The following is a 144,179-nucleotide window of genomic DNA, read 5'->3' on the forward strand; positions in this document are numbered from 1 at the left end:
TTCTTAATTATGGGAACCTGAAAGACATGAGGGTCAAAGACAGGTGATTGAAGCTTACATGTCACTGTGACTTAAGAAGGAGGTAGGATTTAGAATTTCAAAAGAGGGGACTTATATTTCAAAAGAAGAGAAAGATGAAATGTATGCCAAACAAGAGTTTGCCCCTCCAGGCAGGCAAATCTTTAAGATATAAAAAGTTAATCTCTGGTATGGCTGTAGGAAAGAATGTTAGGGTTCGAAGCCAATAGCCAAGAAAGAATTCTTGAGAGGTCTTTGGTGCAAAAGGTGATTTTATTAAAGCAGGACAGGCCCCGTGGGCAGAAAGAGCCGTACTGGGGTCATGAGGAGTGGCCCATTATATACTTTCAAGTTGGAGGGGGTTTGTGATAGCATAAATCTCTAAGGAATTTTGGAAGCAAGGTTTCTAGGACCTTGAGGGGGCTAGTGGTTGTTGGGAAAAGGTCATTTGTTACCATCTAATAAAACCTTAGTCATGAGACCCTTCAGATGTATATCGGTGGGCCATCTGCTTGGGGAATGGTTGCCAACACATGGCTTGGTGGGTTTAGAGAAAAAGGAAGTTTCCAAAGGAATTCTTATATGTTAAAGGAGACTTACAGGATCCCGGTGGGGGTTGGGGGTGTTCAGGCTAGGATTGCCTTTTGCCCTTAGCAAAGTATTTAACATCAAGGCAGTTGAGTCCTTAGAGGAATATCATTTGGCCTGTTTCAAGGACTTGTCAATGGGCTGTAGGTAGTAAGGAAATTTTTTTTTAAAGATTTTATTTATTTATTTGAGACAGAATGAGAGAGAGAGAGAGCACATGAGAGGGAGGAGGGTCAGAGGGAGAAGCAGACCCCCTGCCGAGCAGGGAGCCCGATGCGGGACTCGATCCCGGGACTCCAGGATCATGACCTGAGCCGAAGGCAGTCGCTTAACCAACTGAGCCACCCAGGCGCCCCGGTAGTAAGGAAATTTAATTATTTTTCATCTGCCTTTGTTTCCCACATCATTATCAGCTCTGTTCCTGATACAGGTCCTCCATCTAATTGATTCTTGGTATATATATCAGCCTCACAACAGAAGGAAATAATGCCATTTGCGTCACGGAACAAACCTAGAAGACATTTTTTTAATTTACACTGAAGCCCTGCCTTGGCCCCTCCGGCCAACTTAGTAGTCTTTACATTTCTGCATGCACCTTTACACGAATGAAGGACTAAACCCTTTATACATCTATACATCATCATGCATTGTTTCCTACAAAGAATGGTAATCACACCTTCTGGCACAACCTCCCCCTGGAGCACCCATACCCAACCTCCAAGCACCTCCATAACATCTGTAGGTGGCACCAACGAGTCTGTGGGCAATCAAAAACTGGTACAGACTACCCTGCTCCCCTCCTACTGATTAACTGTGAGGCACTTGTGGGGAGAGGGGATGGGCAGAGGGAGAAAGACAAACCAACTCACCACTGAGCAGGGAGCCCACTGCAGGGTTCTATCCTGGGAACCTGAGATCATGACCCAAGCCAAAATCAGACCCTTAACTGACCGAGCCCCCCAGGCCCCGTAAGAGCTACACTTTTAATGTTTGAAGGTGGTAGTTATATGCTTAGCACTCAAGGGGGTGGGCTCATGCAGAGAGTAATAGATTATAAATGTTTCCACCAATTTCTTTATATTTTTGTTAAGATTAATTTATTTGAGGCAGAGAGAGAGAGAGCAGAGGGAGGGACAAAGGGAGAGGGAGAGGGCATCTGGGCGGCTCAGTCATTAGGCATCTGCCTTCGGCTCAAGTCATGATCCCGGGGTCCTGGGATCGAGCCCCGCATCGGGCTCCCTGCTCCGCGGGAAGCCTGCTTCTCCCTCGCCCACTCCCCCTGCTTGTGTTCCTTCTCTCGCTGTGTCTCTCTCTGTCAAATACATAAATAAAATCTTAAAAAAAAAAAAAGGGGAGAGGGAGACAGTCTCAAGCAGACTCTGCACTGAGCTGGCAGCCCGACTCCACAGGGCTCGATCCCACAACCTGAGATCATAACCTGAGCCAAAATCATGAGTTGGCCGCTGAACCGCCTGAACTATCCAGGCGCCCCTACTTAAATTTGTACTCATAAAACTACTTCTGAAAAATTTCTAAGGTGCTTATCATTCATTTTAACTATTTGTGAGATGTACAGGAAGTCATAAGACCCTTTCAGAATGTAGCAACAAGCACTTATTGGACCTTTATCATAACTATGCAGGCCTTCCGGGCTATCTCTCATCATTTCACCAATGACCAATTTTCTGTCCTTATTTTTTTGTAGTTTCAAGTTTATTTAAATTTGTTAATTAACACATAGTATATTAGTTTTAGCAGAATGTAGTATTCATGACTTCTATACAACACACAGTGCTCATTACAAGTACCCTCTTTAACACCCATCACCCATTTAACCCAGCCCCCACCGCCCCCTCCAAGAACCCTCAGTTTGTTCTCTACAGTTAAGAGTCTGATTTGGGTAGGGACACCTGGGTGGCTCAGTTGGTTAAGTGTCTGCCTTCAGCTCAGGTCATGATCCCAGGGTCCTGGGATCGAGCCCCATGTCGGGCTCCCTGCTCAGTGGGGAGCCTGCTTCTCCCTCTCCCTCTGCCTGCCTCTCTGCCTACTTGTGCTCTCTATCAAATAAATAAATAAAATCTTTTTTTTTTTAAAGTCTGATTTTGGGTTTTTTTTCCCCCTCTTTTCCCCCCCATGTTTGTTGCATTTCTTAAATTCCACATATGAGTGAACTTGTAAGGTATTTGCCTTTGGCTGACTTACATCATTTAGCATAATACACTAGCTCCATCCATGCTGTGGCAAATGGCAAGATTTCATTACTTTTTATAGCTGAGTAATATTTCACTGTATAGATAGGTCCTTTGGTTTTTAACGCTGTGGAAGGGTGAAGGGCTCATCTTCTGTAACTTCTTCACGGTGACAGGGTTCATAGACATATCCCTACCTATGGACCAAAATTGGTCCCTCTCTGTGCCTACATGTAACTATTACAGAAGGCCATTCTTGTGGAGTCCAGAGGGGACATTGGGGTGAATCTGTTTTGAGTAGTAAGCACCATTTGTTGGCTGGGTGAAGGAACATGATCTGCTTGCATATATCTCAACAAAAGCAAAAGAGAGAACAGATTAGAATTATTACTATAATGAAAACTCAGAAGAGCAATAAGAAGACCCTTAGGGGTGATCATAATCCACCTCTCCACCAGGAATTTAATCAATCATGAAGTAACAATGTAGAGAGGGAGAGAGAAAAATCAAGAAACGGACTCAAGGATAGAGAACAAACTGACGGTTACCTGAGGGAAAGTGGGTTTGGGGAAGGCTTAAATAGGGGATGGGAATTAAGCGGTGCACCTGTCCTGATGAGCTCTGGGTCATGCATGGAATTGTGGAATCCTTATATTGTACACCAGAAACTAAGAAAACACTTTATGTTCACTAACTAGAATGAAAATAAAATAAAAAGGCAGGGTGCCTGGGTGGCTCAGTTAATATCCAACTTTTGATTTTGGCTCAGGTCATGATCTCGGGGCCCTGAGATGGGGCCCTGAGTCAGGATCCAGGCCCAGTGATGGGATCCAGGCCCAGTGATGGGATCCAGGCCCAGCAAAGAATCTGCTGAGGAGTCTCTCCCTCTCCCTCTGCCCCTCCCCTTTCCTCCACTCCCCCTAACTCGCAGGCAGTCTCAATCTTAATTTTTTTTCTTAAAACCAATTTTTCTTTTTTAAAGGTCAAAAATAAAATTTAGGATTGAAATGACATAAACCAAAAAAGAATGAATTAAAAGGATAGTTTAAAAGGACTGTGCATGGGCACCTGGGTGGTTCAATTGGTTAAGTGTCCGCCTTTGGCTCAGGTCATGATCCCAGGGTCCCAGGATTGAGTCCTGTATCAGGCTCCCTACTCACCAGGAAGTCTGCTTCTCCCTTTCTCTACCCCACCCCCTAGTCATGCTGTTTCTCTCTTTCTAGCTCTCTCAAAAAAATAAAAATATTTAAGAAAAAAAAATTGTTAAGGACTTTGCATATCAGAAAGTTAGGTTTAAGAAGATCATAAATGTGAAATGACTCTTGAGTATGGTGCCTTCATTTTGCAGTGATAGGAATAAGGCATCTGGCTCAGAAGACCTTTCTTGGGAAATAACTTGGCATGTGACAACAACAGAGATATTTGTTGTTACTTGTTTTGAGTTTCATCATACACTCATTTTGGTGAGGATTAGTCCTCTTCAGCTTATAAGTAGTTTACAGAATCTGAGAGGCTTTGTGGTTGTGGTTCTGTGCTTGTGTTGTTGAAGTTGTTTTTTGGATAGCAATGGGAAATGGTGTGTCTGATCCAGCTCCCCACTTCCAGCCCATTAGGGTGCATGTTACAAAATCAGTTGGTGGTCAGTTATGACTACTAAAACAAAGATGACTTTCTCTTGTAATACTGCATAGCCACCATACACTTTAGAATCAAGAGAAGCACAGATTGCAAGTCCATGGCACAGATGCATCTGCCTCTTAGAAATTTAAGATTCTTCACAATGTGGCCAATTTAAATGCTTGATGCATTCTGCAGATGAGATTCAGAATGACTCCAAACACAAAGGACATGAGTTCCCTCAGTAGAGTGTGGCAGAGTGGATATCAGCACCCAGCAGCCAACCCACAAAGATTTTAGCTGCTCCATCAGGGGAAACACAGAAGATCAGCCATTTAGCATGCTGAGCACTTTGATTTTAGCCAGGCTACCTCCAGGGAAAACCAAGACACAAAATAAAATCATCCATCTCGAGGGTTGATTGTCTGAAGGAGCAAGATCACTCTACTTAGCACATTCATTCACAGCTAAATCCCCTTAGATAGTGCTAGGCATTTCTCTTTTTTTTTTTTAAGATTTTATTTATTTATTTGACAGAGAGAAAGAGCACAAGCAGGCAGAGAGGCAGGCAGAGGGAGAGGGAGAAGCAGGCTCTCCGCTGAGCAGGAAGCCCGACCCGGGGTTTGATCCCAGGACTCTGGGATCATGACCTGAGCTGAAAGTAGCCACTTAACTGACTGAGCTACCCAGGTGCCCCAGTACTAAGCATTTCAACCCACTAGGATGGAAAATTACCATCACAATGGGAAAAGAGGGATGGAGAACCACCTTCCAACAATCTGGTAGGATTCATGTTTTACACACAAGGATTAGATATTTGCAAGTATCTAAATAAATAGAAAATTACACTAAAGATGATTTTAATGCTCAAGTGGCCTAAAGGAGGACCTTTTATTTTTTATTTTTTGAAGATTTTATTTATTTATTTGACAGATAGAGACACAGTGAGAGAGGGAACACAAGCAGGGGGAGTGGGAGAGGGAGAAGCAGGCTTCCCACTGAGCAGGGAGCCCGATGTGGGACTCGATCCCAGGACCCCGGGATCATGACCTGAGCCGAAGGCAGACGCTTAACGACGGAGCCACCCAGGCGCCCAAGGAGGACCTTTTAAAATACCTGATTTGTGTACTTAGGCAAGAACCTCAAGAAAGCCAAATATTAAACTACAAAAACCAAGTGGGATACATATTTTGACTGGTATTGAGAAAAATTTTAAGGAAACACTGACAGGATAGTAACCACACAGGAAACAAATAAGGAACCGTCTGAAATGGTGACAAAAACTAAACTCAAAAATATCAGCTCCTGTAGAGTTACTTCCTACCGCTCCACCTTCTTTTTATACTTTAAGATGACAGGAAATGAGGCATTAAAATAAAATCCTTTGTCAGAGAACAAGAATTCTTGTCCACTCGAAGATCCTTCTAGCTGGACTAAGAATCAAATTGGCATAAGCAGATTAACAGGAGAGAATAAAATTAAATAGGTGTACATATAGGGAGTCCACATAGATGTGGAAATTTCAAAGAATGTCAGGCAAGATGAGGTATAAATGTCACCCTGAACTAAGGAAAAAGGGGTTGGGGTCTGGAGCTTCAGAGGAAAGGAAAACACATCAAGGGTGGTAAGAAGAGCACATATTTGGTAAGTAGATATTTATCCTACCTTACTGGGTCACTGAGATAAACTTTATCTCTTAATAACTCTTATTCTGGGAAAGACCATCCCCAATTTTGATTCTACTGTATGAATAAGGGAGGGGGGAAAAGGTTCTCTTGAGTCTTCACCTTCTCAAATACCTTCAACTCAAATTATCCACAGGCAAAAGTGGCACATTCAGGGGTAAGAGGCATGGAGAAGCTGTCCTGGCCCCCTACAGTTCCCCCATCTGAAACTTCCTTGTGAGTTTCACATATTAAAAGTTGACCTGGTACTTGTTTCATATCACTGATTCAGCATTTTAGGCCTGACAGTAGGTCAGGTCAAAGTCATTGAGTCAAAGTCATTTCAGGAGGCAATGATGCCGGTGAATTTTCCAAAGTGCCCTGTGGTACAAGTAATGTGATTAAAGGAGACTTTTATATGAAAACCAAAGAACTGTGCCTCATGATTAGATCAAATATTAAGCCAGTTTTTTGTCTTCTAAGGGTAGCCAGTTGAGCAGACATCTAGACGTCAGACCTGAAGTATCTTCAGATAGACTGAGGGCAGGTAGTGACCACCTGACAGATCTTCCTGGTTTTGTATCAGTTAATGTTTTCAGTGGCCCATGGAGCCACAGCCCTAAGGCTGTTTATACATGAGCTATTAGGATGATTTTGTTACATCAAGTCATTTATATTAAGTTTCCAGAGCTTCAGGAGAAAAGGGCACTTTTAGTTCTCACATAATTTCATATCAGAATGGTGGAAGAAAAATCAAAATATTAGTTTAGGGATTTGTAGCCAGGCATTGGATGACTCTAGAAGAAATCAAGATCTAGTCCAGTTTATATGAAAACTATTAAAATATTTTATCGACAAAGATGTTGTTAAAACATATTTTTCTTGGGACACCTGGGTGGCTCAGTCGTTGAGCATCTGCCTTCGGCTCAGGTCATGATCCCAGGGTCCCGGGATCGAGACCCGCATCGGGCTCCCTGCTCCGCGGGAAGCCTGCTTCTCCCTCTCCCGCTCCCCCTGCTTGTGTTCCCTCTCTTGCTGTGTGTCTGTCAGATAAATAAATAAAATCTTTAAAAAAATTTTTTTAAATAAAAACACATATTTTTCCTCTATAATCATCCCCATTTTTACCAAAGATAGCCAAAATAACACTAATTTCATTGCAAAATAAGTCTAGTTCAAGACAGAAAATTTGGCCTGATTATTTACATAATTCCACCAAGAACAGAGATTTGACTTACAGACTCTTTAAAACCAGCTTTGCTGAATGTGTCATAATGAATCTCTAGACTGAACTTTTAATAGCCTCTCCAGGCCAGAGGCAAGCCAAATACTCACCAGTAGACATTGCCTGTGATATCTATAGATTTGGGGGAATTTCTCTCTTCTTGAGGTCCCCCAAATATCCCTAGGTTCTTGCACCTGTTAGGAAATGATCTTCTCTACTGCCATGGCAAGGCTGCTGGGAACTCTGTAAACAAGGTATCAGACTGATAGTTCTAAGGGGGTTTTATTGGCTCCATAAAGTGAATCTTAGTCCCTTATAGTTGTCTCGTCATGTCTGAGTCTATGCAGTTCTTTCTCAGCTATGACATTCCAGTCAAAGCTTTGGTTATATGACCAGTGTTTGTCATTGTGTCTTGTCATAAGCAGAAGTTTCTTAATGAAATTATGCAAATACATATGTTGGCAAAAAGAAAAAAATACAAGAATGGTCACTAAGAGTTTCTGAATTTGGGAGGAATCAGGAAGGAAGAAAAGATAAATGTTTCAGTTGGTTTCCAAAGGAATATTTTGTGCAGCTGCTACAAGTCTGTCAACCTCAACAAAAACTTTCCTAAATCTGTAAAAAACAAAACATTTAAGGTTTTTACATTCCATTTAGTTAATATGGAAGGTATTATTCGATTCAGCCATACAATAGCAATTGTACAATTCCATACAATACCCAGTGCTCATCACAAGTGCACTCCTTAATCCACACCGCTTATTTAATGCATCCACCTACCCAACTCCTCTCTGGCAACATCAGGTTATTAGCTATAGTTAAGATTCTTTTCTTGGTTTTCCTCTCCCTTTGTCTTTTCCATTGCACACTTGTTTTGTTTTTAATTCCACACAGGAGTGAAATCGTTTGGCATTTGTCTTTCCCTGACTTATTTCACTCAGCATAATACTCTCTAGCTCCATTCATTTTGTTGGAAGTGGCAAGATTTCATTCCTTTTTAGGCTGATTACTATTCATACACACACACACACACACACACTTTTCTTTATTCATTTGGGATTCAATGAACACTTGGGTCTGACTCTTTGGGGGCAGAAACGCCCATTGCCTCTCACTGTTGAAGAGTTCCTCCAACAAATCTGTGGAAAGGACAAAGCCAGAGCAGGGGACTATACTCATCCTGGCACTAACTAAAGGGAGGAAGGTCTCACACAACAGTACAGCAGCTTCCCTGAAAGGTCACCCATCTACCGTGGATCTAACCTACTTTGGGGTTGTATACCTGGGATACCAATGCTTAGGCACAACCACAGCACATGCCTTGCTGATCCTGCCTATGCCACTGTCCAGAAGGTTTCTTCACCTCCAGCTCTACCATGTGATATTTTAAAGCTATGCCCAAATGATCGCATCATCCACTATGCCTCCTCTATTCATTGCCACTGACCTAGGCCTGGGCAATCACGGTAATCATTGTCATCAAACAGCATCTGGTCCTCAGTAACACAGGAATTCAATTAAATCATGAAGACAAGGTAGGACTTCCCTACTGCTCAGAAACCCACCACATTTGGGGCACCTGGGTGGCTCAGCTATTGGGCGTCTGCCTTCAGCTCAGGTCATGATCCCAGGACCCTGGGATCGAGTCCCACGTCGGGCTCCCTGCTCAGTGGAAAGCCTGCTTCTCCCTCTCCCACGCCCCCTGCTTGTGTTCCTTCTCTCGCTGTGTCTCTCTCTGTCAAATAAATAAATAAAAATCTTAAAAAAAAAAAGAAACCCACCACATTTGCCAATTCCTTTTCTCCATTACATGTTTTCAACAGACGACACCACCAAGAGCTGCCTGTGCCTTTGGAGTGACTAAAGGGAGCCACCTCCAGGTCCCTCCCCACATGGGAAAAAGTTCTTCACATTTTCTTTTAATGGGACTGAACTTTCTCTCTAAAGACGGTGGCTTCATTGTGTTTTACTTATATTTACATCCCACATCCCAGGGCTAAATGTTTGAATTAATACCCATTGGCCATCCATCTCTCTAATCTCAATTAAGTGTTTGGTGAGGACACTCTTGCCACAACTCAGGCAAAAAAGAATGGTTGTGGTGCCTATGTAGCTGGAAACAAAAATGAGGAATAATACAACTGGAGATCTGGAAATAACTAGGAAATAAAACAAATAGGAGTTATTTTTTTCAATCCAGGGAGTCAGTTGTCCAACTCAGGACAGTTGTCCTCCTCAACATGCTAATTCTTCATCTTGTAGGGTTTCTTTTTTTTTAATTTAAATTTAATGAGCCAATATATACTACATCATTAGTCTCAGATGTAGTGTTCAGTAATTTATCAGTTACATATAATACCCAGTGCTCATCATACCAATATTTTCTAACTCTTACCTGGGCTACAAGATCACTCCTATTGGGGTGGTTTCTCCTACTTATGGGGTATCTATTACACACCCAGCGCTGTTATATGTGCATGTGTACTTCATAAACACACCACAACAACACGCCCACATATAAAGTGAGGCACATACCTTTATTTGTGGCCATGATGCAGTGCTTTAGAATCCCAGGAATAAGTTTGCATTAGGCCATTCAAACCAAAACAAGTTTAGGTAAGCTCAGGGGGAGTCTTCTCTAAGGACCCTGGGACAAGTTACATTAACTTGTGACTGCAGGGTGTTGTCTAGGGAATGCACTAGGGAGAAGGGCAGGTGTCATTTCAAGGCCCCTACAAAAGTACTGGCTATACAAAGTGGATGCCATGTAGCAGTATCATGGAGTACATGAGCTAAAATGTCAACAGTACCTACACATAATCTGTAATATATCCATAATAATATTGCATTATTCACAAGAGAAGAAGATGATACAATACTGGGGGGGGGGAAATAATCACACATTATTTAAACCTTAAGGCCACTGGGAAAATGGATTCCTAGGAATATTATTCCATCCCATTACCAAAAGTTGATAGAGGCCATCAGTTCCCCACTACCTTCAATAAAATGAGATGGGTTCACATTGGTGCTGGGATAACACATCATTCATTACACATCCATGTTAACACATTAAAAACCATTGTGTTTTATTAATTAAAATATATTAAGTTCACACATAGATTATGTTATGGATTTCAAATCCACTCTATTATCACCAAAATACAGAATGGAAGTAGTAAAAAGCATTCCAGTGCTGTTAAAATGATGTGGGAGTAGTAATTTCCATAAATTTCAGGCCTGAGGTAGTTCTTAAGAAACGTGTATATAAAACTGTACGGCATTGTAGGGAAGACTTAGCTACCCTCTTTCAGATATCTGTCAGGATTTCTTCATTTCAACCCTATCAAGGCATACTCTCTACTCTAACGATTGCTATCGTGAATATATAAATAGTCTCCTGGACTACCACCTCTTTTTCCTGAAGGAGCAATTAGTAAAACTCTATTTTTTTTTTAAGATTTTATTTATTTGACAGAGAAAGATACAGCAAGAGAGGGAACACAAGCAGGGGGAGTGGGAGAGGGAGAAGCAGGCTTCCTGCAGAGCAGGGAGCCCGATGCGGGGCTTGATCCCAGGACCCCAAGATCATGACCTGAGCCGAAGGCAGATGCTTAATGACTTAGCCACCCAGGTGCCCCTAAAACTCTGTATTTCTAATATTCAGGAAGTACTTTAGTTTTAATACATGGAGAAGAATGTGTTCTGAACACCTATTTCATGGTAAATTCCATCAATGTTATAACCATAAAGAGCATCTCCATTTAGATTTTCTTTCTATGTTGTACATTACCCCTTCCTTCATCTGCCATGGAAAATTAGGTATGCATGAGCCCCACCTAATGAAGCAGGGCATTTAATATCTTTGATGTAGCAACAATCAGCCTCACCGTTTTACACACAACTAGGAAAAAAGGAATTTTCTGAAGTGACTTGAGAGTAAAATACTTTAATATTTGTTAGTCACAAGTCTCAAAGAGGGTGAATGTAACAAAAAAGCACAAATTGAAATTATGCCTAAGTAAAAATCCACGCACTAAATCTTTTGAAACATATTAGCATGTACATTTTTAAGTGTTTGACTTTCTATTTTTCCTTATAATTATTTTCACATAGAGTACTGTCTGACTAGATTGACTGATGTACTGCTTTCTTAATTTCTGTGACATTTATTGATATTGATGTTCAATTAAATAGTTTTTTAAACATTGATATCTTTCCATTTACTTTCTTTTATGCACTCTCTGGTGTTTCCTACAGTATATATTTAAAAAAAGGTCTTTCCACATTCATTATGTTTCTAGGGCTTGAATCTAGTGGGTATTTGTGATATTGAGTAAGGATGGAGGGGCAGCTAAAGGCTTGGCCACGTTCTTTAAATTTTACAGTTTTGCTCCTATATGATCACTTGAATAAGCTGGAGTTCCAGTGAGAAGTTGGACACATTTTTTTTTTCAGCTTTTTATTTATTTGTTTGACAGAGAGAGAGTACAAGCAGGGTGGAGCGGCAGGCAGAGGCAGAAGCAGGCTCCCCGCTGAGCGGGGAGCCCAATGTGGGGCTCAATCCCAGGACCCTGGGATCATGACCTGAGCCGAAGGCACACTCTTAACAACTGAGCCACCCAGGCGCCCCGGTTGGATACATTCTTTACATTTGTAAGGTTTCTCTCCAGTATGAATTCTCTGATGTTGAGTAAGATTTGTGCGTAAAGGTCTTGCCACATTCTTTACATTTGTAAGGTTTCTGTTCAGTGTGAATTCTGTGATGTCTAGTAAATTCAGCCCCTCTCCTTTACCAAGCCAGTGGCTTTTGGGAGACCTTCTTTAGCATTCCCCTGTGAGCTCTCCTGTCATGCCACCTTCTGTACAAACCCTCCAGAGCACTATAATCTTTGTCTCCCCAAACCATGTCTCCAAACTATCTGCAATCTTTGATGTGGCCTCTTCTCTCCTTTTACTTGGGGAGTTTGTTCTGTCAGTCTTTAGACCTATTTCTGGGCTATTTAGGATAATTTGGTAGTTGCCTAGTGGTGTTCACGAGATGTGATAAGCCTAGGGTCCTCCTACTCCACTACTATTTTCCTCTCTTGAGGAATCCTTATTGTTATAAACCTGTTAAAACTCGTACAAATTTTACAAAGTTGGAGAACACAAACCCAACATACAAAAATTAGTTCTGTTTCTACACAACAAAGAACAATTCCCCAAACAGAGACATAATATGGAGTAACTTACTCCAAAATAAAATGCTTGCAATTTCACATAATGGTAGAGTTCAAACCTGGAATAATGAAAACTATAAACTATTGTGCAGGAATTGAAAGAAGAAATAAATGGAAACATATCCAAGTTCTTTCATTGGAATACTTAAAACCACTGAGCTGTCAATAAAACTTAAAGTGATCTACAGATTAATGCAACCTCTATCAAATTTCCAATGTCTTTTTTTTTTAAGGTTTTATTTATTTATTTGACAGAGAGAGACACAGAGAGAGAGGGAACAGAAGAAGCAGGAGTGGGAGAGGGAGGAGCAAGCTTCCTGCCGAGCAGGGAGCCCGATGTAGGGCTCAATCCCAGGATCCTGGGATCATGACCTGAGCCGAAGGCAGACACTTAACCGACTGAGCCACCCAGGCGCCCCTTAAAATTCCTATTCTGATTTGGATTTTTGGGTGGGGGTCTGAGTACCAACATTTCACAAGTATGCAATTGATGTCAACATTTTTGATTCAAGAGCCACACTTTTAAGTTCTGAAAATAAACGAATAAAATAAATCATGGCTGGTGGCACCTGGATGGCTCATTCAGTTAAACATCTGACTTTGCGGTGCCTGGGTGGCTCAGTTGGTTAAGTGACTGCCTTTGGCTCAGGTCATGACCCTGGAGTCCTGGGATCAAGTCCCGCATCAGGCTCCCTGCTTGGCGGGGAGTCTGCTTCTCCCTCTGACCCTCTTCCCTCTTGTGCTAGCTCTCATTCTCTCTCGCTCAAATAAATAAATAAAATCTTTAAAAAAATAAATAAGCATCTGACTTTGGTTCAGGTCATGATCTCAAGGTCATTAGATTGAGCCTGACACAGGCTCTGTGTTCAGCAGGAGGTCTGATGTTCCTCTCCCTCTCCTTCTGCCCCTCCCCCAACTCATGGTGTCTCTCTCTCTCTCTCTAATAAATAAATAAAATCTTTTAAAAAAAGAAATAATGGATGACTTTGAACATAAATATTGTGGAAATTACAACTTCTAACAGTAAGAACAGACACAATAACTCTTCTTGTTCATTTACTACCCACTCCATAGCATTCTAACACTTTTTCGTAAAGTCACCCATTAATCCACAGTAACCTTCATAAAGAGTAGTATTGTTCTTCATCTTCAAAAGAATACTTTGCAAAACATCAGTAACATTCGAGCATGAGGTTTACCCGATTGTGTGACTTTGAATTTGTCTAAGAGGAACACACAGACCACTATACAGAAACAACCATAAAAGAAGGTTCAGAAATCCACCCTAACTTTACATGGATGTCACAGGGTAACATATACTCAGAATATTCTGGAAAATGAACAGCACACCTCCTCATTTAAGGCATACTGCTCCAAAATAAGTACTACAGACATGAAGACAGTAATAGAATAATGGAAGAGTGTGAGATAGACGTGTATTTCTCTAATGTTAATGTGTATGACAATGAACTGAAGACCTTGTTAAAATTAATATTCTGGTTAAAACTGATATATTGGGGTGTCTGGATGGCTCAGTCGGTTGGGCGTCAGACTCTTGGCTCCGGTCATGATCTCAGGGTGGTGGGAATGAGCCCCACTCGGGTGCAGAGCTGAGTCTCTTGTCCCTCTCCCTCCCTTTCTCCCCCTCCCTGCCCACCCCAGCTGCATGCACATGCATTCTCTCTAAAATAAATAAATAAAATCTTTTTTAAAAATTCATATTCTGATTTGGATCTTTGCATGGGGTCTGATTTTCTACATTTCACAAGTGTGCAACTGATGTCAAACTTTCAGAATATATGCTCCAGACAATGCAGAGTTTCAAAAGTTTCCTAAACATGGAGAGAAGGATAAAAGAGGTGAACCTGGAGCCCTTCCCTCCCTTCACTTGTCATTTAAGCCAACTCCACCCCTGCACGACAAACTTGACCAGTCACTCTTCTCTGGACCTCCCTTTATTTAACCTTCTACAAGTCACCACGAAAAACATATTTACGGAAATAGCTCCCTCTTTGACAGGTAATGTAGGTACAATCTGTTTTGGGTTGCAAGGCTGGATTTCTTAGCTTGGAACCCACTGAATCTGTAGGCTTTATAAACATCAAGTTTCCCTTACACTTTCACTAATTCCTGGGCCTTCAAGCTACAGGATCTCTTCCATTTTCTTTTTTCAAAGATTTTATTTATTTATTTTTAAAGATTTTTTTTTTTCATTTATTTGAGAGAGAATGAGAGAGAGAGCACATGAGAGGGGGGAAGGTCAGAGGGAGAAGCAGACTCCCCGCTGAGCAGGGAGCCTGATGCGGGACTCGATCCAGGGACTCCAGGATCATGACCTGAGCCGAAGGCAGTCACCTAACCAACTGAGCCACCTAGGCACCCAAGATTTTATTTATTTATATGACAGAGAGAGACACAGCGAGAGAGGGAACACAAGCAGGGGGAGTGGGAGAGGGAGAAGCAGGCTTCCCGCGGAGCAGGGAGCCCGATGCAGGGCTCCATCCCAGGACCCTGGGATCATGACCTGAGCCGAAGGCAAACCCTCAATGACTGAGCCACCCAGGTGCCCCTCTTCTATTTTCAACTCAGGCTTCCTCCTAAAAACTGACTTTGCCCAAAATGAATACAAATACAAAAATCAGTTGCACTTTCTGCTATCCCCAAATGAATCCACCTGTACACAAAAGCCTTCATGATGCATGTGGCCATTTTTATGTATACATTACTGGTGAGAGATGAGAGAGCACACTCCAGGGAAAGGTATTGAAGAAGCTCTCACAGAAAGGACTGTTCTTCTATGTATCTCATGGCTGCTCAGCCTATGAGGACCACAGGCTCTTGTATGTCTTCCTATTCAGTTCCTCACCCTGCTGGGCACTTTCCTCTTTCCCATGTCCTCTCATTTCTACAGTAAGTAGTTAACCTTGATCTCTACTGTGATATGGAGCAATTTGCTTTCCTAAGTCTTTATCCTGGTATGAATACCTAGGATTAGCTTGATTTGGAGAGTAGGTTTGCCTTCTTTACCTACAACTTCTTAAGTAGTTTAACCTATATACCTATAGGGCGCCTGGGTGGCTCAGTTGGTTAAGCGACTGTCTTCGGCTCAGGTCATGATCCTGGAGTCCCGGGCTGGAGTCCCGCATCGGGCTCCCTGCTCAGCGGGGAGTCTGCTTCTCCGTCTGACCCTCTTCCCTCTCGTGCTCTCTGTCTCTCATTCTCTCTCTCTCAAATAAATAAATAAAATCTTAAAAAAAAAACCTATATAGCTATAAGCTTATCAGTATCTATTTTGCTTTCTTTTCTATTAAAGTATACTTGACATACAATGTTACATTAGTTCACGTGAAAAACATGGTGATTTGACAACTGTATATGTTCTATGCTCACTGCAAGTGAGCAAACATCTGTCACCATAAAATGCTATTATACTACCATTGAATGTATTTCCTATGTTGTATCATATCCCCTATGACTTATTAATTCCATAACTGGAAGCCTGTACTTCCCAGTCCCATTTCCCCATTTTGCCCATCATCCTTCTCCATTCCACTCCAGTAACCATGGTCTTTATGGTCTCTCATTTTTTTTTTTGTTTCTTGACATTTGTGACAATGTGGATAGACCCAGAAGGTATTATTGCTATTTGAAATAAGTCAAAGAATTCATATATAAAATCAAAACTAAAAACAAATGAACAAACAAGAGTAGAAACAGACCCATAAATATCGATTTTGTTTTGAATAAAGTCCATGGATAATCTTGAGGACTAAAAAAAATTCCAAGATTACACACATTTTCTAATGTAACAAGCTGGCCTCTCACAATTTTCCAATCCTGGCAGAAGACAGGAGGCTCTTAGCAACGTGCAAAGTATGTTATGGCTCATGACACAGTAAAAACCATAAACTTCATCACACTAATTTCACTTGCCAGCTCCCCACCCCAAACTGATACAGGTAGATGCTGCACATGCAGTGGTTTTCTGTCCCATCTGTAGACCCTGAGCACAAGAAGCCCCAATAGCTTAAAGGTACATCCTGCATATCTGCCAATCCATTGCCATGGAACGAGACATTGGTTTTCCTGAAATATATTGGGGGGTGGAACTCTTTCAGAAAGGCTACTGGGGAAGTTATTTTTTTATTTTAATTTTAATTTTAGTTAGAGATTTATTTATATTTTAGAGAGAGGAGGGGAGGGGCAGGGGAGAGGGGGAGAGAATCTCGAACAGATTTGCCTCTGAATGCAGAGCCAGAAATGGGGCTCCATTCTCGGACCCTGAGATCACGACCTGATCAGAAATCAAGAGTCCAACACTTAACTGACTGAGCCCACCCAGGTGCCCCTCTATTATATTTTAAATAGAACATCTTTTTCACATTCTAAAGAACAAGACTCACATGCACCTATTTGCAGCCCGAAAACTTTGGGAGTTATTCTGGACCTCATACCCATCATGCATGTTTGTGCATTTTCTTACTTCTGGGCTACAGAGAGTTGATAAAGTATCCAGGTGGGATCTAAATGATGTTTCCTTCACTGAAATCCCAGGAACAGACCTCATCAGCAATAGGAATCTTGGACTCAACACCTTCCCCTGTCGTTCTGTCACCAAGGATTATTTTCAATACTTGCAGGACTTTAATTCAAAGTGACAAATATTGATGGCCTCTTGGAAGCCAGGTTGGAGAAAAGGGAGAAGGCTCTGGGATATAGGGAAGTGTTCTGAAATCCTCGCCTTGAGTATCACTTCTGAAAAGACTTTAAAAATAGGTGAAAACATGAGGCAGAAACATAAGAACTAGAGGAATCAGCATTTACAATTTCAGGAATTTCAGGAGAAAACCATGACATGGCCTCTGACTTGGGGCACCAGGCTTACCTGAGAACTAGCCATTTCTTCTTTCACCTCATCCTCCAGATTTCTTTCTCACAAGCTTTTTGGAGAGAAATCACAGCTGCCATCACGAGAAAATGCCATTAAAGCCACCAATAGAAACTCTTCATCTGTAAACTGCTCACCTGAAGACAGGATCCTGAAATGCTGCAAAGTCCTAACTTCCTAGTCCGTTTTGTCAGTAGCTCCTACTTGAAGACCAATCCCTAACTTTCCCTTCTCCGCTTTCAGGGGGCCTTCCCTCCCACAGATGCCCACAAATTCAGCTAGAGCACAGGAACTATGTGCTGCATGGACCTGACCCACCCCAACTCACGTAGCAGAGACCCTGTTACCTCTCCTTGAGCCAAAGTCGGCTCTCAACTCTGCAAAATAACATGAAGCCCTCGTGCTTAAAGCTGGCCTCACTTAGAATCACCGGGAGCCCTTAATTAACACTGTTGTTTTCACCCAAACCAATTGACAGAATCTGAGGCAGAGGGCACCTGTGATGATCATCTTTGAAACTCCACACGTGATCCTACCGGGGAGCACTTGGGGAGGTGATCAGGCAAAGCACAGTAACCAAGGCTGTGGTTGTGAGCAGATTTAGATCCATGCCTTCTCCACTGATCAGGGTTTCTGGAGACTGACACTTTCTCCCTCTTTCTGCTACACAGAGGGAGACACCCTTATAAATGGAGCTTTCCCATATAAATACAAACGTCTATCACAAAGGAAATATATACTGTGTTTCAGAGCTTTTCCTGTATTCCTAGATTCCCAAACATTTATTTTCATAACTGCCAGTTTTGCAAAGTGCATGTAATTTTTACCCTCCCATCAGCAATATGAGAATTCTAATTCATCAACATTCTCATTGAAATTTGGTGCTTTATCTTTTTTCTTTATTTTACCCATTCTAGAAAATGTTGACTGGTTTCTCACTGCAAAATAGGAAGTTGTCTTCCTGTTGTTGTCAAGGTGACTGAAACGGAAACCACTTAAAAGCATCAACTTGAATAAAAACCAAAATGGCTTCGTTTAAGTCTTCAGTGAGACTCCATTTCAAACTAAATAAGCTTTTTTCTCACTTCTGCAAACCTCCCTTCCTACCTTCTGAGCCTGTTTTAGGAACCTGGTTCCACCCTGACAGCGTGATGAACAGGGCTGGCAACACAGACACAGTTCCTGTGGAAACCGGCTAGATCCTGCATTTCCCTACAAAACCCCAGCCCCTTCCTCTGGGTGGGCTTGCGGTTTTGAAGGCCCTGACCTGCTGCAGCCTCCTTTGGTGACAAAGCAATAAAACTACTGTTCCTCTTTGTCCCCCACTCTGTGTTCCTGTTATATTTTGGATCTGAAGCACAGAGGTCAGTTTCTTTTTTTTTCATTCAATAAATTAACATATAGTGTATTACTAGTTTCAGTGGTAGAGTTTAGTGATTCATCAGTTGCATACAACATCAAGTGCCCTTTACATCATGTGCCTTCCTTAATGCCCATCACCCATTACCCCATCCCCCACCCACTTCCCCTCTAGCAACCTTCAATTTGTTTCCTATAGTTATGAGTCTCTCTTATGGTTTGTCTGCCTCTCTGATTTTCTATTTTATTTTTCCCTCCTTTCCCCTATGATCCTGTTTTGTTTCTTTTTAAGATTTTTTATTTATCAGAGAGAGAGAGACAGAGGCAGGCAGAGGAAGAAGCAGGCTCCTTGCTCAGCAAGGAGCCCAATGTGGGACTCTATCCCAGGACCCTGGGATCATGACCTGAGCCAAAGGCAGCCGCTTAACCGACGGAGCCACCCAGGCATCCCTCCTGTTTTGTTTCTTAAATTCCACATATGAGTGAAATCATAGGATAATTATCTTTCTTTTTTTTTTTTAAGATTTTATTTATTTTTCTGACAGAGAGAGAGACAGCGAGAGAGGGAACACAAGCAGGGGGAGTGGAGAGGGAGAAGCAGGCTTCCCGCCAAGTGGGGAGCCCGATGCGGGGCTCGATCCCAGGACTCTGGGACCATGACCTGAGCCAAAGGCAGATGCCCAATGACTGAGCCACCCAGGTGCCCCGGAAAATTATCTTTCTGATTGACTTATTTCTCTTAGCATAATACCCTGTAGTTCCATCCACATCATTGCAAATGATAAGATTTCATTTTTCTGATGGCTGAGTAATATTCCATTGTATATATAACAACATCTTCTTTATCCGTTCAGCTGTCACTGCATATCTGGACTCTTTCCATATTTTGGCTATTGGGGACATTGCTCCTGGAAACACTGGGTTGCAGGAGCCCCTTTGGATTACTATGATTGTATCCTTTGGGGAAATAGAGAGTAATGCAATTGCTGGGTCATAGGGTAGCTCTATTTTCAACTTCTTGAGGAGCCTCCATACTGTTTTCCAGAGTGGCTGCACCAGCTTGCATTCCCACCAACAGTGTAAGGGGGTTTCCATTCCTCTGCATCCTCACCAACATCTGTTGTTTCCTGACTTGTTAGTTTTACGCATTCTGACTGGTGTGAGGTGGTATCTCATTGTGGTTTTGATTTGTATTTCTCTGATGCTCGGTGATGTTGAGCGTTTTTTCATCTGTCTTTTGGCCATTTGTATGTCTTCTTTGGAGAAATATCTGTTCGTGTCTTTTGCCCTTTTCTTGATTGGATTATTTGTTCTTTGGGCGTTGAGTTTGATAAGTTCTTTATAGATTTTGCATGCTAGTCCTTTATCTGATTAAGACATTTGCAAATATCTTCTTCCATTCTCTCCTTTGTCTCTTGGTTTTGTCAACTGTTTCCTTTGCTGTGCAAAAGCTTTTTATCTTGATGAAGTGCCAATAGTTCATTTTTGCCCTTGCTTCCCATGACTTTGGCGATGTGTCTAGGAAGAAGTTGCTAGTACTATGTTGAACAATAGTAGTGAAATTGGACATCCCTGTAGTGTTCCTGACCTTAGGGGGAAAGTTCTCAGTTTTTCATCATTAAGCATGATATTCGCTGTGGGATTTTAATATATGGCTTTTAGGATATTGAGGTATTTTCCTTCTATCCCCACACTGCAGAGATTGTTTATCAAGAAAGGATCCTGTATTTTGTCAAATGCTTTTTCTGCATTGATTAAGAGGATCATATGGTTCTTGTCCTTTCTTCTATTAATGTGGTGTATCACATTGATTGATTTGTGGATATTGAACCACCCTTGCAGCCCAGAAGTAAATCCCACTTGGTCATGGTAAATAAACCTTTTAAGGTATTGTTGGATCATAGTGGCTAGTGTATTGGTGAGAATGTTTGCATCCATGTCCATTAGGGATATTGGTCTGTAATTCTCATTTTTAGTGGGGTCTTTGTTTGATTTGGGATCAAGGTAATATTGCTGACCTCATTGAATGAGTTTGGTTTAACTGACTGAGCCACCCGGCACCCCTCACTGAATGAGTTTGGAAGTTTTCCTTTCATTACTATTTTTTGAAATAGCTTCAGAAGAATACGAATTAGTTCTTCTTGAAATGTTTGGTAGAATTCCACTGGGAGGCCCTCTAGTCCTGGATTTCTGTTTGTTGGGAGATTTTTTTTTTTTTAAGATTTTATTTATTTACCTGAGAGAGAGAGCATGAGAGGGAAGAGGGTCAGAGGGAGAAGCAGACCCCCCGCTGAGCAGGGAGCCCGATGTGGGACTCGATCCCGGGACTCCAGGATCATGACCCGAGCCGAAGGCAGTCGCCCAACCAACTGAGCCACCCAGGCGCCCCTGTTGGGAGATTTTTGATTACTGCTTCAATTTCTTTGCTGGTTATGGTGTTCTGTTTCTTCTTTTTCAGTTTTGATAGGTTATATGTTTCTAGGAATGCATCCATTTCTTCCAGATTGCCTAATTTGTTGACAAATATTGCTCATAAAATGTTCTCTCTTTTTTTGCTCATAATGTTATAATTGTATTTCTTCAGTTTTGGTTGTGATCTCTCCTCTTTCATTTATGATTTTATTTATTTGGGTCCTTTCTCTTTTCTTTTTGAGAAGTCCGGCTAAGGGTTTATCGATCTTATTAAATCTTTCAAAGAACCAGCTCCATTTTCATTGATCTGTTCTACTCTTCTTTTGTTATCTATTTCATTGATTTCTGCTCTAATCTTTATTATTTCTCTTCTCCTTCTGGATTTGGGGTTTATTTGCTGTTCTTTCTCCAGCTCCTTAGGTGTAAGATTAGGCTGTGTATTTGAGACTTCTCTTGTTTCTTGGTAAAGAATTGCATTGCTAAATAGTTCCCTTTACCTTTGCTACAACCCAATGTTCTGAACTGTTATATTTTTTATTTTCATTTGTTTCATGATTTTTTTTAAATTCTTCTTTAATTTCCGGGTTGACCTATTCATTCTTTAGTATGAATGAATATTTCACTAGTCACTCTTTAACCTTCAAGTGTTTGTGTTCCTTCCAAGTTTTCTCTTGTGATTGAGTTCAAGTTTTAAAGCCTTGTTCTCTGAAAATATGCACGGAATAATTCCAATATTTTGGTACCAGTTGAGACCTGATTTGTCAAACAGTATGTGATCTATTCTGCAGAATGTTCCATGCAAACACAAGAAGAATGTTTATTCTGTTGCTTTAGGATGAAATGCTCTGAATATATCTCTGGAGTCCGTCTGGTCCAGTGTGTCATTCAAAGCCCTGTTTCCTTGTTGAACTTCTGCTTAGATGATCTGTCCATTGCTGTGAGTGGTGGTTGAAGTTCACTACTATTATCGTATCATCAATGTGTTTCCTTTATTTTGTTATTAATTGGTTTATACAATTGGCTGCTCCCAAGTTAGGGGCATAAATATTTACAGTTGTTAGATCTTCTTGTTGGATAGACCCTTTTATTATGATATAGTGTCCTTCTTCACCTTTTATTAGTCTTTGGTTTAAAATCTAGTTTGATATAAGGATTGCTACTCCAGCTTTCTTTTAATGTCCATTAGTATGATAAATCGTTCTCCACCCCCTCACTTTCAATCTGGATGTGTCTTTCACTCTAACATCAGTCTCTTGGAAGGAGCATATCAATGGGTCTTATTTTTTTTTTTTTATCCAATCTGATACCCTATGCCTTTTGATTGGAGCATTTATCCCATTCACATTCAGAGTAATTATGGAAAGACATGAATTTAGTGCCATTGTATTATCTATAAAGTCGCTGTTTTGTATATTGTCTCTGTTCCTTTCTGATCTTTCTTCTTTTGGACTCTCTCTCTGCTCAAATGATCGCCCTTAATATTTCTTGCAGGCCTGGTCTAGTGATCACAAATTCCTTTAGTTTTTGTTTGTCCTGGCAGCTCTTGATCTCTCCTATTCCTAATGTCAGCCTTGCTGTATAAAGTATTCTTAGCTGCATATTTTTCTCATTTAGCACATTGACTATAACATGCCAGTCCTTTCTTGCCTGCCAGAAAGTGTCTGTGAACCTGTCTGTTGCCAGCCTTCTCTTTTCACCCTTGTAGGTTACTGATCTCTTGTCTGGAGCTGCTTCCAGGATTTTCTCTTTATCTCTGATCTTTACAAGCTTCGCTATTTTATGTCAACCTGTTGACTTATTTTTACTGATTTTGAGGGGGGTTCTTGGTGCTTCCTGGACTTGAATGCCTATATCCTTTCCCAGATTGGGTAAGTTCTCAGCTATAATTTGTTCAAATAAACCTTCCCGCCCCCCCTCCCCTGCTCTTCCTCTGGGATTGCTTTACTTCGTGGTATCACTGATCTCTTGAATCCTCACTTTGTGATCCAGTAGTTATCTTTTTCTCAGCTTCCTTATTCTCCATTTTGTCTTCTATATCACTGACGCTCTCTTCTGCCTCACTTGTCATAGCAGTTAGGGCCTCCTTTTTTTATTACATCTCAGTAATAGCCTTTTAGATTTCGACTTGATTAGATTTTGGTTCTTTTATTTCTCCAGTAGGGGGATTTTCTATTGTCTTTTTGCTTTTTTGAAGCCCAGCTAGTATCTTTATAGTCGTTGATTTGAATTCTAGTTCTGACTGTGTACTTATATCCATATTGATTAAATCCATGGTAGTGAGTACTGCCCCTTGTTATTTCTTTTAGGGTGAGTTTTTCCATCTTGTCATTATGTCCAGAAAAGAATAGATGAATGAGGGAAAAATACAAAAATAGCAACAATGACACTAGAAAAAATATACACTAATCAGAAGAGAACAGAAACAAAAAAAAAAAAAAGGAGAGAGAAAATAAAATCAAACAAGAAGTAGAACACAACTAGATCCAGAAACTAGATCCTGTATTTTGGTTGGCTTGGTAGAAGAAACTAGATCCCAAAATAGGAAAGAAAGAAAAACATATATATATATATGTATGAAAACAAATATATATATATATGAAAATAAAATTGAATACAATGAAAGGAAGTCAAAAATGAAAAAGGTATATAAAATATAAATGTAAAAATGAAAATTGAAAATGACTTAAAAATAATTGATAAGAAAATAACTGAAAAAAATATAAAACTGAAAGACTAAAGAATAATGAGAAAAATCCACAAATGCTATATACTGTTTTTTCCCAAAAACTGGAGTTTTGGATTTCTCTATGATCAGTATATGTGGTAAAAGAGGAAGTTCTTGCTGGTCTTCTTGGGGAGGGTCCTGTTGCACTGATTCTCAGGTGTCTATTGGATGGAATTGCACTGCCCTTGCCAGGGGGCCAGGCTCAGTGGAGGTGGCTCTGGATTGTACTATATTGCTGTTTTGATGCCTGAAGGCTTTCAGCACCATTGGGAAGGATGAAAATGGCGATGTCCCAATCTCTAGCCCCAGATCTGAAAGTTTGTGGCTCCCCACAGAAAAGCAATCACTCGCTGTCTCCCTGGTTTCCATCCGAATTCTGTGTTCACCCAGCCTGTGACCAAGCATTTTTTACTCAGGCATGTGATCCCATTTCAAGTCTCCAAACATTACAGCCTTCTGCGGCATGGACCTGTGTGCGCTGTTCCTCCTGAGGTAAGGAGGGGGGTCTCGCCGTAATTCAACCTCCTGCTGGTCCCCTGCTTGGAGAGTAGTCACCCACTGTGCAGCAGTTCTTGGTTTTTGTCAACACCGAGCAGAACGCTGGTGCCTGGACTCGCTCTTTTTAGCCAACTTCCCCACTCCGATGCTTTGGAACTCGGCCACACTCAAGCACCCCTGTTCTTTGTGTGACCCCAGGGATCCTGAGACCACACTGTCCCACCTGGGATTCCTTGCCTCTTTGCCACCTGAGCACCTTCCAGGCAGACTTCTAGAAGTTTCAATTTGTACTCTGCTGCTTATAGCACATTCTGGGACCCAGCTTCTTGAGGCTCCATCCTCCTGCAGTTTATCTTCCAATAATTTGCCTCCAGATTCACTTCTCCTCACCTCCTACCTTGCAAAAAGTGGTCGCTTCACTATTTGTAGCAATTCTTTTATCAGGTCTCTGGGTGATTTGGCAGGTTTTCAGAATGATTTGATAACTATCTGGCTGAATTCCAGGAACCAGACAAAATTACGACAAATTACAAAATTACTACTCCTCTGCTATCATAATTCCTCCTCCCCCCGGGTCAGTTTATACAATAAAATGAATGTGGAGGCCTCCATTCTCAATTCTTTGGATGGTCTAATAATTAACCTTATGTAAGACAGACTCACAACAAACAAACAAACAAACAAATAAAGGGAACCTCAAAGACATGAGGCTCAAAGACAGGGCTTACATGCCACCATGACTTAAGGAGAAAGTAGAGCTTTAGAATTTCAAACAAGGGGATGCATATTCACAGGAAAAAGGAAATAGCAAATATATGTCAAAAAATGGTTTGCCTCTCCAGGCGGGCAACTTTTTATAGTATGAAAAGTTAATCTCTGGCATTAGCTCTCTTCCTGATAGAGTTCCCCAACTAATTTATTCTTGGTATATATATCAGACTCACAAAAGAAGGGAATAAATTCCCTTGGCAGCAACAGAATACACCAAGAAAACACTTTTTAAAAGTTACTTAGAAGCCATGCCTCGGCCCCTCTGGCCAGCTTAGCTGTCTTTAAATTTTAGTAAACACCTTTAGCCTTCATGATTGATGAACTAAAACTTTCTTTGTACATCTATACATCATGCATTGTTTCCTAGAAAGCCTGATAATCAAACCTTCTGGCACAATCTCCCGCTGAGGCAGCCATGCACAACTTCTGAGCGCCTCCATAACATCTGTAGATGGCACCATTGAGTCTGCAGGCAATCAAGAAGTACAGACTACCCTGCCCTACTACTGATTAACTGCCCTCGAGTTCCTTTAAAAAAATGTGAGGGCAAGGCAGAAAACTTGCAGTTGGTTTTGGACATGAGTCTGTTTTTTCCCCAAGTGGCTGGCCTCCTGAATAAAGCTCATATGCCTTTCCAATCAAAAATTGTGCCTTGACTATTGGATTTTTGAAGGCCAGCAGTGGAACATGGGTTTTTTCCATAACAAAATTGTGGAATCATTGACCACATTGGTAAGAATTTTTGAGATATTTTATGGTGCAAGTTAGTAAGTTTATTCAAGTAACACAGGGACAGGACTTGTCCTCAGGAAGAGCTACACTTTTTGTTTTTTTACTTTTTTCTAAGGATCTTATTTATTTGAAGGGTAGGGGCAGAGGGCCCACAAGTGTGTGTGTGGTGGGGGGGCAGAGTCAGAAGGAAAGGAAGAAGCAGATTCCACACTGAGCAGGGAGCCTGAGAGAGATGCATCCCAGGAACCTGAGATCATGACTAGAGCGGAAGTAAGACACTTAACTGACTGAGCCAACCAAGCGCCCCAAGAGCGACAATTTTAATGTTTGAAGCAGGTGGTTATATGCTCGGTGCTTGAGGGGGTGGGGTTGTGCATGGAGTATTAGATCATAAATGTTTCATCAAATTTCTTTTTGCTTTTTCTTTTTAAAGATTTTATTTATTTGACAGAGAGAGAGAGAGAGAGATCACAAGCAGGGGCAGTGGCAGAAGGAGAGAGAGAAGCAGGCCCCCTGCGGAGTGGGGAACCTGAGGAGGGACTCGATCCCAAGACCCTGGGATCATGACCTGAGCCCAAGGCAGTTGCTCAACCAACTGAGCCACCCAGGCGCCCCTCATCAAATTGTTTTTTAAGGATTTATTTTAGAGATGGAGTGAGAGCGGGGGGAGGGCAGAGGGGGAGGAGAGCCAGGCTCATGCAGACACTGTGCTGAGCTGGAAGCCCAACACAGGGTTCATTCCGCCATGCTGAGATCATGACCTGAGGCGATATCGTACCTCGGCCACTTAACGGACTGAGGCACCCCAGCACCCCTCCTCAGATCTATACTCATGAACCGACTTCTGCAAAATTCCTAAGGTGCTTAGCATTCAGTTCAATATTAACTATTGGTGAGATGTACAGGACTCATTAGACCATTTAAGAATGTAGAAATCTGCACGTATTTGATCCTTTTTTCTTTTAAAGATTTATTTATTTATTTTGAGAGAGTGAGAATGAGAGAGAGAGAGAGTACATGAGAGGGGGGAGGGTCGGAGGGAGAAGCAGACTCCCCGCCGAGCAGGGAGCCCGATGCGGGACTCGATCCCGAGACTCCAGGATCATGACCTGAGCTTAACGCAGTCGCGTAACCGACTGAGCCACCCAGGCGCCCCACGTATTTGATCCTTGTCAAAACTATGCAGGCTAGGTCAGCCTCCTGGGCTAAAATGAACATTTTTCTGTTTCTATTTCTTATCCTTTCACCAATGACCAATTTTTTGTCCTTAAATTTTTTACTCTTGGCTTTTCAAGTTTTTATTTAAATTCCAGTTACTTAAGTTCCAGCCACCTGGGTAGCTCCGTCAGTTAAGCATCTGCCTTTGGCTCAGGTCATGGTCCCGGGGTCCTGGGATCGAGCCCCGCATCGGGCTCCCTGCTCGGCGGGAAGCCTGCTTCTCCCTCTCCCACTCCCCCTGCTTGTGTTCCCTCTCTCGCTGTGTCTCTGTGTCAAATAAATAAATAAAATCTTTAAAAAAAATAAATTCCAGTTAACATATAGTGCTAATATTAGTTTCATGAGTAGAATTTAATGATTTATCACTTATATACAAAACCCAGTGCTCATCACAAGTGCCCTCCTTAACACCCATCACCTACCTCCCCCATCTGAACCTCGCCTCCAACAACCCTGTTTGTTCTCTGTAGTTAAGAGTCTGTTTTGTGGTTTCCCTACCATTTTTCCCATGTTCATTTGTTTCATTTCTTAATTTCCACATGAATGAACTCATAAGGTATTTGTCTTCCTCTGACTGACTTATGCCACTTAGCATTATACATTGGCCCCATCCATGTCACTGCAAATGGCAAGATTTCATTATTTATACCTGAGTAATATTGCATTGTATATATTGGTCCTTCAATCTTTAAGGTTGTTGAAGGTGAAGTCTTCATCTTTTGTAACTTCTTGTAATTTCCAATATGTCAAGACATTTATATTAAGCTTTCAGAGCTTCAGGAAAAAGGCAGTTTTAGGGGCGCCTGGGTGGCTCATTTGTTAAGCGTCTGCCTTCAGCTCGGGTCATGATCCCCGGGTCCTGGGATCGAGCCCCGCGTCGGGCTCCCTGCTCGGCGGGAAGCCTGCTTCTCCCTCTCCCGCTCCCCCTGCTTGTGTTCCCTCTCTCGCTGTGTCTCTCTCTGTCAAATAAATAAACAAAATCTTAAAAAAAAAAAAAAAAAGGCGGTTTTAGTTCTCACACAATTTCAGGTCAGAAGGGTGGGGGAAAAATGAGAACGTTTGGGGATTTGTAGCCGGTCAATGGATGACACTAGAAGAAATCAGAATCTAGTCCACATTCTAATGAATACTATTAAAATCTTTTATCTACAAACATGTTATTGAAACATATTTTTCCCTATAATCATACCAAACATACTAAATTAATATTAATTTCATTGAAAATAAATCTAGTTGAAGGAAGAAAACTTGGCCTGATTATTTACATAGTGCACCAGGAAGAAAGGTTTGATGGATAGATCAGTTTTGTTGAACGTTTCATAACGAATCTCTATACTGAACTTTTAATAGCTTCTCCAGGCCAGAAGCCAAGCCAAATATATGTCGCCAGACATTGCCTGTGGTATCGATAGATTTGGGTGAATTTCGCTCTTCTTGAGGTCCCCCAGATAACCAGGTTCCTCCACCTCTTAGGAAATGATCTTGGGGCACCGAGGGGGTTCAAGTCAGTTAAGTGTCTGCCTTCGGCTCAGGTTGCGATCCCAGGGTCCTGGGCTGGAACCCTAGGTTAAGCATCCTGCTCTGCAGGGAGCCTGCTTGTCTCACTCCCCGACCCACACTCGTGCTCACTTGGGCTTTCTCTCGAATGAATAAAATCTTCAAAAAAACCCCAAAAAAACCTTGGTTATATAACAGTATTTCTAATGATTTCTTGTCATATGGATAACAGATTCTTATGAAATTATGCATATACATGTGATGGCATAAAAAATTAAGAATAGTTACTGAGAATTTCTGAATTTGGGAGGAATCAGAAAGGGAGAAAAGATGAATGTTTCGATTTGTTTACAAAGGTGTATTTTGTATAAATACTCCAAGTCAGTCGACCAAAGACAAAAAGTCTCTTAAATCTGTAAAAAAACAAAACATTTTCTAAGGTTTTTGTTTGCATTTCACTTAAACACACAAGGTAACATTTGTTTTAGGTTTATAATAGTGATTGTACAATTCCATATAACACCCAGTGCTCATCATAAGGACAATCCTTAGTCCCCATCACTTATTTAAGGCATCCATCTACCCACATCCACTCTGGCAACCATCAGGTTGTTCTCTAAAGAGTCTGTTTCTTGATTTACCTCTCCATTTCTTTTTTTCTTTCCCATTGCTCACTTGTTTTGATTTCTGAATTCCAAGTCTGAGTGAAATCATATGGGATTTGACTTTCTCTGACTCCTCTCATTTAGCAGAAGACTCTCTAGCTCCATGTTGTGGAAATGCCAAGATTTCATTAATTATAGGTTGATAAATATTCCCTACTATATATATCCCACATCTTTATTCATTCTGTAGTCAGTGAACACTTGTGCTGGACTGTTGGAACAGAAATGCTTCCCTGCTCTGTTGAACTGCTCCTCCAACAAATCCCTGCCATGGACAGAGCCAGAGCACGGGACTATACTCATCATGACACTGACTCAAGGGAGGAAGGTCCTGCACAGCAGTACATCACCTTCCCTGAACTGTCACCCAACTACAGTGGATCTAACCTTGATTGGGGTTATCTACCTGGGTTACTACTGTGTATGTGCAAGCACAGCACATGCCTTCCTGATCCTATTCCACTCTCCAGAAAACTTCATCTTGAACACCTATTCTGCCATGTGCCATTTTTAAAGCTCTGCACAAATAACTGCATTGCATCATCCAATACCCTCATCCATCACTTGCCACTGATCCAGGCCTGGGGAAACGCAGTAATCATTAACATCCAACATGTTAATGATGTCCTCAGTTAAGACATAGGAATTCAATCAATTATTGAAGATGAAGTAGGACTTCGCTACTCCTTAGAAACCCATCACCTTTGCCAATTCCTTTTCCCCGTTATAGGCATTCATCCAATGATACCACGAAGAGCTGCCCTGTGGCTTTGTACTGACTAAAGGGAGCCACCTCCGGTTTCCTCACCACATCGGGAGAATTCTTCACATTTTCTTTTAATAGGTCTTATCTGTCTAAAGATGGTGCTTCATCAAGTCTTGCTTAGATTCACGTCACAACCCAGTGTGAATGTCTGAATACCCACTGGCCTTCCATCACTCTAATCTCGAGTGTTTAGTGAGGACACTCTCGGCAAAACACAGGAAAAAAGAACGGTTGTGATGCCTTTGTACCTGTAAACATAATGAGGAAAAATAAAACTGGAGAAAAGGAGAAGATATCTTTCTGAATACAGGGAGTCAGTTGTGCACCTTTGGACAGTTGTCCTCCACGTGCTAATTCTTCACCTTATATATTTTCTCTCTCTTACGTGGGCTACCATATCACTCTCATTGGGATAGGTTTCTCTTATTTATGGGTTATCAATTACACACCCAACACAGTCATATGTGCACATTTATTTCATATACACATCCAAAAACACCTCCACATATGAAATGGGGCACATATCTTTATTTGGGGCCATGGTGAAGTGCTTCAGAGTCCCAGGACTAAGGACAGACTAGGCCATTCAAACTAAAGCAGGCTTAGGTAAACTGTGTGGGTGTCTTCCCTAAGGGACACGGGAGGGGAACGCTTTGGGACAAAGGAGAGATGGTTGCTTACAAGAATGGAATGAAGATGTCGTATCAGCAGTTACATTAACTTGGGACTCTGCAGCGTGTTGTCTTGGGATTCACTAGTGAGAATGGCTGATGTCATTCAAGGCCCCTGCAAAAGTACTGCCTACGCCAAAGGGGCGCTAAGTAGCAATAGCATAGAGTACATGAGCAAAAAACTCAACAATACCTCTATATTATATCCCTAATACATCCATAATAATGCCAAGAGTTTTCACAAAGAGAAAATCGTATGACAGACTAGGGGGAAAATAATCACACATCATATAAACCTTAAGATGACTGAGAAAATGGATTCGTAAGTATATTATTCCACACCATTACCAAATAGATGATACCATCAGTTACCTACAACCTTCAATAGAATGAGATGGATTCACATTGGTGCTGGGATAACATGTCCTTCGTTACACATCCATGTTAACATGTTAAAAATTATGTTTTGGGGCACCTGGGTGACTCCGTAGGTTAAGCATCTGCCTTCAGCTCAGGTCATAATCCCAGGGTGCTGGGATGGAGCACCAGGTGGGCTCCCCACTCGGTGGGGAGCCTGCTTCTCCCTTTCCCTCTGCCTGCCGCTCCCCCTGCTTGTGCACTTGTGCTCTTTCTCTGTCAAATAAATGAAATCTTTTTTAAAAAGTTGTTTTATTAAAATATATTAAGTTCACACAAAGACTAAGTGATGCATTTCAAATCCACCCTCTTATCACCTTTCAAAATACAGAATACAAGCTTTAAAAAGCATTCAAGGGCTGCTATCATGATGTGGGAGTAGTAATTTCCATAAACTTCAGGCCTGACGTCATTCTTAAGAAATGTGTTAGGTACAGCTGTACGGCACTCGGGGGAAGAGTTAGCTATCCTCTCCCCTCCCCCAGTTCTACTATTATTTATTTTAATATTTTTGAAAAAAAATAGAATTTTTTTTACAATATTTTCAACTTAAACACTATTCACCCTGAACACATATGGCAGCTTAACCTACCCAAGTATGAAGTTTAAGAGGCCAAAACTTCTAGGTTTGTTAAAAAAAAGTTGGGCTGTTGACTACTGTAGTGATGGTTAAACAAAGCAAGGAAAAGCACCACTCAAATCATGTGACCATTACTTTGTCCGGTTGGATTACGGTGGGTCAAAATGCTGCACTTCACATAGCTATGATGCATTGACTCTTTAGAAGATGCAATTCTCAAATTACATACTTCCTCAGATGTAACACTAGAAGAATTCCCTCTTTCTTACGTGATAAAATACCATCGAAGTCAGGACTAGTTCTCATCTGATCACTACCTTATAACTTCAATAAACCAAAGATATATTTGTCTATAAAGAATTATTTCAAATTAACAAGGCCTTCTTCAGAAAAAGGAGATCCTTTCTGTTACAAATGCAAATTTAAGTCTGAACTGAGAAATATGCCGAACAACTAGAACTTCATTTGAATGTACTCAGTTTTGGGGCGCCTGGGTGGCTCAGTTGTTAAGCGTCTGCCTTCGGCTTGGGCCCTGATCTCAGGGTCCTGGGATCCAGCCCCACATCGGGCTCCCTGCTCGGCGGGAGGCCTGCTTCTCCCTCTCCCACTCCCCCTGCTTGTGTTCCTGCTCTCGCTGTCTCTGTCAAATAAATAAAATCTTTTAAAAAATAAAATAAAAAATAAATGTACTCATTTTTATAAAGTTTAGACATTAACAAGCATTCACTAACCCTAAGGGACTAGTTTAGCCTCAAAAGACAATTCACTAAGATTTAGAGGTCGTTTTAATTTGGTGATTTGTCACAACTTTACTGGTGCTTCTTTCCTCTCTGTCTTCACATCAAACCATGGACTTGATTCTATTTTCAGTAAACGTTTGACAGCTTAATCCTTAGTAACAGTCTCAGCACTTTTTTAAAGATTTTATTTATTTATTTGACAGAGAGACACAGCGAGAGAGGGAACACAAGCAGGGGGAGTGAGAGAGGGAGAAGCAGGCTTTCCGCTGAGCAGGGAGCCCGATGCGGGGCTCGATCCCGGGACCCTGGGATCATGACCGGAGCTGAACGCAGACGCTTAATGACTGAGCCACCAGGCGCCCCCAGTCTCAGCACTTTTATTAAGCATGCAAGACTAACAAAACTTTGGCAATGCATAGTGTAACACAGTGACGAGAGCGCTTTTACAATTAAGTCTCCTAATACTGCCTGCACAGTGTGTAAATTGTGCTACATCCACCAAAAGAGGGCCCCATCTACTCAAATATTTTAGTACTTCACCCCAGGAACAAACTCCTTTGCATTTGGATTCAGATTGCTCTTGACCACAGGGTCTTCCAGAGAACAGCCGTCACTGATAACAAGGTCATTAAATTGGTCTTGGATTTGGTCCATAGTTTGTGGGAGATCTCGAGCTGGAATAAACTACTCACGTTCTTCTTCGTCCAGCATTTCTTGGAAGCAGCATTCAGTAAATTCTTCTTCCCATAACTCCTCTTCTATTTGTCTGTTGAATCCCTCTTCATTTTCCATCCATGTGTACTCTGCAAATGGATTGCCATCTTCATGAGAATGACCATTAATAATCACATCTTCATTGATGATGCTTGGGCTAGTACTGCTGCGACTTGGATCTTTCATGGTTGGCGTTGTTTTAGCCCAGTGCATGGCAGCATGGTCGGCAGCCTACGAATCTCCACAGGGAGCACCCCTTCCCCGTTCTACGTGCGCTTTGCCCAGCGCCTCCCTTCTCCAGTCCAAACAAACCAGCTATCCTTTGTGATGTGTGTCAGGATTTCTTCATTTCAACCACATCACCTCACACTCTTAATGATTACTCTGAAGATATTATCAGTACTTTACTGGACTGTCACCTCTTTTTCCTTAAAGAGCTATTAGTAAAACCTTGTATCTCTAATATTCAGGAAGTTCTGTAGTTTACAATACATGGAGTATCATACAGTTGAACAGCTATTTCATGATAACTCACATCCATGTTATAACCATAAACAGCATCTCCATTTAGTTTTTCTGCATATTTGGGTATTATACTGTCCATCATCCATGGAAAATTAGGTATGCATGAGTTCCACCTAATGAAGAAGGGCATCTCATATCTCTCCAGTATGAATTCTGTGATGTCAAGCAAGGGTTGAGTGTAATTTAAAGGCTTTACCACATTCCTCACATTTTTACGGTTTCTGTCCGGTATGAATTTTGTAATGTTGACTAAGGGTTGATTGTCTGTTAAAGGCCTTGCCACATTCTTTACATTGGTAAGGTCTCTCTCCAGTATGAATTCTGTGATGTCGAGTAAGGGTTGAGTGATGGTTAAAGGCCTTGCCACAGTCTTTACATTTGTAAGGTCTCTCTCCAGTATGAATTCTGTGATGTTGAGTAAGTACTGAGTGCAATGTAAAGGCTTTGCCACATTCTTTACATCTGTAGAGTCTCTCACCAGTATGGACTCTGTGATGCCGAGTAAGGTTTGAGTGCCCATTAAAGGCTTTGCCACACTGTTTACATTTGTAGAGTTTCTCTCCAGTATGCATTTGCCTATGTTCATTTAGCGATGAGCAGTCCTTAAAGGTTTTACCACATTCTTCACATTTGTACGGTTTCTCTCCAGTATGAATTCTGTGATGTCGATTAAGGGCTGATTGCCTCTTAAAGGCATTGCCACACTCTTTACATTTGTAAGGTTTCTCTGCACTATGAATTCTGTGATGTCCAGTAAGGGTTGAGCGTAATTTAAAGACTTTGCCACATTCTTTACATTGGTAAGGTTTGTCTGCACTATGAATTCTGTGATGTTTAGTAAGGTTTGAGTGAAATTTAAAGGCTTTGCCACATTCTTTACATTTGTAAGGCTTCACTCCAGTATGAATTCTGTGATGTTCAGTAAGTGTTGAGTGGTGGTTAAAGGCCTTGCCACATTCTTTACATTTGTAAGGTTTCTCTCCAGTATGAACTTTATGATGTTGAATAAGGTTTGACTGACTGTTAAAGGCCTTGCCACATTCTTTACAATTGTAAGGTTTCTCTCCAGTATGAATTCTGTGATGTTCCGTAAGGACTGAGCGAAATCTAAAGGCTTTGCCACATTCGTTACATTGGTAAGGTTTCTCTCCACTATGAATTCTGTGATGTTTAATAAGGTTTGATTGATGGTTAAAGGCCTTGCCGCATTCTTTACATTGGTAAGGTTTCTCTCCAGTATGAATTCTGTGATGTTGACTAAGGTGCTGTAGCCTCTTAAAGGCCTTGCCACATTCTTTACATATGTAAAGTTTCTCCCCAGTATGGATTTGCCTGTGTCTATTTAGTGATGAGCAGTCCTTAAAGCTTTTACCACCTTCTTCACATTTATATGTTTTCTCTCCAATTTGCTGATGTTGAGATAGTGTTGAGTGCAAGTCAAAGGCTTTACCACATTCTTTAAAAATGTACTTTTTCTCTCCAGTAGAGATTGTATTATTTACATTTAGTTTTGATGATTGACTAAACATGTTCCCTGGTTTATTACACCTGAATACATTGTTTCCCTCATGAATTCTCTGATGATCACCAATATTGGTGGACTGGTTAAGTTTCCCACACTGATTATGTTCATAAGGATTCTCTGCCAAATGGATAGTCTTATGTATAGTAAGGTCAGAGCTCTGATAAAAGATTTCCCCACACTTATGACATTCACTATGGTTCTTTGGAAATGGAGTCGTCACATGTCTATTAACCCTGGAGCCCTGGTTAAATGTTTTCTCAGATTCACTGCGTTGACCAATTCTGTCTCCATTGAAAAGGCTCTGGTAATTCTGTAGGGTCAACTCCACTTTGCGGCACCTCTCAAATGGATCCCGCTTAGCACACTGTTCTTCATTTCTAAATCTCTGATTATCAGAAATATTTGACTGATAGGTCAATCCAATCCTATCTTCAAAATGGTTCAAATCATTATTTTCAGCATGGGCTAGATAACTTTCCCGATCTTCCAAATTTTCTTTCCACAAGCATGTATGTTTGAGTATTTGATAGCAGCTTTTTCTTGCAGAATCACACTGTTTTTCAGAAACAGCTGACTTAAAAAGGGCAGTTGTCTCAGTTTGAATATGTCCTTCGTGATATCTCTGATGCCCTTCACTCTCCCAATCATTGTCCCAATCTGTCATTAAGTATAAATTCTCAAGGACACTATTTTTGTACTTCCACATTGACACTTGTTGGAAAGAACCTTCTGTGCTTGGCTTTGGAAGGAAGCACTGGGTATGTGAAGATATGCCTAAAAGATATGAAATGAGAAAAAATAAAATCATTTCACTTACTATTTTTAGATAAATACACTGATGACTTCTAATTACAAGCTTCAAGTCAATCAGAGAATGTCAGAAAGATGGCTGAGAAGGAATCATCAGGACTTCATTTATCCATGGACATGTAACTTTGCACACAACGTACTGGCCACATATCCTAATAGATAATTCTGTGGTATTGTCATCTTTTAGCACAAATCACTTTCCTACATCTCAAATAATCAGAAGTGTCACATGAGTGCAAAATTAGTAGAAGGAAGGATATTTAAACATAAAAGTGAAATGAACCAAATAGGATATAGTAAAAATAGGAACATATCAACAATAGGAAGAGTTGGTTGTCAAAAAAGATCAACAAAATTGACAGCCCATGAAATAAATCAAGTAAGAATGAAAGAGAAAGGACCAACTAAAATGAGAAGTGAAGAAGTAAAAGCAGACATAGTAACTAATACCATAGAAATAAAAGTAATTATAAGAGGTGACAATGGATAATAATGTGCCAACAAAGTGATACCAAAAGAAAACAATAAATATCAAAAAAGGTATTACCATCATGAAGAAATATTAAAAAATCACAACTACTAAGCAGATTGAAAGAGTAATAAAAAAAAAAAAAAAACCTCCCAACAAAGAAAAGTCCTGTGCCAGATGAATTCACTGGAGAATTCAGACAGACACTTAATGAGAAAGGACTTCACAGAATCTCCTCAAGCATGTCCAAGGAGAAAAGATAAGAGAAATTAGCAAAACACTCTCTGTGGTACCAGCATTACCAGGTTATCCAAGCCAGGGGAACACACTACAAGTAAAGAAGGTTACAAACCACTACCTGTGAGGAATATTCATGCAAAGTCCACAATAAAATAGAGCAAACTGCATCAAAAGCACATTTTACCATTTTATAACATACGTTAAGTGGGAAATTGTCCTGGAATTAAGGGTGTTCCAACATATAGTAAACTATGAATTGAGGACTTCACATTAATAGAATGATGATCAAAAATGACATGATCAGGGGCGCCTGGGTGGCTCAGTTGGTTAAGTGTCTGCCTTCAGCTTGGGTCCTGATCCCAGGCTCCTGGGATTGAGCCCCATGTCAGGCTCCTTGCTCAGCGGGGAGCCTGCTTCTCCCTCTCCCTCTGCTGCTCCCCATTTGTGTGCTCTCTCCCTCAAACAAATAAAATCTTAAAAAAAAAAAAATGACATGATATTGAGACAGAACACAAATATGAGCATATTGGACAACATGTTATAAATAAAAACACTAAACAAGAGACAGAAGGAAACCCCCTCAACCTAATGAAGGCCATATGCATATGAAAAGCTGAAACCTAACATACTATATAGTAAAAGACTGCAAGCTTCTCAAAGATCAGAAACACTGTAATGAAGTAACTGCACCACTGCCTTTGAACAAAGTACTGGATATTCTAGTCAGAAAAATTAGGCAACAAAAAAAATGCATAAAAGGAATTCACATTGAAAAAGAAACGGAAAAAGTATCTCTGTTCACAGATGACATGATCTATTGAAAACTCTAGAGAATCCTAATTTTAATGTTTTTGCTATTTTTCTTTTTTGGTCATTGTAAACATTGCTTATTTTTGCTAGTTTTTTCTTTTTTTTATTTTTTTAAAAGATTTTTTAAATTTATTTATTCATGAGAGACAGAGAGAAAGAGAGAGAGAGGCAGAGGGAGAAGCAGGCTTCCCGCTGCAGGGAGCCCGATTGCGGGACTTGATCCCAGGACCCCGGGATCATGACCTGAGCCGAAGGCAGACGCTTAACCATCTGAGCCACCCAGGCGCCCTTGCTAGTTTTTTCTAATAGACTTTCCATTTTTGATTTTTTTTTTTTTTTAGGCTATACATGGTTAAGAAAAAAGTTGGAATAAACAACCTAACTGCCCAGCACGAGGTTCTAGAAAAGGAAGAAACTTAGCTGAAATTTAGTAGAGGAAGGAAGTAACAAAGAAAAATCTGATATAAATAAAATAGTTACCAGAATAAATAAAAGAACATTGCAAGTAACACCTTTTTTAACCAAAATAGTAAGCACAACTACCAGTGCTTTAACTACATAAACAATTACATACTAAAAAAAAATCAGATAATTTAGGAAAAAAAAAAAAAACCCAGGTAATAACCTAAGAATACACAGGTTATTAAGACTGAATAAGGAACCTTGAACCAAAGAAATGGGAAATCTTAGACCAATAACAAGAATGAAAGTTGAATTTGTAATCAAAATTCTCCCAGCACAGAAAAGCCCAAGACCTAGGAATGTTACTACATTTGATGGAGTCACCAAGTTCCCTAAATCAAACCTTGTGCTACAGGATTCTTCTAGCTCCCTTTTGATCGATTCATTATTTTTCCTTTATTTAGTCTTCTAGGTCACAAAGTCATTCCTGTTTCCTCCAGCCTGCTGTTTTTGCATCAAGCCTGTTTCCAAACTTGTTTATTGCACTGTTCATCTCTGATTTTTTTAATAATTTATTTTAGAGAAGAGAAAGAGAGCAAGAACAGGAATGAGAGCTGCAGGAGGAGAGGGAATCGCAAGGGTCACCACACTGAGTGCAGAACCTGACTTGAGGCTGGATCGCAGGACCCTGAGATCAAGACATGAGCCAAAACTAAGAGTCTGACGCTTAACCGAGTGGGCCACCTATGTGCCCCAATTTGTTAAACTCTTATCTCTTGGTAAGGTTCTCAGAATTTACTTCTCAACCCTCTGAGTATCCTTATGATTGTTGCCTTAAATTCTCCATCAAGCATGTTACTCATATCTATTTCCTTTATATCTCTGGCCATGGCCATATCTCATTTCATTTGGGATAAATTCTTTCATCTTGGCATTTTGTCTAAGTCTCTGCCTTCATCTGTATGTTAGAAAAGCCAGTGATGTATCCTGGTATATCCCTCAAGCCAGTGGTCTGCAGAGACTCTCCTTGCCTGCTATGGGCAGTGTTTGGTGCCTGGCCCGAATGTGGCCGGTTTTAACTAGGTGAGCTCTGGCCTGCTTGTCAAAGGTGACCTGACATCAACACTACCAGAACTGAGGCCCTACAGAACTCTCTGCTCAGGAGATGTGATGTGGGCAGGGGCGCACCTTGCTGAGCCTGATGCCTCACGGAGAAGGGCAGTCCCATCAGATCGCAGCAGGGTGGGGCTTGGTGGAAGCAAAGCAGACAGCCAGTGTCCTCAATGAGTGGGGCTCTGTGTTTATGCTACAGGCCGGAAGAGGAAAATGAGGACCACAGGCTCTTCTGTGTCTTCCTTTCCACTTCCTCACTGTGCTGGGCAAACTCTCCTCTTTCCCGTGTCCTCTCCTTTCAACAATGAACCTTTATCTCCAATGTGGTACAGATCAATTTGCTTTCCTAAGTCTTTAATTAGTATGAATACACAGGATTAGCTTCATTTGGACAGCAGGTTAGCTTTCTTTACGTGCAACTTCCTAAAAAAGTAGTCTGACCTATATAGGGATATGCACATCGGAATCTATTTTGCTTTCTTTTCTATTAAAGTATACTTGACATACAATATTATATTAGTTCAGGTGTACAACATGGGGGTTTGACAACTGCATGGGTTCTACTATGCTCACTACAAGTGAGTTACTATCTGTTACCATAATACCATTGAATTTATTTCGTATGTTGTATTTTTTATCCCGATGACTTATTAATTCTGTAACTAGAAGCCTGTACTTCTCATTCCAATTTCCACATTTTGCCCAACATCCTTCTCCATTCAACGCTGGTTATTCATTGTATTTAAGGATCAGTTTCTTTTTTCATTGTTTCTTGCCATTTCTGACACTGTAGACAGACCCAGACTTATATGTGAAATAAGTCAGAGAAAAAAAGATAAATATCACACATAATCACTTCTATGTATAGTCAAAACGACAAAGCAAATGAACAAACAAGAGCAGAAACAGACCCAATATCTGTTTTGTTTTGAATAAAGTCCATGGATAATCTCAAAAACGATAAAAATTCCAAGATTACACACATTCTATAATATGACCAGTTTGGCCTGTAACAATTTTCCAATCCTGGCAGAAGACAGGAGGATCCCAGGTCAAAGTCCAAGGATCTTATGGCTCATGACACAGCAAACATCATAACCTTCTTCATCACACTAATTTCACTTGCCAACTGCGCACCCCCAACTGACCCGGGGAGATGCTGCACATGCAGTGGGTCTGTGTCACATCTGTGAGACTCTGAGCATAGAAGAGTACCATTTCCTGATTACATTTATATAAAGTACAGAAATGAGTACAGCAATCTCTTACCTTACATGACAAAAGAATACTGAGTTTTGGAGAAAGTTAGTAAGGAGCTCAAGGGGAATTTCAGAGGACAATACTCTGTTTTGTGATCTCGTTGGCTTACAGAGATGTGAACAAATCCCAACATCGCCATTGGAATAGTAAACATAAATAAACCAAACGTTCCTGGTAACAGTCAACTTTGCTTGAGTCTATGTCATTGGAATTATCCTAGAGCTGTAGCTAAAACAGGAGGATAAAAATCAAAAAACAAAAAACCCCTGTAGTGAAAACCAATCAAATAACCAGCATGGCAATATAAATAACATACAAAGTAATCTTTAACATGAAAGGAATTTTTCCACTGTTATTAAGTGTCATTTTTCGATATCAAAGGTTACATTATTTAAATACTCTATTTCATGGAAAGCAAACATGTGTCCATATTCATTCATACACACACACACACAAATACATGTACATAGGGAAACATTTATTTTTTAGGCCGTGAGGTACAAAACCATTCATCACAGAGGGATGACCTCATCAAGATAGTGAGAAAGTAGTTCCCACATCAGTACTTTTGAAAATAAGTTCAACTAGCAACTATTCAGGTAAGTCATCATTGGGTAACTCAGTGCTCAGGGGTGAGGCTGAAGCATCCCTGGACAATTGAGAACAAGAAGGACAACATTAAAAGAGTAAAAGGAGCAAATACCACGTTGATCATAATGCATCTACCATGGGATGGCACAGGGCCGCACTATAAGGGTCCAGCAGGAACTACAATTGCTCCACCAATAAAAAGGGAAGACATGGTAGGTATCCAGTATTCCCTAAATGGCAAGCCACATACTGTGTGGCCCAGTGAGATGTCACCTATGGGGATCCCATTGGAAATCTGTGGTGCTGGACCACTGGGGATCCTACAGACATGGAGAAGGTGGGTAGGCTTACAGCAAGCAGTGCTCAGATCTTAGAACTATTGGACCAGATGGTGTTCCACCTTGTACTTCACACCCAACGAGAGATCCCCAGGAATCTGCCCACTTGCAGAGTGGAGATGAACCTACATGGTTAAGGAGATTTGTCAGCAACTGTGCCTGACTTGGGTCTCCAGCCAATAGTTTGAACTAGAGCATGGAGAGCATTCTATGGTTCTGTCTGGGTAGGTATGCAAGCTCGAAGTCACCTACCACTGCTGAGCATAGCCTCCACTCCCACTGCACCCGGAAGCCTGAACAAAGGCCCTGGGCAACCATCAAGCCTATCTTATAGGCCTATGGGGACAGAGCCAAGCCAGCAGTATTGCCCATGTGTTGATCATAACCTCTCTTGCATGAGCAGGGAGCTTGAATAGTGATTCTGGGCAGTCTCAGGCCTAGCCGATAGTACTGGCCAGCAAAAGAGAATGGCCTTCATCCTGCCGAAGTGTGAATATCCCTCTGGCTCTACCTAACCACGAAATTGCCAGCATACATTAGGAAACCACTCAGGGTACCACAATTGTCAGGGGACTTGTGTCTGGCCCTCTGTGATCATAGAGAATAAGTTTACGTCTGAAATGATTGCACATGTTTTAAACTAGAAGCTGCTGTGGTCCCTGGCATACCTCTAGAAGGAATGACAAATATTGGGTACACTGAGATGACTGAGAATAAAACCTCTCAAACTTGCCTTCATGCCATTTCAGTAAAGGAAGAGGTACAGCTACAAGAGTGAGAAATTCTGCAGGATTCCAATTAAACAGGACCAGATCCTTCCGATTTTCAAATACATACAGGATTTCGGTTGTTTTCCAAGGTTCAATATTCACATTCAAATAGAGGATTCAGGGGCACCTGGGTGGCTCAGTCTTAGGTGTCTGCCTTTAGCTCAGGTCATGATCCTGGAGCCCCGGGATCGAGTCCCACATCGGGCTGCCTGCTCTGCGGGAAGCCTGCTTCTCTCTCTCCCACTGCCCCTGCTTGTGTTCCCTCTCTCGCTCTGTCTCTCTCTGTCAAATAAATAAATAAAATCTTAAAAAATAAATAAAGAAAAATAGGGCACCTGGGTGGCTCAGTTGGCTGGGTGACTGCCTTCGGCTCAGGTCATGATCCTGGAGTCCCGGGATCGAGTCCCGCCATCGGGCTCCCTGCTTAGCGGGAAACCTGCTTCTCCCTCTCCCACTCCCCCTGCTTGTGTTCCTGCTCTTGCTATCTCTCTGTCAAATAAATAAATAAAATCTTAAAAAACTCCATTTTCATGTAGCATAAAATCCCTTTGTGTTTAGGTTAAGGATACTCTGAATTTTAGGGCCTTTTTGAAACAGCCAGTTTCAGAGCAAAGTCTGTTTGCCTTTGTGCCAGGTGCTATGAAAGAGTTCAAAGAACAAAAGATGTTCACAACATCTTCTATGTCCACCTGTGTGCTACAGTTCCATATTTCTACTTAGATTGGCTCCTATGACAGAGTTGTGGTCAATGGCATGGAGGGAGTAGTGCCTTGGGGAGGATGGCCTTCTCTGAATGAAAACAGAAATGACCCAAATCAAATTCCCTAAGTCCTATCAGATTTAGACTGTCTCCTCTGCTGCAAGGAACAGAGATTGATGCCTGGTGGTGGGGCAGGTATCTTGGGGCCCGAGTGAGCAAGCATAATCACAATGCCTGGGGGTGGACAGTACCAGAGAGAAGAAATGAAGAAATCAGAGTATACCCTACAGTGTCTAACCTATTTTATAAGACCTGAGTGTCTACCAACTCACTATGTACATAACTGAAAATATACATCTTTTTTTCTATATGTACACATCAGCCTTTCCAGTATATAGCTGACCACAAAATAAAGGGTACTGAAAAGTGAATTATTATCCTTCAATTGAGCCAATGTTAAATGAGTGTAATATGCTACCCAACTTAATTTTACCGGTTCCTACAACTGATGAAATTCCTCTTTCCTCTCAGGTCAGGAGTATAGGGACTGCATGGGCTGTGAAACAACATAGGGACAGTTGCCCAAAACTTGGATAGGCTGTTTGAAGCATAGATGGTCACCGCACATGCTTTGCAACTAATCAGTGCCTTGCACACAGCTCAAAGCACAGAACTAGACTCATCAAGGGGCTGAGTGGAAGTGAGGGGGGGGTCCCTCCCTGACAACCTCAGGTCAGCATCCTTGGAAAGTCACCCATCTATACTGGATCAGACCTACATTGGGGTTATATACCTGGGACACCAGTGCTTTGTGGAACCACCACACACACCTGGCTGGTTCTCACCAGTAGTGTCCAACAGCTTTCTTCATCTTCAAGAGCTACTCTGTCATGTGACATCTTAAAAGTTATGCATGCTATGCGTTCATTCAATGTTTAAATCATCCAATACTCCCTTCTCCAACCACTCCACGCGTCTAGGCCTGGAAAAGTGTAGTTCTGTCATCCAACAGCACTGGTCCTCAGGACCACCAAGGAATTCATTAAATCTTGAGAAAAGGATCAGACCTCCCTGAATTCCAGAAAACCACCTCATCTCCCCAAGTCCCCCATCTCTGTCACGTTTGCTCATCACAAGTAGCTTCTTAAGACTCTGCAGTAACCAAAGGGAGCTCCATACCAGAACATTCCCCACATTTCAAGAGTTCTCCATATTTGCTTTTAGTAGGATTTATCTTCCTCTCGAACTGTGTCATCATGTTTTACTGTCCTCATAACTCTCAGTGCCAAGTGCCAAAATTAAGCCTGTGGCAAACTGATGGTGTTTTCCTGTTCTTCAAGTGGGGACAACGTAGTATTTAAATCTCAGATAGGGCCTCCAATGTTCCTGGACCAACCATTTACCTTTGATTAGAAAATTCAAAGTTACTCCTAAGTACAATGGCCTGGGTGCCTTAGGTGGTGGGAGAAAGCAGTGACAACGGGGTCTCCATAACACAGGAAAGGTCAGCTGTGATGCCTACATCATTGGAATGGAGATGAGGAGAGAGAAGAACTGGAGAGGATTTGGAAAAAAATAAAATAAAATAAAACAAAACTTATCTTCCTAGATTCAGTCAGTAGCGCAGTCTTGGACAGGGGTCCCCTCCCCACATGAAAAATTCATGCCCATGCTTCAGTCTAGATGTGTTCACCTCTTACGTTGGGCTGCTTCGTCATTCTGAATAGAAGACTGTTTTCTTCCTAAGCTAGAACGTCTACTCAGCACCCAGCCCTGTCCCATGCTTAGTCCCTTCAAATAAACGTAAAACCACCTATGACTCATGAAGTCTCCACGTTTTCACCTAATCAAACTTAGAGTCAAGTGAGCAAGTTGGACGTCCCTTCCAAGATGGGAAAATAACATAACTAAAGGAATCTTACTGAGTGTCCTCCAATCGAGAAGGAGTGAATACTATCAATTGAACTACATGGAATTTAATATGCCCACTGTAGAATTACTCCCATAGTCACATCAATTTTTGAACATGTCATTTCATGCAAACTGTTCTTAAAATCACTGAACAAGGGATGTAAGCAATAGGTCCTGAACATTGGAACAACGGAAACACCAGATCCTACATGAGTAATAGGCAGGTAGACAGGACAGAATTTGCATGGGGAGATCCTCACACCAAGATACAGGGTATATGTAGGAGAAATAAATTCTATACACTGTAGAGAAAACTATTCCCACTAAATAATCTGTAACATTTCCCTTTGCTAGGAAATCATCAATCTGAAATTTGCAAATTCTCTCTTGATCCCATATTCCCTTTCCTTCTTAAGATATAGGTACACACACACACATAAATACATATGCACACTCATACTCCTTCCTAGTTATTTGTTACTCCAAAATCTATCTTTAGCTTAATGTAACATATTCCTTCCTGTGCATATCTAAACCATAAAACTGTGTTCTGTACGCTAAAAAAAGAAAAGAAAAGAAAGAAACGCAAAAACCAAAACAAACAAACAAAAAAAACAGGAGGAAAGAAAAATCTCGGGTAAATTTTATAGTGATTAGGAATTCTGTAGATATGGCTTCTAGTTATATTTGTAGTGACTTTGGTCAATTAGCAGTAGTTAGGCAGAACACCTGGGTATTAGATGGTGAGCCATGATTCAACAAAAGGAAACAAAGAAATTGAAATTAAGTTTACTACTCATAGATCCTGGAGGATGTACGTAATACGCCTTGAGGGACAACACGAAGAGGTCAAGACTGAGTGCAGGCAGAGAGCGTGGCAGGAACTGGGGCAGATGTCTTTTTAGGGTTCCTGGTAGGAGTGGTTTCACTTTCTGGGCCAAGTCTAGAATGCACAATTCAAACCAAAATGAGTGGAGTATGGTAAACTGTGTGGGGTCTTCTTTAAGGGATGCTCATGATAAATATACTGGGACTGGACACTTTCACGGAGGCTACTGGGTAAGTCAGATCAGGAAATTACCTTTGCTTGTGACTATAGGGACTGTTATCTAGTGTATTTGCTACTGGGTGGAGCTAGTTATTTCAAATCCCCTGCAGGCAGTCTGGTTATAGAAACTGGATTCCGAGTCAGCAGTATCACCCATTTGTTACCTACAGCATCCATACTACTACTCTATCATCATTATTAAAGGCACCCTAATGTCCCAGCAGTTTCAAAAAGAAAAGATATAATACAGAATCTTGGGGGAAAATTAATCACAAATAATTCGAGGTTTAGGGCCACTGGGAAGAAAAATTATTAGTGATATCATCCCACTGCTTTTTTTTTTTTTTAAGATTTTATTTATTTATTTGACAGAGAGAGAGACAGCGAGAGAGGGAACACAAGCAGGGGGAGTGGGAGAGGGAGAAGCAGGCTTCCCGTGGAGCAGGGAGCCCGATGCGGGGCTCGATCCCACGACCCTGGGATCATGACCTGAGCCGAAGGCAGATGCTTAACGACTGAGCCACCCAGGCGCCCTTCATCCCACTGCTTTAACAAGTACAAGTGACTCTTGAATAATGCAGGGGTTCGGTGTACCCACCACCCATGCAGTTGAAAACCCATGTGGAACTTCCACTCTCCAATGGTTAATTTTAATAGACTATTGAAAAGAAACCTTACCTAAAGCAGTCACTTAACATATATTTTATGTTACCTATGTTATATATGGTATTCCTACAGTAAAGGAAGCTCCAGAAAAGGAAATGTTAAGGAAGTCAAGAGGAAGAGAAATACATTTACAGCACTGTACTATAAATAAATCTGACTATAAGGGAACCCACACAGTTCAAACATGTTGCTCAAGGGTCAAGTATACTTTGTGTTACTGTCTGTTTACCTGCAATCTTGATGAAATTGGGGCTGGCTAAGGCTGGTACAGGATCACTGTTTATTACACATCAGTGTTAACACATTAAAATCCATTTAGTGTTATTAATTCAAATATATAAAGTTGAAACACTCTAAACAAACCACTGCAAAATCACTGTATGATCATTGGTCAAAATACCCATGACAGTCACTCAAGGAAGGACCATTCTTGTTCTTCTGATACAATGATCTGTGAGTTGTAGTTTCCATGCTTTTCAAACTGAGGGTCTGCTTTGAGTAAATGTGGATTTACAATGATTTTACACCCTTTTGAAGGGTCAGCTATACTTTTCTCAGTTGTCTGTGAAAATTTTATTGTTTTAACTGCATAACTAATATTCTTGACTTGTAACAATTCCTATTATGAAGATGCATCCAGCCTTTTTTTTTTTTTTTGAGATTTACTTATTTGACAGAGAGAGCACAAGTAGGCAGAGCAAAGGCAGAGGGAGAAGCAAACTCCCCGCTGAGCAGAGAGCCCAACGTGGGGCTCGATCGCAGGACCTTGGGATCATGACCTGAGCCAAAGGCAGATGCTTAACAGACTGAGCCACCCAGGCACCCCCCCAACCAACTTTTAATAAACCACCACCGTATTCTCCTTAAAACCCAACTGGCAAACTATTTAAAATTCAGAATGTGGGGTGCCTGAGGGGCTCAGCTGTTGGGCATCTGCCTTCGTCTCAGGTCATGATCCCAGGGTCCTGGGATCAAGCCCTGCATCAGGCTCCCTGCTCCGCCGGAAGCCTGCTTCTCCTCCCACTCTCCCTGCTTGTGTTCCCTCTCCCACTGTGTCTATCAAATAAATAAATAAAATCTTAAAAATAAAATAAATGGTGCCCTGAACAATACTTCATAGTGACTTACACCACACGTACACATCAACCATAAACAGCATGTCCACGTAGACTTTCTTCATAAACTATTTATTATAATGTCCTTAATTTTCCATGTTAAGGGAGGTATGAATGAATTCCCCATCACAAGAGAGCCGATCGGGTCTGTGAGACAGCAGCAATCAAATCATGTTACATGCACACAAACAATAAAGGTATAGCATCAGATGATTTCAGAGTAAAATTATTTGCCATGCAAAAAATCTCAAGTAAGGTCAAAAGAAAGAAAAAAAAAAAGACACTGAAAATAATTATCCCTCTTCAGACATCCATCTCCCCCTCCACCCTTTCAGGCATATTAACAAATGCAGCTGACCCTTGAAGAACATGGGTTTGAGCAGTGTGGGTCCCCTTATACAGATTTTTTTTCTTATATAAATACAGTGTGGTACTATAAATGTGTTTCTCTTCATTACGAGTTCCTTAATATTTTCTATTCTCAAGGTTGATTATAAAAATACCATATACATACAAAGAAGGGGATGATGGACTGTTAATGTTCTAGGTTAAGGCTTCTGGTCAACAACAGGCTATTTCCATGCAAAACCAGGTATGGCTTTCAGTTTGGGAGACTGAAAAGATACACACAGATTTTCAACTACAGAGTGATTACACCCCTAACACTTGCATTGTCCAAGGCTGAAACGTAACTGATCTGAGTGTTTTAACTTTGGATTTTTCTCTATAATAAATACTGTTTCGGGATGCCTGGGTGGCTCAGTCGTTAAGCGTCTGCCTTCGGCTCAGGTCATGATCCCAGGGTCCTGGGATTGAGCCCCGCATCCGGCTCCCTGCTCAGCGGGAAGCCTGCTTCTCCCTCTCCCACTCCCCCTGCTTGTGGTCCCTCTCTTGCTGTGTCTTTCTGTCAAATAAATAAATAAAATCTTAAAAAAAAAATACTCTGATTTTGAATCATGTCTGAAAACTGGTATTGGCTTACTGCTTTCTGCTGCGAATTTTTTGGTGTTAGATTTGCCTTTCCATTATACAGTTTGCCAATTATAAAAGATAAAATCATTAAAGACATAACTTTTTTTTCTGAAGTGTGTATTAAAACCAAAAGTCTTGCATCAATTTTACATTTCTAGGGTTTCTATACAGTATGCTTTGTCTGATATTCACGAAGGGTGCAGTTCCAGGACTTCGCCACCATTCTGGACAATTGTAAGGTATCTCCACAGGATGTTATCATCTCAGGTTGAATAGTTTTGATTATGAATTAAATACCCTGCCTAATTCTTTACATTTAAGGGCTTCTCTCTACTATGCACATTCTGCTGTTCACAAAGTTGGTAGTTCTGCTAAACGCTTTGTCACATTTTACTTTACATTTGTCAGCCTTCTCCCCACTGTGTCTTACCTTAGCTTGGTAACTTTCAAGTGGTAGTTAAAGGCTTTGCCACATTTTATACACTTGTAAGGTTTCTTCCTATCATAGAATCTCTGCTGTTGAGGTTTTGAATGTAAGTGGAAAAGCTATGCCACAATGACTACATTTCTAAGTCCTTTCTCCAGTGAAGATAAAATGATGTACAATGAGATTTGAGCTTTTGTAAGTCTTTCCCACATTTATGACTTTGATACTGGTTCTCTGAAGACTAAGTTCTCTGAGGATTACTGGGATTTGACCCTTGGTTAACTTTTTTCCTAGATCCATTGCACTGGTAAGTTCTGTCTCCATTATAAATACCTCTGTAATTATGAAAGATAGAGTCCTCGGTAAAGATCTTCCTAAGTTCACAACACATGAAAACTTGCTCCAAGTTAAGTATTATGTGATAACTATTGAACAGTAATGTTTCAATAAAGGCCGTCCTGTGTTTATCAAAATTAGAGACTGGAACAAGGAGGGATTGTGTGTTGATGGGAGAACAATGAACCTTCTGAAAAAGGACTTCTCCAATCAATCACATTTAGAATTTGTATCTTCATGTTTAAATATCTAACTTTCAGAAATGTTTCCGGGAATGATTAATACAATCTTACATTTGAAATGCTTTGAAGAATTACTTTCAGCATGGACGAGGTGATTTTCCAAAACTTCAAAAGGTCCTCTCAGAATATATACTTTTTTTTTTAATGGGTTTGGGCCGTTGGGATGAATGACATTGTTCTGCAAATGTAATTGACTTAAGGTGGGGTTTCCCCCCAAATGTTTTATATCCTTGATCTCGTCTAGCAGTAAGGATTTAATTACGGTTAATTGTCCCAGTCTGGTTATACACATCATAGCATCCTTCTTGCCCTTCACTAGCCCCACACCTTCCCAGGCTTTCATTAAGTATAAATACTCAGGTCCACTGCTGCCAATCTTCCCATATCACTCTATGCAGCCAATCTTCTTTGCTGGTCTTTGCCAACAAGCTTGGGGTGTTAAAGAAAGACACAATGAACAGATGAAAAATAAGATATCCCACTTACTACATGCACAGGCATACCAAATTAATACCCATTCTAGGACAGCAACAGAACGGAGAAATAGGAACCACCAGGACTTTGCTCCTCCATGGAGACAAAAATGGACCAAATTACCTTTTAGAATGTTCCAGAAGCCAGTTAGGAGAACACAGCATCTCTAGACAATACAAATGAACAAGAGGCACATCGAAGAGACAGCGAGCATTTGTGACACTTTCTCACAACAGCTGTTCACCCTCTGACACTCCATGGCAACACTGTGAGTAAACTCTTACCTCTCCTCAAGAGAGAAACAGACGAGTGACCTGAATATTGAATGATCTGGCTTTTTTCACCTGCCTGACGTGGAAAACAGAGGGAACGAGAGCACCCTCTGGATGCAGTGTGCTGGCTGCTCAGACGAAAGGTGAGCACTTAACAATGAAGAGACTACAGAGCTGAAGACAGAGAGGAAGGTATCATGCGCTCTAAAGTAGTTCCACTTTCTTAAACTGGGAAATTACAAAAACGCAGACATGATAAATGCCCAGAACATGCGTGCCAGGCTTCTCAAATTCATTTCCATCCAACGAGAGCTACTCGAACCACAGTTTAAGGTCTACCTTCCACCTTTACATTTAAACCTCACCCCTGTCATCTGCCTCATTCATTCCCACCTACCTGGATGGAAGGCTACTGTCTCCTTTCTCTTCACAACCCAGAGCTGCTCCTCCTGCTCCAAAAAGATGATCAGGTCTGGCTTTGACGCAATGAGACCTGTTTATTAGATAAAAAGAAAAATGAATACTGCTGGGGATTTAACTTTCAATCATGACTGTGCTCAGTAGCGAAGACATTGTAGAATTCTAGAAAATAATTTCCCAAGTGTTGTTGCCAAATAGCCCCTTTAGAACATGAAGAACGGATTTCCAATATTCACATTCTGACCTCCACTTCCAAGTAGTAGACACAATAGTAAGGAGTGGAAATTTAAGCTTAGCTTAAGATGTGGGCAGTACCGGGGCACCTGAGTGGCTCAGTCAGTTAAGGGTCTGCCTTCAGCTCAGGTCATGATCCCGGAGCCCCAGGATTCAGCCCTGCATCCAGCTCCCTGTTAAGTGGGGAGTCTGCTTCTCCTCTGCCCCTCACCCCACTCATGCTCTCCCTCAAATAATTAAAATCTTAAAAAACAAAAAAAAATGGCAGTACCATTTTATGCCACTCAGTGTTTAGAATTGCCCGTAATCTACAGAAGTGATGATGTTCCCTTAAGGAAGGGGAAGCTAAAGCTGAAAAGGAAACATCATGAACATTTTTCTCTACATCTACAAACCCCTATTTCCCTTGCTGCCTAGATCTGAATTCATGTCATTCACGGAGGAATCTTCCAAGAGACGGTCTTCAAGGGAAGGAAGAAAACCCTGAGTGTGGTTTGGGAAGTCTGGAAGGAGTTAGTCTCACCCAGGAAGAGGAGGTGTCCGTAGTTCTCTAACATCACATCCCTGTACAGTTCCCGCTGAGTGTGGGTCAGGCATCCCCACTCCTCCTGAGAGAACTCTATGGCCACATCCCTGAATGTCAGCAGTGCCTGCAATAAATACCACAGTCACCAAGTAGCCATAGGCAGAGTTCACAATGGTCCCTAAGATGAAAGAGGGGAGTTAATGTCATCAGTTAGACCCAAGACCTGACTTTCCCTGCTCTGTGACATGAGTGTGGAATAAAAGAAAGACCCATGGGACAGAGAGCTGACTGACTGAGAACCTCCACTCCCAGAAGTCAAATATATCAACTACACCAAGGTGAGAACCCTCATTGTCCAATGGAAATTGATGGGATGTGGAGTAGGAGTCAATGGTCAAGAAAGAATTTTTTTTTTTTTTTAAGATTTTATCCATTTATTTGACAGCGAGAGAGGGAACACAAGCAGGGGGAGTGGGAGAGGGAGAAGCAGGCTTCCCGCCAAGCAGGGAGCCCGATGCGGGGCTCGATCCCAGGACCCTAGGACTGTGACCTGAGCCGAAGGCAGATGCTTAATTAACAAGACTGAGCCACCCAGGCGCCCCAAGAAAGAATTCTTGAGATGTTCTCGATGTGAAATGTTGGGGTTCAGGATTGAATGATGAAGAAAGAATTACTGAGATGTCTTTGGCGCAAAAAAATGTGGTCTTCTTACTGAAGCACAGGCACAGGACCCATGGGTCAAAAGAGCTGCACTGGGGTTGTGAGCAGTAATTCATCCTATACTTACAAATGGTGAGTGGGTAAGCAATAGCAGCAATCTCTAAGAAATCTGAAAGCAAGGTTTCCAGGACGTTGAGGGCCTCACTGGTGTGATAAGGTCACCTAACTATGGTCGAGTAAAAAACCTTAGTTGTTAAGACCCTTCAGATATGTATCAGTGGGTGCTATGCATAGAGGATGATGGCCAACATATATTTGGGGGGGGTAGAAAAAGAAGATTCCAAGGGGATTTTCTTATGTTAAAGAGGACTTACAGAATCCCAGAGCTCTGGTTATTGTCAAGCTAAGGTTGCTTTTCCCCTCTAATAAAACATTAAGACAGTTGTGAATTCCATGAAGAATGTCATACTCTGTCTGTCTCAAGTACTTATCAATGGGCTGCAAGTTGAAGGAAATTTAATTTTATCCACACTTCTTTTGACTTTGTTCTCTTCCTCAGAAACTAGGAGCATGGGTTCTAACTTGGTTAAGCATCTGCCTTCAGCTCAGGTCCTGTTTCGAGGGTCCTGGGATGGAGCCCCATATTGTACTCCCCACTCGGTGGGGAGCCTACCTCTCCCCATCCCCCTCCACCACCAATCATGTGCTCTCTCTAAAAATAAATCTTAAAAAAAAAAAAAAACACGACAAGCAAGAGTAGCTCAGAACAAAGAAGTTTCCAGGTGAACTGTGATGGTCGCTGCACACTGCTGAGTACATCCAAGTTCCTTACAAATGACTAAGAGGGGAAATACGAACACTGCAGGGGAGGAATCTGGCAAAGAGCACGGAGACAATAAAAGCAGTTAGCATCAGTTGTATGGAAATAAACTGCTCTCGGTGCCTAAGGCACATCAAGGACACACCATCACTGGTGTTTCCTTATCTGAAAACAGGAATTCAGAACATAAATCTAATTATGAAAATACAGTGGATATATATATACAGTTCAATCCCCTATAGTTTCTATAGAGGCTGCTTTTAGGCAAGCAGGCTCGAGCAAAGTAATGGAGAAAGAGCCCACAGTGACCCCTTGGCTGAACAGAGACAGGCCTGGACAGGGGACCCATCTCAAAATAGCCACAGGCCCCTATGAACCAATGGGCTACAGACAACCAGGTTCAGTGACCAGAAGAGGGAAGATTCCCTAAATCCCTGTAACTTCTCACCTTCCTGCTTTTGAAAGAGCCCCATCCCACCCACTTGCAGACAGCCGTTCCTCGGCTCTCCTGCCTGGTGCTCTCTCGCAGTGTATTCAGGAAACTGCTAACAATGTGGTTCTGCCTCAGGTGAGTTCTTTTCAATTCCCACTTGACTTCCACCCAATCATGGACCTACATTTGGGGTCCCCATCTGACTGGCAGAGACACCACATTTAGACACCAGTTTCCATGTCCTGTAATAGCTAGTATATTTTATTTAAAGGTTTATTTATATTTTAGTGCAGGGGAGGGGAAGAGGGAGAGGGAGAGAATCTCAAGCTGACTCCCCTCTGAGCGTGGAGCCAAAGGAAGCGCTCCATTCTAGGACAGAGACCATGACCTGAGCTGAAATCAAGTCTTGAGGCTTCCTCAACCGAGCCCCCCAGCTCCCCCTCCAGTGTTACTTTAAGTAGACTATCTGTTTCACATTCTAAAGAGTAAGTCTCAAGCACGCCCACGCCCCACTTTTCTTTCAGAGAACTTTTGGAGTTATTCTGGACCTCAAATCCATCGGGTTTCTTTCTTACCCCTGGTCTACACAGAGCTGATAAAGTAACCACACGGGACCTAAATTAGAGATGTTTTCCTTCACTGACATCCCAGGAACAAACCTCATCAGCAAGAGGAATCTTCAGACTCCTTCCCCTGTGGATCTGTCACCAAGAAAATATTTTCAATACTTGGAGGACTTTAATTCAAAGTAACAACTGTTGATGCCCTATTGTAAGCCAGGCTGGAGACACAGGAGAGAAGGCTCTGGGATATAGAGAAGTGTTCTGAAGACCTCACCTTGAGTATCATTTCTGAAAAGATCTTAAAAATAGGTGAAAACATAAGGGTTGAAACATCAGAACTACAGGAATCAACATAGGCAATCTCTAAATGCAAGGAATTTCAGGAGAAAAACATGGCATGGCCTCTCCTGGGACACCAGGCTTACCTGAGAACCGGCCATTTCTTCTTTCACCTCGTCCTCTAGATTTCTTTCTCACAAGGTATTTGTGGAGAAATCACAGCAGCATCAGGAGAAAATGCCCTCAAAGCCAACAACAGAACCTCTTCACCTGAAACTGCTTCCCTGAAGGCGGAACCCTGAAATGCAGAAAAAGCCCAACTTCCTCGTCCTTTGTGTCAGGAGCTATTCAAAAACTCTCTGAGCTCCTACGGGGAGACTAATCCTTGACTTTTCCTTCCTTGCTTTCAGGGGGCCTCCCCTCCCACAGACGCCCACAAATCCAGCTACAGCCTAGAAACACTGTGCTGCATGGACCGGACCCTCCCAGACTCACGTGGCAGAGACCCTGGTACCTCTCCTTGAGCCAGAGCCCGCTCTCACCTCAAGTCCTCAGGCTTAACCCTGGCCTCACTTAGAATCACCTGGAGCCCTTAATTAACACAACACTGTAGTTTTCAGTCAAACCAACTGACAGAAACTGAGGGGGAGGGCAGCAGATGTGATCCTTTTTGAAACTCCACACGTGATCCTATTGGGAAGCATTTGGGGAGGTGACCAGGCCAAGCCCGGTGACCAAGGCTGTGGTTGTGAGCAGATTTAGATCCATGCCTTCTCCACTGATCAGTTTCTGGAGACTGATACATTCTCCCTCTTTGGGCTACACAGAAGGATACCCCCTTACAAATGAAGTTTTCCCTTATAAATGTAAATGTCTCTCACAAAGGGGAACATTCTGGGTTTCAGAACCTTTCCTTTATCTACCCTTTTTTAAAATACCAGCCTAGGGGCACCCGGGTGGCTCAGTCATTAAGCGTCTGCCTTCGGCTCAGGTCATGGTCCCAGGGTCCTGGGATCGAGCCCTCCATCGGGCTCTCTGCTCCGCGGGAAGCCTGCTTCTCCCTCTCCCGCTCCCCCTGCTTGTGTTCCCTCCCTTGCTGTGTCTCTGTCAAATAAAATCTTAAAAAAAAAAAAAAATAGCAGCCAAGGGGCGCCTGGGTGGCTCAGATGGTTCAGCGTCTGCCTTCGGCTCAGGTCATGATTCCAGGGTCCTGGGATCGAGCCCCGCACCGGGCTCCTGGCTCAGCAGGGAGTCTGCTTCTCCCTCTCCCTCTGCCTCTCCCACTGCTCATGCTCTCTGTATCTGTGTCTCAAACAAATAAATAAAATCTTTTTTTTATTTTTTTTAAAGATTTTATTTATTTATTTGAGAGAGAGAATGAGATAGAGAGCATGAGATGGGGAGGGTCAGAGGGAGAAGCAGACTCCCCACTGAGCAGGGAGCCCGATGCGGGACTCGATCCCGGGACTCCAGGATCATGACCTGAGCCGAAGGCAGTCGCTTAACCAACTGAGCCACCCAGGCGCCCTTTGAATAAATAAAATCTTAAAAAAAAGAAATACCAGCCTAATATAATCTCTAGGCCAGAGACCTATTTTAGGGTGACAAAATGCTCCCCTTCATTAGGTGAATGTTTGTTTTCATATGTAACTCCAAAACGGTTTTCCAAACTGAATGCACTTTTACCATACCATCAGCAATGTATGAGAATTCTAATTCCTCAACATTCTCCCTGAAATTTGGTGTTTTATCCTTTTTATTTTACCCATTCTAGAAAATACTGAGTGGTTTCTCACTGTAAAATATGAAGTGGTCTTCCTATAGTTGTCCTGGTGACTGAAACAGAAACCACTTAAAAGCATCAAGTTGAACAAAGATCCAAATGGCTGCATTAATGTTTCAGGTTATTCCTCTCCCCTCCAAAGCTCCCCTGCATCAACCCTTCCCTCTTCCTTCCTCAGGCGGGAAGGGAATCTTTGTTTCGGGAACCTTCTTCCACCCTGACAACGTGATGAACAGGGCTGGCAACACAAGACACAATTCCTGTGGAAACCGGCTAGATCCTGCATTTCCCTACAAAAGCCCAACCCCTTCCTCTGGGTGGGCTTGCGGTTTTGAAGACCCTGACTGCTGCAGCCTCCTTTGCTGGCAAAGCAATAAAGCTGCTGTTCTTTATCCCCAACTCTGTCTTCACATTATATTTTGGGTCTAAAGCATGGAGGTCAGTTCATACAACAGAAATGAATGTTAGGAGTGGAAAATTTGTTTTTCTTGCTCCATTCTCAATTCTTTGGCCACTCTAATAATTAAAACGATGTAAGACAGTCTGACAAGATAAAAACAAAATTTTAATTATGGGAAACTGAAAGACATGAGGCTCAAAGACTGACTGAAGCTGAAGGTGTTTGAAGCTTTCATGCCCCTGTGACAGAGGAAGTGGGACGTAGAATTTCAAAACAGGGGACATACATTCACAGGAAAGAGGAAATGTATGTCAAACAACGGCTTACCGTTCCATGCAGGCAACTCTTTATGATCTAAAAAGTTAATTTCTGGTATCATCTCTCTTCCCAATAAATGATGTAGAAAAGACATCAGGGTTCAAAACTGACAGCCAAAAAGAATTCTTGACCCGTCTTTGGTGCAAAAAGGTGGTTTTATTAAAGCACAGAGACAGGACCTGTGGGCAGAAAAGAGCTGCACCGGGGCCGTGAGGAGGGGCTCATTATATACTTTGGAGTTGGGAGGGGGTTAAGGATAGCTTAAGCCTCCCAGGTATTTTGGAAACAGGGTTTCCAGGACCTTGAGGGAGCTAGCTATTGTTAGGAAAGGTCATTTATCACTGTTTAGTAAAAACTCAGTCATGAGACCCTTCAGATGTGTTATCGGTGGATCCTATGTTTGCAGGGACAGTACTTGGAATGGGGTCTATGTGGACACTGCCACCCACCAGTGAGCCCACAGGGGGCTGGCAGAGAGAAAGGGTTGATTGCCAACATGTATTTTGCCAGGTAGAGATAAAGGAAGTTTCCAAAGGAGTTTCTGTATGTTAAAGGAGATGTTTACAGGATCCTGGGGCTGGGCTAAGATTGCCTTTTGCCCTTGGCAAAGTATTAAGTTGGAGGCAGTTGAGTCCCTGGAGGAAGGTCACTCTTCCAGTTTCAAGGACTTGTCAATGGGCTGTAGATAGTAAGGAAAGACAATGATTTTTCTTCTGCCTTTGTTTCCCACATCATTCCCACCACGCCCCCCCCCAACAGTTTTGACCCTTAAATCTTTAAGTTTGCTGAGAGTGCAAGTCCTCATCTTTTTTAACTTCTTCCTGCTGAGTAGGTACATAGAGATGTCCCTACCTATGGGTCAACGTTGGTCAGTTGGGGCTTATATAGATATGAGTTATGAAAGCAGAGGCAGCTGAATCCAAGGGAGACTGCATGTGTGGCTATCCCGAGGGGAAAGGGCCATCTGTGGGCTTCAAGTTATGACAGTTAAGGAGTCTTGGCACCAATGGGGAGACACGGGAGAAAACAGCCAAAACATGACTAGAATAACAAAACAAAAAGCCCAAATAAGAATCCTTTGAGAGTTGACAAAAGTCTTCTGAGTCCAGGAGTTTACCTGAGCATTAAAGGAAAGAGAGGGATTGTTTAAAGCACCAATTTGAGTGTCCATGTCTGTTAGGAACCCAGAAATACTTTTGTGGTCAGCTGGGCCACATACACAGCATTTTGTTTTGGTGATTTGTGCAGCAATTACAACATCTTACGCCTTTCTATTTTGTAAAATTGCTTTATACATTTGTGTTACTTTAGTATTTAGTAGAGAAATGCTATTTGAGTGTCATTCAGGGCTTTGGTTGTGTACTTATTAAGAGCTTTCATGTGTCGGGGCGCCTGGGTGGCTCAGTCGGTTAAGCAACTGCCTTCAGCTCAGGTCATGATCCTGGAGTCCTGGGATTGAGTCCCGCATCAGGCTCCCTGTTCGGCAGGGAGCCTGCTTCTCCCTCTGACCCTCCCCTCTCTCATGCTCTCTCTCTCTCTCTCTCTCTCTCTCTCAAAGAAAGAAAGAAAGAAAGCTTTCATGTGTCAAACAACAGCCTCCAGTCCCAAAGAGGGAAAAAAAAATTAGGGGGCCATACCTATGAGGCAAAGAACATGTTCACCATTGTTTTAAATTCATAAGCTTAGGAGTGCCCGTGTGGCTCACTTGTTAAGCATTTGCCTTCAGCTTGGGTTATGACCTCAGGGTCCTGAGATGGAGCCCCACATCAGGCTCCCTCTCCTGCTCCCCCTGCTTGTGCTGTCAAATAAATTAATTAATTAAAGAAACAAAAATATATTTAGAAGGTTGGCTGGGTTGGTAATGGTTTTAATAGTGCTCTGTGCATCCAGGCAAAACCCAGAGTACAGTGGCCTATCCAGCCTGAGGGAAGCCATGGACACAAATTAGAGCCACATGGTCACCGGGTACCATTAGAAGACAGTCATCTAATTCTGGACCTCCTTTAACTGCAGTCAAGAAATCAAGGGCGGGGCGCCTGGGTGGCTCAGTCAGTTAAGCGTCTGCCTTCGGCTCAGGTCATGGTCCCAGGGTCCTGGGATCAAGCCCCACATCGGGCTCCCTGCTCCGCGGGAAGCCTGCTTCTCCCTCTCCTGCTCTCCCTGCCTGTGTTCCCTCTCTCACTGTCTCTCTCTCTCTCTCTCTCTCTCTCTCTCTCTCTCTCTCTCTGTCAAATAAATAAATAAATAAAATTTTAAAAAGTTATCAAGGGCTATTCAGTTTTGGAGGGCCATCTTTTGGATTTGTGTAGTAAAAGACAGTCTGTTGTCACTTTGTAGGGACCAAGGGAGTCGAAATCTAGGGACAATTTTTCTTAGCAAACTGTTTGTTGTCACTTCTGTGGCCTTTCTACACAAATCAGTAGCCTGGTGTAAACCCCGTATTACCTTCCATTGGTTATTTTTGGGTATAACGGTCTTTTCCTTCATGATCAACAAGCCAGTCCTGTTCATTTTTTAATATCCTTGTTCCTGGGCTATGTGAATTTCTTGGTCTGAATAGACTGGACTTATGGACTTTACTGGAGAAAAGACTTGATATTTGTTTATTTTCTGCTGTCTCCTTGGCTACATGTTCTACCAAATTGTTTCCTTTAGATTCTAAGGTCATATCCTTTGGATGTCCTTTATTTTTTTTTATTTTTTTTAAGATTTTATTTATTTATTTGAGAGAGAGAATGAGAGACAGAGAGCATGAGAGGGAGGAGGGTGAGAGGGAGAAGCAGACTCTGCTTAGCAGGGAGCCCGATGCGGGACTCGATCCCGGGACTCCAGGATCATGACCTGAGCCGAAGGCAGTCGCTTCACCAACTCGGTCACCCAGGCGCCCCACCTTTGGATGTCCTTTAAAGTGTAGCTGTCTCCTTAGGGAGGTGTACAGCCTCAAGAAGAGTAGTCATTTCAGGTCCATATTTGACTGGGGAGTTATGGCTTAATAATAATCCCCTTTTCTTCCAAATTAGGAAAGCAATATTTGGAGTCAGTACAAATATTAATTTTTAAGACTTTGGCAATTGCAAAGCACAAGTGAGCACTATAGCATACCCAGCTTTTATTTCCTTTTTCCATGAAACTACTGCCACCAGTAAACCAACTGTCATCTGCAGTTTTGATAGGGGAATCTCTTACAGCTGGTTGACTAGAATAAACAAGATCAGTAACCTCTGAACAGTTATGCTCTACAGAGGTACGATGGTCAGGGTCAGGCACTAGCAAAGCTAGATTTAAAGTCTGATAGGTTTTAAGTATATTTCAGGCATATCTATAAGCACAGTCTGGTATTTAATAAGTTGGCCTCCCATCATCTATTGGTGGCTTTTGTTCTCTAAGACACTCTGAACCTGATGTGAAATCATTACAGTCAGGGACTGTCCCATTGTGAGCTCTGAGGCTCCTGGTAATAGCTGGCTAAGCCTCCACTTGTAGTGTTCCATCAACAGAGGTAGTTCCTGGGACAAATATTACTAAGGAATAAAACCATCAAAGAACCCTCTTTGTTTGAGGTCTAGTCTTAAGGATATCCTAATTACAAGGAATCACTAGCAAGTGGTAGAAGACTCGTCTCAATAGATAAGGGTATCCCCAAGTGCATCATCCAATCCAATCAGAGAAAGTGTGGTCATCCATTATCTCAAGTCCATAGTTAACCCCATGGAGTGGGGGACGCTCCAGTTTTTAAGGAGAGATTTAGTCCTTCCAAGCCTCACAGAGTTGGTCAATGTGCTAGATGAGATATACAATTGTTGGGGAATCAATTCCATTTTTCAGCTGTTCGAATAATCGTATGCTCATGGGGTCCTGTTATTATCCCACAGAATAACAAGCAAGGAGGTTGTCTGTGCAAGAACTAGTGTGACAATCTTCCTGAGGTTTACCTCGGGTTATCTGGCTTAGGCAAGTAACATTCAAAGACAATCAGAACCAGGATTTAACATCTGCAAAGATGTGTTACTGAAACGTAATTTCTCTCGGGGCGCCTGGGTGGCTCAGTCGTTAAGCGTCTGCCTTCGGCTCAGGTCATGATCCCCGGGTCCTGGGATCGAGCCCCGCGTCGGGCTCCCTGCTTGCTCCGCGGGAAGCCTGCTCCTCCCTCGCCCGCTCCCCCTGCTTGTGTTCCCTCTCTCGCTGTGTCTCTCTCCGTCAAATAAATAAAAAATAAATAAATAAAAAGAAAGAAACAATTTCTCTCTAAAATCACCCTTATTCCCAGAGAAAGGCAAATCAAGATGAATTCACTTTCAGAACAAGTCCAGTTTTAACAAATTTGGCGTACTTATTTACATAAGCTCAGCAAGAATAATGACTGACCACATAAGATCTTTTAGAATTTGCTTTGCTGGAACTTCTTATAAGGAATCTCTAGGTTGAACTCTCAGTAGCCTCTCCAGACCAGAAGCCAAGCCGAGTACTTGCCATCAGACATGACTGCAATACCTGCAGATGTGGGCAGATCCCTCTTCATGAGGTGCCCAATATATCCCGAGGTTCCTGCACCTGCCAGGATGTGACATTCTTTACTCACTGGCTAAGGCTTCTGGGAAATCTGTAAGCAAGGTATCAGGCCAACATTTCCAAGTGGCTTTATGGCTCCAGATTTCATAAAGTTAACCTTAGTTCTTTCAAGCTGTTTGGTCATATCTGAGTCTATGCATGTCTCTCAAATATGATGTTCCTTTGGTAAAATAACCGATGTTTCTCATGGTGTCCTGTTAGGAGGAGAACAGATTCTTACTGAACTCCTGCAAATGACTATGACTGCCATGAAAGAAAGAATACTTACTGAGGGGGCGCCTGGGTGGCTCAGTCGTTAAGCGTCTGCCTTCGGCTCAGGTCGTGATCGCAGGGTCCTGGGATCGAGTCCCACATCGGGCTCCCTCCTTGGCGGGAGGCCTGCCTCTCCCTCTCCCGCTCCCGCTGCTTGTGTTCCTGCTTTCGCTGTGTCTCTGTCAAATAAATCAATAAAATCTTAAAAAAAAAAAAAACACTTACTGAGACCTTTTGAATTTCAGAGGGTTCGGGTAGAGAGAGAAATTAAATGCTTTAATTTGTTCACAGATGAATACTTTGTCACATTCTTGTGAGTCGTAGATATCTTAAGAGAAAGTTTCCTTAATCTGGAAGAGCAAACATTAGAGAACCATCGATGTTTCAAGAGTCACAAAACTATAATCATCTTTTTAGTTAGTTCTGGAAATTCTTACCCATTCAGTTTTGATCTTAAAGATACTGAATACCTCTATTTGTTCTAAAAGTCCTTTATATGAACCTCCTTGCAGATGAAACTTATTTTGCAAGAGAGTAACAATTCGAAATGACAAGAACTCAGAAATGGATATTGTTAATGATCTGAGAGTTCATTATGATGCAACTCACAGGAAATTCCGTTATTTTTGTGAGACACAACACTTCAATAATCAGAATATCAAGTGATGATGACCTTATACCAGAGGTAACATACCAAGCAAACAAACCTAGTCAACAAGACTGTTTTATGATTTAAATCTTGGGGAAGTTTGTTAACACCTTAGAAAGTTTTAAAGCACACACCTAAAAAGGATTAGGGATCCTTAAAGACCTGATGAAGGCAAAACATAAGAAACTGGTTTTTCTGCGCAGGCAAAGAGAAAACAACTGTTTACATTTTCTTATTAAGAGCAGACCAACAAGTCATGAAAACTTTCTTTTTAACAGCAAGAAAGCGGACTTTCAATCTTATACCAATGTACTTTAAAATCCATTCATATCAGTCTTAGTCTACTCTGACCACACCTAAAATGAGTTTCCAAAGATTTCCCTGCACAACCTTCTACAACTTTCCTTTGAATTCAGGTTTTGTCCCAGGCCATTTCTCTCCCAAGAACCACTCTCATTTAGGACAAAATTACTTTCTTTTACCCTTCAACAAAAATGTATTCCCATTCCTTGATCTTTCTTATGCACAGAGTTGCTTTTCTTAGTTCTATCAGCCTTAATTACATTTAGCAGAATTTTGAACTCTTCGAAACCTTAGTCTCCAGTGAAGACTAAGTAGTAATCAATGGTGAACTGTTACACCAGAACTCTTTAGACAGCAAATTTATGAATCAGTTAAGCACAAAGCATGTTTACCAACAGATTCAAGTATCCTTAGTTCCTTTGCAATAAGAAGTCAAAAGCACAAGCCTACATTCGGTAATCAATGCTTTAGTATTTTATCTCATTTGAAATAAAACTCGACGTCCAACAGACTCAATCCCATTTATCATCCAACCAAAACTTTAAAGTTCCAGGTTACCAAAGACTTTGAAAGCTACCTTAACAATTACCCATGAAAATTTTGAGACAGACAAGATAACCATCATTGTAAGTCATCTTTTTGCTAACAAACTGCAACAGAGGTAGCAAGAGCTTATTTGACCTTCAGCAAACCTCAACAGAATAAAAGTTTCATATTTAATGCCAGTAACTTTAAAGACATGTCTATCTTAATTAAATCAACAAATTAGTTTATTTTTTTTAAAGATTTTATTTATATATTTGAGAGAGAGAGAATGAGAGACAGCACGAGAGGGAAGAGGGTCAGAGGGAGAAGCAGACTCCCTGCTGAGCGGGGAGCCCGATGTGGGACTCGATCCCGGGACTCCAGGATCATGACCTGAGCCGAAGGCAGTCGCTTAACCGACTGAGCCACCCAGGCGCCCCTAACAAATTAGTTTAAATACCGAATATGTTCCACCTGGATCCTCCCCATTGTCAATTTTTACCTGGGACACTTGGTGGGGAAATCTGAAGTGGTGGTGTTAAGTCCAGGGGGTGCTCTTCTTTGCTCCTTGATGGCCGGATAGGAGGCGGCGGCAATGATGCTGGAGGCACTGAGGATGGTATAGAAGCCAGTTATTCAGGCTGCACCCAGGGTGGTGCAGAAATAGGAGGAGGGGGAGGGAAGACAGAAGAGGGGAAGTGCTGCCAGAATGCAGAAAGAAGGTTCCCAATTCTAAAGATCCACTGGGACACATGGTCAGGCGCCATGCTTTTTTCCACCAACAAGTGGAATTAGGAAGTCCATGAGAGGCCAGAAAAGACAGGGAATTTCCCCCAAAACAAAGGGAGTTTCAGTAGCTGCTTGGGAATGTTCCTTAAAGTCCCCGTCCTGTGGTAGACTAACCACAGCTGGCTCCAATTAGAGCCATTAATCTGGGAAATGAGTGAGGAAGAAGCCCCCACATCTCTTAGGAGGAGGAACAGGGAGGGGGTGCAGAGTCCCCTTTATCCGGGATGGCCTATTTCCTCCAGCAACCTGTAACCTAGGTTTATTTGGAGGAGGCCTATTTAGATAATTATCATCCAATACATCAGGAGGGAGTTTACTGGTCGGGTTACGACCAAACATGTTCTGCAATAGGCCCTTAGGTTCAGGTCCTGACTTAGAGCCCTGAGAGCCTGGGATGGACCTAGGGTACCTATGTCTATTTTCCCTGTTTCCTGCAGAAGAGATCTAACTGATAGATCCCATTAAGGCCATGCAGTACCTTTCTTAAATTTTACAATCCACATGGTTTCCAGTGGGTTAAAAGGTATCCCAAGGGAGAGTCCTTGGGAACTGAAGAAGCCTACTAAGGCCATGCTCCTAGAGAAGTAGAGAAGGCCCATTAACAAAATCTCCCTAGACTCCCAGGTGGTGTCCCACGCAGGGTATGTCAGAGGTTCCGTGTGTCAAAAGCGGCCAGAGGTGTCCCTCAAACAAAAATGGCAACTGATTACCGTTCTGCCTTACCACAAAGGCATTCCTGCCCCCCTCCCCCGGAGTAGGAATGCCAGCATCCTTCCCCTTCCGCATCCCAACCTAGGCCATAGATGGGTACCTGGTGAATGGATGGAAATACCGCCTTGCCGTCTCATGCCCTGTGACTTTCAACCCATGGAAAACACTAGAAAAGTTTTACAAGGGGAAATTACCCAATTTTGTAACTTAAGTAGTTAGTAGAGGACATTAACACAAAATAGTAAAGATAGAAATCCATTATGATCCAAGAGACATTCCAACACATGTAGTCTTTATAGCCAACTTCCCTAGGAAATGGTCCCCAGGTGGGTTTTAATTCAATCGGGGACTGGTTTTGATGGAGTTCTGGAATGTAGGTGAGGTTTGGTGGGGTGAGGTCTTTGGTGCAAAATGGTGGGGTTTTATTAAAGCCCGGGACAGGAACTGTGGGCAGAAAAGAGCTGCTGCACTGGGGTTGTGCTGATTATATACTTGGGAGTTGAGGGTAGGGAAGAAGAGAGGTTTTCAAAAGAACTTTCATATGATATGCTAAAGAGGACCTACAAGATTACTAGAGCCTTGTGATTGTCAAGTTAAGGTTGTTTTTCCCTCTAGTAAGGCACTAATGATGTAGGCAAGAACATTAGGGTTTGAAGCCAATGACCAAGAAAGAATTCTTGAGATGTCTTTTGTCCAAAAAGGTGATTTTAAAGCCCGGGGACAGGACCTGTAGGTAGAAAAAGCTTCACCAGGGTCATGAGGAGTAGCCTATTATATACCAGTACGTTGGAAAGGGGTTAGGGCTAGTCTGTCTCTAAGGAATTTGGAAGCAAGGTTTCCAGGACCTTGAAGGGGCTAGCTGTCGTTGGGGAAAAGTTGCTTATTACTGTCTAATAAAACCTGGTCATGAGACCCTTTAGATGCGTATCAGTGGGTCATACACTTGGGGAATGATTGCCAATATGTATGGGGGGGATAGAGATAAAGGAAGTTTCCAAAGGAAACTTTTGTATGTTAAAGTAGACTTACGGGACCCTGGGGGTTGGGCTAAGATTGTCTTTTGCCCTTGGCGAAGTACTACCATCCAGGCAGTTGAGCCCCTAGAGGAATGTCACTCTGCCTGTTTCAAGGACTTGTCAAGTGGGCTGGAGGCGCTTCCAGGAGGAATGTCACACATATCCCACCCAGGAGTGGGGGTCGGGGATGCAGGGTGTCAGCTTGTGCTTTGTCTTCCAGCTGGCCTTCTGCTCCCTCATCAGTTTCGCTGGCTCCCAGTGGAGGTCTCAGTCGGAAGCAGCTAGACCAGGGATGTGGAAGGGATCACATTAGACCAATGAGGAGGAAACCTTACATAGGAGTCTTAAGATTGGTAGTCATCCCGGTGACTTAGGTGGCTGTCCTGTGCCCAAGATGGATGACGTTGAGTAAGGACAGGAATAAAGAGAGGGCATCAAATTTCTGGGTCTTATGACCATCCCAGGCACGGTCCTAACTTCCAGCCACAAGGCAGGCTTTCTCCTCTCCATAGAGAAGCCACAAGCTAGAGGATTGCAGCCTGAGCAACTGACTTGAAAAGTGTTCCAATAAGACCATACACCTTGAAAAGCCCCTGGAGTAAGAGTAAGGAAGAGGAGAGAAAATACTCACCAAGCCTGCACCGTGGCTCAGAATCCAAGTGAAAAGACTCAAAGCCCCGAGTTTGGGCACCATATGATGAAGTTTGGGAATATAGGTGAGGTTTGGTGGGGTGAGGTCCGGAGCCAATGACCAAATCTTGAGATGTCTTTGGTGCAAAACGGTGGTCTTACTCAAAAACTCAGGGACAAGACCCATTGGCAGAAAGAGCTGAATCACCAGGGTTGTGAGGGGCCACTGAATATATACTAGGGAGTTGAGATAAGGAAAAGGGAGGTAGGTTTTCAAAAGAACTTTCATATGCTAAAGAGGACGTACAAAATACTGGAGGCCTTGCGATTGTCAAGTTAAGGTTGTCTTTCCCCCTAGTAAAGCATTAGCATTAAGACAGTTGGGAGTTTTCATCTCGAAGTTATGTTCTTGATAAGAATGCTTTTTCTTGTAAATGAATAAAACATTTGTAAACTGAGGGAAACTCCTGCCTTGCAGGACTGTAATCTCTGTAAATTAACCATTTGTTTTTCCTTCCCTTAGCTTTAGGGCAGCCAGGAGTGCCTGAGGAATATCACACATATCCCACCTGGGAGTGGGGGTTGGGAGGGTTGCAGGGCATCCGCTTGTGCTTTGTCCTCAGTTTGCCTTTTTTTTTTTTTTTTTAAGATTTTATTTATCTGTTTGACAGAGAGAGACACAGCGAGAGAGGGAACACAAGCAGGGGCAGTGGGAGAGAGAGAAGCAGCTTCCCGCGGAGCAGGGAGCCCGATGCGGGGCTCGATCCCAGGACCCTGGGATCATGACCTGAGCCGAAGGCAGACGCTTAATGACGGAGCCGCCCAGGAGCCCCCCAGGAGCCCTCCTCAGTTTGCCTTCTCCTCCCTCATCAACAGAAGTCTCCCATCTAATTTTTCTTGGTATATATATATATCAGTCTCACAACAGAAGGAAATAATTTCATTTGCAGCCACAGAATAAACCTAGAGGACATTTTTTTAACTTACAGTGAAGCCGTGCCTTGACCCCCCTCTGGCCAACTTAGTAGACTTGCACCTTGCACCTTTAGCCCGTGTGAGTGATGTATAATTATACATCATGCATTGTTTCCTAGAAAGACTGGTAATCAAACCTTATTGCACAACCTCCCCCTGGGGCAGCCACACCCAACCTCCAAGCACCTCCATAACATCTGTAGGTGGCACCAGTGAGTCTGCGGGCAATCAAGAAGTGTTTCAGACTACCCTGCTCCCCTCCTACTGATTAACTGCCCTCGAGTTCCCTTTAAATCCGAAGGCCTGACAGAGCCCTTGGAGCTGGTTTTTGGACCTGAGTCTGTCTTCTTCCCAAGTGGCTGGCCTCCTGAATAAAGGTGATATTTCTTTTCAGTCAAAACTCATGCTTTGTGCATTAAATTTTTGAAGGAATAGCAACTGGCTCGGGTTTTTTTGGTAACAAAATTGTGGGATCCTTCCCAACGGTAAGAAAGAATTCTTGCCATGTCCTATGGTGCAACTTAGTAAACTTATTGAAGTAGCACATGGACAGGACTCATGCTCAGAAAGAGATACACTTTTTTAATTTATTTTTTAAGATTTTGAGAGAAAGAGAAAGTGAGCAGAGGGAAGGTTGGTACGGGGAAGGCTTAAATAGGGGATGGGATTAAGGAGTGCACCTGTCCTGATGAACTCTGGTTGATGTATGGAATTGTGGAATCACTATATTGTATACAAGAAACTAAGAAAACACTTGATGTTAACTGGAATGAAAATATTAAAAAGTGGGGGTGCTCGGGTGGTTCAGTTGGTTAAGCTTCCAACTCTTGGTTTCAGCTAAGGTCATGATCTCAGGGTCCTGAGACCAAGCTCTGACTCTGGATCTGGGACCAGTACGGTATCTGCTGAAGATTCCCTCCTCTCCCTTTACACCTCACCCCCAAACTCACAGGCAGTCTCTATCTTAAAAAACAAAACAAACACACACACACACACACACACACACACACACACACACACAACACAAAACGTTTTTTTTAAAGCAGTTGTTCTGTTTTAAAGGTACAAAATAAAATTTGGAATTAAATTGTCATGAACCAAGAAACAATGCATTAAAAGATTAGTTTAAAAAGAATGTGCATATCAAAAAGTTAAGTTTAAGAAGACTATGAAGGAAAAATGTGAAAGAAGTCTCGAGTATGGTGCTTTCATTTTTCAGTGAGAGAAATAGGCATCTGGCTGCACGGACCTCTCTTGGTAGATAACTTGGCATGTGATGACACCAGAGAAATTTCTTGTTACTTGCTTTGAGTTTCATCAGAAACACATTTTGGTGATGTTTATACGAGTTTACATAATCTGAGAGACTACTTAGTTCTGGTTCTGTCCTTGTGTTGTTGAAGTTGTTTTTTTGGCCACGAATGGGAAATTGTGTGTCTGATCTTGCTCTCCACTTGCACCGCATTAGTGTGAATGTTAAAAAATCATTGGCATTCGCTTATGACTCTACTAAAAGGAAGGTGATTTTCTTTTATAATACTGCATGGGCCACAATACACTTTAGAGTCAGAAGAAGCACAAATTGCAAGTCTGTGGCACAGATGCAACAGCATCTTAGAAATTTAAAATTCTTCACAATGTGGCCCATTTAAATGCTTGTTGCATTCTGTAGATGAGATTCTGAATGAATTCAGACACAAAGGATATTAGTTCCCTCGGTAGAGCCTGGCAGAGTCAACTTCAGCACCCAGCAGCCATCCCACGGGGATTCCCGTTCACGACACAAATAATTCGGGTGCTCCATCCAGGGAAGCATAGAAGAATCAGCCCCTTAGCATGCTGAGCACTTGGAATTTAGCCAGGCTAACTCCAGAGAAAACCAAGACACAAAATACAATCCACCATCTCCAGGGTGACACCTGAGGGAGCAAGATCGCTCTGCCACATTCATTTTTAGATAAATCCCCTGAGGTGTTGCTGAGCATTTCAACCCATTAGGATGGAAAATAAAGCATCACAATGGGGAAGAAAGGAATGGGGAACCACCTTTCAACAATCTGGTGGGACTCCTGTTTACACACATGGATGACCTATTCGTAAGGATCTAAATAAATAGAAAATTATACTAGGGCGCCTGGGTGGCTCAGTTGGTTAAGCGACTGCCTTCGGCTCGGGTCATGATCCCGGAGTCCCGGGATGGAGCCCCACTTCGGGCTCCCTGCTCAGTGGGGAGCCTGCTTCTCCCTCTGACTCTCTCCCCTCTGGTGCTGTTTCTCGCTCGCTCTCTAATAAATAAATGAAATCTTTAAAAAAAAAAAAAAGAAAATTATACTAAAGATGATCTTAATGCTCAAGTGGCCGCAATGAGGACCCTTTAAACTACCTAATTTGTATACTTAGGCACCCACCTGGAGAGGGCCAACTATTAAACTAAACAAACCAAGTGGGATATATATTTTCACTGGTATTGAGAAGCTTTTAAAGGAAACAGCGACAAGATAGTAACCATACAGGAAATAAGGAACCTTCTGAAATAGTGACAAAAACTGAACTCAAAACACCAACTCCTGTAGAAGTACTTCTTACTGCTCCCCTTCTTTGATACTTGACATAAGATGCCAGGAACTGAGGCATTAAAACCCTCTGTCAGAGAACAAGAATTCTTGTCTGCTCAAAGATCCTTCCAGCTGGACTAAGTCAAATTGACAGGAGGCAGTTAAAAAGAGACAAATTAAATAGGTGTACATACAGGGAATCCACATAGACGTGGAAATTCTAAGAATGTCAGGCAAGACGAGGTGCAAGTGTCATCCTGAACTCAGGCAAAAGTTTCTGGGGCCTGGAACTTCAGAGCAAGGGAAAACACTTCACAGGGTGATAAGAGCACATATTTGGTAATAGGATATTTGTCCTACCTTACAGATGGTTCACTAAGATAAATTCTGTCTCTGTTAATAACCCTTATTCTGGGAAAGACCCCCCAATTTAGATTCTACTGTGTGGTTAAGGGAGGGAGAAAAGGTCCTCTTGAGCCTGCAGGTTCTCAAGTACCTTCAGCTCAAATTATCCACAGGCCAAAGTGGCACATTGGGGGGAGGGGGGGGATGGGCAGAGAGGCTGTCCACAACCATTCAGTTCCCCCAACTAACTTCCTTGGGAGTTTCACATATTGAAAGTTGACCTGACCCTTTTCCGGTTACTGCGGTGCGAAGAACCGTGAGCAGCAAAATCTCCCATGACACCCTGTACAAGGCGGTGTGGGAAGTCCTGCACGGGAACCAGCGCAAGCGCTGGAAGTTTTTGGAGATGGTGGAGCTGCAGATCAGCCTGAAGAACTATGACCCTCAGAAGGACAAACACTTCTCGGGCACCGTCAGGCTTAAGTCCACTCCCCACCCCAAGTTCTCCATATGTGTTTTGGGGGCTCAGCAGCACTGTGATGAGGCCAAGGCAGTGGATATTCCCCACATGGACATTGAGGCACTGAAGAAACTCAACAAGAATAAGAAATGAGTCTAGAAGCTGGCCAAGAAGTATGATGCCTTTTTGGCCTCAGAATCTCTGATCAAGCAGATCCCAGGAATCCTGGGCCCAGGGCTGAATAAGGCTGGCAAGTTCCCTTCCTTGCTGACCCACAATGAGAACATGGAGGCCAAAGTGGATGAAGTGAAGTCCACCACCAAATTCCAGATGAAGAAGGTGCTGTGTCTGGCAGTGGCTGTGGGCCATGTGAAGATGACAGATGAGCAGCTTGTGTACAACATCCACTTAGTGGCCAATTTCCTGATGTCCTTGCTCAAGAAGAATTGGCAGAATGTCCGGGCTTTATACATCAAGAGCACCATGGGCAAGCCCCAGCACCTGTACTAAGGCACAGTTCAATAAATCCTAGTGCTACCAAGAAAGAAAGAAAGAGAGAGAGAGAGAGAAAGAGAGAGAGAGAGAGAGAAAGAGAGAGAGAGAAAGAGAGAAAGAGAGAAAGAGAGAGAGAGAGAAAGAGAGAAAGAAAGAAAGAGAGAGAGAGAAAGAAAGAAAGAAAGTTGGCCTGATATATTGTTTCATATCACTGATCCTGCATTTTAGTCCTGACAATAGGTCAGCTGAGTCAGTCATTTCAGGAGGCAACGATGCAGGTGTATTTTCAAGGATTGCCCTGTGGTACAAGTAGTGTAATTAAATGAGGCAATTATATGAAAACAAAAGAAGAACTGTGCTTCGTGATTAGATCAAATGTTAAGCTAGTTTTTGTCTTCTAAGGGTAGCCAGTTGAGCAGACATCAAGATGTCAGACTTGAAGTATCTTCAGATAGACTGAGGGCAGGTAGCAAACACCTGACAGATCTTCCTGGTTTATTGTTCAAATGCATCTGCTAATGTTTGCAGGGGCCCCATTGAGCCAAAGCCCTAAGGTTGTCTCTACATGAGCTATTAGGATGATTTTGTTACATCAAGTCCTTTATATTAAGTCTGCAGAGCTTCCGGGAAAAAGGCAGGTTTAGTTCTCAAATGATTCCAAGTTAGAAACTTGGGAGAAAGATCAAAATGGGGATTTGGAGCCTGGCACTGGACGACACTAGAAAAAAAATCAGGATCTAGTCCGCTTTATAATGAATAGTATTAAAATCTTTTATCTACAAAGATGTGTTATGGAAACATTTTTCTTTATAATCACTCTGTTACCAAACACACCCAAATTAACACTAATTTTATTGTAAAACAAGTCTAGTTCAAGAAAATGTGGCCTGATTATTTACATAAGTGCACCAAGAATAGTTTTAACTTACAGACTCTTTAAAACCAGCTTTGCTGAACATTTCATATTGAATCTCTAGAATGAACTTTTTTTTTTAAAGATTTTATTTATTTATTTGAGAGAGAGAGAATGAGAGATAGAGAGCATGAGAGGGAAGAGGGTCAGAGGGAGAAGCAGACTCGCCGCCGAGCAGGGAGCCCGATGTGGGACTCGATCCCGGGACTCCAGGATCATGACCTGAGCCGAAGGCAGTCGCTTAACCAACTGAGCCACCCAGGCGCCCCTCTAGAATGAACTTTTAACAGCCTCTCCAGGCCAGAAGCCAAGCCAAATACTTGCCACCAGACATTGCCTGTGACACCTATAGATTTGGGTGAACTCCTCTCTTCTTGAGGTCCCCCAAATATCTCTAGGTTTCTGTACCTGTTAGGAAACGATCTTCTTTACTGACCTGGTAAGGCTGCTGAGAACTCTGTATGGAAGGTTTCAGGCTGATATTTCCAAGGGGGCTTCATCGGTTCCATAAAGTGAATCTTAATCCTTTATAGCTATTTGAGTCATGTCTGAGTCTATGCAGCTTTTTCTCAGCTATGACATTCCAGTCAAAGCTTTGGTTATATGACCAGGGTTTGTTAAATTCTGGGTTGTTTTTTTTTTTAAGATTTTATTTATTTGAGAGAGAGAGAGAGAGAGAACAAGTGAGCATGAGCAGGGGAAAGGGCAGTGGGAGAGACAGAAGCAACTCCCCAGTGAGTAGGGAGACTGATGCTGGCTGAATCCCAGGACCCTGGGATCATGACCTGAACCAAAGGCAGATGCATAACCCACTGAGCCACTCAGGTGCCCCTACAAGCAGTATCAGTGTGTCTTGTCATAATCAGAACAGATGCTTATTGAAAATATGCAAATATATATATATATTTGGTTTAAAAATATAAGAATAGTCTGTGTGATTCTCCAGATTTGGGAGGAATCAGTGTCTTGTCATAATCAGAACAGATGCTTATTGAAAATATGCAAATATATATATGTTGGTTTAAAAATATAAGAATAGGGCGCCTGGGTGGCTCAGTTGGTTAAGCGACTGCCTTCGGCTCAGGTCATGATCCTGGAGTCCCGGGATCGGGTCCCGCATCGGGCTCCCTGCTCGGCGGGGAGTCTGCTTCTCCCTCTGACCCTCTCCCCTCTCGTGCTCTCTCTCTATCTCATTCTCTCTCTAAAATAAATAAATAAAATCTTTAAAAAAAAAAAAGCATTTTTTAAAGGTTTTTCCTTACATTCCTGTTAGTTCACACGCAAGGCAATATTCATTTCAGTACAATAGTGATTGTACAATTCCGTAAGACACCCAGTGCTCGTCACAAGGACACTCCTATCCCCATCACTTATTTAATGCATCCACCTAACCACCTGCATTCTGGCAACCATCAGCTTATCCTCTATAGTTACGAGTCTGCTTCTTACTTTGCCTCTCCCTTTCTTTTTTTCTTTCTCATTGCTCACTTGTTTGGTTGAAATCTACATAGGAGTGAAATCATATGGTATTTGTCTTTCTCTGACTTATTTCACTCAGCATAATACTCTCTGGTCCATCCACGTTGTGGCAAATGGCAAGGTTACATCCCTTTTTAGGCTGATTAATATTCCATTGTATATACATATCAAATCTTCTTTATTCATTCTGTGGTCAATAAACATGGGCTAGACTGTTTGAAGCAGACATGTTCACTGCTTCTCACTGTTGAACTCCTCCAACAAATCTGTGCCATGGACAGAGCCAGAGCACAGGACTATACTGATCATGGAATTCACTAAAGGAAGGCTCCACACAGCAGTGCAGCAACTTCCCTGAAGGGTCACCCGGTGGATTGAAACTTGATTGGGGTTTAATCCCCGGGATAGTAATGCTTGGGTTCAACCACAGCACACATCTTGCTGAGCCCTGCCTATTCCACTGTCCAGAAGGCTTCTTCATCTCCAACAGCTACTCTACCACTTGACTTTTTAAAGCTATGCCCAAATGATTGCATCATCCCTTACCCCTCTCCATCCAGCGCCACTGATTTGTGTGTGTGATGTGGCCTGTGTGATCACAGTCATCATTGTCATCCAATAGCAACTGGTTTTCAGTAACAAACAGGAATTCAGTTAAATCATCAAGATAAAGGAAGACTTCCCTACTCCTCAGAAACCCACCACATTTGCCAATTCCTTCCCTCCGTTACATGTATTTATCAGATGACACCACCAAAAGCTGCCTGTTCCTTTGCAGTGACTAAAGGGGACCACCTCTAGTTCCCTCCCCACAAGAGTTTTTCACATTTTCTTTTAATAGGTCTTACCTTTCTCTCTAAGGATGGTGTCTTCATCATGTTTTACTTAGATTCACAGCCCACATCCTCGTGCTAAATGTCTGAATACCCATTGGCCTTCCATCTCTCTGTCTCAAGTGTTTAGTGAAGACACTCTTGCACAACTCAGGCAAAAAAAAAAAAAAAAAAAAAGGTTGTGATGCCTATGTAGCTGGAAACAAAAATGAGGAAAAATACAACTGCAATACTGTAGACAACTAGGAAATAAAACAAGCAGAAATTATTTTTCTGAATCTACGGAGTCCATTGTACACCTCAAGACATCTGTTTTCCACAAGCTAATTTTTCATCTTATAGATTTTTCTATCTCTTACCTGGGCTACAATATCACTCCATTGGGGAGAGCTTTCTCCTACTTCTGAGGTATCTATTACACATGCGGCATGGTCATATGCCCACATGTACTTCATAGAAGCATCAAAGCAATAGCCCCACATATATAGTGGGGCACACACCTTTATTATGGGCCATGGTGGAGCACTTTAGAGTCCCAGTTTAAGTCCAGATTAGGCGATTCAAACTAAAACAGGTCTAGGGAAGCTTCGTTGGAGTCTTTTCTAGGAGACACAGGCGGGGAAAGCCTTGGGAAAAAGGAGAGATGGTTGCTCACAAGAATGGATTGGGTTGTCACGTCTCAAGTTACATTACCTTGTGACTCTACAGAGTATTGTCTAGGGAAGCACTAGTGAGAAGGGCGGGTGTAAGGTCAAGGCCCCTGCAAAAGTACTGGCTACACAAAGTGGATGCCAAGTAGCAGTATCGTGGAGTACATGAGCTAAAACATCAACAATACCTCCACATAAAAAAAAAAAACAAACCTCTACATAATCTGTAATATATCCATAATAATATCATAGCACAAAGAGGAGAAAATGATACAACAGATAAACTAGGGGGCAGGGGGAATCACACATTATTTAAACCTTAAGGCCACTGAGAAAATGGATTCCTAGGAATATTATTCCATCCCATTACCAAATAGGTGATAGATATCAGTTCCCTACAACCTTGAATAAAATGAGATAGGTTCGGGGGCCTGGGTGGCTCAGATGGTTAAGCATCTGCCTTCGGCTCAGGTCATGATCTCAGGGTCCTGGGGTCGAGTCCCGCATCGGGCTCCCTGCTCCTTGGGAGCCTGCTTCTCCCTCTGCTTCTCTCTCTCTCTCTCTCTCTCCGTCTCTCATGAATAAAAAAATAGAATCTTTTTTTTAAAGATTTTATTTATTTATTTGAGAGAGCGAGAATGAGAGAGAGAGAGAGTACATGAGAGGGGGGAGGGTCAGAGGGAGAAGCAGGCTCCTCGCTGAGCAGGGAGCCCAATGCAGGACTCGATCCCAGGACTCCAGGATCATGACCTGAGCCGAAGGCAGTCGCTCAACCAACTGAGCCACCCAGGTACCCCAATAAATAAAATCTTTAAAAAAAAAAATGAGATAGGTTCACCTTGGTGGTGGGGAAACATGTCATTCATTACACATCCATGTTAATACATTAAAAACCATTATGTTTTTTGTTTTTTGTTTTTATAAAGATTTTATTTATGTATTTGACAGAGAGAGACACAGCGAGAGAGGAAACACAAGCAGGGGGAGTGGGAGGAGAAGCAGGCTTCCTGCCAGGCAGGGAGCCCGATGCGGGGCTCGATCCCAGGACCCTGGGACCATGACCTGAGCTGAAGGCAGACACTTAACGACTGAGCCACCCAGGCGCCCCAAAAACCATTATGTTTTATTAATTAAAATATATTAAGTTCACACATAGACTATGGTATGCGTTTCAAATCCACTCTATTATCCCTCTTCAAAATACAGAATACAAGCATTAAAAAGCACTCAAATGCTGATATCACGATGTGGGAATAGTGATTTCCATAAATTTCAGTCCTGAAAACAGTCTTAACAAATGTGTGTGTACAATCGTATGGCATTGTAAGGAACAGTTAACTATCTCTTTCCGTTATCCATCAGGATTTCTTCATTTCAACCACATCAACTCATTCTCTCTAATGATTGCTATTACAAAGATACATCAGTAGTTAACGGAAGTGCCACCTTTTTTTCCTTAAAGAGCAATTAGTAAAACATCGTATTTCTAATATTCAGGAAGTTCTTTGGTTTTAATAAATGGAGAAGAATGATGTTCTCAACACCTATTTCATAACTTACATCAATGTTATAACCATAAAGAACAGCTCCATTTGGATTTTCTTCATATGTTGTGTATTATACTTTCATCTTCCATGGAAAATTAGGGATGCATGAACTCCACCTAATGCAGAAGGGTATCTAATATCTTTGATGTAGCACCAATCAGCCTCATGGTTTCATACACCCACTAGGGATATTTCTGAAGTGATTTGAGAATAAAATACATTATTATTTGCTAGTCACAAATCTCAAATAGGGTCAATGTAACAAAAAAGCACATTGAAATTAATTATATCTATGGAAAATTTCACCCACTAAATCTTTCAAACATAATAGCATATACATTTTCTAAGTGTTTAAATTTGTCTTTCTCCTTGGAATAATAACTATTTTGATACAGAGTACTGTCTGAATAGAGTGACTGATGTACTCCTTTTACTTGATATCTGTGACATTTGACATTTGATGTTCAAATAGTTTTCTAAATATTTATATTTTTCAAATTACCTTCTTTAGTATCTGTGTGTTTGCTAAAGTGTATATTAAAATGAATGTCTTTCCACATTCATTGTGTTTCTAGGGTTTGAATCTAGTGTGCATTTTGTGACATTGAGTATGGATTGAATTCCAGTTAAAGCCTTGGCCACTTTCTTCACATTTTACAGTTTTGCTCCTATGTGATAACCATGATGTTGTGAGTCCAGGGAGAGAGATGTTGGACTCATTCTTTATATGTGTAGAGTGACTTGGCAACATGAATCTCTGATGTGGTGTAAGGGTTGAGCAGTCCTTAAACGTCTTCTCACGTTCTTTATATTTTTAAGGTTTCTTGCCTGTATGATTTCTATGATGGTTACTAAGGTGTGATTGCTGCTTAAAGGCCTTGCCACTTTCTTGACATTTATAAGGTTTCTCTCCAGTATGAATTCTGTGATGTTGATTAACAAGTGAGTGCCAGTTAAAGGCCTTTCCACATTCTTTACATTTGTAAGGTTTCTCTCCAGTATGGATTCTGTGATGCCGGGTAAGTGCTGAGCGAATTTTAAAGGCTTTGCCACATTCTTTACATTTGTAGAGTTTCTCTCCAATATGGATTTGCCTATGTCCAGTTAGCGATGAACAGTCCTTAAAGGTTTTATCATTTTCTTTGTTCTTCACATTTGTACGGTTTCACTCCAGTATTCATTTGCTGATGTTGAGATAGGGTTGAGTGCCAGTCGAAGACTTTACCACATTCCTTAAAAATGTCTGTTCTCTCTCCACTAGGCTTTGTCTTATTTATATTTAGTCTTGATGACTGACTAAACATGGCCCCAGGTACAGTATATCTGAATGGGTCTTTTGCCTCATTAATTCTCTGATGATCACCAACGTTGGAAGACTGGTGAGGAGCTTTCTCACATTGACTGTATTCATAAGGGTTTTCTCCCAAATGGATACTTTTATGTATAATAAGGTTAACCCTTTGAGAAAAGACTTCCCCACATTTATAACATTCATATCGTTTCTCTGGAAACTGAGTCCTCACACATCTATGAACACTGGAGTCCTGGTTAAGTGTTTTCTCAGATTCAGTGCATTGAGCAATTCTGTCTCCCTTGAAAGGGCTCTGGTAATTCTGTAGGGTCGACTCTTTGTGATGCACCTCTCTAGCGGATCCCACTTAGCATGTTGTTCTTCGTTTTTCAATCTCTGATTTTCAGAACTATTTGACTGATAGGTCAATCCAATCCTATCTTCAAAATGGTTCAAATAATTATTTTCAGCATGGACTAGATAACTTTTCAGATTTTCCAAATTGTCTTTCCACAAATAGGTATGTTTGATTATTTGATCGCAGCTTTTGCTTATAGAAACACACTGCTTTGTGGAAGCAGCTGACTTAAAAAGGGAGGTTTTCCATGATGTTTTATATCCTTCACTATTTGGGGCAGTGAGATTCTTATTAAAGGCAGTTGTCTCTGTTTGGATATGTCCTTCATGATATCTTTGATGTCCTTCACTCTCCACATCATTGTTCCAATTTGTCATTAAGTGTAAATTCTCAGCAGCAGTATTTTTGTATCTACCCATTGACACTTTTTGGAAAGAAGCTTCTATGCTCAGCTTTCGCAGGAAGTTCTGGGTGTCATGTGAGGATATGACTGAAAGATATCAAGTAAGAGAAAAGTAAAATCATTCCACTTACTACTTTCAGGTGAATATACTGATGATTTCTAATATACAAGCTTCAAATCAATCAGAGAATGTCAGAAAGATAGTTGAGAAGGAATCATCAGGACTTCATTCCTCTATGGACACCTACCTTTGCACAGAATATACTCACCACGTATCCTAATAGATAATTCTGTGGTATTATCATGTTGTAGCACAAATCACTTTCCTATACCTCAAATAATAAAGAAAAGTACCATATGAGCACAAAATTAGTAGAAAGAAGGAATTTTAAGCATAATACTGGAATGAACACAAGAGGATATTGTGAAAATAGGAACATAACAATATGAAGTGTTGGCTGTCAGAAAAGATCAACAAAATTGACAGTCTTTTAACTAAATTAAGAATGAAAGAGAAAAGACCAAGTAATATGAGAAACGAAATGAAAGCAGATGCAGTATAACTGAAACCAGAGAAATAACAGTAATTATAAGAGGCAAAAATGGATAATTATGTGGCTACAAATTAATACCAAAAGACAAGAATAAATTTCAAAAAAGGTATAAGCAGTTTGGACTCTATCATGAAGAAATAAAAAAAAAAAAAAAACCCCACACAACTGATCTACAACTACTAAGCAGATTGAAAGAGTAATGAAAAAACTCCCCAAAAAGAAAAGTCCTGTGCCAGATGAATTCACTGGATGATTCCAACAGACACTTAATGACAAAGTACTTCAAATCTCCTCAAACATTTCCAAGGAGAGAAGATAAGAGAAATTATCAAATACTCTCTCTGTAGTAACAGCATTACCAGGTTATCAAAGTCAGGGGAAGACACTACAAGTAAAAAAGGCTACAAAGGGGGCACCTGGGTGGCTCAGTCGTTAAGCGGCTGCCTTCAGCTCGGGTCATGATCCTGGGATCGAGCCCCGCATCGGGCTCCCTGCTCAGCGGGAAGCCTGCTTCTCCCTCTCCCACTCCCCCTGCTTGTGTTCCCTCTCTCGCTGTGTCTCTCTCTGTCAAATAAATAAATAAAATCTTTAAATAAATAAAAATAAAAACTATTAAAAAAAAAAGGTTACAAAGTACTACCTGTGAGGAATATTCATGCAAAGTCCGCAATAGAATACAGCAAACTGATCAAAAGTACATTTTGCCATTTTACAACATAATCAAGTGGGAAATCTTCCTAGAATTAAGAGTGTTCCAACATATGGAAAAGTATAAATTTAAGACTCCACATTAACAAAATGAAGATCAAAATAACATGGTATTGATACAACACAAATTTGAACATATTGGACATTTCATGATTAAAAACAGTGAAGTAGGGATGGAAGGACACCTCCTCAACCTAATAAAGGCCATATACATTTTGTGGGAATGAGAACACCCTCTGGATGCACTGTGGTAGCTGCTCAGACCAAAGGTGAGCATTTGTTCAACAAATGGAGAGACTACAGAGCTGCAGACAGAGAGGAAGGTATCATGCCCTCTAAAGGTGTAACTACACTTTTAAAACGGGGAAATTACAAAAATTCAGACCGCAAATGCCTAAAACATGTGTGACAGGCCCCAGAATACCTTATTTGTGTCCTTCTGTACAAAGCAAGTCCATAATCCTGGGCCCAGAGGCTGCTTTTTTTTAAATTCCCAAATGCCAACAAAAGATAATAAGGTAGGTAAAGAATCAGGAAAACATGTTCCAATCAGAGGAATGAAATAAATCTCCAAAACTGGCCCTAAATTAATAAACAACTACTTAGTGCCTGACAAAGAATTCAAATACCAATCATAAAAATGCTCATGGAGGAAGAAGAAAAATAGATAGGTAACTAAATGTTATCAGGAAAACGATGCATGACCAAAATGTAAACCCAAAGACACAGAAAATATAACAAAACCATCAACCAGAAATTGGGAGCTGAAGAGTACAATTACTGAAGTTAAAAACACACCAAGGGGTCACCCACAGACTTGATCAAGCAGAAGAAAGAATGAGACAACCCAAAGATGCCTTGTTTTAAATTATCTGCTGAGAGGACCAAAGAAATACGTGGAAAAGTAAAGAGTCTAGGGACTGATGGACTAATGGGATACCAATAAGCTACCCCAGAGGCACAATAAGGGGACCCCAAAAGGAAAGGAGCGTGAAAGGGGCCAGAGGGTTTACAGGAAGATCTAAGGGCTTGTATTTTCCACGTATGTGGAAAGACGAGACAAATTCAACAAGCTCAGGAAATTCAAAATAGGATAAAGGTCAAGACATGAACACAGTCATGCATTACAATTAACCAATGAAAAAAGTCACAGGTGAAAAGAGAATTTTGAAGCAGTATGACAAAAGCAATATATCTTGTACAAGAGAGCTCCTGTAAGATTAGCAATGGGATTCACAGCCGACCTGCTCGGAAGAACTGCATGGGACACTGTATTCAAGTACTGAAAGATCAAAATATCCACCAAGAGTACTCTATCTGGGAAAACTGTTTTCCATGAAGGTAGAAATGAAGACTTACCCATGTAAAAATCCCTGTAAGTTTACCAGTAGATTTGTCCTACCAGAAATGTTAAAGGAAGTGCTTCTAGTTGAAATAAAAGGATTCTAAACAGTAACTAAAACCACATGACAACATAAAGCTCTCTGCTAAATATAAATATTTTCACAATTATAGAAACCTGTAGTGCTGTAATGAGGTAGCACAAGTTGCTTTTATTTTTGCTTCAAAATGTTTTGTTTTTGTTTTTTTTTAAGATTTTATTTGTTTGACAGAGAAAGAGACAGCGAGAGAGGGAACACAAGCAGGGGGAGTGGGAGAGGGAGAAGCAGGCTTCCACAGAGCAGGGAGCCTGATGCGGGGCTGGATCCCAGGACCCCGAGATCACGACCCGAGCCGAAGGCAAATGCTTGACGGCTGCGCCACCCAGGCGCCCCGCCTCAAAATGTTTTTAAACTAAAGCATAGGGTGCCTGGGTGGCTCAGTTGGTTAAGCGACTGCCTTTGGCTCAGGTCATGATCCTGGAGTCCCGGGATCGAGTCCCGCATCGGGCTCCCTGCTCGGCGGGGAGTCTGCTTCTCCCTCTGACCTTCCTCCCTCTCATGCTCTCTCTCTACCATTCTCTCTCTCTCAATAAATAAATAAAAAACTTTAAAAAAATAAAAAATAAAAAAATAAACTAAAGCATAAAAATCTTAAGTCTAGGTAATAAAGTACATAACATAAAAGATAGAATTTGTGATACTGGTAACATAAAGTGGGTGCAGGGGTGGAGATAAGTAAAATAATTTTGGATGCAATTGAGAATATCAGTTTAAAATGTTTTTTTGACTCTTTCAGTTGTTTTAAGTAATCTGTGTGAAAGCACAATGAAAATACATACAGAAGACACAAAAGGTAATGAGAACGGTATCCAAGCATGTTATGTGTATAGCAGCACAATTAAGGATAAAATGTAATACCTAAACTTGATACTGAGGTTGGAAATGTTTCAAAATTACTTTCACTTCAAAAAAGTGTTTCTTTCATGCAAGGAGAATATAAACTCACCAATAAATAGATGATGAAATTAATTCTACTATTATGACAACTCAAGGACATGATACAACATACACTGACCACTAACCAATGAAAGAAATACACAAGATGAGTCACAAAGTATGTATGCGTAATATTGATACAAATATATAATTTTATTGGCAAAAGGCATAAAGCTGATTTCATATGAGGTAAACTCACATTGTCTTGAAATCTATTGACTTAAAAATTGTCATCCTATAATAAAATACACAGGTAAAAAGGAAACCACAATTACTTAATATTGTGGGAAGTCCGAGACAAAAAGAAGTACGTGCATGGGTGCCTGGGTGGCTCAGTTGGTTAAGCGACTGCCTTCGGCTCAGGTCATGATCCTGGAGTCCTGGGATCAAGTCCCGCATCGGGCTCCCTGCTCAGCAGGGAGTCTGCTTCTCCCTCTGACCCTCTTCCCTCTCATGCTCTCTCTCTCTCTATCTCATTCTCTCTCTCAAATAAATAAATAAAATCTTAAAAAAAAAAAAATAAGTACGTGCAATTCAAACCAGAATAAGAAAAAACTTAATCCAAAAAATTCTACATAAAAAATGGTTGATTTATTTAAAAGGAAAACCACTGTGTAACTGTATTTTTAAACTGTGACTGTGACCCCATGAAAAACAAGCATTGGAATTATTTGCATGTCTTCACTGACAGTAAAATTGTAAATATTCATTAAAATCAACCATAAAGGGGCGCCTGGGTGGCTCAGTTGGTTGGGCGACTGCCTTCGGCTCAGGTCATGATCCTGGAGTCCCAGGATCGAGTCCCACATCGGGCTCCCTGCTCAGCAGGGAGTCTGCTTCTCCCTCTGACCCTCCCCCGTCTCATGCTCTCTCTCTCTATCTCATTCTATCTCTCAAATAAATAAATAAAATCTTTACAAAATAAAAATAAAAATAAAAAAATAAAATAAAATCAACCATAAAAAGGTCTAATGAAAAATTTTACAAACATGCACCTAAAATACATTAAAAATGTTATTAGTATAGTCCTCCTTTTATGCAGAATGTAAGGCTATAATTCATTCTTTAGAACCAAGCAAACAAAATCCTTTCATTTCTAAATAAACACCACCAACACTGTAAAATATACTGGCAATGACTTAATACAAAATAAGTATTTGAATGAAATTCGGGTACATTCTGAGGAAAGTAGAAGAAAAAAATCTAGTGATTAATTTCCCCTGAAATAAAATTACATTTATAAACAATAGTTTTTCTTAACTATGGGGACTGTGCTATCTACCTCACTTCCTATAAAGCACATGTCCATGTCCTATCAGAACTTTTGATCTAAAAAAAAAATTAAAGATGAATCTCATATACAACTAATTAGAAAGTGAAAACACACATGGCAAAGTCACAAGAATTTCTTATAAGATGAAATTATAAATTGATGCTATTTTTTAAATTTTTTTGAAGATTTTATTTATTTGACAGAGAGACACAGCGAGAGGGAACACAAGCATGGGGGGAGTGGGAGAGGGAGAAGCAGGCTTCCCGCGGAGCAGGGAGCCCGATGCGGGGCTCGATCCCAGGACCCTGGGCTCATGACCTGAGCTGAAGGCAGACGCTTAATGACTGAGCCACCCAGGCGCCCGATGCAATTATTTCTTTTATTTGAGACAGAGAGATTGACCAAATCTCAGCACAGGCGGGAGAGGGAGAAGCAGGCTCCCTGCTGACCTGACCCAAAGGCAGATGCTTAACCGACTGAGCCACCCAGGTGCCCCAACATTACACAATTATTAAGAAATAAGGTAACAATTGAAATTTTATTAAAGCCGGGGTGCCTGGGTGGCTCAGTCGTTAAGCGTCTGCCTTCGGCTCAGGTCATGATCCCAGGGTCCTGGGATCGAGCTCCGCACCGGGCTCCTTGCTCGTAAGGAACCCTTCTTCTCCCTCTCCCACTCCCCCTGCTTGTGTTCCCTCTCTCACTGTGTCTCCTTCAAATCAATAAATAAAATCTTTAAAAAAAATTTTATTAAAGCCTACAAGTTCTGAGTTCCAAATGTTCTAGCTCACCTATGGCATTATTTAGGTAGGAGTTCTAGGCAACAAATAATTATATTACATTATTTCACCATTGAGGAATGGTACATATAGAGTAGAAATTTCTCATGTTAGTTAATACGAAGAAAAATGAACTTTTGAAGGGAAATAAGGCATTACATTTTCTCATTTTAGGGGGGTGCTTTGTTATCTGATAAATTCACTGAGTCTCAATTTTGTTTTTTGTTTGTTTTAAAGATTTTATTTAATTATTTGACAGAGAGAGGAAGGGAGCACAAGCAGGGGGAGCAGCAGAGGCAGAGGGAGAAGCAGACTCCCCGCTGAGCAGGGAGCCCGATGCGGGATTCCATCCCAGGGTCCTGGGATCATGACCTGAACCAAAGTTAGATGCTTAACCATCTGAGCCACCCAGGTGCCCCTGAGTCTCAATTTTGTACAGTTAAGATTAAAGCCTCCATAATATGGGAAAGCATAAACCAGAAAACATGGGATGTTGTCTCCAGTGTTGCCAGAATTTCTGCACCAAACCCCAATTTGCCCACCACTATCCTCACTAACCTCACATGCATCTCACATGAGGCAAAACAGAACTTACAAAGGGCTTAATACTAAGGTCCTCAGAAATGGGGAGATTTCCCAGGGCCCTGACAGCAATGGAGAAGCTCTCAGACTATGGAGACTCCCCTCCCACTCCCAGGGGAGTCCCCTGGCCCTCCCTGTGGATGTGACGGACCATCACTGGAGCTGAAGGAGAATCCTTAGTGAAGGTAAGAGCTTCATAATGTTGACTAGCAGGTGTCCCTCTGTGAGAGGGTAAGAAGTAACACCAGGCTTCTCAAACTAATTTCCACTGAAGGAGAGTTCCTTGAACCACAGTTGAGGTCTATCTTCCTCCTATACATCTGGACACCCGCCCCCCTGTCATCTGCCTCATTCATTCCCACCTACCTGGATGGAAGGCTACTGTCTCCTTTCTCTTCACGTCCCAGAGCTGCTTCTCTTGCTCCAAAAACATGATCAAGTCTGGCTTTGACACAATGAGACCTGTTTATGAGAAAAAAGGAATATGCGCATGCTGGAGAGTCTAGCTTTCGATCATGATTGTGCTCAGTAGAGAGGAGAGGACATTACAGATTTCTAGAAGGGGCTTTCCCTATTGCTGTTCCCCAACAGCTGCCCCTTTAGAACACACAGGAGGCATTTCTGACGTCCACAACCTGACCTCCACTTCCAAGTACTACCCCTACAATAATAAAGAGTAGAAATAGGGAGTTTAAGATGTGAGCAACATCATTTTATACCAGTCAACGTTTAGAATTGCCACTCATCTACAGAAGTGATGATGTTACCCCCTTAAGGAAGGGGAAGCTAAGGCTGAAAAGCAAACATTGTGAAGATTTTTCTCTACATTTACAAACCCCTACTTATTTCCCTTTCTGCCTGGATCTGAATTCCAGTCATTCAAAGAGGAATCATCCAAGAGACAGTCTTCACAGGAAGGAACAGAACCCTGAGTGTGGTTTGGGAAATCTGGAAGGAGTCATCCTCACCCAGGAAGAGGAGGTGTCCGTAGTTCTCTAACATCACATCCCTGTTCAATTCCCGCTGAGTGTGGTTCAGGCATCCCCACTCCTCCTGGGAGAACTCTATGGCCACATCCCTGAATGTCAGCAGTGCCTGCAATAAACACCACAGTGACCGAGTGCCAGATTTGACCCAACCGGAGAAGAGAGAATTAGGAGAACTGGTTCTGACTTAAGTGAGGGACCTGAATATCCATTAAGAATTTAAGACAGTATATCTGAAACTAAGTATGTACTATATATTAGCTAATTGAATTTAAATTAAAACAAAAAGGAATATCAGACCAAACTAAAAAAGAAAAAAAAAAAGAAAAAAGAATTTAACATAGTATTATTCTCTACTGCATTTTCTAACTCTGAGGAAAGAGGATGGAAGATCCACAGAAATAGTGTAGAAGTATAGATAGTATACTTTCATGAAACATAACATATAAAATTAAGGCACCAACACAGGAATATACATTTTGAATGCATGAAAACTATACGTAATTCTCAAATGAAAAAGTCACCGTGAGTTGGAAGTTCACTTCTCCAATGTCAATGTGTACAACAATGAACTGGAGACAAATTCTGGAGTGGTGCCTGGGTTTCCAATTTTTTTATAGGTTTATTTATGTAAGTAATCTGTACACCCAATATGGGGCTTGAACTCACAACCCTGAGATCAAGAGTCACAGGTCCCACTGACTGACCCAGCCAGGCACCCTGGAAATTACAAGTTCTAATATCAAGAATGGAAACAATTCTTCTTGAACATATACTACATACTAGATATCATTCTAACAGTTTTTCATAAATTAAGCCATAAAACCACAAAAATATTCTCTGCAAGCAGTAGTGGTATTCTTCACGATTCAAAAGAATACCTTTGTAAATAGTAATTATAGAGCCTGAGTGTTATCCCAGATTATCTGACCTTGAATTTGTCTAAGTGGAGCACTCAACTATACAAGACAACCCTGAAATAATGTTCATAGCAGGTTTTGAAACTGAGTAATGGAAAAATGTTAAGAAGCTAATAATACAGAATTGATCAATTAAAGAGATAAATGATTCAAATAGTTAAATTTTTAAGAATTAGGGGCACCTGGCTGGCTAAGTTGGCGGAGCATGCAACTCGATCTCAGGGTTCTCAGTTTGAGCCCCACATTGGGGCTAAAGATTACATTTAACAAATATTTTTTTAAAAATTAAAATATATGTATACATATAAGGGATGGTGTAGAAACTGTTCATTGTCTTGAAATAAAGAAATATTTTTAATTGCTTAAAACTTACAGATCTATTTGTGGGTCTGGATTTTTATGGCTTGTAAACACACTCTGAAGACTTACATCGATAGAACTAAAATAGCTAATTCTGGCTCTTTTTTTTTTTTTAAAGATTTTATTTATTTATTTGAGAGAGAGAGAATGAGAGATAGAGAGCATGAGAGGGAAGAGGGTCAGAGGGAGAAGCAGACTCCCTGCTGAGCAGGGAGCCTGATGCGGGACTCGATCCCGGGACTCCAGGATCATGACCTGAGCCGAAGGCAGTCACTTAACCAACTGAGCCACCCAGGTGCCCCATCATTAGTTTTTGATGTAAAATGGCATCTTTCTTAAGTGCCCCATTGGTACTGATGCTGGTCCCCCAGGCCTGTTTTCAATAGCACTAAGCTAGGGACATCAGACACATTAAGCCTGAGACCTCTGACTGGTGTGAGGGTTTGGGGCAGAAACTTCTAGAAGGGTAGGTTCCTTTGCAGGATTCTAGGGGCGGAGCTCCTGCTGGAATGGGCGTGGTGATGTTGCATAGTGCACATGGGGGGGAGATGGGAGCGTGTAGGCTCACCTGGTGGAACCAGGGTTGGGTGAGTTATCCCTTCCAGAATGCTTCCCAGAGCTACCATGTGTCCTCAGATGCCTGCCCCTTCCTCCCTCTCAGGGGTCGGTGGTTGCACAGGGCAATCAGGTGTGATGGCCTGTGCGTTGGTGAGGGGAGCTTCCATCCCCAAGAGACCCAGAGGGAGTGTGAAGGCGTTGAAAGTGAACCAAAAGCAGGGAGGAAAATGGATTAACAGTTTGTAGTGGGAGCAGACAGAAACCTTTGAAAATGATGTCATTAACATATATTTGATGATACAGAAAGGCGGTCATGATCCCTGTTGTGTAATAATGCAGATAACTGAATTAACAGATCAGAATATTTTTTCTATGTTGCCCGGGCACCCACATGCGTGTGTGTGCAGGTGTTTTATGAATTGTGATGCCAGTTTGTTCTCCCCCACACCCTTTCAGGTACTGACCATTTCTCACATCTTCAGAGTCCTTTAATTCTTTTAAAACCATGTCCATTTTTTGGGATGCCTAGGTGGCTCAGTCTTTAAGCGACCGCCTTTAGCTCAGGTCATGATCCCAGGGTCCTAAGATCGAGTCCTGCATGGGGCTCCTTGCTCAGCAGGGAGCCTGCTTCTCTCTCTGCCGCTCCCCCTGCTTGCGCTCTTAAATAGATAGATGATAGATAGATAAATCAAAATAAAAAGTGCTCATTATATCCGAGGCCATCCTGGTTTTCTCCAGTTACGTACTGAAGAGTTTTATAATTTTTCACCTTACACTTAGGTCTGTATCCATTTTGAATTAATTTTTGCGAAGGGTATAAGGTCGATCTCTAGATGCATTTTTCTGCATGTGGATAGTCACTTCAGTACAATTTGTCCAGAAGACTACTTTCCTCCATTGTATTTGCTTCTTTGTCAAAGATCAGTTGACTGCATTGATGGGGGTCTATTTCTGAGCTCTTTATTCTGTTCCATTGATCTACTGATCTATTTTTTGTTGTTTTTATTTTAATTTCAGTTAGTTAACATACAGTGTTATATTAGTTTCAGGTGTACAATATAGTGATTGAACACTTCCATACATTACCCCATGCTCATCTCAAGTGCACTTGAGATGCTGGTCTATTCTTTCACCGATTTAACATTGTGTTGATTACTCCAGCTTTATGATAAATCTTGAAGTCACATGGAGTCAGTCCTCCAACTTTGTTCTTCTCTTTCCATACTGTATTGGCTATTCCAGGTCTTTTGTCTCCCCATATAAGCTTTAGAATCAACTTGTTAGTATCCACAAAATAACTTGCTGCAGGGGGGGCACCTGGCTGGCTCAGTTGGAAGAGCATGGACACTTGCTCTCAGAGGCATGAGTTCAAGCCCCATACTGGGTGTAGTGAGTACTTAAGGAAAAAACTTTCTAGGATTTTGACTAGGATTGCACCAAATCTATAGATCAATTGGGAACAATTGATATCTTGAGAATATTGAATCTAACTTTTGAAGAACATGAATTATCCCTCCATTTACCATTTATTTAGTCCTTCTTTGATTTTGTTCAAGTTTTATAGTGACAGAAAACAGATTCATTTTTGCCAGAGCCTGGGGGTTGGGAAGAATGGGGAGTATTCCTTAATGGGTATGGACTACTCTTTGGGGTGGTAGAAAAGTTGTGGAATTCGACTGTAGTGACAGTTCCATAAAAACATGAATATACTTAATGTCACTTAATTACAAATTTGACAGTTTTAGAATAGGGACTTATGGTTTCCAGTTCCACATGTAAGCATCTTGAAAGTTGTTATTTCTTCCTAACAAAAGGTAAAAAACTGAACAGATTAAAAAATCAACAACTCTTCTTGGACCCATAAAGGAGGGGAAGACACAGGGCAGACTGCTGCCCCCAAGACTGGATTAACAATTCCATATTTACATAATTTCTCTCTTCTCCCGTTTTACTAGAAGCATCCAAGAGAAAACACTGTTCTTTCAACACTTTGCTGAGACATTCCCTCAGCCAAAGATCCAATTCCATTGCTCACAAGGTCTACCCTGCACAAAACACCAGGACAGGAACACAATACAGCCAAATGCTTTTCCACATTGTAACAGCAATCGCCTTAAGGCGCCTGGGTGGCTCAGTCGGTTTAAGCATCTGCCTGCGTTTCAGGTCATGATTCCAGGGTCCTGGGATCAGCCCCGCATCGGGCTCCCTGCTCCTTGGGAGCCTGCTTCTCCCTCTGCCTCTGCCTCCACCTCCACGCCCGCTCGTACTCTCTCTCACTTGCTCTCTCTCTCTCTCTCTCTCAAATAAATAAATAATAAATAAATAAAATCTTTTAGAAATTTAACTAACTAACTAACTAACTAACTAACTAACTAACTAACTAACTAACAAACAGCAATCACCTTTCCTCCGGCTTCCAGTAAAGCATTCCTCATTTCTGTCTGGGAACACACCAGAATGGCCTTTACCGTCCATATTTCTACAACACCCTCCTCAGGAGCATGGAGGTGTTCTCAAGAAGATGGAAGGTCTCTCTACAGTTCTTCTCTTTTCTTCTGAGCTCTCACCAGGATTGCCCTTAATGGTCCTTTTGTGGTGATGCAGGCTTTTTCTACCGTGCACTCCCCTTCCATCCTCTATCCATTATGCTGTTCCAGTGCCATGTCCACACTTTTAAGTATATTTCACAGGTGTAGCCCCAGTTCTAATTACCAATTTTTGTCTTATTCTATCTCAGCTGCTAAAACAGAATGCCAGAGACTGGGTAGTTTATAAACAACACATTTTTTTTTTCCTCACAGGGGCAGAGACTGGGAAGTCTGAGATTGAGGCACCAGCAGATATCTGGTGAGAGCCCATTTTCTGGTTTATAGACAGAAATTTCTGGTTGTGTACTCAAATGATGGAGGGCCAAGGGAGCTTGCCTAGGCCATTTTTATGAGGGTACTATCCCCATTCATGAGGTCTCTGCCCTCATGACTTACTCATCTCCTGAAGGCCCTATCTCTTAATATTATCACCATGGAAGTTAGGTTTTAACATATAAAATTTGTTGGTACACACATATTCAGACCATAGCAGGTACCAAACAGAAAACAGGTTTTTCCTTTACTGCTGGAAGGTTCGAGCATTGTAAATTTGCTTACTGGATCCCAATTAACTTTCACTGTTAACCAGGACTTTCAATTTTGCCATGTTTTACTAGCTACTCTTACTGGCAGAGATGTGATAACACCTTGGACAGGATATTGAGACTGAGCCTTCTGAACTACCAACAACCAGAAAATCATCTAAATAGTGAAAAATTTGGGTATAAAAAGGATGGAGGTACTCATGCTAAATTCTTCTGCATCCACCACTGGCACATGGCAGATTTGGTCTCACTAATACTTCTCCCCCCGACACATCTCTCTAATGGGGATAACCCCCTCTAAAACTTATACAACAGGGAAGTACACACTGCAACACATCAATTTCTACTACAGATTCTAAAGCAGCAAAAATAACAGGATGTTGACTTCACCCAAAGGGTCCTATCTGGGGCACGTCGGTGGCTCAGTCAGTGAAGCATCTGCCTTTGGCTCAGGTCATGATCCCAGGGCTCTGGGATCGAGCCCCATGCTGGGCTCCCTGCTCAGTGGGAGCCTGCTTCTCCCTCTCCCTCTCCCTGCCACTCCCTCTGCTTGTACTCTCTCTGTCAAATAAATAAATAAAATCTTTAAAACAAAAACCATAAAACAAAGGGTCCTATCTACATTGTTATGGTAGCTTCCTTCCTCAGTATGAACCATTCCCAAACGCTATCACTTGAATTTCAGTTCTTTTTTCTAAGTGAATGCCAAGCATTTTAACATGCAAAAGAGTCAGGCGCTGCAGCAATATTACACTTTCCCGTGGACAAGTATTTGAGAGGAATTCAAGGGGTTATGCAAGGCTACCATGGAGTCTGCCTAGGATAATAGGGAGATTTCATTCTCCTCTGGCTCTTCATCCTAAGATCTCTGCTGCCTTCTTTATCTTGTAGCTACCAGTGTCTAGACAGTAACCAGAACCAGGGGCTTCTTTCTGTCCATGAAAGCAACCCACAGTCCTTGGTGCTTCCAGACTCCCCCATACCTAGTGTCCCCTGCATCCACAGCATCACACAGAATAAGATGGTGACATGTGTACCTCTTGTTAAAAAAGAGACAACAGTACCAAAATGGGGTCACTTATGCTAAGCCCCACATCACCAAACCAAGACTTAATACTTAATTTAATTACAGTTTCAGCCTCTCCCAGAAATGGAATCTTAAACCAGCCAATCTAGAACTACCCAGTCAGCACCAGTGAAGTAATCTGCCAGACAGATCCCTGACAGCACCTAAAGAAAGGGAAACTTCTTGCTAATATAACTTCTTTGTCCTGCTCCCTTCTGCGTATAAGTCTTTTATTTTGTACAGTTCCTTAGAGATCCTTTCTATCCACTGGATGGGATGATGCCCAATTCATGTACCGTTGACTAAAGACAATAAGATCTTTTAAATTTACTCAGTTGAATTGTTTTGTAACAGTACAGATGTCAGTAATGGGAACCAAAGGAAAGTTCTGACAGCTCTGGGGACAATGAGAAACACAGGCATGGTACCTGTGAACCCTCTGAGTTCTCTGTCCTCCTCACCATTTTCGGGGGCCATAGGTAAGTTCTCTGGGTTCTGAGCTCCTCTCTCTGTATTGAGCTCTCAATCTAATTGGCTTCCTAGCCCAGGGCAGGTGAACTTGAGCTTGCAGATTGTTTCACCCAGAACCCAAGCCCCTAACAGTTGGTTCAGTCCACAATTCCTCATTTGGTTGGAATTCCCAGCCCTTGGTTTAGTCCATGGATACACTGGTGACTGTTGGTGGTTCACTCCACAATTCCCTTTTTCATTGGAATCCCAGTCCACAAATGCTTGGCAGTATCTAATACAAATGAAGTTGAAAATCTATGACCCAAGGATTCCACTATGATGTATATACTGAATACAAATTCACACGTGTACCAATGTATCACCAAAACACTAGTTCTGGAATTAACATACCAGCACTATTTCTAACAGCCACAAACTGAAAAACCACTCACTTGCCCATAAACAGTAGAATAATTAAATCACTAGTTTAATGTTCACACAACGGAATCTTATGCAACAATGGCAATGCATGAGCCATGCAAAGATACAGATAAATTCACAAACAACATAAGGAATAAGAGAAGGTTAATACAAAAGAGTTCATGCTGTATGGTATCACTGATACAAAATAAAAATACAGGAAAAACTGATCTGTGTTTTTGGAAGTTAGAATAGTGGTTACCCTAGGGGTCGTGACTGAGAAGGGAACCAGGCGCTTCTGCGTGTTAATAATTTTCTGTATCTTTATCCAGGGGCTACATACAGAAGTGTATTCAGATTCTGGAATTTCTGAAATTTGCTGTGTACTTATGACCTTTGCACATGTCTTTGTTTTTCAAATATATATCACCAATTTAAAAAAATGGGCTGGGTAAAGTAAATAGATTAGTGCTATAATAGTCATGGATTGTGAACCTGGAAGTGGAAGGTATTAAAATTACTTGACATTGTGACTGCCCTTTAAGAGGAAGCTGAAATTTCATGGCTAATAACTATGAGATACCACTTATATAATCCTTAGAGAAAGGGGGTAAAAAGGAGAATTATTTTTAGAAATTAATGTGGAAGGGTCACCTGGCTGGCTCAGTTGGTAGAACATGTGACTCTTGATCTCAAGGTTCTGAGTTCAAGTCCCATGTTGGGTGTAGAGATTACTTAAAAATAAAATCTTAAAAAAAAAATTATCTGGAAGAGTTAAGATAGAAAAACAAGACAATAGGCTAGGTTAAATGTAGAGCACACACAAGGAAGAGTACAAGATGGCAGAGAAGTAGGAGACCTTAGTTTTGTTTGGCCCCAGGAAGTCAGCTATATATCTATCAAGTCATTCTGAATACCTGAGAACTCAACCAGAGATCTAAGAAAAGAATTGCTACAATTCTACAAATAGAAAAGCAACCACTGGGCGCCTGGGTGGCTCAGTTGGTTAAGACTCAGGTCATGATCCTGGAGTCCCTGGATCGAGTCCTGCATCGGGCTCCCCGCTCAGCAGGGAGCCTGCTTCCCCCTCTGACCCTCTCCCCTCTCATGCTCTCTATCTCATTCTCTCTCTCTCTCTTTATTTATATAAAATCTTAAAAAAAAAAAAAAGAAAAGCAACCACTATCTGCAAGGTAGGAGGTGCAGAGAAGTGAATCCAAGGTGATATCGAGAGATAAAGGCTGGCAGGGTGTGGGAGGGGAGGCAGCCTCCATAAGCCAGGATACCAGAAAGTAATAGAGCAGCGGAGTGCAAAATCAGAACTTTTAGAAGTCAGCTCCAGTGAGGGACTTGCCTACCTGAAAGGCACTAGGTGGTAAAGCAGGGCAGAATCCTAGGTGGGAAACTATGGTCTCAGGATCCTTGGGGTCACAGAAAGAATGGGTGGTAGAGTTCCCAGGCATCAGAATAGGGAAGCTGGCTGTAATCAGGAAACCTAGGGGTGGGCTTTCAGCTTGGTGTTGCCATAAACTGCAAACCGTGACATGGTCTGGCGACCACTCTTCGAGAAGTGGCCCAACAAGCAGCACAACTGCAGGGAAACCACCCTCCCTCCCCTAGTAGGAGCAGCGCGGGTGCATGCAACAGAGTCTGCAGAGTTTGGAGACTTAAAATGGGGTCACATGCCTGAGATAGAAATGCTTGCTCACGGGCTGGGAGAGCACGGAGCAGGGACAGAGACCAGGGAGAAAGGAGTGATTGACTACTTTTCCTTGAGGGCACACTGAGGAGTGGGGGTGCAAGCTTTTGGCACTGGGGCTGGAGATTGGGAAGACACCATTTTCATTCTTATCCTCTAAAGGGGTGTAGAAAGCCTTCAGGGAAAAAAAGCCACATAGAGCCAACCGGAGCTGCATCCAGAGCTGCATCTGGAGCTGCTTACTTAGCCTGGCACCCTGGTGAGGGCAATGTAATTCCACCTGGGGCAAAGATACCTGAGAATCAGCCCAATAGGCCCCTCTGCCAGCAGATCAGCAAGAATATCCAGCTAAGACCAAGTTTATGGATCACAGAGAACTGCAAAACTCCAGCGCTAGGGGAAAATGGTATATAGAATTCATGGGCTTTTTCTCATAATTCTTTAGTCTTTCAACTTTAATTTTTTTCTCTTTTCAATCAATTTCTTATTTTATGAACTCTTGTCTTTTTTTACTTTTCATTTTTAGATTTACATTCTATCCTTTCATTGTATTTAATTTTATTTTTGTATGTATATATATGTTTTTCTTTCTTTACAATTTTGGGATGCAGTTTCTTCTAACAAACAGACCAAAATACACACAGAATCTAGTGTATTGCTCGATTCTCTTCACCATTCTGATTATATTATTTTTTAAAGTCTTTTTTTTATTTTCATTTTTAGTAATATTCTAACCTTCAATGTATTTCATCTTATTTTTGTATATATTTGTTTTGCTTTCTTGACAATTTCGGGATGTAGTTTCTTCTAACAAACACACCAAAATACACCCAGGATATAGTGTATTGCTCTTCTCATCTGTCTGTTTATATTTATTTTATTTTATTTTAAGATTTTTATTTATTTATTTGACAGGGGGAGAGAGAAAGAGTGCACAAGCAGGGGGAGCCAGAGAGGGAAATGCGGATCTCGATCCCAGGAACCTGGGATCATGACCTGAGTCTAAGGCAGACACTTAACTGACTGAGCCACCCAGGTGTCCCTTTATTTTTTGTCTTTTAATTTTCATTTTTACAATTACATTTTATCCTTTCACTGTATTTTACTTTTGTACATATGTAAGTTTTTCTTTCCTTATAATTTTGGGATCCATTTTCTAACAAACAGACCAAAATACACACAGGATCCAGTATATTGCTCTGTTCCATTCACCTGATTATATTCATTAAAAAAAAAAAAAAATTTCTGGTTTCAGGTCTCTTCTGATTTTTTTGTGTATATTTCTCTGGGGTTATTGTTGCCATATAGGTATTCTGTTCTCATGTTCATCTCTTCTTCTCTGGACAGCATGACAAGATGGGAAAACTCACCTCAAAAAAAAAAAGAACAAGAGGCAGAACTGACTGCCAGACACCCAATCAGTATGGGCATAAGTAAGATGTTGGAACTAGAGTTCAGAATAATGATTATAAAGATACTAGAGGGGCTTGAAAAAAGCATAGAAGACATGTGAGAATACCTTTCTGTAGAAATAAAAGAACTAAAATATAATCAGATCAAAATAAAAAAGGCTATTAATGAGATGTAATCGAGGCTCTAACTGCTAGGATAAATGAGGCAGAAGAGAGAATTAGTGATATTGAAGACAAAATAATGGAGAATAAAGAAGGTAAGAAAAAGAGAGATAAACAAGTATTGGATCAGAAGGGGAGAATTCAAGAGATAAGTGATACCATAAAGGGAAACAATATTAGAATAATTGGAATCCCAGAAGAAGAGGAAAGAGAGAGGGGGACAGAAGGTATATTGGAGCAAATTATAGCAGAGAACTTCCCTAATCAGGGGAAGGAAACAGGAACCCACGTCCAGGAAGCATAGAGAACCCCACCCTCAATATCAATAAAAACAGGTCAACACCTCAATATATAATAGTGAAGCTCGCAAATCTCAAAGAGAAAATCCTGAAAGCAGATTGGGACAAGAGGTCCGTAACCTACAAGGGTAGAAACTGGCAGCAGACTATCCACAGACACCTGGAAGGCCATAAAGGACTGGCATGATATATTCAGGGCACTAAATGAGAAAAATATGCAGTCAAGAATACTTTATCCAGCTAGTATGTCATTCAAAATAGAAGGAGAGATAAAAAGCTTCCAGGACAAACTAAATGAATCTGTGGCCACAAAACCAGCCCTACAAGAAATATTAAAAGGGATCCTTTAAGGAAGCAAACAGAGAGCCCAAAAGTAACATAGACCAGAAAGGAACAGAGGTAATATACAGAAACATTGACTTTACAGGTAATAAAATGGCACTAAATTCATATCTTTCAATAGTTAATCTGAATGTAAATGGGCCAAATGCCCCCAATGAAAGGAAAAACAGTATCAGACTGGATTAAAAAGCAAGAACCATCGATACACTGTAGACAAGAGACTCATTTTAGACCCAAAGACACGTCCAGGTTGAAAGTGAGGGGGGCGGAAAACCGTTTATCATGTAATGGACATCAAAAGAAAGCTAGAGTGGGAATCCTCATATCAGACACTTAACCAAATGAGCCACCCAGGTGCCCCATTAGATTTTAAATCAAAGACTGTAATAAGAGATGAGGAAGGACACTATATCATAATTAAGGGGTCTATCCAACAAGAACATCTAACAATTATAAATATTTCTGCCCCTAACATGGGAGCAGCCAATTATATAAGCCAATTAATAACAAAATCAAAGAAACGCAATTATAGCAATAGTAGGGGATTTTATCACCCCACTCACTGCAATGGAAAGATCATCGAAGCAGAATATCAACAAGGAAACAAGGGCTTTGAATGACACACTGGACCAGATGGACTTCACAGATAACATGGAGAGCATTTCATCCTACAGCAATAGAATACACATTCTTCTCAAATGAACTTGGAACATTCTCCAAAATAGACCACTTACTGTGTCACAAATCAGGTCTCAACTGGTACCAAAAGATTAGGATCATTCCCTGCATATTTTTGGACCACAATGCTTTGAAATTTGAACTCAATCCCAAGAGGAAATTGGGAAAGAACTCAAATACATGGAGGTTAAAGAGCATCCTACTAAAGAATGAATGGGTCAACCAGGAAATTAAAGAATTTAACAAATTCATGGGAACAAATGAAAATGAAAACACACCTGTTCAAAACCTTTGGGATGCGATAAAGGCAGTCCTAAGAGGGAAGTACATAGCCGTATAAACCTTCCTCAAAAAATTAGAAAAGTCTCAAACATACAAGCTAACGTTACACCTAAAGGAGCTGGAGAAAGCAAATAAAGCCTAAACTAAGCAGGAAAAGAGAATTAATAAGGATTCAAGCAGAAATAAATGAAATAGAAACAAAAAGAACAGAACAGATAGACAAAACTAGGAACTGGTTCTTTGAAAGAATTAATAAGGTGGATAAACCCCTGACCAGACTTATCAAAAAGAAAAGAGAAAGGAATCATGAATGAAAGAGATCACAACCAACACCAAAGAAACACAATTATAAGAACATATTAAGAGCAACCATATGCCAACAAATTAGGCAATTTGGAAGAAATGAGTGTATTCCTAGAAACGTATAAACTACCAAAACTGAAACAGGAAGAAATAGAAAACTTGAACAGATCCATAACCAGCAAGGACACTGAAGCAGTAATCAAAAATCTCCCAACAAACAAGAGCCCAGGGATGGATGGCTTCCCAAGGGAATTCTTCCAAACATTTAAAGAAGAATTAGTACCTGTTCTTCTGTTGTTGGTTTTTTTTTTAAACAACAGAATGGAAGGAGAACTTCCAAACTCTTTCTATGAGGCCAGCATTACCCTGATACCAAAACCAAAGACCCTACCAAAAAGGAGAATTAAGACCAATATCCCTGATGAACATGGATGCAAAGATTCTCACCAAGATACTAGCCAATAGGATCCAACAGTACATTAAAAAGATTATTCACCACGACCAAGTGGGATTTATTCCTGGGCTGCAAATCAATCTGCAAATCAATGTGATATACCACGTTAATAAAAAAAAAAAGGACAAGAACCATATGATCCTCTCAACAGATGCAGAAAAAGCATTTGACAAAGTACAGCATCCTTTCTTGATTAAAACTCTTCACAGTGTAGGGATACAGGGAACATACCTCACTATCATAAAAGCCATATACGAAAAGCCCACAGTGAATATCATTCTCAACGAAGACTCAGCTTTTCCCCTAAGGTCAGGAACATGACAGCAATGTCCATTCTCACCACTGTTGTTCAACATAGTACTAGAAGTCCTAGCCTCAACAATCAGACAACAAAAAGAAATAAAAGGCATCCAAATTGGCAAAGAAGTCAAACTCTCTCTTCACAAATGACATGATACTCTATGTGGAAAACCCAAAAGACTCCATCCCAAAATTGCTAGAACTCATATAAGAATTCAGCAAAGTGGCAGGATATAAAATCAATGCACAGAAATAAGTTGCATTTCTATACTCTAACAATGAGACAGAAGAAAGAGAAATTAAGGAGTCGATCCCATTTACAATTGCACCCAAAACCATAAAGTACCTAGGAATAAACATAACCAAAGAGGCAAAAGATCTGTACTCTGAAAACTACAGAATACTCTTGAAAGAAATTGAGGAAGACACAAAGAAACGGAAAAACATTCCATGCTCATGGATTGGAAGAACAAATATTATGAATATGTCTATGCTACCTAGAGCAATCTACACATTCAATGCAATCCCTATCAAAATACCATCAACTTTTTTCATAGAGCTGGAACAAATAATCCTAAAATTTGTATGGAACCAGAAAAGACCCCAAATGGCCAGAGGAATGTTGCAAAAGAAAAGCTAAGCTGGTGGCATCACAATTCCAGACTTCAAGCTCTATTACAAAGCTGTAATCATCAAGACAGTATGATACTGGCACAAAAGCAGACACATAGATCAATGGAACAGAATAGAAAGCTCAGAAATGGACCCTCAACTCTATAGTCAACTAAACTTAGACAAAGCAGGAAAGACTACCCAAGGGAAAAAGGACAGTCTCTTCAATAAATGGTGCTGGGAAAATTGGACAGCCACATGCAGAAGAAAGAAACTGGACCATTGTCTTACACCATACACAAAAATAGCCTCAAAATTTATGAAAGACCTAAATGTGAGACAGGAATCCATCAAATTCCTAGAGGAGAACACAGGCAGCAAACTCTTCGACCTCAGCCGCAGCAACTTCTTCCTAGAAACATCGCCAATGGCAAGGGAAACAAAGGCAAAAATGAACTTCATCAAGATAAAAAGCTTCTGCACAACAAAGAAACAGTTGGCAAAACCAGAAGACTACCAACAGCATGGGAGATATTTGCAAATGTCTTATCAGATAAAGGGCTACTATCTAAAATCTATAAAGAACTTATTGGGGCGCCTGGGTGGCTCAGTCGTTAAGCGTCTGCCTTCGGCTCAGGTCATGATCCCAGGGTCCTGGGATCGAGCCCCGCATCGGGCTCCCTGCTCGGCGGGAGGCCTGCTTCTCCCTCTCCCACTCCCCCTGCTTGTGTTCCTGCTCTCGCTATCTCTCTCTCTCCGTCAAATAAACAAATAAAATCTTTTAAAAAAATAAAATAAAAAAAATAAAATCTATAAAGAACTTATCAAACTCAGCACCCAAAGCACAAATAATCCAACCAAGAAATGGGCAGAAGACAGAAACAGACATTTCTCCAAAGAAGCCATCCAAATGGCCCATAGACACATGAAAAAATGCTCAACATCATTGGGCATCAGGGAAATACAAATCAAAACCACAATGAGATACCACCTCACACTGTTCAGAATGGCTAAAATTAACAAGTTAGGAAATGACAGATATTGGTGAGAATGTGGAGAAAGGGGAACCCTCCTACACTGTTGTTGGGAATGAAAACTGGTACAAACTCTGGAAAACAGTATGGAGGTTCCTCAAAAAGTTGAAAATAGAGCTACCCTATGATCTAGCAATTGCACTACTAGGAATTTACCCACAAGATACAAATGTAGTGAAGAAGGGGCACCTGCACACCAATGTTTATAGCCAATGTCCACAATAGCCAAACTAAGGAAAGAGCCCAGATGTCCACCGACAGATCAACGGATGAAGAAGATGTGGTATAGGGGCGCCTGGGTGGCTCCGTCGTTAAGTGTCTGCCTTCAGCTCAGGTCCTGGTCCCAGGATCCTGGGATCAAGCCCCGCATCGGGCTCCCTGCTCGGCGGGGGGCCTGCTTCTCCCTCTCCCACTCCCCCTGCTTGTGTTCCCTCTCTCCCTGTCTCTCTCTCTGTGTCAAATAAATAAATAAAATCTAAAAAAAAAAAAAGATGATGTGATATAGGGGCACCTGGGTGGCTCAGTTGGTTAAGCATTTGCCTTCAGCTAAGGTCATGATCCCAGGGTCCTGCAATCGAGCCCTGCATCAGGCTCCCTGTTCAGCAAGAAGCCTGCTTCTCCCTCTCCCACTCCCCCTGCTTGTGCTCACTTTCTGTCAAATAACGAAATAAAATCTTTTAAAGAAAAATTTAAAAAGGAGATGTGGTATATATATACAATGGAATACTACTCAGACATCAAAAAAAATCTTGCAATTTACAACGACCTCGATGGAACTAGGGGGTATTCTGCTAAGCAAAATAAGTGAATTAGAGAAAGACAATTATTATATGATCTCACTCGTATATGGAATTTAAGAAACAAAACAGGATCATAGGGGAAGGGAGGGAAAAATAAAACAAGACAAAATCAAAGAGAGAGACAAATCATAACACTCTTAATCATAGGAAACAAACTGAGGTTTTCTGGAGGGAAGAGGGGTGGGTGGATGTGATAACTGGGTGACGAACATTAAGGAAGGCACATGATGTAATGAGTACTGGGTATTATATGCAACTGATGAATCACTGACCTCTACCTCTGAAACTAATAATACACTATATGTTATTTAACTGAATTTAAATTTTTAAAAATGCTATAGAAATCCTATATATAAATGTTTACAAAGCTGCTATATGCATTGTACCAGTATTAAAATGTGATGTACTTTGTGTCTTTTACTAATTTTATGAAAGGTTTTGTATTGTACCCATTTGCGAATCCTATAAATGCTATGGCTTCATTAAACTGTTGTTAATTATATAATTCCAATGGTTATTTTCAGACTGAATAAAAACAATATAAACACCAAGGTACATCTGGTTATATTTTTAAAGAGCAATAAAAAAACCAAAAATAAATAAATGTAGAGCATAAATATATCCATTACTATATGAAATAGAGGAATTGCTCCTGGTAAAGTAAAACTTTTTTTATTATATGCAATTAGATTTTTTTCATGGATATGAATTACAAGAATTAAAGTAGAAAAATGGAAAATAGGTTCTATATAATTTTATTTTTTTTAAAGATTTTTATTTATTTATTTGAGAGAGAGAATGAGATAGAGAGAGAGAGCACGAGAGGGAAGAGGGTCAGAGGGAGAAGCAGACTCCCTGCTGAGCAGGGAGCCCGATGCGGGACTCGATCCCAGGACTCCAGGATCATGACCTGAGCTGAAAGCAGTCGCTTAACCAACTGAGCCACCCAGGCGCCCGGTTCTATATAATTTTAAACAGTGAAACAGTTAACATCAGGGTTGTGAGATCAAGCCCCATGGCAGCTCCGTGCTGGGCATGGAGCCTGCTTAAGATTTTCTGTGCCCCTCCCCACCCCTCTCTCTCCATCTCTAAAACAACAACAACAAAACAGATTCTTTGGCTCTCCCCTCCAAACATGTATGCCTCCACTGTTCCAAGTTTAATGGCAGTTTCATTGTCAACTTATCTCCCTACATCAGAGATGAGACTTGCATCCTGAACCCTCTTTCTTGCCAAAATGCCCACAAAGCATCCCCACATAATAGAGAAAAATCTGTTCTTCACAGATCTCAAATTCCATGAAATTTTATCCAAGACACCATGTACTTTTTAACCAACATTCACCTGATGTCTTAAAAATCAGCAAAAGCATACTTTTATCTTTTGATCCATTCCACTTCTAACTGGCCATTTCTCCATGAAAATATGTAAAATATGCTGTCACATCATGACATATTTCAAATGACTACCATCTCTGCACAGATGGAATTTAAGCCACTCATGATGAGGCCCCCAAAAGCTCTACTCTCTAAACCTGAACTTACCCTTCGGCTCAGCTGCACACTGTTCATTATGCCATGAAATGATTGTTTTTCCTGAATGACCATCTCACATGCTGTTTCGCTCACCAAACTTTCCCTACAATTCTATGCCTAGTTTATTTCTGTGAACATGTATTTTTTCACATTGACACTTATACTCTGAAAGACTTCTCTGTCATCCCTAGATGGTATTACTCCTGCAAAATACTGCCTTGATTCTGAAGATCTCCAACAGCATTAATAAAGTTTCATTTGCAGAGGTTTATTTACATGATGGTCATATATCTCATCTCCCTATAAGTATATCTGGGTATTGGGTTGGAACTGGAGACATCAGCATGCACTCATATTTAGGTATATAGATACACAGAGATACATACAGATGTAAAACATCTATATACGTATAACATACATTTCCTCCTTCTGTATGTGTAGAGGGCCAAATGGAAATGATATTCCTATAACAGTCATCAAACCCAACACCCAGATCTTGATTTTATTTTATTTTTTTAAGATTTTATTTATTTATTTGACAGAGAGAAAAACAGTGAGAGAGGGAACACAAGCAGGGGGAATGGGAGAGGGAGAAGCAGGCTTCCCGCCGAGCAGGGAGCCCGATGTGGGGCTCGATCCCAGGACCCTGGGATCATGACCTGAGCCAAAGGCAGACGCTTAATGACTGAGCCACCCAGGTGCCCCCAGATCTTGATTTTAAATATCATTCTCTAATAAAAGTTTCCTTTGAGAGAGGGCTGATGCTAAGGCAAAGACAGGGAATATACAAGAAATGAAAGATCTTATGGGAGTGATAAATAAGTGCTCAGATCAAAAGTTTGAAGGCACATCGATGGGACAGCAAAGTCAACCTGAGACAAGTTCTCCAGTGGCTGATGTTGGAACAATTTTAACAACCAAAGAGCATAGTGTTGAATTAAACTCAAAGTATAAGTACACATAAGTCCATACCAATGTGAAAAATTAAAGAAATGAAGGGAAAGAGAAATATATTCCTAACAGAAGAATGTCAAATAATAAAGCTAAAAGTAGTGGAGCTAGCTCACTTTATCCACTCACCCTCTCCTTGAATATGAAGCTGCATTTAGTGATTTTTCTTCCAAAGAAAAGAGTACAAAAAAAAAACAAAAACAAAACAAAACAAAAAAACTAATTTCACAGTGAAGAAACCTGGAAAATACTTTAAACAAGTGACTGAAGTGAATATCACCTTACCGGTAAGTCATGTCAATGACCAAATGCTATGACATGGTAAGCTGTGGTATCCAATCTCTAGAATACCTAAATCCTGTCTGGTCATGAGGAAAATATAACTTGAATCCAGGTTTTTGAGGGTTATTCTAAAAAGTGCCTTGCCAGTATTTCTCCCACCCTGTCAAGTTCCTGAAAACCAAGGAAAGACTCAGAGAGTGTCTTAGAGGAGACAGGAGAGACACAGTGACAAAATCTGTGGTACTCTGGATTGGATCCTGGGAGAGCAAAAAGACCAAATGCACCAAGGTAATATCCAATAGTAACATTAGAGAAGACTGGATGGAAGGCATTTGAGACATCTCTATATTATCTTGGCAACTTTTCCGCAAATCTAAAAAAAAAAATTTTAAGTAAACTCTACAACCGATGTGGGGCTTGAACTCACAACCCTGAGATCAAGAGGCACAGGCTCCACTGACTGAGCCAGCCAGGCTCTCCTACAAAAGTAAAATTATTATTATTTTTTAAAGATTTTATTTATTCATTTGAGACACAGAGATATATATAGAGAGAGAGAAAGAAAGCACGAGCAGGGAAAGAGGCAGAGGGAGAGGGAGAAGCAGGCTTCCCGCTGAGCTCGGGGCTCGATCCCAGGACCCTGGGATCATGACCTGAGCCGAAGGCAGACGCTCAATGACTGAGCCACCCAGGCGCGCCAACAATTTAAATTCTTCTGATGAGATTAGGGAATTCTGTCTTTCTTCCGCAGCAGAAATGGCAAAGCCTGTGTACACTGGGATTACAGCTCGTGAGAACAAAGGGCTGACAGTAGGGACTCGTGCAGCAATTAGTACAGAGGTGTTCACCACCCACAACTGAGATTATCAAAAAGAGCCAAAAAAATGTAAAACATAGAGGAGAGGGTATGAAAAGAACAAAGGTGCTCGACAGAACACGGACAGTTGGAGTGACTTTGGTGTCAGGGGAGGCTCTCAGGGAGACCTTGGTCCTATGAATGTATTGGACCAGCTGCCTATGATGGTACAGGATGAATACCATGGAGCCACATGAGTCCCAAACACAAAACATCGGAAAGGATATCAATACTGTGTATCAATACTGCATCACCAGTCACAAACATAGGAAAAATAAAACGTACCAGTATGTGGAGGATCCAGCAGAGGATCCTGAAGGGCCAAATGTACTTCAGGATTTTCACATTGAGCTCTGCCCACATGGAGTGTCTGGGGCTGATGGTGATGGCCTTGAAGGCACTCAGGAGATAGGTGGTACCAATGGTCACACCCCTGGCCACTCTGTGAATGTACAAAACAAGTCTGCATCCAAAATAATTGGGGACATGTCTTAACCCAAAAGCTGCCACTGTCCCTGGGATTCCTCTGGAAAGAATGACAAAGGAGTTGGCTACAGCCAGGTGCCTGAGAATCAAATCCATGGACCTTAGCTTGCATCCACTGAAAGAAAGGGACCTATAATGATATAAGAGTGAGAAATTCCCCCAAACTCCAACAACTATCCGGAATAGGGAGATCATTGCAAATTTCAAATCCGGGGAGGCTATCCTCTCATTTTCCAAGGACTCCACATCAAAATGCACAAGCAGAGGTTACTGTACAGAAACATGAGTTGTGGGCTACATTTTTCATGGAAACAGAAATCCCCAAGCCTCCATGTCCCACTCTTCTTCCAAGAATTCATTTTTATAATGTATGTTCTTCATTAAGACATTTGCCAAGTTTGATGTGTATCTTGTCATAGCACCTACATACATCACTGTTATTAGTGCTTTACATACCCTAACATTTAATATTCACAAGTTTGTGAGTTAGAAACTAAAATTATTGTCCTTTACAGACAAGGGGAATTTAGCTAGAGGGAAGCTGTGACTCACTTACATAGCATTGTAGTCAGGGACCAAACCTAGGAAGCCTCATTACAGTGACACTGGTGCTTACTATCATAACCATGCTCTCATAGCTACCTCATTTTGATTATCTATACTATTTCCACATTACTTTATAACAGTCTTTTTAAAGTTTATTTTCTATAAGCTTTGTCGTAATAATTTCCCATTTGTGGGCACCTGGGTGGCTCAATTATTAAGCGTCTGCCTTCGTCTCAGGTCATGATCCCAGGGTCCTGGGATCGAGCCCCGCATCGGGCTCTCTGCTCCGCGGGAAGCCTGCTTCTCCCTCTCCCACTCCCCCTACTTGTGTTCCCTCTCTCGCTGTCTCGCTGTCAAATAAATAAATAATAATTTCCCATTTGTCTATGTATTTATTTTATATTCTGAGAACACTTTTGAATGAAGATTCAGAGATTTTAATAAATGTAGATGCATTGAGTGATTTTCCATGTTTTGATTGGATTTATTGAAGATGGAGCAATATAAAGATGTTAACAGAAAGAGCTACTTCGTTTTTTGTTGGGAACTAAGCACAATGGCAATAATCACAGAAATCATTGCACAAAATTAAAGTGTGCCCTAAATTATGGAAGGTGACATAGTATAAGTGACAAAATACTTTAGGGTAGAAATTAATTTAATACTTATTATAGTATTGGGGCATCTGGGTGCCTCAGTCGGTTAAGCACCTGCCTTCGGCTCAGGTCATGATCCTGGGGTCCTGGGATCGAGCCCCATGTCCAGCTCCCTGCTCAGCAGAGAGCCTGCTTCTCCCTCTCCCTCTGCCTGCCACTCTGCCTACTTGTGCTATCTATCTGTCGAATAAATAAATAAAATCTTTTTAAAAATACTTATTATAGTACTATAGTATATATAGAGAGACTACAAGATTATTAGAAAAACTAACTGAAACTCTAGTATTTGATTTGGGAAAGCTATTAAAGTGTAAAAAAATATGCTACACGTGATTTGGAGTCATGAAATCTTTTGCATTGAATAAATTGAAATGGGTAAGAGATGAATAGAGAGCATGGTCATAATATATATTGGAATTTTTTTTTTAAGATTTTATTTGTCAGAGGGAGAGAGCACAAGCAGGAAGAGTGGCAGGCAGAGGGAGAAGCAAACTCCTCACTGAGCAAGGAGCCTGATGTGGGACTTGATCCCAGGACCCTGAGATCATGACCTGAGCTGAAGGTAGACGCTTAACCAACTGAGCCACCCTGGCATCCCTATTGGAATGGTTTTAATCCAGAAAAACACAGCACAAGAAACATTTAAGCTTTAAAATTGCTGAAGTCCTAATTGTTTTTCTGCTGTCTGAAAACTTCGTTTATGACATTAAAGGACCTTTCTTAATTTCAGGTGGAAAAATCATCTCACTGTGATCAAAAGACCACAGATATTTTTAGTAGACACACATTTTACCATCTCCATTAAGGACATCACAAACAAATTACAGAGAAAATAATTCTATTTTTTTAAGGTTTTGTTTATTTGACAGAGAGAGACACAGCAAGAGAGGGAACACAAGCAGGGGGAGTGGGAGAGGGAGAAGCAGGCTTCCTGCTGAGCAGGGAGCCCAATGCAGGGCTCGATCCCAGGATCCTGGGACCATGATCCGAGCCAAAGACAGACGCTTAATGACTGAGCCACCCAGGCGCCCCAAATAATTCTATTTTATTGCAATTCAGCCACACTCTTCCTGCTGAAAATTGAACAAATCAATTAGCTCCATCATACTTATTATGAAGGTGTTCAGTACAAGCCTCCCCAAAATGTGCCACTTTGGCATATGGATTAGTTTAAGCCAAAGTCAATAAGACCCAAAAGATGCAGAAGAGCTTTTACTTTCTCTTAATGACCTAAAAGAATTCAGATAGGGGGCCTGGCTCCGAAGGAGAGCTTTTACCAGAGATATCTTTTATTTGGAAGACCTTATTTGTATGGCAGGGCGAACATCTAATTACCAAACACCTGCTCTTCTCATCCTGTCAATTACCCTCCTCCCTTTGGAAGCCCCAGGATCCTATCATATTCCTTGGCTCAGGATGGCAAATAAACCTCAGTTGCCTGACTTGTTCTGGGGTCTCATATTCTTACGGGGCCCCTGTATGTAATCAAATTTGCTTTTCTCCTATTAATCTGTCTTATATTCATATGATTATTAGAGCAGCCAAAGAACCTATAAGGGTAGAAGGAATTTTTTTCTCCCCTTCCCAACAATCATATGCACAGAACATAATTACATTCCTCCTGAAATACACTCTGTGAAATTTGCATATCATTATTAGCTATTAGATTAATTTCCAAGTTACAGTTTTTGGGTTTGTTTGTTTGTTTGTTTTTTTAAGATTTTATTTATTTGACAGAGAGAGACAGCGAGAGCAGGAACACAAGCAGGGGGAGTGGGAGAGGGAGAAGCAGGCCTCCCGCTGAGCAGGGAGCCCGATGTGGGACTCGATCCCAGGACCCTGGGATCATGACCTGAGCCGAAGGCAGACACTTAACAACTGAGCCACCCAGGCGCCCGTTTGGTTTTTTTAATGTAGGCTCCACACCCAGTGTGGAGCCCAACACAGGGCTTAAACTCACAACCCTAAGATCAAGATCTGAGCTGAGATCAACTTTCAATGTGACAAATTTTAAGTTTCAGATGGTAACTAAGCATGAGATTTTAAGAGACATTCCATCAAAAAGAAAAAGCACTGAGTTGAAAGACAACTCACACTCCGTACATAAACACCCATGTATCTTTACACTTACGCAAAGATACACACACATGTATAGCCACACATACTCAAATACAAAATCACATACTCACATGAATGTATGAGTTCAGTCTCTCTCATACTCCACATAGTCCCTATCACATGCTCACAAGAACTCACACACACTCACCCCATACACACTCATGCTCTTCCACACACATGCATAAGGAAACATGCAATGACAAACTCACACAGTTATACTCAGGCTCATAAATATCACACTCAATCCATCATCATGGGTGAACCTGTCTCAGTGAGGTGTTCATATATGGAAAACAGTAGTTTTCCATAGTAGCTACAGTCCTGAACATGGCATCATTCATAATCCATCATTCATTCCATCATTTATACTCCGTCCAACACTGCAACCACCTGCATGGAAACCGTTTCCAACGTACAGAACTCAAAAAGTGCCATGAGCATGGCCATGGCATGTGCCTAAGGCACAGGGCAGGAAGGTTGGTGCGTTTGGACAAGTGACAGTATAAGAGTGATACAGCAGGGTGTGAAAGCAGGCCCAGGGGGAAGGGGCATAAGGATAAACCGGAGCAGGGGTCCACCTTTGGCTCAGGTCATAATTCCAGGGTCCTGGGATCAGGTCCTGTGTCGGGCTCCCTGCTCAGTGCGCAGCCTGCTTCTCCCTCCGCAGCTGCCCCTGCTTGTGCTCACTCGCTCTCTCTCTCACTTACTCTGTCAAATAAATAAATAAAATCTTTAAAAAAAAAAGGATAAATAAGAGCTGTGGAGAGTCTGGGGGAAGTGACAGAAGACAGAATCTGTATTAATTTCTAGGACTGCTGTTAACACATCACTATAAACTGAGTGGATTAAAACCACAGAAATTTATTCTCTCACAGTTCTGGAAGTGAGTGTTTGAAATCAAGTTGCTGGCAGGGCCATGCTCCACCTGAAGGCTCTGGGGGCAAATCTTTCCTTGCCTCATTCTCAGCCTTGGCTTCCCATAGGGACCCCCTGTGTGTTCATAACTACCATCCTCCTTGTCCCAACCCCAGAGATTCTGGCTCTTAGTTCTTCATGGGACCCAGCATCAATGAAGTGGCCCAACTCATTCCACTGTGAGGCCAGTGTAAACACTGAAGCTCCCAGATACATTTCTGAGGATGGAGCACAGGGTCTAGTCAATGGGGAAGCCTCCTCCATGAGGAGGGCTGCTCTGCCTAAGATCTGATAGGGGAGGGTCAGTCTACCCCACCTTCCTGATGTTGTACCAGACCCTGCGTGTGTCTCCAGGTGACAAGTGTACTTTAAAACAGGGGAGGAGAACCTCACATTTTGGCCTCCACTTGGAAACTCTAAGTGCACAGATTTTCACATACCCCCAAAGCAATGGAATAGCAATCAGATCACATACACACTCGCTGGCCATGGGGAGGGTTTTGGATTTCACTGTGAATGCCATGGAAAACACTGGAAGGGAAGGGAAGTCCTTAGAGGATGTAGGAGCATGTGAAGAGTGAGACAGGAGATGTCCCTCTGTGACCACCAGAGTATTAAACGTAGGCTTCCAGAATCATTCCATTCAAGCAGAGCATCCCAAACCACATTTTAAGGCAGAGTTTTCTCCTTTGACCTTTGGCCCCCACCTGTGTCAATTGCTTCATTCATTCCCACCTACCTGGGTGTGTGGCTACTGTCTCCTTTCTCTTCACATCCCAGGGCTCTTTCCTTTGCTCTAAAGGAGACCAGGTGTGGCTTAGATATGGCAAGACCTGCTTGTTAGAAAAAAGGAACATGACTTTTGCTGTGGATTCCCCAATTTCCAACCCAGCACTATGCTCAGTAGAAAAGCAAGCACATTATAGAAGGTCATAGAAAATTATTTCTCCAAACACTGTTTGCTGATGGCTTCTTTAGAATACTTAAGAAGTATTTTCAATTTGCGCATTCTAAGTCCACTTCCAAGAACTACTGAATCAGAAATAAGGTGTGAAAATTGGAATTTAACATGTGGGCAATAATATTTTATGCCACTGGATTTCTCTGATTATCCGTAATCTAAAGTGAAGGATACAGATCACTTCACAAAAGAGAAAGATTAAGGTCAAGATGAAACATCATGAAGATTTTCTCCTTTACACCAACAAACCCTTGAACCCTAAATTTAGCCATGCAAAGCAGAAGTTCCCAGGAGACATTCTATAAATGCAACTAAACCCTGAGAATGGATGAGGAATTCTGGAGGCAAGTTATCCTCCAGGGAGACCAGGTTCCTGTAGTTACCCAACAGCATGTCCCTGTACAATTCCTGCTGAGCATGGTCCAGCATCTCCATTCCTCCTGAGAGAAGGCGATGGCTATATCCCTGAGTGTCAGCAGTCCCTGAAAGACAAAGTACAGTTATCAAGGGCCAGATTTCATAATTTGACCCAACATGAAAAAAGGGTTATAAAGAGCTGGTTCTGATTTAGGGGTTGGACCTGAATTATCCAATCAAATAACTGTAACCCAGTATTATTCTCCACCGTACTTTCTAACCCTAAGGAAACAATATGACATAAGATCCACAAAAACAGGGGCACCTGGGTGGCTCAGTCGTTAAGCGTCTGCCTTCGGCTCGGGTCATGGTCCCGGGGTCCTGGGATCAAGCTCCGCATCGGGCTCCCTGCTCAGCAGGAAGCCTGCTTCTCCCTCTCCCACTCCCCCTGCTCGTGTTCCCTCTCTCGCTGTGTCTCTCTCTGTCAAATAAATAAATAAAATCTTTTAAAAAAATCCACAAAAACAGGGGTGCCTGCTGGCTCAGCATGTGTGCCCTCTCTCTCTCTCTCGACAAATTAATAAAATCTTCCAAAGAAATACTGTAGATACTATATGAAACATAAAATATAAAATTAAGGTATCAACACAGGCATATATATAAGTTGTCATAAGTTGTATATATATCTCATATGGGAGACTCACAGTGAGTATAAAGGGTATTTCTCAAATCTTAATGTGTACAACAGACTGGAGAGCTTGTTAACCTGCTGATTCTGATTCAGAAGTTCTGGGGTGGGACCTGAGTTTCTGAATCTCTAACAGGCTCAGCCCTTGTGCCGAGGGCCACTTTCTTTAACAGCAAAGAGGTAGAACTGATGGGAAGAATTCATGAATGACTTTGAAGTGAGAGTCTCATGGCAATTATGGGTTCTTACAGAATAGTAAGAATGGCAAGAGCCATCGTTTTAACATGTCCTATATACGAGACATTATTCTATCAGTTTTCATAACTCATAAAACCACAAAAAATAATCTGACTACAATATTATTCTTCTTTTAAAAGAATATTTGTCTGGGGGGTGGTACCTGGGTGGCTCAGTCATTAAGCGGCTGCCTTCAGCTCAGGTCATGGTCCCAGGGTCCTTGGATCAAGCCCCACATGGGGCTCCCTGCTCCGCGGGGAGTCTGTTTCTCCCTCTCCCCCCCCCACTTGTATTCCCTCTCTCGCTGTCTCTCTCTCTCTCTCTCTGTCAAATAAATAAATAAAATTAAAAATATATATATATATTTGTCCAGGGACACCTGGGTGGCTCAGTCGGTTAGGCATCTGCCTTCGGCTCAGGTAATGATCCCAGGGTCCTGGGATCGAGTCCCACATCAGGCTCCCTGCTCAGCCAGGAGCCTGTTTCTCCCTCTCCGTCTGTCTGCTGCTCCCCCTGCTTGTGCGCGCGCTCTCTCTCTCTCTCTGACAAATAAATAAAACCTTTAAAAAAATGTTTAAAAAAAAAAGAAGAAGAATGTCTGTCCAATATCCAGTAAATGGTAGAGCTGGGATTTTACCTAGTTTATCTGACCTAGAATTTATCTAAAAGAAAGAGACATACAAGGCCAATATACAAAGACAATCCTAAAAGAATAACTATAACAGATTTTGTAACTGAGTCATGGAAACACTAAGGTACCAACACAGATTTGATCTAATAACTTCTACATTTTATGCATACATCATACATTTTTAAAATAACCAGATATTAATTTAATTATATTAATTATATCAAATGTGATATAATAGAAAAATTTATTAAGAAATACTTTCAATTGCATAAACAAATCTATTTGTAGATGAAGATTTTGTGTCTTTTTAAAAATACTACGGAGGGATCTGACAAGATGGTCAGGCTGCCCTGCAAGATTATCAAGGTAACCCGGCGTCTGCTGGCAGAACCAGTTCCTGGCATTAAAGAAGAACCGGATGAGAGCAACGCCCATTATTTTCATGTGGTCATTGCTGGCCCCCAGGATTCCCCCTTTGAGGGAGGGACTTTTAAGCTTAAACTATTCCTACCAGAAGAATACCTGATGGCAGCCCCTAAAGTATGTTTCATAACCAAAATTTATCATCCTAATGTAGACAAGTTGGGAAGAATATGTTTAGATATTTTGAAAGGTAAGTGGTCCCCAGCACTGCAGATCCGCACAGTTCTGTTATCAATCCTGTCTTTGTTAAGTGCTCCCAATCCAAATGATCCATTAGCAATGATGTAGTGGAGCAGTGGAAGACCAACGAAGCACAAGCCATAGAAACAGCTAGAGCATGGACTAGGCTACATGCCATGAATAATAATTTACAATCGATCTGGAGCACCTGGGTGGCTCAGTTGGTTGAGCAACTGCCTTCAGCTCAGGTCATGATCCTGGAGTCCCGGGATCGAATCCCGCATCGGGCTCCCCGCTCAGCGGGGAGTCAGCTTCTCCCTCTGACCCTCCCCCTCTCATGTACTCTCTCTCTCTCTCTCATTCTTGCTCTCTCAAATAAATAAATAAATCTTCAAAAAAATAAATAAAATCGATCTGATCATCAAGTGTGCATCACTTCTCCTGTTCTGCCAAGACTTCTTCCTTTTTTGTTTGCATTTAATGGACACAGTCTCAGAAACATTACAGAATAAAAGCCCAGACATCTTCAGTGCTTTGGTGATTAAATGCACATTAGCAAATCTATGTCTTGTCGTGATTCACTGTTGTAAAGCATGAGCAGAGGCTAGAAGTACCATCTGGATTGTGAAACATTTAAAAGCAGTGACCCTTCTCTGCTTTTATTCACTCCCCCCATCATGGTTTAAGTATAAAGCACTGTGAATGAAGGTAGTTGTCAGGGTTAGCTGCAGGGGTGTGAGCGTTTTTCTTTATTACTTTTTTTGATGGGGGAGAGGTAGTTTTATTTTAATTTTATGGGCTCCTTATCCCCTTTTTATGGTGATCTCATTGCATTGGTTAAAAGCAGTTAACCAGTTCTTTAGAATATGCTCTCAAGCCAAGTCTAATTTTATTTAGATGCTGTAGATGGACAAGCTGGTTCACAAACATCACACCCCTAATAACAGTGTGACTTTGCTGTCAAGTGTAGAATTCTTCCTTCAAGAAAAAGCTTGTGACCATTTTATATGGTTTGTCTGGAAACTTCTGTAAATCTTATGTTTTAATATTTTTTGTTATTCTTAAAAAAAATAAAATAAAACCCAAAAACACTATGGAGACACGTACACAAGACAAAGACAAACCAGTATAAGAGCTATTATTTCTGACTGTATTTCATTGACAATTTTTATTTTCTCTCTCATTTGTGCTGAGTTATATTTTAGAATTTTAGGACACCGAACATATATAAGGTATCTGGGGTTTTTTTATTTTTGTTTTTTTCTGAAAATACAACAATGTCATAAAGAAGAGCATGTCTCACATGACTTTGGAATGAAATGGAAACTTAGAGGACCAAGGCTTGACTGATTTAGGTTCATCTTGAAAAAACCAAATTCTCTAATACACAAAGGTGAGAGCCATCATTTCCCAAAGCAAACTGCAAGCAAAGATGAACTCAGAAGAGAGTTTCCAGATTAAATGTCATGGCTTATGCACATCACTCAGTAAATATCCCCAAATCCTTATTAATCATAATGGAAAAAATGCTAATGTTATAGAGGAGGAATCTGGCAGACAGCACCTGAACCACGCGAACGAACTTAACAGAGGCTGTAAAGGACACACTAAGTGTCTTGTAATTCCCATGAGGGTGCAGATACTGGTCTCCTGTTTCTGCCTCTTTTCCCCCATCATTAATTTGTTTTAAAAATACCTTTATAGGGGGGAGACGAACCATTAGAGACAATGGACTCTGAAAAACAAACTGAGGGTTCTAGAGGGGAGGAGGGTGGGGGGATGGGTTAGCCTGGTGATGGGTATTAAGGAGGGCACATTCTGCGTGGAGCACTGGGTGTTATGCACAAACAATGAATCATGGAACACTACATCAAAAACTAATGATGTAATGTATGGTGATTAACATAACAATAAAAATTTTTTTAAAAATACCTTTATAGGGGCACTTGGGTGGCTCAGTTGGTTAAGCACCTGCCTTTGGCTGAGGTCAGGGTCCTGGGATTGAGCCCCACATCAGGTTCCCTGCTCAGCAGAGAGCCTGCTTCTTCCTCTCCCTCTGCTGCTCCCCCTGCTTGTGCTCGCTCTTTCTCTCTCTCTTTCTCTCTCTCTTTCTCTCTCTCTCTCTCTCTCTCTCTCTCTCTCTCTCTCTCTCGGCCAGATAAATAAAACCTTAAACAAAACCTTTACAGAGGTGTGCTGACTGGCTCAGTCAGCAGAGCATGGGACTCTTGATCTCGGGGTTGTGAGTTTGGGCCCCACATTGAGTATAGAGATTACTTAAAAATAAAATCTTTAAAAATAATAAGTAAATAAATGTGAAATTCATAAAAGCAAAGACTAGAGTGGTGGTTGCCAGGGGCTGAGGTTGGGGGTGGAACGGGGACATTTTGGACAAGTTTCAGCTATGCAAGATGAATAAGTTCAGCAAGGTGGACTGTATCATAAATTTGAATTTGTTAAGAGAGTAGAACTTAATGTTCTCCCCACACATAGCTGTCTTTCCTGAGCCTACCCAATAGAAACTACCTCCCAGATAAGATACTTCTGGGGCACCTGGCTGGCTCAGTCTGAAGAGTACGTGACTCTGGATCTCAGGGTTGTGAGTTTGAGCCCCATGTTGGGTGTAGAGATTACTTGGAAGGAAGGAGGGAAGGAAGGAAGGGAGAGAGAGAGGCGGGGGGGGGGGAGAGAGAGAGAGAGAGAGAGAGAGAGAGAAAGAAAGAAAGAAAGAAAGAAAGAAAGAAAGAAAGAAAGGAAGGAAGATGGAAAAAAGTTTTCCCAGAAAACTAAGGTTTTACATTAAATTGCTTGCCATTTTATAAGACAGACATGGAAGTGTCTTTTCCTTTCTTTTCCTTTCCTTTCCTCCCCCTCCCCCTTCCCAAATGGAAAAAGGAAAGGAAGAAAGAAAAGGAGGGAGGGAGGAAGGGGAAGGGGGAGGAAAGGAAAGGAAAAGACACTTCCATGTCTGTCTTATAAAATGGCAAGCAATTTAATGTAAAACCTTAGTTTTCTGGGACAATTACCTTAGAAGCTATTTTATTCTTAAAAAGGGAAAAGAAATACAAATAATGATGATGATGATAAGAGAAACTCTTTTCTCTGTGGATGGCCCACTGGGTGACATCAGAACTCCCACAACACAGAAAGGGCTGGTCCAAGTGAACCAAAGTCTCCTGTACACCACCCCTTCCTTGCACTGACCCCACAGTCCCAAATTCAACCCTATCATCATTTGCTCAAGAATGAAAGTTCGTGAGGGGAACCAGGACTGTTTCATCTCTGTTTTCACAGGACCCTGTGAAATGGAAAGAATCCCTTCCCCTCCCAGTTGGCCTCTTCACCACAGAACCAGGAAACTGGAGTGCCCCCAACCTGGGCACCTGCTCTGGAGCATCCTACAGGGGAATAGTTACAACACGCCAGACTGTCAAACTGCTGTCAGCCACCTGAGATCCAGGGCACAGGGGGAAGAGTTGGGAGTCCAGGCAGACCAGTGCATGACAGAGAGCACAGCAACAAACAGGACATGGGAAAATGCACGTGGATGAGATGTGGTTGCAGAGAGCAAGGTGCATGTGGGACCGAGGTGCAGGGGAGAGAGTCGCAGGCTCTAAAGGCACATGAGGGTCAAAAGGTGCAGTGGGGATGAAATACACTGCAGAGCTTAGGGGCATGCAAGGGGGCAGAGCGTACAAGCAAGAGTCTGGGGAACAGAGGGTGGCGGAAGCATACGGGTGCCGGTGTCATGGCAGGCAAGGCTGTAAGGGGAGGAGCGAGAGTCCGTGCCGGAAGAGAGGGCACAGCTGGGTAGATGCACTGCAGACAATATTCAGGAAAGGGCTAAAGAAGAGAGGGGGACAATGTGTGGGGGTGGTCCATGCACAAGAAGAGGATGCAGAGAGGAAAGAGACACGGGTAGACCACACCATCGAGGAGAGAGTCCACCAGTGGGCATCAGTGGACCAAAGGACCCAGGAAAGGGGCTGGGATTACTGGCCTAGGGAGCAAAACACCACAGTTAAGAATGGCGGGGGGCAATGGGGGCAAGCTCAACCCCTGAGGGCTGTCAATATAAAGGACACAATGGTTGCGCTGCAGTCACTGAAATGGGGATCAGGGATCGGATACAGGGAGGGGAAGATGGGTGGCATGGAGTTGAAGGAAGGGAAGTTCTGGACGGATGACAGAATTCTTAGCAGGGTAGACCTCAAAAGGGCACAGGCTGGAGGCGATGTGGCAGGATGGATGTCCAGAAAGACTGAGTGGAGAGGATGGGGCAGGCAGAAGTCAAGGAGACGAGGAAAGACGGGATGAAGGACATGGGACCCATCACATTCACCCAATTGATGGGTGGAGTTCTGAGGTTGCAGGGAAACGGAGGTATGAGATGAGGGGATGGGTGCAAATCACAACAGAACTCACTGATTCATTCCCCACTCAGTTTCCCCACTTATATTTATCTCCATTTATTATTGGATTTTTAATTTCAGCTTATGAGACAAAAATCTTATGTATACAAAATACTCCTAAGAACTCCTTAATCTGAGTATACAGCATAGGGCTGCAAGTAGAATTTGGGGGAATGACACAGCCTTCTCTCTCTTCTTTGGGGATGCCAGATAGCGTGACCACGGTGGGTCTGGCAGAACATGTTTATAGGTACTTGATGCTTAGTGATGGGAATAAGTATCTGTGCTTTCTCCAAGCCCTGCTTATGCCTTGAATTTGTATGCCCTAGACCTGATACGATGAAAATCCTTACATTTATTGTGGCGATTCTAAAACATAACACATGCTTTAAGAAAATAAAACATAGCCACACACAGCACATTTTAACTCTTCTGTTTTTCCTTGCTTTTCCCTTATAAGAAGCTATCCCAGGAGGTCACCATTAGTAGTACTTCTGTGGATATATTGCAATATTTTAAAATATTTTTGCTTGTAAACAATTACATGCATGTTTTATTATAAAATATTTAAGGAATAAAAGTCCCCATTAATTACCCTTTGCCCAATACCAGTTTGATCTGCAAATGGACCAACTTTCACTGCTTTGAGAGTTATTCCCCTTTTTTTAATGCAATTTGGGATGTCTACCTGCTAACATAGATGAACATATTCTGTACTTATATCAATATTTATGTACATATTGTCACACTGGGCTTACTCCCCAATCAAACTGCTCTCCTCATTTACAGAGTTGAATCTTTAGACCTAATTTGAAGGTGTATTTATCATGGCAGGATATCTCCCACTTATATTAAAGGCAAAGATATGGGTAGGTTAATATCTACTTCAGGTGGGTTTGCAGTTGCAAATAACGTGGAAAATACAAATGACCAACAGGGAACAAGTTCAAGAAAACTTAGTACATCCTGGTACTACAACAATACTATAAATCCTTATAAAGCTGAGAGGATTCATTAAGTCCTCGGACAGGTAGGCGGAGCATCCCCAGAAAGAGTGAGCCAAGCGGAGGTGGGGGACACTACTTTTGTGATCTTTAGAATAGGAAAAAATTTCTTTTTTTTTTTAAGATTTTATTTATTTATTAATTTATTGATTTGAGAGAGAAAGAGAAACAGCATGAGAGGGGAGAGGGCCAGAGGGAGAAGCAGGCTCCCTGCTGAGCTGGGAGCCCGATGTGGGACTCGATCCCGGGATTCCGGGATCATGACCTGAGCCAAAGGCAGTCGCTTAACCAACTGAGCCACCCAGGTACCCAAAAGATTTCTTTACAAGAACAAAACGCCATGAGGGGCCTGGGTGGCTCAGTTGGTTAAATATTTGCCTTCGGCTCAGGTCATGATCCCAGGGTCCTGGGACCGAGCCCTGCATTGAGCTCCCCCACTGAGCAGGGAGCCTGCTTCTCCCTCTCCCCCTCCCCCTGCTTGTGCACACAAACACACTCTCTCTCTCAAATAAACAAATAAAATCTTTTTTAAAAAAAGAACAAACACCTCAACTAGAAAGGAGGAAATGACAAATTGGTTGAAAATTAAGAGTTTGTCCTCATCAAAAGGCACCTAGATAGATAGATACATGGATGGATGGATGGATGGATGGATGGATGGATGGATGGATGGTAGATAGATAGATAGATAGATAGATAGATAGATAGATAGATAGATAATAGTTAGATCCAGCACCAAGAATCGATATAGTCTACATGTATAAATATCTCCTGTACATCAATAAGAGAAAGATAGGCAACACAACTGAAAAAAATGGGTAAAATAAGCCAACGGACACTCAAAAAAAGGATTTACTTGATGGCCAATAAATACGTGAAAAGATGTTCAAGTTCCTTTCTCATCAAGAAAATGGAAATAAAGTCACCGCCTGGTACCATCACACAACAACCAGAATGCTAAACCAAAAATGACAGAAAATACCAACTGTCAACAGGGATGCAACTAAACTAAGAATCTCACCAACAGTCGTTGGTATAAAATTCATACACACACTTTGGGAGACTGTTTGGCTGTGACCCAGCAGTATCACTCCTATGTATACATCTGAAAAAAATTCCCTGTACATCTCATTACACTCTATAATTTACATATCAGCATCATTCTAATAACGCCAAGTAGAAAATCACTCCCATGTGCTTCATTAACACAGCGGCTAAATTGTTTGATTTTCACACAATGAGATCCAATCAGCAGTGCCAAGAGATGATCAATAACAACATGCAAGAATACCAATAAAATCACAAATGCATGGAATTGAACCATGAAAATACAAAAGGGTTCATGCTACAGGATTCCATTTGTATCAAGGACAAACGAGGCAGGAGATTTAGATGTTAGATGTCCCGAGGGTGACACCTGAAGATCGTGACTGGGAGAGGCCATGAGGAGGAGGTTTCCCCCAGGCAGGCAGTGTTCTCTCGCACAGAGGTGTGTTCGCTTGCGAAACATCACAGAGCTGTCCACTTAGGACCTTTGCATGTACATTCATCTTTAAAATACAGATCAGCAATAAGGAAGTTGTGAGGATATGCATAGACTGGTGTCATTGCTCCCTGACATTAATAAATGGAGATAAATATAAATGGGGAAACTGAGTAGGGAATGAATTAGTGAGTCCCTGACATTGTCATGGTAGAAGCTAAAAGCATCCAATAATGTCACACGTTACTTTCTTAGAGTATGCTGCGATACCTACGTTAAAAACCAAGAGATACTTAACACTGTATGTTAACTACTTGGGATTAAAATTTTAAAAACCTAAGAGATACTGAAAATGCAACCTCCAAAAAAGGGGGGAAGCACAAGAATTTTAAAAATGAACACAGAAGACAACAGAGAAATTAGAACAGGTGTCAGGAAGAGCACACAGTAAATCAGTAAATCCGATCCCAAATATATTCATCATTATTTTCAACACATACAATTATTCCTTTTAAAGCCAAACTTTGACCATACTTGATTTTTTTTTCCAAGAGACACAGTTAAAATAGAAGAATTAAGGTAGAAAAATGGATGACACATTCCATGTAATTTTTTTTTAAAGATTTTACTTGACAGAGAGACACAGCGAGAGAGGGAACACAAGCAGGGGGAGTGGGAGAGGGAGAAGCAGGCTTCCTGCTGAGCAGGGAGCCCCAGTGTGGGGCTCGATCCCAGGACCCTGGGTTCATGGCCTGAGCCGAAGGCAGATGCTCAGCCGAGCCACCCAGGCGCCCCAAGATGCCATTGCTTTGTTAATTTGTTATTCCTTATCCAGGCAAAGCTGAGTCTGGACATACTGGAGTCATCTGTGTTTAAGAGCACACAGGGGCTGAGAGTAGGAAAACACATAGCAAAGAATGCAGACATGCTCACCAGCAACTGACTGGTGTGATTTAAAAAAGCCAGACAAAGTTGACAAATGGAGGAGAGGGTATAAAAAAATACAAAGGTGCTCACCAGGATAAGGATGTTCTGGATGGCTCTGGACTCTGTGGAGGACCCGGCGGAGACACCGGTCGTGTGAATGTATCGGACCCACTGTTTGTGCCTGTATAGATGAAAACCATGGAGCCACTGGCCCAGAGCATGAGCCCCAAGGATAAAACATCAGTGAATGATAGCCATGCTGCAAACAGTGAGGCTGTGAGTTTATGGTAAAATACTGCACAACAGTGTCCAAAAACACTTTTCCTCGTGATGTTTGCATTGATCCATTTGCCAGTCACAGAAAGAGGAAAAATGGTATTCATCAGTATGTTCAGGATCCAGCACAGGGTGGTGGAGCGGACAGTGTACTTGGGAGCTTTCCCTTTAAGCGCTGCCCACCTGGAGTTCTGGGGGCTGATCGTGATGACCTGGAAGACACTCAGGAGGCAGGTGCTCTCCATGGACACACCCCTGGCCACTCTTTGAACAAAGAAAAGCAGCTTGCATCTAAAATCATGGGGGAAATGTCTCAACCCAAAAGCTGCCATCGTCTGGGGGACTCCGTTAGAGAGAATGACCAAGGAGTTGGCTATAGTCAGGTGCCTGAGAATCAGATCTGTGTACCTTGCCTTGCACCCAGCAAAGTGAAGGAGGAGATAACGGCGAAGAAGAGAGAAATTCCCCAGGACTCCAAGCACAGTCTGTGATAAGAAGATCATGCCTACTGCCAGATCCCTCGTGGTCACCCTGTCTGTTCTCAGTGACTAATGCTCGTCTTCAACGCCATTGGATCCTGTGTGGGAATGGGGACAGGAAATGCATTCAGAATGTCAACTGAATCCCAATATTCTCCATTTACTAGATTCGTTGTATCTTAGATATTTCTAAGTTAAGGTCTTTTATTAAGAGATTTTTCAAGAGTTAAATATACAACCTTCAGAGAAAACAGAACATACAGATCACCGTTATAAAGAGCATATACGTGGTAATCTCTGATTCTCCACAAGGTTATGAGGCACACTACTGTCACCTTAATTACAAAGAGAAGGCAATTACAGAGTTCAGGCAAATAGAAGTTAAGTGACTTGTCTAAATCCCTATTCTGGTTAGGGGCACAGTGGGACTTGAAAATGCCTGGTGCTATAAACAAAAACAGCGCCTGGAACCACCAAGCCACACTAAAAAGGTTGTTAGTGAAAACTAACAATCCAGATATATCTTTAGTCCCAGAACATTTGGTTTTGGATTGGTGGTAACATAATTTTGATCTTAACAAGTTTCCATTTATACATATAAGTTTACCCTATAGTCAATGTCAATTATGAATGAAGATTTAGAAATCTTAATGAATGCAGAGGTACGGATTGCAGTTTAATACCACAAGAGCCTGTCCCATGATGAGCAGACTTAATGAAGGGAAGAATGGCTTGATATAAGGCAGGCAAAAAAAAAAAAAAAAGAAAGAAAAGAAAAAGGATTTGTTTGCTTTTATGCCAGGAACACAAACACAATGTCACCTATTGCAGGATACTTTGAAAAAACTCATGCCGTACCCTAAATTATAGGACAGGAAACAACACAGTATGGTAAATAGTGTAGGCCAAAAAAACTAAATTATTATTCTTTTCAGATCATATACTTGACTTATTAATGCCAAGTTCACAAAATTACTAGCACTGATGCACGGTTTTTGAAAAATATTAAAATATAAGGGACATACGTACAAAATTCAATCTCTAGGGTATGAAACTGTATATTTTATGAATTGCAATAGTAGATATTTTGAATCAATATTGGAATGTTTTTAAATCAAATAAAATAATTTCAATCCTGACACCTATTGTCTGAAACTCATAAAGTTACCTTTTCCTTAAATGATCTGTCCCTAACCTCAAGAAGGAAATCCTATCACAACCAACAGACCACAAGTGCATTCAGCAGGAGCACAATTACTCCTTTATTGCATTAATTGCATTAGGCACCCATTAATTGCATCAGGCACCCAGGGCTAAACATTTCTATTCTAGCAACTGTAACTTGAATACATTGATTCCGCATAGGACTATATGGTCCACAGATGGATTCATCCTGTTATACAAGGACGAATGTATGACAAGCACAACTCTGGGAATCCTGAAATTTAGGCTTTGAGTCCTACAAGGTAGACAGAGTGGCAGGTTGATCTCAGAACTACGTTCCCTGAGCACTTCAAATATCAGGTTTCATTAGCCCTTAACCACCAAAGTGACTATCACTGTCAGTTACGTGGACATTAACTTAGGGGCCGTTGTCACTGGGTGACGTGAAGGACCCCGTCTGCCTTTATTTTTAACATTTTAACATATTTTTTAAAGATTTTTGTTTATTTGACACAGAGAGACACAGTGAGAGAGGGAACACAAGCAGGGGGAGTGGGAGAGGGAGAAGCAGGCTTCCCGCGGAGCAGGGAGCCCGATGTGGGGCTCCATCCCAGGAGCTGGGATCATGACCTGAGCCGAAGGCAGACACTTAATGACCGAGCCACCCAGGCGCCCCTGCCTTTATTAGCTTAGCTGATGCCCCAGGAATTATTCCTCCTTCCTGTGTGGCTCTGACAATGGACCGAGATCAAACCCAGAAGCAGCACCTTTTCTAACATAACCACCTACCCAGACTTCTGACAGCCAGGCTTTCATGGCAGACTCTGCCTCTCTGGTTGGAAAGAAACCACCACCTCCTTCCCGCTGTGAGAACGGTGGGCGGACATGAAGGTCATACCAGCCAGTGCAGGTGAGGAGAGGAGGCAGCCAGATCATGAGATATGGGTTCAGGATCCTGTGACCTCACCTCCCCGCTCAGGACCACACTTGTCATTTCTCCCACAGCGCAATCAGAGTGCGGGCTGGGAAGGAAACCTTTTTCCAGTTGCTAATTTAAAACAAACAAACAAACAAACAAACAAACCAATTACACGTTTCCTTTCAGTGTCTCCCAAGGGACCTCTGGAGTGTTTGAGAAAGGCTCTTTCTCCGTGATCCCTACAGGCAGATGCTAGCAAATGTTGGTGCATTTGAAGACCACTATCCGCAACACTGGAACGACGTGGGCACAAAACTCTGGGGTCTGACAGGTGAGGAGGCACATGTGTCTCCCTGCATTCGCAGAGAACTTCCATAAGAAGTCATTCAGCCAAGAAAACATGTTCTTTCCTTCTCTTCAGACTGTTGTGTGCACCAACAGGTAAGTGATGAGCAGAGACAAAAATGAGACAGGCATCATCTGAGGATTTCCGGACAGACGCAAGCAAAAGCAATCCATGACACTGATATTTCACGTTAGAAATCACCGGACTTATCTGCAACAACTCTGTCCCAATGTTGTCTTCTGCATAATTCAATGCCAATTAATATGGGTGTTTTATAGGAAAGTGAACAGCAATACTGACCCCCACTCATGATAGGAAGTAGCAACAGAACAATGTCCATGGAAAAAGGAGGGAAGGCTCAGAAGAGCCCCTCACAGATAAAAGCATGAGGGTCAAACTTGTATGTATGGTGATTAACATAACAATAAAAAATTTAAAGAAGAGGGTAAAACTTTTTTTTTTAAGATTTTTATTTATTTATTTGACAGAGAGAGACACAGGGAGAGAGGGAACACAAGCAGGGGGAGTGGGAGAGAGAGAAGCAGGGTTCCAGCTGAGCAGGGAGCCCGATGCGGGGCTCGATCCCAGGACCCTGGGACCATGACCTGAGCCGAAGGCAGACGCTTAACGACTGAGCCACCCAGACGCCCGAGGGTCAAACTTGTAAGAGGCAGACTGCACTACTTTTTTTTTTATTTTTTTATTGTTATGTTAATCACCATACATTACATCATTAGTTTTTGATGTAGTGATCCATGATTCATTGTTTGTGCATAACACCCAGTGCTCCACGCAGAATGGGTGCCCTCTTTAATACCCATCACCAGGCTAACCCATTCCCCTACCCCCCTCCCCTCTAGAACCCTCAGTTTGTTTTTCAGAGTCCATCGTCTCTCCTGGTTCGTCTCCCCCTCTGACTTACTCCCCTTCATTCTTCCCCTCCTGCTATCTTTTTTTTTCTTAACATATGTTGCATTATTTGTTTCAGAGGTACAGATCTGTACTACTTTTAACCACCAGTTAACCCAATGCAACTTACTCTAATCAAGAGCAGTGAAGGATTACCATAGTTCTCGCCACTTGATTTTTTTTCCCAGAATTGTTAACAGTAAGCACTGGTTGAAATCTCACTGAGCAGAATGTCAACCATCCCTGAAATAACTAATACATTTGCCAAGTGGCCATTGGGCAGTTTGTAATTTTAGCTAAGAGAGAGTTCAGAGAGCTGGTTCTGACTTAGGTGAGTGGTCTGAGGATGATTAGACACAAAAACATTCCCTGACGTTTTCCCTCATTCTGAGGAAAAGACAGCGTAAGGTTCGATAAATATTACACTTTCAAGGACAGTAAAATGTATTAGGGCATCAACACAGGCATACATAGTTATGCTTGGGTGCTCTATTTATATCATACGTAAGTCGCGTATCTTTCTCAATGAGAGTCATGGTGAGTCAGAAGTGTACTTCTCAAAAATTTAATGTATACTCCCAGAAACTGGAGAGCTTGTTAAAATACAGGCTCTGATTCCGTTCTGGAGTGGTGCCTGAGTTTCTGCATTTCTGACAAGTTCACCAAGTGTTGCCAGTGCCTCTGGTCCAAGGGCTGTACTTTTTTTAAAGATTTTTTATTTTTTATTTTTTTTCCAAAGATTTTATTTATTTATTTGAGAGAGAGAGAGCACGAGAGGGAAGAGGGTCAGAGGGAGAAGCAGACCCCCTGCCGAGCAGGGAGCCCGAAGCGGGACTCGATCCCGGGACTCCGGGATCATTACCTGAGCCGAAGGCAGTCGCTTAACCAACTGAGCCACCCAGGCGCCCTTAAGATTTTTTTTTTTAAGACTTTATTTATTTATTTGACAGAGAGAGAGACACAGCGAGAGAAGGAACACAAGCAGGGGGAGTGGGAGAGGGAGAAGCAGGCTTCCCGCCGAGCAGGGAGCCCGATGCAGGGCTCCATCCCAGGACCCTGGGATCATGACCTCAGCCGAAGGCAGACGCTTAACAACTTAGGCACCCAGGCACCCCAAGATTTTTTTTTAATTTACTTATTTGAGAGAGAGAGCACGAGACGGGGGAGGGTCAGAGGGAGAAGCCAACTCCCCACTGAGCAGGGAGCCTGACTCAGGACTCGATCCTGGGACGCCAGGATCCTGACCTGAGCCAAAGGCAGTCACTTACCCAACTGAGCCACCCAGGCGCCCCTAAATAGTGTTTCTTTAGCAATCTACACAGCAAGGTTCTCTTTTCTCAGAAAATTCTGAATTATTTTAGACCACTAATGCCTTCCTGTTTATTTGCACTTTTTTTTTTTAATTTTTTAAGTGGGCTCGTGGAGCCTGACGTGGGGCTCGGACTCATGACCCTGAGATCAATACCGGAGCCCATATCAAGCGTCCGACACTTAACCGCCTGAGCCACCCAGATGCCCCAATTTGCACATTTTCTGAACATCTTGCACAGAGCTGGTGGGGCATCCAGATGGAACCCAAACATTAAATGTCCTTCCACGTGGATACCGCAGGACCCGGCCCCATCCCCAATCTCGCGTATCCACACATCCTCACGTTGCTCTGTCACAAAGGGAACATTTCCAGTCGCTGAAGGCCAATAATTCACAGTGGGAGTTGCTCAAGGCATAAACGCAGCCAGGCTGGATAACGTTGAGAGGAGGCTCTGGGACACACGGGAGTTCTAAAGACGGAACCCTGACTGTCATGAGAAAACCAGGAAAAATAGTAGTTGAAAACATACGTGTTAGGACCACCAGAGCTGGAGAAGTAAATCTTTGCATGTTCCAAATCCACGGCATTTCAGGAGGAAAAGAGGACTCAGCTCCTGACCCGGGACGTGACATTTCTCTCCCTTCTCTGGGTTTCTTCTGTAAGTGAGATTATATGGAGGAATCACGTGTGCATCTCGAGAATATGCCTTAAAGGTGCTAGCACAGCTCCTTCACCTGCTCCCGCTGCATCCCAGGCAGAAGGACCTTGAAATGCAAAAAGGTGCCTGGCTCAGCGGGTGAAGCATGCATGAGTTCCAGCTCCATGTTGGAGGTAAACTTTACTTAACGAAAAGGCCACCCTCTTCTGCCCTTTGTCTCAGGAGAGATTCAGGATCAGTGAGCTCCTACATGGAGACCATCACATGAATTTCTCCTTCCCTGTCTTCACATGCCCCCCCCCAGACACCCATAAATTCTGATACTGCAGTGGGGAATCCTAGCTGCACTGACCTGTCCCTTGCAAACCCACCCAGGGCAGACCCTGTCGCCTCCCCTGGGACCAAAGCCTGCAGTTAACTCTCCTACGTGCAACTGGGAGCCCTTGTGCTCCTGGTCTCACCTTACAATCACCTGGAGCCTGTAATTAAAGGAACATTGATGTTTCCACCCTGACCAATAGGGGTGGAAGGTGGGGCACACAGATGATGGTCATTCTTAAAATCTCAAATGGGATCCTAACTGGAAGCCTGGGCTGAGAGCCACTTGCCTAAGACTTGCTTCTCAAGCTTTAATGTGCTTGAAGTCATTAGGTGTTCTGGACCCACTCCAAGAAATGGTGATTCTGTAGGTTTGGAGTGGGGCCCATGAACTGACAGCTTTCACAAGTTCCATGTTAGTGCTGATGCTGCCCCCCACCCCAGACCCCGTATCAGTAGCATGAAGCCAGAGAAAGCAGGCTCAGCACAACAGAACCCTTCATGGCCACCATCTTCACACTAACATTATTGGTGTGGGTTCCCAGGGAAGACGGACCTAGAAGATCATACCCGTTGCTGTCCCTTTAAAGTTTCCAGAAGGCTTGAGAAGGCAGCAATATCTGAGCAAGTCTGTATTTGGACAAGGACGTGTGGACGTCCATTGATGCAATGTTTACTGAACATCTACCATGTGCTCACATGTGCTTTATGGTATACTGTGCCAGGAACCTCACAAGCATGATGTGGGTCAATCCTCATAATGCCCTGGAGGTGGGGCACTAAGGGGGTCCCATATTCCCATGAGGATTTAGATACTTGGCCCAGACTTTTTAAGATTTTTATTTATTAGAGAGTGTGGGCACACGCAGGAGAAGGGGCAGAGGGAGAGGGAGAAGCAGGCTCCCCGCTGAGCAGGGAGCCCGATGTAGGGCTCGATCCCAGGACCTCGGGATGATGACCTGAGCCAAAGGCAGATGCTTAACTAACTGAGCCACCCAGGCACCTCGTGAAGGGAGACATTTTTTAATAGTGTTTTATTTCGTTCTGACTCATACTTGATTTCCTCTCCTGGGGAGGCTCTCACTTCTCCTATTGTGAACAAGGTAGAGGCACAAACTTGGGCACATTAACAATATGGTGTCATACCCTCCCTGGGAAGCACAGAGCAAAAGGGGCCTCAGGAAACAGACCCTGCCATGAACCCTGCCAAGCCCAGGTGTTTCCAGGACAGAGGTGGACCACGCTGGGGACAGAGCATTGGTTGGTTGGTCTTAGATCCTGTTCACATCGCCCACCTCTCAGAAGCGCTGAGCATGATCAAGTAAAGAGATTACCCATCACTCCAAAGATTCTTTCCTCGTGCTTCCCTGAAATCATACCTGGTTCTTCCAATCTAATTTCTGTCAGATCTTTACATTCTTCATATCATCATATGAATAGAATCATGTATTATGTAACTTTCTGAAACTGGCTTCTTTCACTCAGCATAATGCCTTTGATAGTAAACCATGCTGTGGTGCATATGTTCATTCCTTTTTATCACTGAGATTTCGTTGAATGGATATGCCACAGTTTGTTAATCCAACAATGACTTGTTAAACATTTGGGTTGTTTCAACTTTGCCAATTACACTCTAATGCATAAATACTCCATGGATGTATTTTTTGGTGTAATTTTTTAAAATTTCTATGTGTAAATATTTGAGGTATTCTGAAAAATGTATATTTTACAGTCATTTACTCTTCAGATTAAATGTTTAGATTCCACCTGAAATGAGGTCATAGAGTTTTGCAATAATCTTTACAATGTATCAAAAAAAATTTTTGAAGACCCTTGTTACGTTATTATTTGCCCATCAGCAGAACTTGGTGTGTGGGTTGAGGGTGATGCAAATACCCTGTGACATGGGCACACAAAATACTGTTTGTCTTACCTAATAAACCAGGGAACTCATGATGCCCTCTGGAGAGTTTTATCCCACAAAGTAAATTTTTTTTAAATTTTTTATTGTTATGTTAATCACCATACATTACATCATTGGTTTTTGATGTAGTGTTCCATGATTCATTGTTTGTGCATAACACCCAGTGCTCCACGCAGAATGTGCCCTCCTTAATACCCATCACCAGGCTAACCCATCCCCCCACCCCCCTCCCCTCTAGAACCCTCAGTTTCTTTTTCAGAGTCCATCGTCTCTCATGGTTCGTCCCACAAAGTAAATTCAATAGGGCAAAGGGGAACATTAATTTGTTTTCTCAATGTACCTTATATCTCAATGATATGTATAAGAATGGAACAAATCAATGAGGCAGGAGAAACAAATATTTCTTACAGAAGAATACTAAATAGTATACACAGATACTCTTTTTTTTTTCAAGATTTATCTTGAAAAAAAAATTTATCTACCCATTTTAGAAAGAAAGTGAGCAGGGGGGAGGCGCAGAGGGAGAGAAACTCAAGGAGACTCCCTGCCAAGTGCTGAACCCAACGCAGGGCTCAATCCCACAACCCTGAGATCAGACCTGAGCAGAAATTAAGAGTCGAATGTTTCACCCACTGCGCCACCCAGGTGCCCCAGATACTACTCTTTCTAAGAGGTGGAGATTAATTCACCTGCTAAACGTATTGACTCCTTTCCAATCAATACAGAATGGGAATGGGCAGATAGCAATTTTACAGTGGAGAAACTAGAAAACACTACCAACACTTGATAAACAAGTGACAGAGATTAACACCGCCCATGATAATGGTTAATTGCATGAATTCCCTGATGTGATAATGATGTAATTAGATGAGATATGTTTTTATAAAAATCTATAAACACTGTCTAATCAGACAAAAACATCAGACAAACCCAATTTCAGAGGTACTCTAGAAAGTAGCTGGCCAGTCCTCCACACACCTTTCAAGTTCATAAAAACCTAGGAGACTGAGAATCTGACAGAATCTGACAGAGGAAAGAGGAAGTGGGAGACACATGTTGGCTACATGTAATGTGGTATTCTGGATTGGATCCTGGAAGAAAAAAAAAAGACATTTGTGTTAAAACTGATGAAATAAGAATAAAGTCTACAATTCTGATGAAATAAGAATAAAGTCTACAATTCGATTTCTACCGTGGTGCCAGTGTTGGTTTCTTAGTTTTCCGGAATGTACAATGGTAAGGTAAGATGTTAACAACAGGGGAAACAGGCTGAGCAGAAAATGGGAGTTCTCTGTATGTTCTTTGCTATTTTCCTGCAAATTTAAACTGATTCCAAAGTAAAATATTTACATTAAAGTTGCAACCCCAGCACCTGGGTGGCTCAGTCGGTTAAGCATCTGCCTTCTACTCAGGTCATGATCCCGGGGTTCTGGGAACGAGTCCCTCGTCGGGCTCTCTGCTCAGCAAGGAGTCTGCTTCTCCCTCTCCCTCTGCTTGTGCTCTCTGTCAAGTAAATAAATAAAATCTTTAAAAAAATAATAAAGTTGCAACCCCTTATAATTTAATTTATTCACAGATATTTACATTAAATTATGTGTGAGTTGATATCTACTGTTTCTTTCGAATGTGTCCATTTGCTCTGGTGGGTGATTTCAAAATCAGGAAAACTCATTAAACAAAACAGATTAATAGATTCATGTCTCTGGTCTCCAAATTACTACTCCTCTACTAATCCAAGCTTGATGAAGACTTTCTTCAGATGCTTGTCTCCTCAAATTGGAAATGCAGACACCCACCCTGAAATCTGCTTCTTAGCAACCAGCCAGTGAGGCCCCAAGAACTAACCCAGAACAATCTACCTTCTACAGACCCTGAAAATTGATTCATTTTTATCACAGACATAAAACGTCTATGTAATGTTTGCTTTCCACCTCTATCCTTTCAAAACACCAGCTAACATATCCTCCTGCAAGATTCTCCTTTCGTCCCCTGAAGTTCACAATTCCAATGTTCAATTAAAATTATTTTTTAGGGCGCCTGGGTGGCTCAGTTGGTTGAGCGACTGCCTTTGGCTCAGGCCATGATCCTGGAGTCCCGGCATCGAGTCCCGCATCGGGCTCCCTGCTCAAAGGGGGGTCTGCTTCTCCCTCTGACCTTCTTCCCTCTCGTGCTCTCTGTCTCTCATTCTCTCTCTCTCTCTCTCAAATAAATAAATAAAATCTTTTAAAAAAATTATTTTTTAAATGCTCATCTTTCTCCATACACGTGTTTTCTTATTTCAAATGCCTACCATTCTCTAAGGATGTAAGACACAATTTGCACAACCTGGTCGTCATTGTCCTTCACAACTAAAACCTAATTTTCCCCCAGCTTTACCTCAGGCCACTTGCATCCCAATACAGAACCCAGAGCCCTCTACACTGAATTCTACACTGAATCAGCTTCTCCCTCTCCCACTCCCCCCTGCTTGTGTTCCCTCTCTCACTGTGTCTCCCTCTGTCAAATAAATAAATAAAATCTTTAAAAATAAAAATTACACATCCAAAGACATTTCCAATATCTCTACATTTCAAGACTGTTTTATTTATTGGACTCTGAATTTCTCCACTACAGCTATTAATAAAATGCAATTACATGAGTAGTTACATAATAATTACATAGGATTTCATTTACAAGTGGCCATTATTTGCTATTGTTGGGGCAGAAATCTCTGATTATTCAAAACTGGATGTAAAATGAGACTGTAATTGTGCTGAAGATTCCTTGAAGGATGAGTGTCTAAGCAGCTGAATGCAGTGCAAAGGAAATGGTTTATATTTTTCTGATGAGATGAGGGAATTGTGTATTTCTTCCTGTGCACACAGAGAAGAGTCTGGATACCCAGTAGTCCTGACTCAAGAGAACAAAGGGGCAGGCAGTTGGAAAACATGCATTGATTAGGGCAGAGGTGTTTATCAGCCACCAACTGATCTTGCGAGAAATAGAAAAATACATGTAAATGTTGGAGGAGAGGGTGTAAAAAGACACAAATGTGGTCACCAGCACAAGGATGCTTTGGGTGGCTCTAATCTCGGGGGAGGGTCTGGGGGACACTTCGGTCCTATAAATGTGTTGGATCCGCTGCTTACGCCTGTACAGGGTGGAAACCATGAACTCACTGACCCAAGTTATGAGTCCCAAGCACAAAACATCATGGGAGAATACCAATACCATATATAGTAAGTCTGTGTCTTTGTCAGGAAATGCAGAAGTACAGTATCCGAAGTCCATAATTTTTGACGTGTTTTTGTTGTTCCGTTTGTCAGTCATATACACAGGAATCACAATATTTAGTATTATGTTCATGATCCAGCAGAGGATATTTGAGGGGCCAATGTATTTGGGAGCTTTCCCTTTAAGCACTGCCCACCTGGAGTTCCAGGGGCTGATAGCAATGGCCTGAAAAACACTCAGTAGGCACGTGCTATCAATGGACACACCCCTGGACACTCTGTGAACAAAGAAAACAACTTTGCATCCAAAGTCATTGAGAAAATATCTCAACTCAAAAGCTGTCATGGTCTCCGGGATTCCTCTGGAGAGAATGACCAAGGAGTTGGTTAAAGTCAAGTGCCTGAGAATCAGATCTGTGGACTTTGACCTGTATCCCCTTCAGTCAAGAGATGAAGTGTAACGACAGAAGAGCAAGAAGTTCCCCAGAGCTCCAACAACTATCAGGAATAGGAAGATCACGGCAAATTTCACATCCATTAAAGCCATTCTGTCATTCTCCAGGGCTCAGTGTTCACTTTTACAAAGAGAGGACTCTGCATTGAAAACATGAGCTGTGGGCTGATTGTTCGTGGAAAATAAATTCAACATTCTCCCCTTGCTACTACTTTTCCCTGAGAATGTCTTTCAAATACACGTTTTCTTTAATTAATGATTTCCCAATTTAATGTATTTCTTTATATAGTGCTCATTTAGTCACTCTTACTCATGCTTTATCTATTGTAAATTATTTAATATTTACAGGTATATATGATTTACAGACAAGAAGAATTTAATTAAAATGAGGCTATATGACTCATTTAAATATTGCAATGGCCAGGTTACAAGAAACTTGGTGTTTACCATCATGCTATATTGTCACAGCTACCTGGTCATATCTTTTTTTTTCTTAAGACTTTATTTGTAAGTAATCTCTACACCCAACATGGGGCTCAAACTCACAACTGAGCTCTTATTATCAAGAGTTGCATGCTCCACCAACTGAGCCAGCCTGGTGCCCCTACCTGATTGTATCTTTAAATAATCCACATATATGCATGCATACATTGTCATATTTGAATTTATTTTAATTTAGGTGTGGTTGTGCCAATTTCTCATTTTTGTTAAAATATTTGTTCCATTAATCATCATCACTTGTGAATGAAGATGAAAACATCTTAATAAGGACCTGAATATTATCCATGAACAAAACGGATTTACCAAATATGGACCAACATTAGCATAGCAACAGAAGTAATCATATGATTTTTTTGCCAGTGGAATCCACAACAGAAATTGTTGTGTAATATTTCATTTTTGCCCTAAACTATGGATTTGCAATTTAAATAAAACATTTAGAGTAGGATCTAAATTATTCCTCATTAAAGAACATGGAATTAGATGTGATTTTTTAAAACAATAACTCAAACTAATTAATTTGAAAAAGATAAGAAGATAAAAAACAAGCATGCAAAATGGAATCTCAAGGTATGAAATCTTGTGCATTGAATAGGAGAAATCCAAGGATGAGCCTAAAAATGATATTAGAACTTTGAAAACCAAACAAAATACAAGAAAACACATTTAAGCTAAAAAAATGCTGAAGTCCTTAATTTTTCTGCTCCCCAAATTCTTCACATGTGAAATTACCTTTTTCTGAAAGTCTCCTGTCCTAACCTCACAGAGGAAAATTGTCCTTCCTTGATCAACAGATTACAAATATTTTCAGGGGAGACATAATGACTATCTCCACTAGATGCATCAAGAATAAATACAAGAAAAACAATTATGGTTCTACAAATGACAGTCAGTCCCATTATTCACACTGAGATAGGAATGATGTGCTTAGCTCCATGAAACTCATTATCACATGCACAGAAGTTTAACGAGGTAACTATACCAACCATGTCAGTTTCTCTGTGGTTTCATAGTGCAGATTAAATAGCATATTAATTTCTGAATTGCAGTTTTAAGGACTGTAAACATCAGGCTTTGTTACCACTTGCAACAAACTCCAACAATCTCCATCAGGGAAGGGTATGCACCAAACTATGTTAGGAGCAGTTAGTCTGGTGTAGGACCTCAGACCTCCAGTCCCCATATTCAGCCTGTGCCTCAGGAACTGTTGTTCCCACCTGCGCAACTCTGACATCAAACCAATTTCTACACAAGAAAAATCTTTTTTCCAGCCACGAGGACCAACCCAGACCCAGACCCTGATACACCTCACTCCCTTACACATTGTGTCACTCGAACTGACATAGAAAACACCCACCCCAGTTTTTCCTGCTGCCGGGATGTGGGCTCAGTGGGACAGTCATGTTACCCCCACTTGCGTGCAAAAGGGAGGCAGCCAGAGTTAAAATATGGGTTTGTGGTTCTGTGACCTCACCTCCCCACAGAACTACAATTATCACTTCACAGATAATTGACACTACAGAATGAGGCAATTGAGACTACTTTTTAAAAACTTTCTCCCAGGGGCGCCTGGGTGGCTCAGTTGGTTAAGCGACTGCCTTCGGCTCAGGTCATGATCCTGGAGTCCTGGGATCGAGTCCCGCATCGGGCTCCCTGCTCAGCAGGGAGTCTGCTTCTCCCTCTGACCCTCTTCACTCTCGTGCTCTCTGTCTCTCATTCTCTCTCTCTCTCAAATAAATAAATAAAATCTTTAAAAAAAAATAAAATAAAAAAATAAAAACTTTCTCCCAGATTCAATTCCCAGAAACAATTTTAAGTTCCTAGCAAGGCTCTGCAAAGAAACAAGTTTACTGTATGGGAGAAACTTCCTTTTTCCCACAACGGCTGGAGGCAGACAGGGTCTCAGGTGGCAGAAGCAGGAAATGTTCCGACCTGACACAGATTCCCATGTACTTCATTGGACCCTGTGCTTCCCTAAGAAGTTCACTGCCCGTCCCTCAAAATAATTGTCTGTTTCTGCCCAGCCGAAGAACTGCAAAATAAGGAAGGTCCATGATCCAAGGACCAGGACCCCAGAGGGCCTGACAAGGATTCCTCAGGAAGAGAAGAGCAATACAAAGGACATGTGATTAACTAGAGATGCTTCACAAGACTCAGTGCAATGCTCTGAAAAGTCTAGTTGATGTAGGTATTTCTAGGAATATATATTTTATCAATATTGACCCAAAAAGAGATACAAATTCTAAGCTGAGCAATGTCTATAGGATAAATGGCAATATTTATAGAAGAGTTTCCTCACAAACACAGTACGCAGTCGTACAGTCTTATCAACAGCACCCCACTACTCTTAGATATTTAGATGAACCACAGCTACTCAGGTGATCCAAAAATATTGAAGGATGATACTTCCTAATAATTTTCAGAAATCTTACAAAGATAATCACAAATATTTCACAAATCTCATATATGCCTAGGGACCCAAAATTATGAAATACTATTTGCAAATATTGCCATAAAATATTACAGCATGATCAAGCGCAGCTTATATCTATGTTCACGGATAAAAAGACTCAATACTGCTAAGATGTCAGGTCTTCCCAAACGTACTGTAGATTCAAGGAAATCCCAATCAAAATCCCCGGAAATTACTTGTAGGTATCAATGAACTGATTCTAAAGGCTATAGATGGAGGCATCAGACCCAGGAAAGCCGGCCCAATGTCAAAGTAGAAGAAAAAGTCAGAGGAATGACACATCCCAATGTCAAGACTTAATATAAAGCTACATTAACTAAGACAATGTGTCATCTGTAAAATGATGGGCAGGTAGCTAAATAGAACAGAACAAAGATACCCAGAAATAGACTCACACAAATACAACCAACTGTATTTGGTGGCTCTCACACAGGAGTGAGGCAATTCAACAGGAAAGGGATAGTCTGGGGCGCCTGGGGGGCTCAGTCAGTAAAGAATCTGCCTTCAGCTCAGGTCGTGATCCCAGGGTCCTGGGGTGGAGCCCCTCATCGGGCTCCCTGCTCAGCGGGGAGCCTGCTTCTCCCTCTGCCTGCCGCTCCCCCTGTTTGTGCTCACTCGCTCTCATTCTCTCTGACAAATAAATAAAATCTTTTAAAAAAAAAGGAGGAGAGTCTTTTCAGCAAATGGCACTGGAACAAGTGGGCATCCATACCCAAGCACCCAAGCAAAAAAAATAAAATAAATTTAAATACAGACCTTACATTCTATTTTTTAAAGATTTTATTTATTTATTTATTTGAGAGAGAGAGAGAGAAACAGCATGAGAGGGGAGAGGGTCAGAGGGAGAAGCAGACTCCCCGCCGAGCAGGGAGCCCAATGCGGGACTCGATCCCGGGACTCCGGGATCATGACCTGAGCCGAAGGCAGTCGCTCAACCAACTGAGCCACCCAGGCGCCCTAAATACAGACCTTACATTCTTCACAAAGATTAACTCAAAATAGATCACAGACTTCAATGTAAAACACAAAACTATAAAACCCCCAGAAGGTAACAGGAGAAAATCTAGATGACCTTGGGTTCTGTTACTGTCTAGATATAATACCAAAGGCATAATCCATGAAAAAAAATAATTGCCAAGTCAGACTTCATTAAAATTACAAACTTCTGCTCTACAAAAGACACTGTCAAGGAAATTAGAAGACAGGCCAGATACTGGGAGAAAACAAGACATATCTGGCAAAGGACCATGATCCAAAATATACAAAGAACTGTTAAAATTCAACAACAAGAAAACAAACAACTTGATATTTTAAATGGGCAAAAGATCTATACAGACACCTTACCAAGAAGACACACACATAGCAAAAAAAGTGTATGAATAGATGCTCGTGATAATCCATCCTTAGAGAATTGCAAATTCAAACAGCAAGATACATTACATGTACATTTGAGAGGTATACTCTGAAAACGACACCACCGAACGCTAGCATGGAGGTGGAATAGCAGGAACTTTCATTCACTGTTGATGAGAAATGCAAAATGTGATAGCCACTTTGGAAGACAGATGAGGGTTTCCTATAAAATTAAATGGCCTCTCATATGATCCAGAAATCTCACTCCTAGGTATTTATCCAAATGATTTGGACACTTATGTCCACACAAGTTCTGCATGCAAGTGTTCATAGCAGCTTTTTTTTTTTTAAGATTTTATTTATTTATTTGACAGAGAGAGACACAGCGAGAGAGGGAACACAAGCAGAGGGAGTAGCAGGCTTCCTGTGGAGCAGGGAGCCCGATGCGGGGCTCGATCCCAGGACCCTGGGATCATGACCTGAGCCGAAGGCAGACGCTTAACGACTGAGCCACCCAGGTGCCCTATAGCAGCTTTATTCATAGTTGCCAAAACTTGTAAGCAACCGAGATATCCCTCAGGAGGTGAAGAAATAAGTAACTGTGGTCCATGCAGACAGATTCTATTCAATCCCAAAAAGAAAGGAAATGAGCTATGGAGCCCTGAAAAGAGATGCAATACTTTAAATAAATATATTTTTTTAAGATTGATTGATTGATTGATTTGAAGAGGGGGGGCAGAGGGAGAGAGAGAATCCTCAAGCAGACTCCACGCTGAGCTGAGCATGGAGCGCGACGCAGGGGTAGATCACAGGACACTGAGATCATAACCTGAGCTGAAACCCTGAGTCAGCCACCCAACCAACTGAGCCACCCAAGCACCCAGGTAGATTTTGCATATTATGTGCACGTGTGCCAATTGGACACAATGGCAGGAAACAGGTGAGGAATGTGGCGATGGTGGAGTCTTCCATGACTCTTGAAGCACTGCAGGAATATCCATTTGCAGGGCTGAGTCATGAAGTCGTATTGTTTACATGGAGATGGAGTTTTTGGTCTGTCATTCTCAAAGGAGTAAAATGCCATATTTCCTCAATTTTCAGAGGCATATTAATAAGGCTCTATCCATATTCACATTATGAAGCTGGTACAAAGTATTAAAGATTCAATAATGGAAAAACAAAAGAATGAGTCTGACCTAACATATATTAAATCTTATGCAAGAAAAACAGAGAAACGTATTTTTACTTCTTGTGAGATACTTAAAAATATTCACCACATATTAGACCACTAAGCAAGTGCTCGCTTCGGCAGCACATATACTAGACCACTAAGCAATATATATGCACGTGCTCATGTATTCCATCGATCAAAACACTGGAAAATTAAAAATTAAATAAAATATAATACTAATTACATAATGAACTGCTTTAATCATAAAGCCCATTATATATACATGTGCATACACACACACGCACACACACACATTCTACTTATTTAATCGGTTAAAAAGATATAGAATGTGGGGTTCCTGGATGGCTCAGGCAGTTAGGTGTCTGCCTTTGGCTCAGGTTGTAGTCCCAGGATCCTGGGATGGAGCCCCGAGTCAGGCTCTGCATTCAGTATGGAGTCTGCTTGAGATTCTCTCTGTCTCCCTCTGCCCCTCCCCCTGCTTGCACGTGCTCAATAAATAATCTAAATAAATAAAAAATAAACAAATAAATAAAACAAATTTTGATACTTTTATATTCCAAATATTGTCAAACTGTTGGATTATTTCTCATTGAGAATGTATTCATTAGGGTTATCTGTTAGGGTTTGTGGGCCCAACATGGCAGGGTGGGGCGTTCCCCCATACAACACCAAGTGATTCTGACACTATCTACCTGTCTACCCACCGACAGCATCAGATTGCAGAGGTTGCGGGTTTGGTCCTACAGGATGGCCTCCCTGACCCATCTCCCACTCCAACGCCCATTTCCTCCCACATCCCCCCACCCCTCACTTGATGCTAGCCACCACTTCCACCTCAGCTTCTCACTGACTGGCTACAGATTGGGGGTGCCAACAACTTCCTCCTTAGGTTCATTAATTTGCTAGAATGACTCACAGAACTCAGGGAAACACTTACTTACCTTTTTTTTTTTTTTTAACGGACATGAATCAACAGCCAGATGAAGAGATACCTAGGGAAAGATATCAAACATAGGAGCTATTGTTCTCTGGTACACGGTGGTATTGAGGTTCTCCACGCCAGCAAGCTTTCCAGAAACTGGGCTCTCGGATTTTTTTGGAGGCTTCATTATATAGTCATGATTGACTAAGACATCAGCCACTGGCTGATTCCACCTCCAGCCTCTCTCTCCTCCCCAGAGGTCAGGGGGTGGGACTAAAATTTCCAATCCTCTAATCACAGGTTGATCCTCCCATGCAACTAGCCCCTGCCCTTGGGTGAAGCCCAAAAGTCACCTTCATTATTGTTAGTTTGTTTTTAAAAGATTTTACTCATTTGACCGAGAGAGACACAGCGAGAGAAGGAACACAAGCAGGGGGAGTGGCAGAGGGAGAAGCAGGGTTCCTGCAGAGCAGGGAGGGCTCGATCCCAGGACCCTGGGACCATGACCTGAGCTGAAGGCAGACGCTTAACGACTGAGCCACCCAGGCGCCCCAGGTCACCTTCGTTATTAATGAGCCTCTTGTTTCACTTCTATGGCTGTGAAGCATTTTTAGGAACTGCAGATGAAAACCCAATATATCTGAAATAAATTTGGATTATTTGAATGACCAAATATATATTTTGTATAAATCATGATATCACAGGAGAGAATACTCAGAGATGTTGAAGCCATAACTGTGTTACATCTGATTACCCGAAATGAGAAAAATTAGGAAGCTGGACCTGAAATGGGACTTTTGGGGGACAGAAAAACTGGAAAGAAATCAAACTTTCTGAAAGATAGCATTTTGGAAAGAAAAAAAACCAAGTCACCAAACCTACAAGTTTTGGAAACAATCTTGTTTCCCTCTTCCTACCTTTCTGGTGTTGATGCAAAATGAACTTTTTTTTTTTTTTTTAAAGGAAAAGGAAAAGAGTTCTATCTGAGCTCAAGTTAGGACAGTTCCCCGGGATACACAATCTTCACAAAGCAGAGAATGCTCCAGGGAAGGAACATTTAGTGCCGGGCTATATGCTTTTTTGTACATGAAGAGTTACAAATCATCATGACAAAAGACATTCCAGAAAGTTATGGACTTTATCTTCTACTTTTCGTATCTGCAAGGCTGCAAGACTTTAATCTTACAGGAACCAGGGAGGCTTTTCCTTTTTCTTATCTTTATGTTTGGAATGCTCCTTTTGTTTTGTTTTGTTTTCATTTTATTGTTCTGTTTTGTTTTATGATGCTCCAGGTTTTTTTAATTTAAATTCAATTAGCCAACATATAGTACATCATTACTTTTTGAGGTAGGGTTCAATGATTCATTAGTTGTGTATAACACCCAGTGCTCATCACCTCACATGCCCTCCTTAATGCCCATCCCCCAGTTACCCCATCCCCCCACCCACCTCCCCTCCAGCAACCCTCAGCCGGTTTCCTATAGTTAAGACTTGTCTCATGTTAAGTTAAGAAGTTAAGACTTTTCTCCCTCTCTGATGACTTCCCATTCTATTTCCTCCCTTCTATTTTCCCTCCCTTCCCCTATGATCCTCTGTGCTATGTCTTATATTCCCTATATGAGTGAAACTATATGATAATTGTCTTTCTGACTGACATTTCACTTAGCATAATACCCTCCAGGTTTTTGTTAACAAAGCAAATGTATAATGTATGCTCGAGGCAGTAATAGAGCGCATGCTCTGAGGTTTTGCCGAGTCATTTCAACAAGAGGTAATCCCCAAAGATGCCCTCTTACCTGGAGGTGGAGAGGTGGACTCCCTTAAACCAGCACTCAGAATTCCCTATTCTCTAAATTGTCTACAGCTCTTGATGCAGACATAAGGAACCACAATAGAACAAGCTTTCAGTTTTTTTTAATAAGTAACCCCTACACCCAGTTTGGGGCTTGAACCCATGACCTCAAGATCAAGAGTTGCATGCAGTCCTGACTCAGCCAGCCAGGCTCCCCAGCTTTCACGTTTCTCTGTGGACCTTACATGATCACACTGAGAAGGATGCTCTGGTTTCCTGCAGACCAAAGGTTGTACTCGAGCGATCTGGAGAAGAAACAAGCTCAGTCCATCACTGAATCTGCCTCAAGACACCCTAGGTGTTATTTCTTAAACCAGGAAGCACTTTAGAATTACCTGGGGAGCTTCAAAAAATATTCCAGAGATTCTGATGGAATTGCATTATGTGGCTGGCATCAGGGATTTTGAGATATACTGTCCTAGATGACCATATTGAAAACCCTATGGACATCAGTACTTGTCAAATTCAAATATATCTTATAACATCTTCTCTGGAGATTCCTATGAACACTGAAGTTTTAAAAGTATTAGGGTGTGGCTTCAGTATCAGTTGTCAGATGGGGAAGATTTTTGCTATTAAGAATCAGGATTGGGGGAGCCTGGGTGGCTCAGTCATTAAGCGTCTGCCTTCGGCTCAAGTCATGATCCCAGTGTCCTGAGATCGAACTCCGCATCCGGCTCCCTGCTCTACAGGAAGCCTGTTTCTCCCTCTTCTACTCCCCCTGCTTGTGTTCCCTCTCTCACTGTGTCTCTCTCTGTCAAATAAGTAAATAAAATCTTTAAAAAAAAAAAAAAAGAATCAGGTTTGGAGGGGCGCCTGGGTGGCTCAGTCGGTTAAAAATCTGTCTTCGGCTCAGGTCATGATCCCAGGGTCCTGGGATTGAGCCCTGCCTGGGCTCCCTGCTCCGCGGGGGGCCTGCTTCTCCCTCTCCCTCTGCCTGCCTGTCCGCCTGCTTGTGATCTCTCTCTCTCTCTCTCTCTCTCTCTCTCTCTGCAAATAAATAAATAAATAATCTTTAAAAAAAAAAAGGAATCAGGATTGGGGTGCCTGGCTGGCTCAGTCAGTGGAGCATGCAACTCTTGAACTTGGGGTTGTGAGTTTGAGCTCCTTGTTGGATATAGAGGTTACTAAAACAAAAATAAAGAAAGAATCAGGACTGGGCATTATGTAAAGTGAAGTGAAGTCAGACAGAGAAAGACAAATACCATAGGATTTCATTTATACGTGGAGTCTAAAAAATGAAATAAACAAAAAACAAACTCTTAAATACAGAGAACAAAAAGGTGCTTGCCAGAGAGAAATGGTGGGGGGATGGGTGAAATAGGTGAAGGGTATTAACAGGTACAAACTTCCAGTTATAAAACAAATCAGTCAATATGGGAAATATAGTCAATAATACTATAATTAACATTTTATGGTGACTAAATTTAACATGGTGAGCACTGAGCAACATATAGAATTGTCAAATCACTATGCTGTACACCTGAAACTAATATAACATTGTGCGTCCACTCAACTTCAATAATAAATGTTTAAAAAAAGAACTGGGACCACTTCTCCATCAGTTTGCATTATATTCTCCAACTGTTTTCATGCTTTTGTATCTTCTTCATATGTTTTCATTGTTTGAGGAGAGTTGATTATTTTAAAGATAATTAACATGCCAATATCTCACCAGATTGTCAGGATATCCTGTGAAAGATTTTGAGACAAGTGAGAAATTTGAAACCTGTGAAAGATTTTGAAACTTGGTTTCCTTTCAGGGGAATGTTGGCAGCCTAGGATTGACATATATGGTACATTTTTCCCTCTGACAATTGGAAACAATTACAAACTCAGTAGTTTTTTTCTCTGCTGAAATACTTTTATTTAATAGCTTATGATAGTTCTCTACAATAAAATATTTGTGTTTAAGTACTGATTCTTCTTACACTTTTGATAAACAATGTGTTTTGTTTTTTCTTAAGTAAGCTCTACACCCAATGTGGGGCTCAAAGTCATGACCCTGAGACCAAGAGTTGCATGCTCTATCCACTGAGCCAGCCAGGCGTCCCTAAGAAATACTGTTTAGAATTGTGCAAGACTGTTGAATCACAGTTCTGTACTTCTGAAACAAATAACGCAACATATTTTAAGAAAAAAGAAAAAGAAGAAGATAACAGGAGAGGAAGAAAAGGGCAGTATGTCAGAGGGGGAGACGAACCATGAGAGATGATGGACTCTGAAAAACAAACTGAGGGTTCTAGAGGGGAGGGGGGTAGGGGGATGGGTTAGCCTGGTGATGGGTATTGAGGAGGGCACGTTCTGCATGGAGCACTGGGTGTTATGAACAAACAATGAATCATGGAACACTGCACCAAAAACTAATGATGTAATATATGGTGATTAACATAACAATAAAAAAATAAAAATTAAAAAAAAAAAGAAATACTGTTTATTCCACTTCAACACACACATAGTGAAGCCGCCTTGGCCCCTCCAGCCAACCTAGTAGTCTTTAAACTATAGCAAGCACCCTCAGCCTTCGTGATTGATTAACTATCCTGTCTTTGAATATCTATAGATCATGCATTCTTTCCTAGAAACAACAGAGTACCTCTGCACCTCACAAAACAGAAACCACACCCCATTGTGTAACCCCCAGGTACTAAGTAACCAGACCCCCTTGCACAACCCCTGGGGCATAAGGAACCAGACCCCCTTATACAAATTCCAAGCACCGAGATTAACATCTGTAGCTAGTGTCATCAGAGTCTGCCTTCTCTCCAGGTGCCCAAGCTCCTGAATAAAGTTCAAATGCCTTTCCAATCAATAGTCATCTCTTGGGGAGCACCTGGGTAGCTCAGTGAGTTAAGCCTCAGATTCTTGATCTTAGCTCAGGTTTTGATCCCAGCGCCTTGATTCAAGCCTCATGTTGCATTCCACTCTGGGTGTGGAAAAAAACACATCTCTTGTCTCTTGGGTATTGGCCTTTTGAGTCACGCACCTGAACTTTGGGTTCTGTAACAACAGAACAACTATCAAATGTGGGATTACAGTAGGGCAAAAGAAAATTTCAGCTAACTGAAAAAAAGTAGATGCAATCCAACTTTATTTCAAGATACACGGGTTTATGGCTCACCTCCAGCATATAATAAATAGAACACAGGGGCACCTGGGTGGTTCAGTCGTTAAGTGTCTGCCTTCCGCTCAGATCATGATCTCAGGGTCCTCGGATCGAGCCCCGCATCGGGCTCCCTGCTTTGCCGGAGGCCTGCTTCTCCCTCTCCCACTCCCCCTGCTTGTGTTCCCTCTCTCGCTGTGTCTCTGTCAAATAAATAAAAATCTTAAAAAAAAAATAGATCAACACA

The 144,179-nt window shown here is 41.7% G+C and overlaps 1 protein-coding gene and 8 pseudogenes across 1 annotated transcript; 2 read left to right on the top strand and 7 right to left on the bottom strand.

The window, feature by feature from the left end:
• Positions 1–32,931: 32,931 nt before the first annotated feature.
• LOC114201795 (polyadenylate-binding protein-interacting protein 2 pseudogene) lies at positions 32,932–33,362 on the bottom strand (annotated as a pseudogene).
• A 543-nt stretch (positions 33,363–33,905) lies between these two features.
• LOC148163283 (uncharacterized) lies at positions 33,906–54,288 on the bottom strand. The gene is given in 5 exon segments (XM_088027819.1): positions 33,906–33,941; positions 33,944–36,000; positions 50,590–50,685; positions 51,370–51,496; positions 54,274–54,288. Coding segments are annotated over 5 exon segments (2,331 nt in total).
• An 11,548-nt stretch (positions 54,289–65,836) lies between these two features.
• LOC148163284 (large ribosomal subunit protein uL1 pseudogene) lies at positions 65,837–70,917 on the top strand (annotated as a pseudogene).
• A 5,978-nt stretch (positions 70,918–76,895) lies between these two features.
• On the bottom strand, positions 76,896–85,733 carry LOC114201820 (uncharacterized; annotated as a pseudogene).
• Positions 85,734–104,529: 18,796 nt separating this feature from the next.
• On the bottom strand, positions 104,530–105,231 carry LOC148163285 (vomeronasal type-1 receptor 2-like; annotated as a pseudogene).
• Positions 105,232–109,987: 4,756 nt separating this feature from the next.
• Positions 109,988–112,315, bottom strand: LOC114201821 (KRAB domain-containing protein 5-like; annotated as a pseudogene).
• A 157-nt stretch (positions 112,316–112,472) lies between these two features.
• On the top strand, positions 112,473–117,946 carry LOC114201822 (ubiquitin-conjugating enzyme E2 N pseudogene; annotated as a pseudogene).
• Positions 117,947–120,409: 2,463 nt separating this feature from the next.
• LOC114201824 (vomeronasal type-1 receptor 4-like) lies at positions 120,410–122,171 on the bottom strand (annotated as a pseudogene).
• A 9,510-nt stretch (positions 122,172–131,681) lies between these two features.
• LOC114201794 (vomeronasal type-1 receptor 2-like) lies at positions 131,682–132,629 on the bottom strand (annotated as a pseudogene).
• Between the last annotated feature and the right edge of the window lie 11,550 nt (positions 132,630–144,179).

The sequence above is a fragment of the Eumetopias jubatus genome, unplaced genomic scaffold (assembly GCF_037043125.1).
Source record: "Eumetopias jubatus isolate StellerSeaLion01/CBP00866 unplaced genomic scaffold, mEumJub1_p1.0 scaffold_10, whole genome shotgun sequence".
Classification (NCBI taxonomy): Eukaryota; Metazoa; Chordata; class Mammalia; order Carnivora; family Otariidae; genus Eumetopias; species Eumetopias jubatus.